The sequence below is a fragment of the Hyperoodon ampullatus genome (assembly GCF_949752795.1).
Source record: "Hyperoodon ampullatus genome assembly, chromosome: 4".
NCBI lineage: Eukaryota > Metazoa > Chordata > Mammalia > Artiodactyla > Ziphiidae > Hyperoodon > Hyperoodon ampullatus.
Window position 1 is genome coordinate 4,765,269 of NC_136917.1, and position 117,496 is coordinate 4,882,764.

Here is a 117,496-nt window from a genome sequence, read left to right on the forward strand (position 1 = left end):
GTCAGTAGGACCTGGGTTCAAGTCTTGGCTCTGGGTGACCTTGGGCAATTTACCTGCCTCTTCTCATCTGTTTCTCCATCTATCAAATGGACATGATCTTCACAGCCTAGCAGGAAGCACAAAGGATTCGATGAGATCACTGTGGTATAAATACTGAACTGTGAATCACTGGGCAAATGCAAGTTATAATTTGGACTTCAGATATCTGAAGCCACAGTCACCAAAGGTATTTCCTGAGCTGCTCAGTTACAATGACCTCACACTTTACTGGTTCTTGGAGGCCACCCAGGCAGCACAAAGAAGCAGTGGCAGCCTCCTACCTCTTTCCAGAAGGAAGGTTGGCCAAGCAGTGGCTCACATCCCTGGAGAGTGCTAGGTTCCATACGTGCCCCCAGCCAGGGCCTGCATTATGCTGACCTCTCCAGGCTGCCTCACTGTGGTCTATCTACCCCAAGGAAGGCCACGAGTTCATCAGGAGTTCACCTTGGGGTGAACAGGTCCTCTCTGCTCTGACCTCACAATTGGCCACAAAGCAGCCTACTTTATCATCTCTAACTACCCAAATACTGCTGGGTCGTTTGTCACCCCTGAGGCACGCACAGGGATACATCTTTACACCAGCCGAAGTAAAGAAGGAAGTGGCTTGGCAAGGGTAGTAGTTAATCCTGCAGCTCTGGGCTCAAATCCCACTCCTGCCATGGGTTCTAAACCTCAGTTTCCTTAAATGTAAAATAGGGATAATAATAGTACTTACTTCATAGGGGCATTAGGAGGATCAAATGAGATCATGAGGGTAAAAATGACACCATGCCAGTCACCTGGAGAACATCCAATAAGAGGTAGCTATTTGCAGAGGTATTGGTTATTTAATTCATTACTTTGATATATGAAGTTTAGAAAATCTGAGTAAAAAGACAAAGAAAACAAATTTGGTGCTATTCATGAGATATCAGGGTTTTAGGACTCAGGGTCCACCTTGAAGAAGAAAGACACAAGTTTATAACAGAGTAAAAGAATTTTATGTCTTACAGCATGAAAAAACATTACTCAAGGTGATGATCAGCCCAAACTAAAAGGAAAAGTGAAATTTAATAAAATAATGTTATAGAACATTCTAGAGTGACAAAGCCAGAATAGGTGTGTGAGAGAAGTCTGGATGTCTTAGGGATAGTGCATCCCGTGATGAAGTAGTGGGAGGAGGGGACACAGGGCTGCTCTGAGCATGCACCTGGGTTCAAGGCCCAGCTCCACTGTCTGAACCAGCTACTTAGGCCTGAGGCTGATTGCCCTGTGTGGAAATAGGGGATGTGGTTAGCACTGACCTCACAAGGTTGGGATGAGACAAAATATGAAAGAGCTTGGCCCAAACTGGGCATTGTTTTTATTACCTGTGGGCCACCTTACATATCCTCCTTTCTCACAGTTCTCAACTTTCTTAAACCAGAAGCTCCTTTAAGAATCTGCTGAGGGCTTCCCTGGTGGCGCAGTGGTTAGGAGTCCGCCTGCCAATGCAGGGGACACGGGTTCGAGCCCTGGTCCAGGAGGATCCCACATGCCACGGAGCAACTGAGCCAGTGCGCCACAACTGCTGAGCCTGCGCTCTAGAGCCTGCGAGCCACAACGACTGAAGCCTGCACTCTAGAGCCCTTGCTCCGCGACGAGAGAAGCCACCGCAATGAAGAGTGGCCCCCAGTAACCGCAACTGGAGAAAGCCCGTGCGCAGCAACGAAGACCCAACACAGCCAAAAAAAAAAAAAAAGAACCTGGTGAAAACCAAAGAAAAGTAAGCATAACAGCCCAAATGTCACCTACAATTCATGCCCCCCAAATCTCCCAACAAACATATGGAACCCATAAACTTTTCAACAGATTTTACTCCCTTGATATACAGAAGTAGCCAAATCCAGAGAGAAATATACACACGAGACATGCTAGCCCTCAGGGAGCCCAGCCTGGATGAGAGGTGGGCAGGTCACCAGGGAATTTGAGTGTGTGACAGGAGTTGGGCGTCTACCACCACCCTCACTTGGTGAGACCCCAAGTGTCAGGCTCCATCTTCCATTTGGGGCATGGAGGTAATGGATCAGTGCCCTGGGCTCTTGGGAGCGGGCTGCATGGGACCTAGGCAAAGTACTGAGCATCACTGCTCCGGATGAAGAACAGGCCTCCTTCTGCGTGCTGTCACCAAGAGGTCCTCACCAGATGCCGAAAGGTAGAACAGCAACCACTGCTCAGCTCAAATTAGGGGTTGACTTCCACCCAGCCCTGGAAACAGACATGGCAGCCTCTAGCTACCTCACCTCCTCTCAGCAGATTCCTTCAGTACGGTCTTCACCTTACCCGCCCCCCCCATCCATGGAATCTTTATTTAGTCTGGCTAAGGGTGAGAGTCAGGATACAAAGGCATGGCTGGGTCAACTTAGAAGAAATTGCATCCTTCTACAGTCTTCCCACATTACACCTGGACCTGCCTTCTGAAACTTAAGAACCAAGAATTGGCCATGTTTTTCTTTGGCTTCCCCTGGAAAACCTTTCCCTTAGTCAATGAGTGGCTTGCTCCTGGCTGGCTTGGCTACAGTCAGAGCCTCAGTGTATGAGTTAGTTCGCTGAAGTGTGGGTGTTGGGAAGTGGGGAGGAGACAGATGTTCAATCTGCTCCCATTCCTGCTCTAACCTCTCAGCCCTCTCCTTCCCCACTCTGCTCCAGCCACACTGGCCTCTGCTGTTCCTCAAACTGGGGAGCCTGGCTCCCTCCTCGGGGCCTTTGCACTTGCTGGCCCCTCGACCTAGATCCCCTCCTCTCCACACGGCTTCCTCCCTCACCTCCTTCGCATCTTTGCTCAAGGGTCACCTCTCAGGGGTCATCTGATTCCTCTGACTGTCCTATTTAAAACTGACCTCCTCACTGCCCACATCATCTAGCCCCTCCTATAGCCCTTTCCTACTTTTATTTTCTCCATAGCACTTATTGCTGCCTAGCATGTTTTATATTTTATCTGTTTCTATGTTTTTTGTTTGTCTCCCCATGCACACTGGAAATACAAGTTCCATGAGGGTGGGGATTTTTTTTCAGTTTTGTTCACCGATGTATCCTCAGCATCTAAAGTAGTGCTTGCCACATGGTTAAGTGTTCGAATATTTTTGAATGAACGAGTGTATGTTACCTCACCGTGAGTGTGGGAGTGCTATCATAGTAGGAGAACAGAGTGCTAGGGGAGCTCATGGCAGGGGCTCCTACCTCTAACTTGATGATGGGAGCTGCGGCAAGGGGCAGTTGTGGTCAGGGAAGGCTTCCTGTAGGAAGTGGCATCTGAAGAATGTCAGCTGGGCCCTGCCTACCCAACACCCACTGTGGTTCGATTGTTAGTGCTTTCCATACACCGGCTTGGTGGAGATGGGAGTCTGAAGGCCAGGTATCTGGTCATAGCCCAGCTCCTAAGTCTCCACCCTCTTTAGGCTTCTGTCTACCGTCTGACAATCAGAAGCATGGAGCCAAAGACAACCCCTAAGCTCTGCCGATCTATGATGCCACTTTTGTTCTCTCCTCAATGCACAATCCTCATAGACAAGCTATTTTTGGAGACAACGTCATCGTGATTAGTAAGATAAACAGCATTGGCCCTTGCTGATGGCCTCATTCAGAAAAGCAGCATCTATATAAGAAGCTTCCAGAACTGCTCGGGAGCAGAGGAAAGTGCTAAAGGGCTGGTGACTGCCCTCACATATAGTGCCAGCTGCTTCTGCTGAAAGCATGTTTGTGTCTCTGCCAAACACCACCTGAAATCTGGCAACCACTTACACCTGTATGTCACGCCCCCATTTGTTCTTTCATTTTGTCTACAAATGATTGTTGATCTGGGAGGCAAAGAAACAAAGGCAAATAAAACGCAGCCTTTGCACTCATGAAAATTTCAGTCTGGAAGAGGAGATTGGACATTCCCTCCAAACAAGAATTCTGAAGGGACACAGACATCATCAGTGCCATTGGAAGCATGTAAGTAAAGGGCTTTGGGAATTCAAGGGAAAAAGGATGCAGGTGGAAGCCCTAACCTTCGATGTGATGGTGTTAGGAGGTGGGGCCTTTGGGAGGTAATTAGTTTAGCTGAGGTCATGAGGGTAGGGCCTCCATGATGGGATCGGTGCCCTTATAAGAAGAGGGAGAGATGCCAGCGCTTCGTCTCTCCACCATGGGAGGACACGGTGAGAAGACAGCCACTTGCAAGTCAGGATCAGGGTCCTCACCAAGGACAGGGTCTGCTGGCATCTTGATCTTGGACTTCTAGCTCCAAGAACTGTGAGAAAGAAATGTCTGCCACCCAGTCTGTGGAGTTTGTTTGGCAGCCAGAGCTGACGAATACAGGAGGCTCTAAGAGGTCAGAGATGAGAACCTGGATGAGGAGAGGGCTAAAAGAGGTGAGAGATGTGAGAGGTGACAGGGTGGGTGTGTAAAGGTCTGGCCCAAGCAGTTGCATGTCCAAAGTGATGCCAGAGCACAGTTTTCCTACGACAGGCTGAGCAGGTGTGTGAATCCCCACCTGACAGACCAGGAAGCTGAACCACTAAAAGTTCCTTTCCCAGGTCACATGGCTGATGAAGGGAAGAGTCAGCACAAGACTCCACACTGCCTGGCCCCAACCTAGAATTTGTTCTCTCCTACTGGATCTGTCTGTGTGATAGATGTGTTTCAAGCCTAGATTCCAATCAAAACATAGCTTGGAAAGTGGCGGTACACCCTGGTCCTTTAGGGCTGAGTTCAAACCCTGGCTCTGCTATTCATCAGCTGCGTGGTCCCAGTGGAGTGATTTAACCTCCCTGAGCCTCAGTTCCCACACTAGTAAGACTGCCATGATAGAAGCTTCTTCACACAGTTGCTATGAGGAATAAATGAGCCAATGCTTGGAACTGAGAAGTGTTGGGCCTATAGGAAATGCTCAACTAGTAATAGTGGTTAGGTCAGTATCCTCGCTGTGAGGAAACAGGGAAAACCTAGGGCCAACAGGAAAGTTAAAAGCTTTTGTCTGAACCAGGGTTCACAGGTGTTAGAGGGTTCTCTTCTAAAGCTGCATTATGTCCACACTCCAACTCTTCTGAGAGAAGTCCTATCTGGGGAAGAGCTGACAATAAAAGAAAACCAGGAGAAAACGAATAGTGCATTCAGATCATCTGTGTAGGGGCAGATGCTACCAGGGCCTGGTGAGCAAATCTCGGTGGCAGAACTAGATTCAGAAGCTGGACTCACAAGGAGTCTTCTAGTCTAGGGGCGCTCACACTCTTTGACTGCAACCCACAGGATGGAACACTGCACATTGCAACTCAGTACATGTAGATATAGAGATACAGATATCAAGGTTTCTCCATCTCCTCACTGTTGAAATTTTGAGTTGGATAATTCATCACTAGGGAGTGGGGAGGGGGCTGTCTTGAGAATTGTAGGATATTTAGCAGCATTCCTGGCCTCTACCCACTTGATGTCTGTAGCATTTCCTGCCCCCTTCAGTTGTGACAATTAAAATTGTCTCCAGACATCTCCAAATGTCTCCTGGGAGACAAAATTGCCCACAGTTGAAAACCACTAATGCACACAGATATAAGGAACAAAAGTTTCATAAACTTTATCCTTACTTACAAAATGTACTCTGACATTTCTCATTTTGTATTATTAGATGTCACTTTTTTAAAAGTGCCAATTGTGGCTCACTAACTTAATTTCACAGTGCAAGAACCGTAGTTTGAGGAACACTGTTCCAGGCGAGGCTTTCTGCTTATCCCTGGCCTTCAGAAACTCAGTTGTAACTGTTATCCAATGTCACCTGTCCTTCCCAGAGGGGAACCCTTATTGAGAATTGGGAAGATCTTTGGATTGGGAAAGTTACATATCATCTTAGGATCTCTGTCCCACCCTCTGTAAAATGGAGATCAAATGCCTACCTCAAAGGCTTGGGTGGACAGTAATGAGATAATCCCTAGAATAAGCACTATACTATCTCTGAGCAATTGCTATGTGCCGGGCACTGTGCTAGGGGGTTTACACACACATTTCCTCATTTAATTCTCATAGCATTTCTCTGAACAAGGGACTGTGTTTACCATTACTTTATAGATGAGGAAACTGAAGCTTGGAGAAGCTAAGGATGTAGACTTTGGAAGATGTGGTGGTTTTAAAATAGTTCTGCAGGTTCTTCTTATTAAGAGGTGAAGTCTAATTATTCACTCCTTGAATAGAATGCAGCAGAAGTGACCCCGTGGGACTTCCAAAGTCATGTAACATAATTCAATCCCCATGTCTTTCTCTCTTGGGATGCTTGCCCTTGGAACCCACCTGTCATTTTATGAGGAAGCCCAGGCCACATGAAGAGGCCACAGTAGATGTACCTGCCAGCTGAGGTCCCAGCCAACAGCCAGCCTCAACCACCAGACATGTAAGTGACCCTTGAGTGAGAACCACCCAGCTGAGCTCAATTAACACCCAGCATCATGATAGATAATAATGAAGGACTATTGCTGTTTTGCACCACCAATTTTGCTTTACAGCAACAGATAACTCGTAAATAAGGGAAGACCTAAGATTTCTACTTAGACAGTACGACTCTGGAACCCACACTTATAACCATTACTCCTAGGGCCAGGAAGGGTTTGTCATTTGTGGTTTGATTTTTTTCCCCCAGCTGTATAGAGGTATAATCGACAAGTTAAAATTGTATATATTTAAGGTGTACAACATGATGTTTTGATATAAGCATGCTTACCACAATCAAGCTAATTAACATCTATCACCTCACATGTTACCTTTTTGTGTGTGTGGCAAGAACACTCTCTTAGCAAATTTCAAGTGTACAATACAGTATTATTAACTATAGTCACCATGGTGTACATCAGACCTCCAGAACTTATTCATCCTGCATAACTGAAACTTTGTATCCTTTGACCAACATCTCCCCATTTCCCACACCTCCCAGCCCCTGACAACTACCATTCTGCTCTTTGTTTTTGTAAGTTCAATGTTTTTTGATTCCATATGTAAGTGAGATCATACAGTATTTGTCTTCTATGTCTGGCTTATGTCACTTAGCATAATGACCTCCAGGTTCATCCATATGGTTGCAAACAGATTTCCTTCTCTTTCAAGGCTGAATAATAGTCCTGGGTGTGTGTATAAATTTTTTTCCTCATTGTTCTGGAAGCCAGAAGTCAGATCAAGATGTCAGCAGGGTTGATTTCTTCTGCGGCCTCTCCCCTTGGCTTGTAGATGGCTGTCTTCTCCCTGTGTCCTCACACAGTCTTTCCTCTGTGCCTGTGTCCAAATGTCCTCTTCTTCCGAGGACACCAGTCATATTGGATTAGGGTCCACTCTAATGACCTCATTTTATATTGCTGACCTCTTTAAGGACCCTATCTCCATATACAGTCACATTCTGAAGTAGTGGGGGTTAGGACTTCAATATATGAACTTGGCGGAGGGGGGCGGGCAGCAGCGGGGAGTACACACTTCAGTCCTTAACAGGTACCCCAAGAACCCTGGGACTAAAGCCAAAATGTTAGAAAACATCAATGGGGTAGACATTATTATTGTCTCATTTTTAGGCTTAGAGTAGTTTAAGCAACTAGTCCAAGATTAGGTGGTTTCCAGGTAGCAAAGCCAGAATTCGAACTGAGCAGCCCCTCTGACTTTGCTCTACACACCCCTTACCTGGAACAACCTTCTTTGTATGTTGAAGGAAGCACCTCTCACCTTCCGCTTCTCCAAGCTCCCTCCTCCTTCCCTCTGACTCTGCCCTGTCTCTGGTCCTGAGCTTTTAGAAAACAAAAGCCGGGAAACCTTGCAAGCTTCTCCTGCTTCCGCCATCCATGCCTCGCTGGAAGGAATGAAGCACAAAGCCTACTGTCTGCTTGAATGAAGGGAAAGGGCAGAAAGGCGTGGGGCAGAAACGTGAATGAAAATCACAAATATCACCCAGTCACTCACGACCCAAATGTCCAGTCAATCCCCATCCAAAGGGTGAATCCAGCCACTTAGATGCTCCGCATGTGTGATACACGTCAGGATGAAGCTCGCTGGCTCCACACCTGGCTGAGGAATCCAGTCCACACAGCTAATCTAGCTCAAGACCATCCCTTATGAGCGTCCGCAAAGGAGGGATTGATGAGGAAGCACCTGCTGCAGCATCAGGGTTGAAGCAGCCTCCTTCCATCCCTCCCTAGCTGACCCCAGGACAAGCCAGCGGGTTTCACAGGAAGGGGCTCCCAGGGCAGAGACTGGTGGCTGTCCTGACACAGCAGAGTCAGCAGAGCTTCCCCTTCCCAACCGGAACACTCTGCTGCCCAAGAGAGCCCGAGAGGCTGGCCAGCCCCTGGCTGTGATGCACCCAAGGAAACACCTGGGCAGGATTCTCCCCCTTACCCGCCCCCCACTTGAAATCACCTAGACGGAGATGTCAGAAGGCACTGGATCTTCCCCACTGCAAGGTTCAAGCCCCAGCTATTCCAGCACGGTTGTCCTTGAGCATTGTCCCTAAGGTCTCTGAGGGACCGGTGTTCTTTCAACCATTTGCCACATATTGCTGAGGCCTCCTCCAAGCCAGGCATGCTTAGGATACAGTGGTGAGCAGACAGAGCCAGCCAGCCTCTCTGCCTCGGCGATGGGGATGTGGCAGCAGTGCCAGATGAATGGAAACTGGAATCCACAGTCTGACTGTGCCTCCTGCGCCGGTGGCCCAGGAGCCCTCCCCAGCATCTGCTGGGCATGAATTGACATGCAGGAAATCAAAGGAGTCTACAAGGGCAATTTTGTAGGTGGGCATCAGGGGACAGAGAGAGACAATACTGTCTTTTTCCCAGCATCACTGGTCTCTACCACTCTCCCTCTGCCGACCTGCAGTGCCTTCCCTCCCGCTGCCAACCTACTTCTTTATTCCCCTTGACAGAACCCCCCTTCATGTTTACACTCCATGTCTTCACTTGCTCTCCCCCGTTTCCTCTCCCATCCTTTGTAAACAGGCTTTCATCCCCACCACTTCCTGGGAACCATGCTTGTCACGAAGGGCCTCGATGCTGCCAAAGCCAAGCCTTTTCTCAGTCCTCACCTTCCCACACCTCTCAGCAGCATTTAGCACAACTGATCAGGCTGCTCTGTACCTTTAAGCACTTCTTTTGCACAGTTGCCAAGCTCGCTGACGACTCCTTCTCAGCAGAGAGCCTTCTCATCTTCCCATCCTCTCGGTGTTGAAGGTCCCCACTGCTCCGTCCTTGGACCTTCCTCTTCCCTCCCTGGTGACTTTATCCACTCCCGTGGTGTTAAAGTCTATCCACACCGTAATGACTCCCAAGTCATGTCACCAGCCCAGGCCTTTCATAGGCAGCTCAAACTTCACATGCTCCCAGCTGACCTCTTGGTTCCTCCCGAATCCCAGTAACTGTATCACCATTCACCTGATTACACAAACCAAAGATCCCAGAGTCTCTTTGACTTCCCTGTGGATCTCAAACCCCACATCAACCATCAAAAGGTTTGATGGCCTCTTTTGCAAAATGTATCTGGACTCCATCCACTTCTCACCACCGCCACCATCACCTTCTCCAGCAGTTGCCCCCCAACTCAACTCCCTGCTTCCCCCTTAGAAAACTGTCCATCTCTACCACCCTCCCCAGCTGCAAGAATGGTCCGTTTGAAAAGTAAATGAGACCACGCCCTGCTCAAACACTCCAATGAGTTCCCACTACAAGAAATCCACACTGCGTGCAATGCTCCGCTCCCCCATGTCTTCTCCCACCTCCTCTGCTGTACTCTTCCCTCCCTCTGCTCTAGAAACACGCTGGCCCCCTTGATGAACACACCAGGGATGTGCCTTTCTTAGGGTCTCTGCCCTTGCTGTTCCCTCTGCCTGTGCTACTCCAGATATTTACAGTTTTCACCCCTTTGGGACTCAATTCAGATGTCACCACCTCAGAGAGGCCTTTGCTGATCACTCGTTCTAAAATAGATCACCCATCACTGTAGCTCCTTACCTGGCTTTCCTTATTTTATAGCACTTATCAAGAGCTGACCTGTTTGTTTACTTATTTATTTATGGGCTGTCTCCTCCATTAGAAGGTGAACTCTACCTGGGCAAAAGCTTGATCCCTTGTATTTACTTCTGGATCCCCAGATCAGAGAATAGCAACTGGCCTATAGCAGGCACTCAGTAAATAGTTGCTGAATGAATGAATGATGTTTTGGTATCTGGTCCCTGGCCAGCCCTCAGGGAGTGTTGTGCCAGTGCTGCCTTTTCCCAGCTGTGAGACTGATGATGAGCATCTCTTTCCAACTTTGCTTAAAATCTGCAGTGATGGGAATATTTATACCACAGAAATCGGTAAACATGACAAATCAGGGCTTTGATTTTTCTTTTTTGGAAAGCAGTTTACCAGTATACCACTTTTAATCACTGAAGAAGCTCTTTCCTCAAAGAACTTTGGGACACTGGGAGCCCAAGCAGCCCTACCTCTGGGCCCTGATGACAAAATCTGATCCTGAGTTAGAAACAGAAGCATTCTGTTTGGAACAAAGCTTGGTTTGGGTGCTGTGAGACCTAAAGGGAAGACACCTCCATCTGGCCTTGAGGGTTTGCAGCTTTGGGCGGGTGGGGACTTAACCCCACAGGAGAGGGTGAGCTCTGGAAGCACCAGGTGAAGGAGCTGCACTGGTCACACTTGTGGCTACTCTTTCATGCAACTTGCAGGAAGCAGTTATTACGGAGGTGGGGGGAGAAAAGGAACTCACAGGGGCTCCAGAAATATTGGGGGAGACTCACAGGGCCTGAGGCTTGATAGATGGAGGTTTACTAGGCAGAAATATTGATTATGCTTATTCGTATGGCCAAATTTGCACCCTCTGACGGGTGGGACTAGAGCTAGCCCAGTTTGGAAGGACATGGGCACTCAGAGGCTGGTTCTTGTATCTGAGCTGCCAGCTTTTATTTATTTATTTTTTTATTTTATTTATTTTATTTTTTTTGCGGTACGCGGGCCTCTCACTGTTGTGGCCTCTCCCGCTGCGGAGCACAGGCTCCGGACGCGCAGGCTCAGCGGCCATGGCTCACGGGTCCAGCCACTCCACGGCATGTAGGATCCTCCCGGACCGGGGCACGAACCCGTGTCCCCTGCATCGGCAGGCGGACTCTCAACCACTGCGCCACCAGGGAAGCCCAGAGCTGCCAGCTTTTAGTACACAGAGCTGGGGCTGTGGTTCTCGGACTCAGAGGGTAGAAGAGCTACTCAGGGGCTTATTAGAAACACAGACTCACCGCGACCACCTCTGGCCTCCATCTGATTTAGTAAAGCTCCGTAAACTGCATTTCTAGCAAATGATCTAGGTGGTCTGTAGACAACATGTTAAGAAGCACTGTACTTTAACATGCACCCCGTCAGGAAAAGGATCAGATTTTACTCCCCTCCAGATCGCCTAGAGGGTCTACTGTCTTCGGGGACCCACTTGGGTAAACACTGAGTTGGAAGAGCCATTCCTCTCTCCCCAAGTCACTGACTTTTGTCTGCCACCTGCCTTAAGCCCAGGTGTCTTCAGAGAAAGGAAACCTCTCGTCTGACCCTTCTGCCCCAGATTGTTGGCCTCCCCACCCCTGCCTCCAGCGAGGAAGAAGCTAGGCCAGGGGGTAAAAGGGCGATGCTGTAACGAGCTCGGGGAGACGGTTTCCAGAAAGCAAACAGCAGCTGTTTTCATGCCTTTTCAGTCACACCAGGAAGTTTGAATTTCCGCCTCTTGCAGGCTCATAACATTTGGCGTTCGGTTTCTGTGTTTTCTGCAACTCCCGCAAGCTACCTTCGCCATTCCGGGCGGGGGCGCAGTGCACGCCCAGGTGCGCGGGGCTCTCCCGCGGGCGCCCGGGGCCGGCGCCGCCGCCGCTGCCGCGTCTCCATCTGCGCGCAGCAGAAATGAAGCCCCCCGGCGCCTCTCCTTGCCGCCCAGAGCCGGGCTTCCTTCCTCTGTACGTGCAGAGGCGGGGAAACAGTTCTTTAGACCCCGCAGTGACCGAGACCGCTCCACGGCCCCTTCCCCCGAGCTGGTGCTGGGAGTGGGGCAAGCTCGGCGGTGAGGCGGGCCCGGGCGCCACCTGCCGTCCAACGCGCCTAAGCGACGGGAGTGTGAACGCCCCAAGTTGCTTTGCAATTCCCTGGCCTCCCCGGGATTCAAGTCAAAGAGACGGAAGTGCACCAAACACCAAGGGAGTGTATTTACTGAACTTCTTCCCGGTACCCGACAGGTAGGTGTACCTCTGAGTCCCTTTCTGGAGAGCTTTGGGACTAGTGAGGAAGATCAGATTCAGACTGCATTTTTCTCCCTGGGCTATACAGAGACGTGCCAGGGACTTCACGAAACTATGGGATAAATGTGGGGCATCTCCTGGAGCGCCAGTTTTATGGGGTAAAACAAGAATTAAAACACTTTTAATATAAAACTAGAATTTTAAGATAAACAAGGGACTTGAAAGAAATTTTCCTCTCCCTATAGCCACTTGCAGTTGACCTCCCCAGATATTCTGGGTTCTGCATTCACTCTCTCCTGCTGTTAGGGACCTTTTAGTGGGAAAATCTGAGAAGCTCTAGATAAAGAAACAGGAGCTGTTGAAGAAGCAGTGGAAAGTGCAGTTAGGTAAGCCTTGACTACATGGAGGCCTCCGGGGAGAAGGTGAGGCAGGGGCGTCTAGGAGGAGTGCTGTGGAGGGGGAGCTGCAGCCCACCTGGAAGGATTTGGAAAGGCAAAGTGGGGGGGAAGTGAGGGGAGAGGAAGGGAGGGTATTCCTAGAGGGAGACACAACAGACACACAACCTAGCTGGTCCCCACTGTGTCCGTGGAAAAAGTGGGCGGCGTGGCTGTGGTGTTCTGGAGGCCTCTGAAAGCACAGCAGGAACTATTTTTTAAATTGATAATCTGTTGATAACCTGTGTGAAGACAAAGGCAACCTCATACAGTGCTAAGGGGTGATCTTAGTGCAGACATTTTGGAGGACAGGTTGGCAATATTTGAAACATTTCAAGTAAACATTCCTTCAGCAGAGTACTTGTAGGCCTCTGACCCACAGGGAGACTCTTACAAGCCCACAGGGATGTACAAGGCTGTTTACTGCAGCTTTGTCTGTAGAAGGGAAAAATGGAAATGATGTAACTGTCCATCCAGAGAAAAACGCTTAGACAGATGACGCACATCCCCGCTGTGAAATGCAACGCGGTGGTTAGCAAGACTGAGGTCCCCGGCTGTATACTGACATAGAAAATCTCTAAAATGAGGTGGACACTATGGAAAAGGCAGATTACATGACCATACATATAGTTTCATTCTATTTACGTACATTTTGAAGCTGCATGTTTGAATGTATGATTCTCAGCCGGAAATGGGAATGAGAGTATGTACTAGGGAAAAAGGAGGAACAGAGAAGGTCTTCTCTTTTTATTTCATATACTCCCTATCTTGGCTTTTTTGTATACAGAAAATATATACATATATTCCTAAAGTACTCTAAGGTTTTTTTTTTTTAATTGTGGTCAAATACACATAACATAAAATTTACCATCTTACCTGTTTTTAAGGGTACTGTTCAGTGGTGTTAAATATATTTACATTTCACACTGTTGTGCACCAATCTCCAGAACTTTTTCATCTTGCAAAACTGCAACTCGTTCAACAACAGTTCCTCCACCCTCCACCTCCCCGCCCCTGCCCCTGGCAACCACCATTCTACTTTCTGTTTCCATGAGTTTGACTAGTCTAGATACCTCATGTACAGTATTTGTCTTTTTGTGATTGGCTCATTTCACCTACCATAATGTTCATTTTGTAGCATATGTCAGAATTTCCTTTTTTTAAGGCTGAATAATACTCCTTTGTATGTATATACCACAATTTGTTTATCCATTCATTCATTGATGAACATGTGGGTTGCTTCCATCTTTTGGCTTTTGTGAATAATGCTGCCATGGACATGGGTGTATAAATACCTCTTCAAGACCCAGCTTTCAATTCTTTTACATATATATATATCCATAAATGGAATTGCTGAATCATCTGGTAACTCTAATTTTTTGAAGAACTGCCATACTGTTTTCCATAGCGACTGCACCATTTTACATTCCCACTAACAGTGCACAAGGGTTCCAATTTCTCCACATCTTAACCAACAGTTGTTATATTCTGTTTTTTTTTTTAAATAGTAACATCTGAATGGGTATGAGGTGATACCTCATTGTGGTTTTGATTTGCATTTTCCTAATGGTTAGTGATGCTGAGGATCTTTTCACATGCTTGTTATCCATTTGTATATCTTCTTTGGAGAAATGTCTATTCAAGTCCTTTGCCCATTTTTAAATTAAATTATTTTTTATTGTTGAGTTTCAAGTAAGTTTTTTTTATATAAATTTTTTTTTAATTTACTTATTTTTGGCTGCGTTGGATCTTAGTTGCTGCGCGCGGGCTTTCTCTCTAGTTGTGGTAAGTGAGGGCTACTCTTTGTTGCGGTGCACAGGCTTCTCATGGCGGTGGCTTCTCTTGTTGCAGAGCATGGGCTCTAGGAGCGCGGACTTCATTAGTTGCGGCATGTGGGCTCAGTAGTTGTGTCTCACAGGCTCTAGAGCACAGGCTCGGTAGTTGTGGCGCACAGGATTAGTTGCTCCGCGGCATGTGGGATCTTCCCAGACCAGGGCTCGAACCCGTGTCCCCTGCATTGGCAGGCGGATTCTTAACCACTGCGCCACCAGGGAAGCCCCTCAAGTAAGTTTTTAAGTCAGTTTTATTGGGGTATAGTTTATATAAAATAAAACTCACTCTTGGGGGAGGTAAACTAGGAGTTTGGGATTAACATATACACACTACCTATGTATAAAATAGATAACAAGGACCTACTGTATAGCACAGGGAACTATATTCAATGCCTTGTAATAACCTATAATGGAACAGAGTCTGGAAAGGAATATATATATACATATATATATGTGTATATATATGTGTGTGTGTATATATATATATATATATCTGAGTCACTTTGTTGTACACCTGAAGCTAACACAACATTGTAAATTAACTATACTTCAATTTTTTTTAAATGGTTTAAAAAATTTTTTTAACTCTTTTTTTAAGAGTATTTTCTGATAAATTTTGACAAATGTATGCATTCGTGTAACCAATACCAAAATCAAGATGTAGAAGATTTTCAACACTCCCCAAATTTCTCTCATGTGCCTATGCAGTCAATCTCTTCCCACTTTCAGTCCTAGAAACCACTGATCTTCCCTACAGTTTTCCCCAGTGTCATATAGATGAAATCCTCCCTGGAGGAACTAAATATGGGAAACCTGAGTCTTATTCCCCTCATCAGACCCCGTGTCTCTCTCTTTTTTTTTTTTTTTGAATTTTATTTATTTATTTTTTATACAGCAGGTTCTTATTAGTTATCTATTTTATACATATTAGTGAATATATGTCAATCCCCATCTCCCAATTCATCACACCACCACACCCCGCTTCCCCCCCTTTGGTGTCCAGACCCCCTGTCTCTCACAGTGGGATCTTGTGAGCTGCTTGGAGGTCTTTCTAGCATCTGAAACACAAAACTTTTTCATATGTATATAACCCCCTGTATCTGGCTTTGTCCACTTAGCATTGTGCTTTTCATTTATGTTTTGCATGTATCAGTAATTCATTTCTTTTTTATTGATGATTGGCATTCCATTGTATGGATATACCACAATTTGTTTATTAATTCCCCAGTTTATGGACATTGGGTTGTTTCCAGTTTGGGAGTATTATTAATAAAACTACCGTAAACACTTGCCTACAGGTCTTTGTGTGTGAATGTATGTCTGTTTTCCTTTCTTTTGGGTAGATACCTAGCAGTGAGATTACTGAGTTGTATGGTAACTTTATCAAAACTGCCAAACTGTTTTCCAAAATTGCTGTACCATTTGCACTCCTGCCAAGAATATGTGAGATTTCTAGAAGCTCCACATCCTCACCAACATCTAGTATTGTTAGTCCTTTCAAATTTAGTCATTCTAGTAGGTGTATAGTTTCCCTTGTGGCTTTAATTTGCATTTCCCTAATGACTAATGATATTGAACATCTTTTTTGTGTTATTTGCCCTTCGTACATCTTCTTCGGTCATGTGTCCAAACCTTTTGCTCATTCTTATTGTTTTTTTAAATCTTCTTATTCATTTTTTTTTTTTTTTTTTTTTTTTTTTTTTGCGGTATGTGGGCCTCTCACTGTTGTGGCCTCTCCCGTTGCGGAGCACAGGCTCCGGACACGCAGGCTCAATGGCCATGGCTCACGGGCCAAGCCGCTCCGCGGCATGTGGGATCCCCCCAGACCGGGGCACGAACCCGTGTCCCCTGCATCGGCAGGCGGACTCTCAACCACTGCGCCACCAGGGAAGCCCCTTCTTATTCATTTTTAAGAGTTCTTTATATATCTTAGGCCCAATTCTTTTAATATATATGTGCTTTGCAAATATTTTCCTCCAGTTTGTCTTGTCTTTTCATTTCCTTAACAATGTTCATGCTTTTTATTGTCCTATAAGTAAATTTTGAATTTAAGAATCAAGCAAACCCGGCAGACAACCCTGCATGCTTGATGAGGCTTTTGGGGAGGAAAAGTTGGTCTTTGAGCAAAAGAATGCAGAGAAAGGAAAAATTTGTCCTTCTTCATTGGGAGGACTGAATGGAAAAGAGAAAAGACAATTGCTCCAGGTTCAAGCAACGTCCAAAGCTTCGTTGGCTGACTCTGCTCTGCAAGCAGAGTGAAGGTGGAGCTCCCTGACGGGATCAAATAATGACATGAATAAATGTATAACTGCAGACAGGGGTAAGTGTTAAAAAGGCAAGATGCACAGTGCTCTGACAGCTGAGGACCAGCCCCCTGGCCTGGTGGGGGGTGGCTTTCCTGAGGAAATGAAGCCTGAGCTAAGCTTTGAAAGGGTGGGAAGGGAGCATTACAGGCAGAGGGAACAGTCCATGCTCTGGCAAGAGGATGCTTTCTGAAAGGCCAGGGTGGATGGTGCTGATTGAAAGGCAGACAGGGACCAGACCATGCAGGGTCTGGAGGACTTCAGGTGGTTTTTTTTGTCTTCATCCTAAGAGATTGGGATCAAAAAAGTGGGTGATGTGATCAGATGTGCATTTTGGAAAGATTAATTTGGCTGCTGAGTGGAGAATTAATTAGAGAAGAAACGGAGAGTTAATGCTCCATCAAAGTTAGTTAGTTAGTCCATCTCTCTAAAATGGCCATAATTAAAACAACAACAACAACAACAACAAAAAGCCCAGAAAGTAACATGTGATGACAATGATATGGAGAAACTGGAACCTTTGTACATTGCTGGTGGGAATGTAAAATGGTACAGCCCCTAAGGAAAACAGATTGGCAGTTACTCAGTAACTTAAACATAGAATGACCATTTGACCTGACAATTCCATTCCTAGGTATATACCCAAAAGAATTGAAAACAGGGACTCAAACAAAAACTTGAACGTGAATGTTCCTAGCAGCACTATTCACAATAGCCAAAAGGTGGAAGTAACCCAAATGTGTATCAGCTGATGAATGGATAAACAAAATGTGGTATATCCATACAATGGAATATTATTCAGCCATAAAAAGGAATGAAAAGTACTAATACATGCTGCAACATGGATGAACCTTAAAAACATCATGCTAAGTGAAAGAAGCCAGATACAAAAGGCCAGATGTATGATTCCATTTATATAAAATATCTAGAGTCAGCAAATCCATAGAGACAGAAATCAGATTAGTGGTTGCCAGGGCTAGCAGAGGGGGAAATGGGGAATGACTGATCATGGGTAGGCCTTTGGGGTGATGAAAGTGTTCTGGAACTAGATAGCGGTGATGGTTGCACAAAACTGTGACTATACTAAACGTCACTAATAGTAAATTTCATGTTATGTGTATTTTACTATAATAAAAAATTTTAGTTTGTCCTCATATCCCCTCATCTATGCAAGAAGGAAGTTGATTTCATTACATGCTTCTGGTCCTAACTTTTTAAGATGCCATAACTGCTCAGCTAGTGTACTTTGCACTCTGACCACCCACAGGATGACTTAAGTAAAACACTGACTAGGCAATAATATTAGACCATAAAATGAGGAAGTACTCTTTTCAGTGTCTTTTAGTCCTTGCCATTACGTCAAATTGAAAGTCTGACTTTGATACTAGTAAAGCCCTAACACCCCTCTAACACTTTCTCTCAACCTCTCTCTCTCTTTCTCCCTCCCCCTCTTGTTTAAGTGCAGAGAAAGCACACCTCAGGTGCAGCCCTTTAGGCAGGCAGCCTCAGAGCTCAATTTTAATCATATTGTTTTGTTTTCATTGTATTTACTTTTGCTGAAAACTTCTCTTTAGAGCAAGTGGCACTAGTATTTCAACTATGCAGATGACATAAAATTTTTCTTTTAAAATAGATTTTATTAAGTGGGGAAATTATTTTTAAATATATATTTTAAAATAATAGAGGACCACAGAAATAGCAAAAATCATGGTGTGGCTATGCTAATGACTGAAGTCTGGGAAACAGTACGCTGTTCAATTACTGCTGCTACTTCTCAGGATCTAGAGGCCATCAAACCTGTGGAAATTATGGGCTGTGGACAAAATTCTGGCTAAGACTCAGCTAGTACCAGCCCTCTCCCCCACCCTGTCACTGCGTCAGTATGATGGAGCAGGGGGAGTGAGCCAGGGAGGCCTGCGGCTTGGAAATTAAAGCTGAGGAGACAGGAACTGGCTTCTCATCCAAGGCCCTTGAAGCTGACCTTGAGGGTAACTGGGGACTCAGCTGTGACTCCCTCACAGAAATCCTCAGCAGGGGAAGGGATGGATGAATGGTGAAAAGAATCAATCAACCTGATCAGACTCACTGCTTCTCAAACCCCACCTCATCCTCCCGAAGTGAGAGGATCTGTTAGAAACTTCATGAGTTGTGCTCACCCTGCTGGCCCCAGTTACCCTCCCAAGAGGATGCTACTGGCAGAGTCCGTTCCTGGGAGAAGAGGTCATAATAGCTCTCCAAGCAGCCTCCACAAGCACTCAGACTTCTTCTCATCATTCATCCTATTCAAGGAGCCCCTCAGAGCAGGGATTACTGAGAAGCCCCCAAAGAAGTACTGTTTCTAAATCTAAGATCTAAAGGGCTGTTCATTTTAAGATATAATAAAAGCAGCTCTCTGTGCTTTAGTTCTTAGAAAAATCTTCCTAGATAAAACATTTTGAGGAGTTTCCAATGTCCTTCAAACTGATGCCTTGAGAGCCCCAGGACTTGAGCGTAGACAGCTGGGTTAAATAGCAAACCAGCTCTGTAGCTTCCTGAGGGGAGGGAGGATCTTTAAGAAATGCTAAAACATCACTGGGATAAATGAGTGGACAAGTTAATTGGTCTCATTCCTGCTCTAAAAGGCAGTTCTCGATGGGGAGTTTTTTTTAGAATCCACTCTTTCCTAACATAGACCTAACTCTGTACAGTGCACGTGTTTGGTCAGAGTCAACAAACCATTGGTAATCACGGCAAAGAGTATGTTTCTGAAAGCTCTAGTGCTGCCTGTGCCTGGGAACATTCTCATACAAATGTTTCTCCTCCCTTTAAAAACAGAGCTAAAAAAAAAGGTATTCAAATGGTGATTATGTTTTGGCTCAAAAGGTATCACAAATCAAGATATAACTTTGTACAACTCCCCAGCAGAACCCAGACAAAAGAAGAGCCTCCTTAACTGAACTCAGCTCCTAGAGTAGACTAGTCCTGTTTACAAACTTGGAAGAGATGGGTGGTAGGAAGCCAAGGGACAAGACTGGAAGGTCAGGCATGGGAGGGGTCCTTGTCGAACCCCAGGACTGTTTGTATGTCACCATCAGCACATGGCCTCACAAGCAGCCCTGTCGTGGGATTCTCCCAGACACAGGAGGGGGAGACCCGAGTTCTACGCACTGATCCAGAAAGAGTGTTAAACTTTCAGTAAGAGACTTCCATGTAGAAAAGAAGTCTCAATCTGTGGGTGTCTTCTGCCCGGAAGTCAGGCGAAAGAGGAGTGGAAGGTAGACAGTTGATGTTGCTTCTTGCTGTTCCTTTTTGCCCACACCAGAAAATAATTAATTTGTTTTCTTCCTAAGTGCCTGGTGGTAAAGAGTGATTAATTCATGTGAACCCTGCAGGTGCTGAAAATAATTGAAGTTAGCCTCACAAAATCAGGGGGCACCTCACCAGAGGTGAAATGTTGAAACTAAATAATGGACCTGTTTATGAGGACTGGATCATTTGTTAAATAATCTTAATTTTGTACCCTTTAACCTACCTCCCCAAAAGTTGTCTGATTCAGAAAAATCACAAAAGAGAGTTAACAAGAGAATAAGTCCATGGAACAATAAGAGATGCTCCCCTGGATTTTTTTCTTAGAACATTAATAGGCCCTACTGGGTGGTTAATCTATTTCTATGTGTTTTGTTTTGGGTTTTTTTTTTTGGCCGTGCCGCGTGGCTTGCGGGATCTTAGTTCCCTGACCAGGGATTGAACTCATGCCCCCTGCAGCGGTAGTGCAGAGTCCTAACCATTGGACTGCCAGGGAATTCCCTATGCATTTGTATTTGTAGAAAATCTGTTCATCCTCATCCTCACTAAACAAAATCTGAAGGGCAAAGTTTGACGATATACTTTTGGAGAGAATGTTGGCAAACATGTATAGTACTCCTGGGAATGGAAGTGAAGAAAACCTCTTAAGGAGGAAGACACTTCAGCCACCCCTGAGCTAAGGAATTGCAGATGCCGACTGCCTCCTTAGTAAGAGGGGGAAGGAAGAAATAGAGAGTTTAAGCACAATGAAATATTTTGATAAATTGTCCTGCCCATATACTTACATAATGAAGTCAGAGTATTAGTCACCCCAGGCGGCCATAACAACATACCACAGTCTGGGTGGCTTAAATAACAGAAACTTATTTTCTCACAGTTCCAGAGGCTGGAAGTCTAAGCTCAAGGTGTTGGCAATGCAGGTTTCTCCAACGCCTCTCTCCTTGGCTTACAGATGACTGCCTTCTCACCGTGTCCTGACATGGCCTTTTCTCTGGCCTACGCATCCCTGGTGTCTCTCCCTCTGCTTATAAGGTCATCAGTCTTATTGGAGCGGGACCCTACCCTTATGATCTCATTTAACCTTTATTACCTCCTTATAGGCTCTATCTCCAAATATAGTCACATTGGGAGTTAGGGTTTTAACATATGAATTAGGGGGGAAACACAATTCAGTCCATTACAGTGTATGAACATTTTCTGGAAAGATATGCAGCAAACTTGTTCATACCACTTCTGGGGAGTGGTGCTGGGATTCCAGTTTAGTCTTATTTCTTCTACTGGCATTTTTTTCCTCCTACCTGAATTTTTTTAGTGATATTATTTTAACAGATGATGATAAGAGGATATTAATTGGAAGGGGTGCCAAATTTTAGCCTGCCCAGTACACTTACCGAGGCCCAGGCAGCCCCGAGTGTAGAGAGCCATGTGCCTCGCTTCTAAGCCCCATGGTTCAGGAAGCCTACTTTGGAAGGCATTAGCATCCCAAGTTGTCCCCAATCCATCAGTGCTGGGGAAAGGGATGTCCAAGGAAGGAAAGGACCAGGTGGGGAAATAACACCGTCCTGTTGACAAGACCATAGGCCAAGAGTACCACCCGTAGGGCCCCAGCTGTGATGGTAAAGGTCCAGCAGAGTGACCACAGGAGCGGGGTTGAAGGAGTGTTTGGAGCGGGGTGGAAGGGGTATTCACAGCCCCCTACAACCACTCACTTCTCATCCCACATTCTTCCTGTGACGTCAGCATTGCTGGCAGAAATAACATCTCAAGGGCTTATGCAAGATTTCTGAGGAATAAATGAGAAGTTGCTTTCATCCCCTGAATTTATATAAACCTCCTAACTGCTTCCATGTCTGTGGTTGTTAGCCACTAATTATTAGGTGTTCTGCCTGTCAGCATTTTCATAAACTGTTCCTTTCTGTGAGACATGATAAGCATTTAATCAAGGCTGAATTAGAGGCATGTGTACCAGAGGGAGGGGAGAGGGGTGCTGGGGGTAGGTGGGGGGTAGATAGGAATTGTGAGTGTGGTTTTGAAGCTGTGAGCCAATACGGAAGAAAGAGCACTGAACTGCGAGGCACTGAAACAGTAATAGTAACAACAGTTGCCTTTAACTGTGCACTTGGAATTGGGCCAGGCACTGTGTTAAGTTCTCTGCATCCTCTGATCCTCACCAGAAAACTGAGAAGCTCAGAGACAGTCAGCCACCCAGCCAGCAAGAGCTGTGTGTCAGTGAGGGAGTTGGCTGCACATAACCGAACACAAGTAGCAGTGGCTTGAGCAAGTCAGAAGATTTTTTTTTCTGTCGTGTGAGAAGTCTGGGGGTAGGTGACCCAGGGTTAATGCGGCCGCTCCATACCATGAGGAGAGCCCCGTGTCCCTTCTAGCGTTTGCCTGTACTGTCCTTCTAATGTGGTCACAATGTCTCCCTTCCAGGCAGGAAAAGGAAAGGGACACGGGCAAAAGGCACATACAGCTGACTCTGTTCCCCTTTTATTTAAGGAGATTTCCAGAAAGTCCCATCTCTGTGTGCTTCCACTGCATCAGGTGGCCATGTTTTTTTGCAAGATGGCTATTGTGTGCCTGATATTGTGCCAGCATTTACATATATTATTGTATTTACTCTTCATAATAGCCCTGTAAGGAAGGCCTTTTCAACCCCTGGGTTCTAGTTTTATCCCTGCTATTACATAGCTAAGCAATCCTAAATAATCACTTTCTCTCTCTGGCCCCCAGTTTTCTCATCTGCTTTATGAAGGACCAGACTAGAGAAGGCGTTCTTAACTTAAGGTCTGCAGACCCTTGTCGGGACCATGGATAAAATTCAGGGAGAAGGGGTGTGAATTTGGATGGGGAAAACTATTTCATTCCTGTGTTCCCTAACCTCTAGTTGAAATTTAGCATTTCCTTCTATTATGACTGTAGGCAACGGACCACAGTAATGTTAGCAGAATCTGTGACTTTTTCACCAAAAGAAATCACAGATATTTTAGAGCATATTATAGTTGTTTCAGATATGTTATCATTTATGTTCATCACTACCTCAAAATTATGGTACTTATTAGACCTGCCATATTTAATGTGTTAATAAAGAGACATATATTTATATAGATCTACCTTACACATTTTTTCTCATATTTTAGTAACTATATTTCAAAATAATTTATTTTCTTCATAATCCTGTGTATTTTGCTTTATGCCTTTAAAAACATTTTCTAAGAAGGGGTCCATAGCCTTCAGAAGACTACCAAGGAGTCCATGGAACAAATGAGACAAAGCTTCTGAAATATGAGATCTCTTTGCCCCTCTGGCTGTAAATGAAACTATGCCACTAGCTATCATGGTCATCCTGAACAAGACCCTTCAGCTCTCCATTTCCTTAGTTTTCTCTTCTGTAAAATGAGAATAATACTTGCCTTATCTAATTCAGAACTGCTAGGAGAACCAGAGAAATCTGCACGTGAGCACACACAGATGCAGAGCTTATGCCTTTTCAATTATGCAGAGTCAGCTTCTGAAGTACTAAGTAAATGATAAGGGTTATTAAATTATCCAACCTTAAACCTATTTCCCAGAGATGCTGATGTTTTTCTATCACTTCTAGATAAGTGTCCTGAGACAGCCATATATTTTCCTAGTGCCAGAGTGGGATTGAACTAGTATAAAATTCAATAATAAAGGGGAAGTTGTACCTTAAATGCACTTGGATGGAACTACTTATGAACACAAGGAGATAAAATGAGATTTCTCCAATGGGTCATATAACTCCAGTTATCTTAAGGCTCTGAAAAACTTAAGCCAATGTACCAAGGTTAAAAGAAAAAATCATAGATCAGCCAGTCATTTCCTCTGTAATCTCTAAATACAGGGATAATTGGACAAATGACAGGAAAATTGAGAAAGTTGGTTTGTTTCATAATCTGTGCCTTTAAAATATCTGTGAATATTTATCAAATATTTATTCATCCAAGAAATCTGCTGAGATGACCATAAGTAATGTTTTAAATAGCAAAGTAAATATCTACAAATATCTTAACTTGCTAAATCATATTTTAGAAATGACCTCAAATTATGTTTGGGGTGTTACTTAGTGCTTTCACAGTCTTAAACTCAAAGACACAGGATACTGGGAGGTAGTCAGCTTGGCCAAGGAAGATGGTTCCTAAACAAGCTGGTATTTTGATTGGTTTCCCCAAGGATTTATGGAAATACTTTGGGATGTTTTTGTTGCGGAGGGTGTCTGGTTTGCACAATGGAAGCTGCCCTTTTTTTCTGGCTTCAAGAAAATGTCAGTCTGATTCTGGTGTCTGAGCCTCATAGAGAAGAACCCAGCTAAAAGTTAGGATTAGGGGAAATTTTTATGCTACTAAAAACGAAAAAGAAAAGCTTACTTTTATATATATATAAATAAAAACAGAAAATAAACCCTGGTTTTCTTATGATCCTAGTGAGAGATCATTCATTCATTCATTCATTTACTCATTCATTTGTTTACAAGTGTTCCTTGACTGCTTACATTTTGCAAGGCACTGTGCCAAGCACAACTGATGTGGCCTTTGCCCTCCTGACACTTAAGACTAATGTCGATAACATTAAAAATTTTAAGAGACAGGCTCTGTTCTAGTATTTTACTTATGTTAATTCATTTATGCTTCCCAATCACCCTAGAAGGAAAATACTGTTACCCCATGTTACATTATAGATAAGGAATGGGGAGTTTATTAAAGTTAAGGAGCTTGTCCATGTTTACAGGACTAGTCGGGGGCTGAGCTGGGATTCAGTCTCAGCCAGTCTGATGCCACAATCCGTGCTCTAAAACAGGGGTTGGCAAACTACAGTCACTGGTCAAGTCCAGCCCAATGTCTGCTTTTGTAAATAAAGTTTTATTGGAACACACATGTTCTCATTCATTTACATGGTGCCTTTGGCAGCTTTCAGGTGATAATAGCAGTCTAGCAGTTGCAGCAGAGACCACATGGCCCACAGGCCCTAAAATATTTACTACCTGTCCCTTTACAGGAAAAGTTTGCCAACTCTTGCTCTAAAACTGCTGTGCTTTCTCTGTAGCAGAAAAGACAAGAAGTAAGTAAAATAATTGAAAATAATTTTTTAACGTGCCATGATTCATGAAATGGAGCCCTGTGAAAGAGAATCACTGGAGTGGTGGGGTGTGGTTAGAGGCATTCTCTTTAAAATGTGAGCCTCCAGAGAGGGGACCTCCAAGCTGAGATCTGAAACCTGGGACAGAACTTCTTGCTGTGGAATTTGTAGGTTATTTAGCTCCCCCAATATCCACTGCCTCTGCTTTGACCTGAACGAAGGATGACAAAGAAACCAGTCTCCTTTCTGGAGTGAAAAGATTTCCTCCCCCTTTAAATGGGAGGATTCAGTGAGGGGAGTGACAGATGAAAATGTTGAGCACAGTGCTTGACAACCAGTTGGCACTCAGCAAACAATCCCTTCTTCCCTCTGACTCCCATCCTGGACACCTGCTGGACCCAAATTGGCCTGCTGCCTGAACTTGCAAAGGTTTATACATCTTGAACACAATGCTTTATGCTTTAAAATGGGCATTGACATTTAATATAGTAAAGTGAGGGTTGGAATTATGTGTCCTAACTCAGAATAAATTGTTTGGTCCAGCGGATGAGTCCCAGGGGAAAAAAATGTCCTAGCTCAGTCATTCCATTTGTGGTTGGGGCACGAATTCCCTTTCTTGATCCAAATGACCAAGGTTGAGGGCAGAGGGGGGTTGGGCAGTAGGCAAGTGGGTGCAGGGTGCTTGCCTTGGCAGTCTTCTGCATGACTCCCTCCAAGACTGTCAGACTCCATTTTATATGGTACCTTCATCCATCCATTACTAGCATTAAAGGCCTCATCTTTAACCAGGCTCTGAGCCATTAGCTTGACAATGAAAAACTGCTGAGTTTTCCTGCCAAGTATACATCCATATTATTTTTATAGATATAAATCACCTTCAAAGCCACTTCTCCTTTAACAGTTAAGGTGACTATATCTACCCACCCCTTTTGTTCTTTAGAAAAACACAGACTTTGTGGTTAGACCCAGCTTTATGTCCTTGTTCTGTTCGACTAGCTGTGTGACCTTGGGGAAAACTTTTAACCTCTCTGAGCCTCAGTCTTATCATTTGTAATAATAATACCTATCAATGTCATCCATTTATACAATATTTGAGTGTCTACTGTGCGCCAGGCATTGTGCTGGGCTGTGTGGATTTCACAGCAAAGAAGACAGACAAGAACTCAATCCTTGTGGCTCTTACAGTCTAGTAGAAGGAGTTACGATAATCAAGTAAATAAATACTCAAGATTGTTACAGATGTGATAAATGGTATGAAGGAGACGGGGTGATGTAATAGAGTGAGCTACTTAAGTGATATTTAGGCAAGACCTGCAGAATGAGAATGAGCAAGCCATGGGAAGAGCTGTTAATGGCATCGGGCAGAGGGAGTGTGGAACAGAAAGGTCTTGAGATGGGGAAAATATTGTGTTTTAGGAAGGAAGAGAGTAGTCAGCATCCAAGAGGGACAGTGGTACAAGATGAGGTCAGAGAGGCAGGTAGAGGCCAGCTTACATGGGCCTTATGGGTCATGACAAAGAATTTTAGATTTTATTCTAATCAGACTGAGAAGCCAGTGAAAATGGTTAAGACTTGACCAGGACTCGTGTGTTTAAAAGATCAGTCTGGTTACTACTGCATGGTGATGGGATCATAGGAAGAAAGGGTGAAAGTAGGGAGGCCAGGGTTGTTGTAAGGATTACCTACAATTACAAATGTAAAATAATGCGCACACCCCCGACACACCTAAGTTCTCTATGAATGTTAGTTAGCTGTTTTTCTGGAAGATCTAAGCCTCTCTTATCTGTTACTGTAGACATTAGCTTCATGTGGCTGTTGAGCATTTGAAATGTGACTAGTGCAACCATATTAATGGTTTTATTTCATATTAATTAAACTTAAATTAAAAAACTAGTATTTGACTCAGTCATTTGGGAAGTATTTTTGAAAATTTTGGATATATGAATCTATTTTTTAACTGTAAATTTTATGAAATCTGAGTACAGATTCAAGTTTTTCTTTTTAATTAATTAATTTATTTGTTTTGGCTGCGTTGGGTCTCCGTTGCTGTGCGCGGGCTTTTCTCTAGTTGCGGTGAGCGGGGGCTACTCTTCATTGCAGTGCGCGGGCTTCTCATTGCCGTGGCTTCTCCAGTTGTGGAGCACGGGCTGTAGGCGCGTGGGCTTCAGTAGTTGTGGCACGTGGGCTCAGTAGTTGTGGCTCGCAGGCTTACTTGCTATGCAGCACTTGGGATCTTCCTGGACCAGGGCTTGAAGCCGTGTCCCCTGCATTGGCAGGCAGATTTCTAACCACTGCGCCACCAAGGAAGCACCCTGCCAGAACTTTAAAAATTGCATACATTACCGAGTCCAAGCTTGTACTGCTCACCACACGACAGGCCAATAAATCGAGAGATGAGGTGTTGGGGCAAGGAATAGTGACTTTATTCAGAAAGCCAGCAGACCAAGAAGATGGTGGACTAGTGTATCCAAAAAAACATCTTACCTGAGTTAGAATTCAGGCTTCTTTCCTACTAAAAGGGGAGGGGGTGTGGCTAGTTGTTGCAAACTTCTTGATGCCAGAAATCCTTTATTCTTGCAGCTGTCCACATAGATGTGGCCACAATGTTCCTATAAACCTCCAACAAGCCAAATGGTATTCTCTGTTCTGCAACTTTTTAATGGGAAAGTGTTATACCTTTAAAGGTCAGAGCCTTGAGAACGAGCTGTCTGGTCTATTGCAGGCTATAGGCAACATTCTTTTACAAAGGTACAGGGCCAGCATGACTAAGCACAGGTGACAGAGCACGAGGGTTAGAGCTAAAGGAATAGATCTAACATGGGGTCAGGTTTGTTCTTCTCTGTTACACATACATGTCTCACATCTATCACTATTGGACATGCTGATCACAGGGAAACAGAAATCTAGAAATTTAAATGCACAGGCTGTTAACTCTTGATTATGTGTCCTATCAAGAAATCTCAATTTGAAAATTAGAACTGGGAAAAAATAAAAAGCCTTAGCATCCCTTGGAAACACTATAAGAATACAGGATCTACCTGTTAATTATATATTTTTATATACATCCCTGACTATTCCTGGATATTGGACCCTGCTTTAGCAAATTCAAGCACCCCAACTCTGGGAGAAGGAGCCCAGGACTTAGAGGATACCAGAGGGTAAAGCCTTGTCCCCAAAGCTGGGCTCAGTAGCCTTGTGGTATTAATATATTCCCATTGAGCACAAAAAGGACTGAATCAGTGTAGCATAGACTTAAATCTCTAGCTCCAGGGAGCATAGATGCACAGAGCCTCCTAAAGTTTTAGGACAGTGTGTACCTAATAAGTCACTGGGAGAGGCAGGAGTGATTTCCATCTCTGCCTGCAGATTCTCCACAAAGCCATTAAAATAAATTGCTTTAATTTAAAATACAGTTAAAGTTTGAGCCGGGGTCTGTACAAAGTGTTTTAGGTTCGTTATCCCATTTAAGCTTCATGAAACTTTCCGAGGTAGGTTTAGTGACTTGTCCAAGATCATGTCACACAGCTGCTAAGAGTCAGAGCAGGGATGCAAACCCAGGCAGTCTGACACTAGAACTTACACTCTTAACCACCATACTGGGCAACAATCCCATTGCCATGCCAGTGACCCAGGGGAGCCCCCTTGAGTATAAGACTCCTTCTCTAATATCTTCCATCACTTCTCCCCATTGCTGAGACTTGCTTACCCCCTTCCTAGTCCCTGCTCTGTTCCCAGCCCAGAGCTAGCTGGCCCAGACCAAGTGGGCAACTCCTTATGATTGAGAGACGGGCATGTGCCACTAAGAAACCACCCAGCTGCTCCCCCCAGGGAGAAAAGCAAAGAGTAAATGATGATTTTGCTACTCTCCAGATCTATGGCTGCACCCACCACAGGGTCTAGTATGCTGCCTAGCATTCATTCATATCATTCATTCATTATTCATTCATTCATGTTCAGCTTCCATTCTTTCAACAAACTTAGGTGTTCAGTCCCTTGTCTGGGGGGGGGCGGTGAATGAAAACTTCACACATATTATCACTATTAGTAATATTGTTGGTTATCATTAGTAACACAAGTAATAATTAAATTACTATTACTATTAGTCATGGGTCATACTAGTGGTAATACTATAACACCTTCGTTAATAATGATTCCAATAACAGAAAATATTTATTGGGCACTTGCCACGCTACGTGCTATTAATTTTAAAGTATTTTTTTCTATCTTAAGCCCTTTACTTTCTGTGTTTAATTCTTACAACAGTGGTATAAGGAAGTTCCAGAAGTCTCAAAATCTTCTTACGCAACCCATCAGAGCACTGAGTTACTCAGTGTTTTGGCCATAAATTCCTGAAAGAGGATCATTCACCCATGTGATAACAGGATGTTCACTGACCCCTTACAACTGTAAACAAGACAGACATGCTCTTTGCACTGGGAAAATAACAGAACTGCCCTCTAGATGAAAAACATTTCTTTTCCTTTTACAGAGGGTTTGTAAGCACAGAGACAAAATCTCCATGGTTTCCAGAATTGATTGGTGGGCTTGCATCTCTAAAAATGTTTCTTCCTTTGTGCTGTCTACCTCAGCAACATCCGACTGCTTATCATTCCCCAGAATGCTCCTAATATTTTCAAGATGTCCTTCAGCCTCTCCAGTTTTTGTCCTCTTAATGAATTATTCCTCTTTCAACAAACTAACTCAAATATCTTATTAGTGAAGATCTACCAAGCTGGTCCAACTGGATGTTTGTTCTTCTTGATGTTAAAAGAAAAGAATGGATTGCTTCTTCCTTTAGGCTCAGTAGTGCCTTTATCCCCCCTTCCCCTCCCCCACTAGCCTGTGAGTTCCTTGGGATGGGGGAGGGCAGGGACTGTTTCTTATTAGGTTTCCGGTACACAGCTATTGTCACAAGCCCTGTCACATATTATTATGGTCTCTCACATTAATTAAATATTATGTGCCGAGTCCTGTGGGTCCTTGTCTTCTAGATTATATCATTTCTTTCTGCCAAAAAACTAAAGAGGGAGGAACCATTGTTACCCATCCCAATTTTTACGTATGAGGTAAATGTATATATTAAGCTTAGAAGCAGTAAGTAATTTGTCCCAATGTCACACAGCTAGTCAAGTGGCAGAGCCAGAATTAGAATTCAAATAATCAAATAATCCATCTAAAGCATTTTTCACAGCATGTAGCACCTAATAAGCACATAATCAATGAAGGTTAGCTACTAGAATTATTGTCCAAAGTTGGACAGCTAGTAAAGAAGCTGACGTTGTAATGCATTTATTTAACTTATTTATTTACTTATTTAGTTTGCTCTAAAATTTGTAGCCTTTCTATCACACCAGAAGTTATTAACAGGACTTCTTAAAGATCATAAGACCTAACCACTTACCTTTTTATAGTTCTTGCTGTATTTAGAAAATTAAGAAATATTAAAAGGTTTCCAAAATTCGGATATATTTTTAATGTTTACATTCAGTATATTAAAGCTTTTGATTTACACAAAAATATAACTATGCATAACCTCATTTAGACATAAATTGAAGAAATAAATTTGATATCCTTCTGTAAAAAGTCCCTCCCAGCTATCTCTGCAATAGATTCTGTGAATTATAGAAAACTAATACCCTGCTGTTCTTGCTGGTAACATGTCTGGCTACCTTAAGGGATATCTCAATTCTGTATTCCTAGTGGGCAATGCTTGGGGTCTAATAAACATTCAGTAAACATTTCTTGAATGAATGTATAGGCCAACAGTTCACTTCTGGTTCCAGGACCACTTAACACTCTCGAATATTACTGAGGACCACGAGAAGCTTTTGTTTGTGTGAGTTATACCTGTCAATACTTACTAGTAGAAATGAAAACATTCTAATGTTAATTTGTCAATTAAGGTAACTATACACCCATTATATGCAACAAAAATAATCTTTTTATAGATACTATGTTTTCCAAAACAAAAAATATATATATAGTGAGAAGAGTGGCATTGTTTTACATTTTTGCAAACCTCTGCCTTAATAGAAGACATCTGGAGTCTTATCACTCCTTCTGCGTTCAGTTCATTGCACTATCACAGGACACATAACCTTTGGAAAAATCCATTGTACGTTCATGAAAGAAGGAGTATGGAAAAGGCAGATAACAACTTAGTATTATTGTCAACACTGTTTTGATCTAGCGGTAGACCCCTTGAAAGACACATTTTGAGAAACATAAGAGGGAAAACTTTATTTCTGGACAAGGTTTATGCTTCAGGTTCATGCTACTATACACAGCATAGCTGACATGAAAGAGGTCATATCGGAGATGTAAAAGGAACACCATAGAGACAGCCTTTTTCTTTTCCTTTTTTTCCTGCAGTGCGTAGTAGCGCGGACTGTTGCCGTTACCCAAGACGGTAACCGTCGCTCATATTTAAGCCCGTACAATGACGTCACACAGCGACAGCAACGCCCTGTCACCCTGAGGTTTTACTACATTTCCCAGGATGCTTCGGCAACAGTGACGCTATAGATCAGCGCCGACGGAAGAGCATCTGACTGAGCGGAAGTAGAGGATCTCAGAGGAGAAGAAGGTGAGGACGAGAGGAGCTGTGAAGCTGTGAGTAGCCCCACGGGTCTCTTTTCTTGGCGGTGAGGGATACAGCTACGGGACGAACCTTTGGGAAGGGTGGGGTGGCCCTCCTTAACTCTGAGGCCTCAAACCCCTGTGTTCTTCCACTAGACCTGGGAGCGGGGAGAAACAAAACGTTGCTGTGGAGGCAAAGTCTCCGTAATAAAATCGTGCTGTTTTAAGTTTTCTTGGGACGAGCTGGAGCGAATTCGGGTTCTTGTCGCAACACAAGGGTCGTTGGCGTGATTTTACTGCGACCAGAGGGGCGGCGGTGCTGACGATCTGACTCAGCTTCTACAGCACTGGTTCTCAATTGGCTGCACGTGAGAATCACCTGGGATGCCTTTTTAAAGATACAGGTGCCCTGGCTCCACGCCAGAGCAACAAATCAGAATCTGTGGAGTATAAGATCTGGGCAGCAGAACTTAATAAAGCGTCCCAGGTGTTAACGTTGTGCAGCCAGGGTTGAGAACCACGCTTTTCGTGGCTGATTCTGACCCCCTCGTGAATGCTGATTAGGGCCACCTGAGCCAGGGCCTCCCACTATAACCTGCGTTGGCTCTACCACACGCATGTGGGGGAAGTTGATGATTATTCTTTTGGCACGGATTGTATTTTTAGCTCCACCAGAAACTTATTTTTGAGCTTCGTGTGGTGGTGCTGGAAAGACAGGCCATAGTTCCTTATTTACGATCTGGCTGTTCGCTCTGAATAAAATTAGAGACGCTTCATTTTTCTTGGCATTGTTTTCGCTTCTGCCTATTTTTTGCTACCCCGACAAACTGGGAGCAGTGGAAAGTGGAAGACTCACATTAAAATCGGTGTCTCGTTTCTTATAAGAAGTCTGAAAAGGGTATCAGTTAAAATTACATTTGGCATTATTTATGAGCGTATGATAACCTTCATATATGAATATATAAATGAATTAATTCCAGTGAAAGGAAGTTAGGGTGTGGTTTGGGCTTTGATGCAGAAGTTTGTTTAGGTGTGATAGGTAGGATTTGATAGATAGATACCATTACCTGACATGTTTTCTCTTTCCCAGGGTTTCAGCTTCACCTCCCTCACTGATTCAGCATGGGGGAGAAGTCAGAAAACTGTGGGGTTCCAGAGGATCTGTTCAGTGGTTTGAAAGTAACAGAGCTCCAGGAAGCAGAGCGTGTTGACCCTCCAGTGTCTAATGCCAAAGATCACCATTCCCAGAGCAAGCTGCTCAGCGATGTTGAGGCCCATCCCCAGGAGGACCAAGAAGAGGAGTGCTTTCACGATGCAAGTGCCTCATTTGAGAAGGAGGAGCCAGGAGTGGACGAGGTTGAGAACAAACCTGATCGTGATGTGAATTCCTCTGAACTAGATGAAGAATACCTAATGGAACTGGAAAAAAACATGCCAGATGAAGAGAAAAAGGTAACTATTTTGTTTATTGTGCATGATCTGCCATGTAAACTGCTTTTTAAAGTGAATAAATGTGACTGATGCTCTATCATAGACTGCTTCATTTGTGGTAAAGAGTGACTTGCCCATCTATATGATTATTGTTTTAGTAGTGATGGATCTGAGATAAATCAGTGGCACGGTGGGGGAGCATTGAGTGTGTCTGCTTAGCAAAGAAATTTCCTTTTTTTCCTGTGAACTTTGAGTTCTTATGTTCATCTTGTGTATGAGTTCTTATGTTCATCTTGTGTAATTGTTTCTAACATATGTATACCTTTTAGCTTTTTTTAATGATCTATGGTTGGCTGCTGAAATTCCCGTAATGGCTATTTTTTTGGTCAGACTTTATAGAATTATAGTATGCTGCTTGTTTATGCTAATCCATTGTTAGCAAAAAGACTGCCTGAATTTCCTGGTGGTGGTGATTTGGCTACAGAGAGCAGTGACTGGGACCTGTGTCATTTACATTTCGTTCTTGAGGAACAGAATTGTGCGTGATGGTAGCTGTCATTTGTTAAGCACCAGTAATGTGCCAACCACTGAGCTTAAAATGTTACTTGTGTTTTCATTTAATCTTCTCAACATGCCTATGACATATACTGTTAACATCCCCGTAAGAGAACAGCTTAGAGTAGTATAGTAACTTGCCTGAAATCACATATCTAATAAATAGCAGAACTGATTCTCAAACCCAGATCTCCTTGATTCCAAAGCCAAAATATGTAGAATTTAATAACAAAAACAGCTGTCTTCCTACAAAGCAGATGTCCTAATAAAAGGCACACTTTCCTGCTACTTTGCCCTGGGCTAGTAACTGAGCGAGCCTTCACTTTGGGAAAGAGAGGCTTAGTGTCCTCCATATATCCTTCCTTCTGATCCCATAAGCAAGGTCTCCTGAAGAGTTACTGTAATATCTGAGTTTGCAAAGAACGTGAATGAGACCTGTGGCTTATGCCTCTGAAGAGCTCACTCACTGAACAGGTTACCATGGATTGGTGCTGGACTGAGATGGTAAATGTGCAGTGTAAGAATGGGAGTGGGGAGGTAGTGGGAGGTGAGGAAAAGCATCTTGTCTGTGTCCTTCCTTAGGCACTTTTCATGATCAAATCTGTTGGTTTTAACATGCATATGTTAGCTTTTGTGTTAGTGTGTGCTGCCAGAAGAGAAGGATAAAGGGCAAAAATGAGCCAAGTTCATGAACAACCTCACCAGAAATGGCTCAGAAAATTAAATCAAGTACCGTACAGTAACATCAGGGCAATGATTTTCCAGAAAGTGAGTGTTTGGTTCAGCTTTCACATCACTGGCGCAGGCTTTTTAGAAACATTGATTAAATGTCTATGTTAAAATGTTAGCAATGCTTTTCTAATACTTTAATACGTTTTGCCCTGATACAGTGGATTGCCATCGGTTTGACAATTGAGTGGTTTGCCTCAAAATGTTACATACTCTGCTCTCCATTCCCATGATAAAAATTAAGGTATAATTTACATGTTGTGAAATTGTTTAAGCTCTGATGTGTATAGCTCAGTGAGTTGTTGTTTTTTTTTGCGGGGGGCGGGCGCTGCGTTGGGTCTTTCGTTACTGCATGCAGGCTTTCTCTAGTTTTGGTGAGTGGGAGCTACTCTTCGTTGTGGCGCGCAGGCTTCTCATTGTGGTGGCTTCTCTTGTTGCGGAGCACGGGTTCTAGGCGTGCAGGCTCAGTAGTTGTGGCACACGGACTTAGTTGCTCCGTGGTATGTAGGATCTTCCCGGACCAGGGCTCGAACCCATGTCCTCTGCATTGGCAGGTAGATTCTTAACCACTATGCCACAAGGGAAGTCCCGCTCAGTGAGTTTTGACAACTGTGTACACTTGGGTAACTCACCCTAATTGTAGTATTAGCTATTTGTATGGTGCTTTAATAAATATCTTTATGAAATTAATAATAGGAAACCAGCAAAACAGATGAAGAAATGTCTCTTTGCTGCACATAAGGTTTGGTTTTATGGGTCATTGGGAAACAGATATGTTTAAGCTTGATTCTTTTAAAGTAGACAAAGTTCAGATAATTCAACAACAAAAATAAACACAAATGGCCACAAAATGTGCAGACTTTCAGCCTCACTAATAATTTTTAAATGCAAATTAAAACATTATGTCTCATCTCTCAGATCAGAACATTGATCTGATGTTGACAAGAAGAGGAGGTAGGAATTCGTGTACTAACATTGGGAGTTTGGATTGCTACATCATTTCTATGGGGTACAGATATCAAACTTTTATATGAACATTTCTCTAGATCAGGGCTACCAGTGGAACCTTTTGCAATGATGGGAATGTTCTGTATCTACACTGTCCAATATGCTAGCCACTGGCCATTGGCTGCCACATTTTAACAGTCATCTGGCTGTTGAGCAGTTGAAATGTGGCTAGTACAGCTGATAAAATGAATTTTTAAATTTTTTATTTTAGTTAATTTAAGTGGTCACACGTGGCTAGTGAGTACCATATTAGACAGTACAGCTTTAAACCTGATTCTCTTCTAATCACTTATTTTAAGGAAGTTATTAAAAATATGTATAGGTGTATATATAAAGATACATTGCAGGATCATTCATAATTTTAGAAATTTTAGAAAACTAGAACTAATGTTGAACAGAGTGTATTACTTTAAACATTTTTGGCATATTTATGTGGTAGTGTACAATGTAGTCATTAAAGAGATAAATATTAGTATTGGCATGGAGTAATGCCTGAATGTTAAATGTATTAATAAGCAGGTATGATAATATGATTTATAATAAATATGTATTTGGTGTTTGTCCAGTTCCTGGCACAGAGTTCCTAAAACCTTTGGGATTTCCTAGGTGGAAAGAGATAAAGGTTCGTTTTGTTACTCATAACAAGCCTCTTTCAACCACACCTGAGTTAATGTTAATGCGATGACTTTTGGAAAGCCCCTAAGGAGGAGGTCTAGTTGTCAGAGTTTGGAGCTCTCAGCCTCACCCCACTCCACCCCCATCTCTGGGGAAGGGAGAGGGGCTGAAGGTTGAGTTAATCACTAATGACCAGTGATCACTAATGACCAGTGATTAATCAGTCATGCTTACTTAATGAAGCCTCCATAAAAACCCAAAAGGATCGGGTGCAGAGAGCTTCGTAGTTGGTGAACACGTATAGGTGGCGGGAGGGTGCATGTCCATAGGGCATGGAGGCTCAGTGCCCCTTCCCACATACCTTGCCTTATGCATCTCTTCCATCTGGCTGTACCTGAGTTATGTCCTTTATAGTAAAGTGGTAATCTAATAAGTAAACTGCTTTCCTGACTTCTGTGAGCCCCTCTAGCAAATTAATTGAACCTGAGGAGGTGATCGTGGAAGCCGCCAACGTATAGCCCGTGGGTCAAAAGCAGAGGTGACCGCAACAACATGGATGGACTTGGAGGGCATTATGCTAAGTGAAAGAAGTCAGACAGAGACAAATACTGTATGATATCGCTTATATGTGGCATCTAAAAAGTAAAACAAACTAGTGAATATAACAAAAAAGAAACAGACTCACAGATACAGGAAACAAATTAGTGGTTACCACCGGGGAGGGTAAGGAGGGAGGAGCAAGATAGGAGTAGTGGATTAAGAGGTACAAACTATTACATGCAAAATAAATAAGCTACGGGGATATCTTGTGCAACACAGGGAATATAGCCAAAATTTTATAATTGTAAATGGGGTATAATCTTTAAAAATTGTGGATCACTATGTTGTACACCTTTTATATAATTTATATAATATTGTACATCTACTACAGGAAAAAAAGAAAAAATATATAAACAGACCAGAAAAAGCAGAAATGACAACCTGGACTTGCAATTGGTATCTGAAGTGAGGATGGAGCCAGTCTTGTGGAACTCAGCGCTTAACCTCTGGGGTCTGACCCTATCTCTAGGTAGATAGTGTCAGAATTGAGTTAAAGTGTGGGACATTGGCTGGAGTCCACTGCAGAGCTGGAGTTGCTTGGTGTGGGAGAAACTCCTACACGTTTGGTCACAGAAGTGTTCAGAGTGAGTGTTGAGAGGAGAGGAGACACCCAGGTGTTTTCTCTTTATAGCAGGTTATGGAACAGTCAGTGATGATTCCTTTTACGTCAAAAACCTGTGTGAAAATATGTTTATACATGAAAGTTTGGCAGGATATACACCAAATTATAAAAAGTGAGTAGCTCTAAAGGGTGTGATTATTGGGAAGTTTTCATTTATATTTAATATAATTTTGTAATGTTTGCCTTTTTTATGGTAAGCATGTATTACATTTATGATCAACAATAAAAGTTATTCCAATTTGAGAATATAAATAAATAAAAATTTGATTCTTTACAACCAGGGTGGACTTTCTACTAAAGAAAAAAGCACAAAAGCTGACCTTTGAGGATTTGGGAAAGATATGCTATCATAGGATATATGTATTACTAAATGTATCAAGTATTAATAGCTAAAGTCTGTTATTCAAGCTGACTTGACTTGCCCTGTGGCTGAGAAGATGATCCAGGCTCAAGAGGGTGCCAGTTCTCAGCAGTTCAAGAGTAACAGAGGAGGAAGGCAGTTAAGATTCAGTTAAAACTGGCAAAATCTCTTAAGGAAAGCACTATGTGTGTGTTTGTTTCAGCAGCAATCTTAACTATTTGTGAAACCTTAAATGTAGCTATGACTACCCAGAAGAATAGGATTTTAGCTTACATTTGAGATGTACTAGATCTGCAAAGCAAATAAGTGATTCTTTTTTTTTTTTTTTTTAATTTATTTTTGGCTGTGTTGGGTCTTCGTTTCTGTGCGAGGGCTTTCTCTAGTTGCGGCAAGCAGGGGCCACTCTTCATCGCGGTGTGCAGGCCTCTCACTGTCGCAGCCTCTCTTGTTGAGGAGCACAGGCTCCAGACGCGCAGGCTCAGTAGTTGTGGCTCACGGGCCAAGTTGCTCCGTGGCATGTCGGATCTTCCCAAACCAGGGCTCGAACCCATGTCCCCTGCTTTGGCAGGCAGATTCTCAACCACTGCGCCACCAGGGAAGCCCCAAATAAGTGATTCTTAAAGGCTTGGCTGAGGAAGACATATCTGGTAGCAGATGAGAATTATTGCTATAATAATATTCTGATACAAAGATGCTTATAGTTTGGGGACCTACAGAATATACTGCATTGTGGTGATATTGATGTAAGAGAATCATCTTTTGTGGGCTGCTTGTCAAAATGGGGTTCTTACGCCTCACGTATAAATTCTCTGGTTGTTCTTGTGCACACACTAAAGTTTGAGGACCACTGTCATGGGGCCTTGCACATAGTCTTCCTTAATTAAATAGCTGAATAATGTTTTCTCTCTCCCATGAGGGCCAGTAATTGGTCTTACAAATTACAGAGATTTTATCATTCATTTATTCAAGAAATGTTTGCATTTCTTCCACATGCCAGGCCTTGTTTGAGGCACTTAGGAATACAGTGGTGAATAAGACACACATCTCTCATATGTATATTCTAGTTGGTATGGGTGGGGTGGGGGGAATGATAAGATGAAGTGAAGAAGGCATGGGAGTTGGAAGCATGGGCAGGACTACTTAAAATTGGTTGGTCAGGAAAGGCCTCTCTGGGGAGGTGCCATTTCAGGAAAGACTTGGAGGGGAAAAGGAGTCAGATGTGTATCTGAGAGGAAACTATTCCATAGAAGGGGAGCAGTTAGTAAAAAGGCCCTACAGGTTTGGCTGTATTCTTGGCATGCGAGGAGTGGAAGGGCCATTAGTGGGAGCATAGTGATTAAGGAAGAGAATCGGGGGATGAAGTAAGAGAGGGTCTGATGATAGAACACTTTGTGAGCCATGGTAAGGGATATGAAGTTTTTTCCAAGTGCAGTAAAAAACAGATGGGTAGTTAAGCCAGCGGAAAGATGAAAGTTATTTCCGTCTTATTAGGAGTATTCTGGTGGTTGTGCAGAGAACGCAGCAGGTGGGGGCACAGTGGAGCACGGGGACCAGCTAGGGCCTAACATGGCGGTCTGGGCGAAGATGATGGTAGCTTGAGCTGTGGATCGAGTGAAGCTAAGTGAATGATTTCAAGCTACATTTTGGAAGTGGAGTTGACGAGACATACTGGATTCAGTTGGGAGGGCTGGAGTGAGAAATAAGCTTGATTCCTTGGCTTTGGCTACTGGGTAGGTGGTGATGCCCTTTACAAATAGGGAGATGACGGAGGGACTTGGAGTTCGTCAGGGCTCTGGTGACTTAATTCTTGCTTGCAAATGAAAAAGTTTTTTTATTTGTAAGCCCAAATGCAAATTTCATCCTTTTAATGGATTTGCTCCCTGGTGCGGGCACATAGTGTTCATTTACAAATATATAGATCCAGTTAAGTAATGGATACAAAAGTCTGTTGCTTCGTGAACATGGGCTCACAACATATGGTTTCTGGGATTTTAAAACGTTTTCCTTAGGTTCTGAAACTGTAAAGGATTGTTTTTTCCTTTAAGGCTGTTTAGTCTTTAAACAGGAGCCATTATTGAAGTATTGGTTTAGTGCCAAAGTTCTATATCAGTCTTTCCCCCGTCGCTCTCATTTTTCTTAAATCCCACATTACTTAATCCTTTTGATTTCCATGTTTCTCCTGCCTCATTGCAATATTTTCATAATCTTATCAGTGTTATTGTAACAATGGACATGTTTGCAGGGAACAATTCTCTTGGTTGCTTCCAGAAAGTTTTCAGTAACTTTTCTATAGTGGCCTGCATATTCTGTTAACCTCATGAGAAAACCCTTTCTCATTTGTTGTTTCCCTTTTATTTCATTTCTAATGGGCATCCTTTTGAACTAAGGTTGCCATATTTACCAATTTCTTAGAGTTTACCAGTATTGAGTTTAATGAATGCTATTGGCAAGTGATTAAATAAAATCCTAGAATTTAAGAACTGGAAGGGACCTTAGATTTTTTTTTTATACAGCAGGTTCTTATTAGTTATCTGCTTTATACATACTAGTGTATATATGTTAATCCCAATCTCCCAATTCATCCCACCACCCCCACCCCCACCCCACAGCTTTCCCCCCTTGGTGTCCCACAGCTTTCCCCCCTTGGTGTCCATATGTTTGTTCTCTACATCTGTGTCTCTATTTCTACCTTGCAAACAGGTTCGTCTGTACCATTTTTCTAGATTCCACATATATGCGTTAATATACAATATTTGTTTTTCTCTTTCTGACTTCACTCTGTGTGACAGTCTCTAAGGAAGGGACCCTAGATTTCTGATTCTGAGTTTAAACCAGGGGAAATAAGGGTTGTTTTACCCTAAAACATTTGGAAGTTATCTGCTGATGGAAAAGTTAAAGTGGTATTCAGTGTTTCCGGTGTTTATTAAGGAAGATCTCTTTGTGTAGATCAGTGGTTCTCAAACTTAATTGTGTCTAAGAATCACAGGAAACTTACTAAACATGCAAAGCCCTCAGAAGTGTTTGATACCACTTGTGAGGTGGTATCTTGTGAGACTTGTGAGGTGGCAGCCAGGAATCTACTTTAATAAGCATCCTCAGGTTTTTTGTTTTTTTTAAATTGAAGTATAGTTGAGTTACATATTGTGTTAGTTTCAGGTATACAGCAAAATGTTTCAGTTATATTTTTTCTTGATTATATTCCATTATAGGTTATTACAAGATATTGAATATAATTTCCTGTGCTATACAGTAAATCCTTGTTGCTTATCTCCCGGATCATTTTGGTTCAGATAGAACTGTGGCCACACTTCGGGAGACAGAGGGCGAGATGAACACAGATGACTAAGCTTCCAAAACAAGAAGTATTGATTAGCCTGTATAGTGACTCCATCTAGCATCAGAAGAGCTCAATAATAGGATATTTTCTTTTACCCTGATCTGTGCCCAAGGTCTAAAAAACTTAAAGAAAGAGTTTGGGGGCAGAATTTAAGCAGTACCAAAATAAGAAAATTTATTTCTGTTAAATTGAGTTTTGGGAGATGGGATTTTCTGAGTTAAGAAACGACGAAGTATTTCCAAGATCAGTCATCTTTCCTCAGAAGGGTAATACTTAATGAGAGTCAGGTTCTAACTACAACTGAAATCTAGAGATTCTCCCTCCAAACTCCTAGTGGACTAGTAAAAATGACTTGTGGAAAGAGCAAGTGTGTCTATATCTGTAAAGCAAGTGATGTCTGATTTCAAAGAAAACAAAACTGAAGCTTTTGTTCCCTTTTTAATGATAAAGAATTCCCTTCAGAATAATTTGTAGGACTGGTGTCCCTAGCCCTTTCAGTTTGAGGTTTCCTTATCCCACCTAAATAGGACTGAAACAGAAAGTTTTGTTACATATGCTTCCACTTTCCAGCCTTTTAGCAAGTGTGTAGCTTTTTTTAATCATCCTTTTTACCCAGATGTGATTGATCTCTGCTTACTGTGCTTTAAGTTTGTGCCATTTTATTTTGTAGCAGTTACTTTACAAAGCTGCAGGGGGAAGCAGATAGCTGCTGATAGAGTTACAGTATGGAAATTAACTTGCTGATGTGAACCTCTTGTTTTTCTCCCTGTTGTCTATTAAACACATGCTCACTGTAGAATTATTTAATTAACACATTATTGACCAGGGACATATTAATACCTTTCTGTTACCTGAATGTTATTGACCGGAGACGTATCAATATGTTTTTAGAGAATGATACAGTTAATTAATATCACCATGCTAAGTTGTTAGAGCTTAAGTTGATCAAGGGTTCATTACACAACTTTTGATTGCCGTTATCATTCACATTTTGCTCCGTTAGGTTTTTGTTCCAACCTTGTGTATATTATAAATGCAAGTTTATTACCATAAGATTTTCAGAAATGACACATCGTGAAGTTTTGAATGAAGAAGAATTTTTCAGTTAATTTTATGCAGATATTTTCTCTGATTGTCCGAGCGACATATATACTAGTGTCTCAGAAGATGATAGTTCTTCAGAGTATAGTTCTGATTCAGATGATGTGAGTATTAGACCAGTAAAAAGAGAAAAAAACCTTAGTGATTGATTCTAACACGGAAAGTGAAAATGAAACTTAACGGTGCTGGAGAATGCTCCTTTGCTTCTACAGAAGAGTGGATTGAAGACAACATTTCACAAAAATTAGAAGACTTTACAGGTGTGTCAGGTGTAACTGTTGAATATAATCACCCACAAAGTGTTAGTGAAATAACAATTTTTGGTAATGACTTTTTCGAGTTGGTCGCTTCTCAAACTTGAATCACCGACAGAATGAAAAATCATATAAAAAGTATGATGAGGCTTTAAAATGGACTGATGTGACCAATAGTGACATGAAGAAGTTTATTTATTTATTTTTTATTTTTTATTTTTTGCGGTACGCAGGCCTCTCACCGCCCTGGCCTCTCCCGCTGCGGAGCACAGGCTCCGGACGCACAGGCTCAGCGGCCATGGCTCACGGGCCCAGCCGCTCCGCGGCATGTGGGATCTTCCCGGACCGGGGCACGAACCCATGTCCCCTGCATCGGCAGACGGACTCTCAAACACTGCGCCACCAGGGAAGCCCGTGAAGAAGTTTCTTGAATTAATAATTTTGATGGGACAAATAAGAAAGTCACACTGGAAAGAATATTGGTCGACTGATCCCTTACATGAAACACCTATCTTTCCAAAGGTTATGACGAGAAGAAGGTTCGAACAAATAATGATGTTTCTTCACTTTAACGATAACTCGGAAACTCCACTTCCTGCAGACAGAATTTCAAAAGTTAAACCTCTTTTGGATTATTTTCTACCAAAGTTCCAGTCAATCTGTGTACCCAAACAAGAGCTATCACTTGATGAGGCAATGAAAGTGGAGAGGATGATGCAGATTCAAAACCTATAATCCCAGAAAACTTACAATATGGAATTCTGGTCAGCATGGTTAGGGAAAGTGAAACTGGATATATATGCAACCTTTTACAACAGTGTGATTTACAACAGGGATTTACAACAGTGTGTCCACATCTGAAATATTGTTGAAAAATAAAACCAGAGTTTGTGGGGCTATAAGAGAGAATTGTGGTCTACCAAACCAATTAAAGGAGAAATCTAAAAACCTACAGAGGGGAGAAATGGCATTCTTACGGAAGGGAGAAGTGATTCTTCTATGGAAAGACAAGAGGCTAGTCTACATGGTAACAGCTATTCATGACGCCTCCCTGGCATCTACAGGAAAGGAAGACAGGAGGACTGGCCATCAGATAACTAAGCCCACTTGTATATCAGAGTATAATAGATATATGAAAGGAGTTGATCAGTCTGATCAATATCTGGCAAACTAGAGTATCTTCCAGAAAACTCGAAAATGGTATAAGAAAGTGGGTTTCTATTTGAGTAATTGCGGTTTATTCAGTGCGTTTAAGATTTATTATAGCTTTAATGCACAGAATAAAATGACTTACAAGCAATTTTTGTTAGCAGTAGCTAGGGAATGGGTAACTGACCATGCTGGTGAATGTAGTGGTAGTCCCACGCCTAGTCCTTCTTGTGGCATTTCTAAAAGAGCCCCCCGCAAAGATCCACCTTGCCGACTATCAGGTAAAATAAAAGAACATATTCTAGAGGAAATAATACCCACAGGACTAAAAAAACAAAAAAAATGCTGCCAGAAAGTGTAGAGTCTGCTCTTCCAGGGGAAAGTGCAGTGAAACCCAGTATATTTGTAATAGATGTTCTGTTCCCCTGCACAGAGGTGCCTGCTGTACTGCCTATCACACTCTAACGAAATATTAGAATGCTTTAGTGAGACATGTACAAAGTTTCAAATAAAGTGCAAAAAAAGTTTGTTGATACTTACTCAAATGTGGCTGTTCAATGTTCACTTACATAACAAATTGCTGGCCACAGGCGTTAGTTTCTGCAAAAATCCCCTGGTCAGTAACGTGTTAAGAGAAGATTTTTTTAATGTAAAAAATTTTTTGCAAGTGCAAATTTTGATCATTTAATAATGAAATAATGATAGAAGGGATGTACACTTTTAAGTTCCAAGTCAAGTGTGTTTATGTTGTGTTCACTGACCTAATGTATAGGGAATATCCCTAGCCAGCCACTTCATTGAGTGGGTCTCTGGTGGAGAGTGGTTGTTTTATGATTGATAAGGGAATGGTTGAACACCTTCTGACATTTTTGCCAGGTTACGCCAGTATTTAAAGTTGTATCAGTTGGAGTTCTCTAGGATTTTGAGTCACAGAAAGCCATTCCAACAACTGAGCTTAAAAAGGAATTCACCTGTTTTTTGCTAGTACTTATATGGGTTCACTTTTTACATTTAGGTCTGCAATCCACTTGGAGTTTATTCTTGTGTATGGTGTGACATAGCAATCTAATTTTATCTTTTTACAAATGACTACCAACTTCTCCCAGCACTGTTTTTAAAAGTCCATCTTTGCCTCAGTGATCTAGTTAAATTTTAGTATCAACTAAGACCAAGTTTGTATCCTTTCCGAAACGCTTACCTTCTTCCTGTTTGTCAGATAATCATTTAAAACCTAACTTAGTTTATAGTGGCATTATTTGTCAAAACAGAGAACCTCATTTAGACTCAGACTGGGACACCAGAGATTTGTGTGGTAATAAAATTTCAAAATAACTGGAGAATTGATTAGTATAGAAGTAAGAAGCATGCTGTTGAGATGGTTTTCTGCGATATATTTCAACTCTTTCATCTTTAAGAAAGTACTGTTCCCCATGTCATATGAATTTCTTTTTTTTTTTTCTTTAAAAATAAATTATTAGTTTTGGCTCACAAAACATAGGGAAGACTAACACAAGGGCTATGCCTGTGACCCCTTGGGCTGTACTTCCCTTCCATAAACACCTTTTAGAACCCCAGACTCATGCTGCCAAAGCATTCTCACATCCTAACAGCTGCAGAGTATAGTATCCGACCACGTGGGAAGCTTAAACAGACTCCCTGTAAGCGATGCGGGGGTCCCTTCCAATTGGGTCTTCCAGCTCACTTTTGCCGCTATTAGGACAGCACTGGTTGTACCAGCTGCCCATGTCCTAAAAGTCTCATGAATGAACAGGTCACAGGCAAATTACGCCTGCACAGCCCTTATAACTTTTTAAAAGTTTTTTAAAAGGCCTTTCTTAAACAGCAGTGGCTAAGGCCCCTTCGCTATATCCAGTCTTCTAAGCCCCAGGCTGCCTGTGGCACCTGGATGGCAGCCCCTGGGGGTCCCCCACATCCTAGGGTGGCGATGGAGGAAGGACAGGCCAGGCCAAGCATGAAGAGTAAACAGTCAATTTTATTGGGCTCAGACTAGGAATCCATGGGTCTTGAGCACCTCTGTGAATTTGTCAGTTTTCTTCTGTCTGTTCTTTTCGGCCTGCTTCCGTAGCCTCGTGAGCTGTTTCTTTTTCTGGTAATGGATCGTGGCCTTCTCCTTTCTCTTCTCCCCCAGGGCGGCTGTTACTGCCTGGTACTTCCAGCCAACCTCATGAGCCAGGCGCCCTAGGTAGGCAAACTTTTGCGTGGGCTTCAGGCGCACAACCTTGAGGCCAGCGGGAACCACCAGCCGCTTTTTCATGTCATAGGGTGGCGGGATCCCTTCAAACATCTTGAGGCGGTCCAGAGCGGCCTGGCCTCGCTTGGTCTTGTGGGGCAGCATGCCTCGCACCGTCCACCCGAAGATGCGGCTGGGGGCTCAGAAGTGGTAGGGGCCGCGGGAGGGGTTGGTGTTCATGCACTTGCGGAGGAAGGCCAGGTACTTCCACTTGTTTCTGTAGAGATTGCCAGAAATGTTGATGCCCTCACAGCGCACAACCACCACCTTTTGACCCAGAAGCACCTGCTCGGCCACGATGGTCGCCAGGCGGCCCAGGAGATGGCCTCGGCCATCGAGCAGCAGGACCTGCCGCTCCGCCGTCTTCAGCAGCCGCCTGGGAAAACATGTGAATTTCTTTTACCCGATGAAGCAAGAAAATAATTTCCTGGAAAACAGAATAAAATAAAAGATCCCGAGCATCCCTGTATTTGTAAAGGCAAAGAATAAGTTTTAAACACTTGCAGATTGAATTCATCCCTCTGCAAGGAATCCATTTTGCTAACTCAGTGGAAAATGGCCTTGGATTAACTATAGAAGAAAAACCCAAGACCCGTGGTGCAAGTCCCTGATTCAGTGAGGTAGAGGTTTATTTTTAACATAAACCTCTACCTCAGAATGACTAAACATCAGATCTCTAGGACTTGATGACATGTTCTAGAGCAGTGTCATCTTCTTTTCAAGTGCCCTAATTCTTGGTAGCAAGGGAATTTAAAGTCACTTTTTCTTTAGGACAGTGAAACATATAAGCTCTGTGCTTATTACCTTTTTGCAGCAGTTCCTGTGTCTTGCTCAGTTACTTCCTCCTGCGAACAATTCTTTATTTCCATACCTATGGAAGACAATATAGTCTTGTGGTTAAAAGCATAAAAGGTTAAACAGATCTGTCCTAGCTCCATCATTTAACTTGATGTAAAGTGGGATAATAATAGTACCTGTCTCACAAAGTTGTTGTAAGGATTAAATGACTAGCACATAAAAGCACTCAGAAAGTGTTAGTTGTAGCTAAGTCAGAATTCAATGGTGAGTGTAGACTGCAAAATGCTTAGGGGTCTGGAACCTCTAAGATCTCTTAAGAGTCATTTTTGGACACATTTCCCCCAAGGTGGCAAGCATAAATGAATATTACAAATTTTTAGAATTATGCTAACCTCAGTCAATAATCCATAAATTATCCTTCAAGTTAATTTATGAAGAACAAATTGAGTGTTTGCCTGGGGATATGAGCTTGGGGTGAGAGAGAGGGTATTACAGATTTGGAAGGGGCACATGGGAAGTTTCTGAGGTTCTGGCAATTTGTCCTCTTTGTGTATTTTGTAACTGCCATTAAGTGCATATACATTTATATCTGTTATATTTTCTTGAGTTATTGACTCGTTTATCATCATGAAATGTTCCTTTTTTGTCTCTAGCAATACCTCTCTTTTTAAAAACTGTTTTGTCTCATACTTCTATAGGCATTGCTATAGAGTAAATGTTTTAATCCTCCCAAAGTTTACATCTTAAAAACTAACTCCCAATGTGATGGTATTAAGAGATGGAGCCTTTGGGAAATTATTAGGTCATGAGGGTAGAGCACGCATAAATGGGATTAGTGCCCTAATAAGAGATCACAGAGAGCTCCCTTGACCATTCTGCCATGTGAGGCTATGGTGAGAATACCCCTATGATCCAGGAAGCAGGCCTTCACCAGACAGTGAATCTGCCAGTCCCTTGATCTTAGACTTCCAGCCTCCAGAATGTTTGTTGGTTATAAGCCACCAATCTTTGGTACTTTTGTTGATAGCAGCCCAAACTGACTAAGACAGCCACTCTTTCTTTTATGGTTAACTGTTTGCATGATATATTTTTTACATCCTTTTATTTTCACCCTATTTGTGTCTTTGAATCTAAAGTGTGTCTTATAGATAGGATATGGTTGGATCTTCTTGATTCCAGTCTGACAGTCTCTGCTGTTTGGTGAGAGTGTTTAGTCCATTCACATTGTGCTATTGACATGGTTATATTTATATCAGCCATTTTGTCTTCTGCATGTATCTTGTCTTTTTTATTCCTGTTTCTTTCACTGCCTTCTTTTGTGTTAATTTTTTTAGTGTATCATTTTAATACTTCTGATTTTTTAACCATCTGTTTCTTAGCCAAAGTTTCCTAGTGGTTGCTCTATGGTTTACATTACGCATCTTATTACAGTCTACTTTAATGCTACGTAATTCCAATAAAAAATAGAAACTTTGCTTCACTATAGCTCCATTTCCTCCCCCCTCCTTTGTGCTACCATCATCATATATCAATATATTTTGTAAACCCAACCATATAGTGTTATAATTACTATCTTATAAATCTTTCTGCCTTTTAAAGAAATTAAAAGAAGAAAGAAAATAACATATTTATAGAGCCTTTGATGTATTTACCATTTCTAATGATCTTCATTTCATGAAAATTTATCATCTCCTTTCAGTCCAAGGGACTTCTTTAGTATGTCTTGTAAGGCAGGTATGGTAGCAGCAAATTCTCTCTGTCTTTATCTGTGAATGTCTTTATTTTGCTTTTGTTTTGAGGTATGGTCTTGCTAAATATCTAATTGTTGATTGACAGTCTTTTTTCTTTTACCATTTTGAATGTGTCGTTACACTGCCTCTGGCCTTCATTGTTTTTGGTAAGAAATCAGGTATTAATAGTTTTGCCGTTTGCCTATACCTGATAAGTTGTTTTTAATTTCATTGTGTTCAGATTTTCTCTGTCTTTGAATAATTTGACTCTGGTGTCTCTAGATACGGATCTACATGCTTGGGGTTTGCTGAGCTTCTTGGATCTTTAGATAACATTTTTCATCACGTTTTTGAGATTTTCAGTCATTGTTTTTCAAATATCTGTTCTGTCTCTCTTCTTCTGGGACTCTTATCACATATATTATGAAGGGTCTCTTTGTTTTTTCCCATCTTTTTTTCTGCCTTTAGTTCTTCACATTGGATGTCTGTTGCTCTAACTTCAAGTTTACTTATTTCTCATGCCAATTCAAATCTGTTGAGCCCATCTGTGAATTTTTTATTTCAGTTATTGAACTTTTCGTCTTTGTTTTCTTGTTCTGTTTTTTAAAAATAATTTCTGTCCCTTTTTCAAGATTCTCTTTTTTAATCATTGTCATCATGCTCATTTAAGTCTTTATACACATTCCTTTTAGTTTTTCAACAAATTGTTTATAGCTGCTTTTTTTTAACATCAGCATCTTAATTTTTAAAAATTTTTATGGAGTTTAGTTGATTTACAATGTTGTGTTGGCTTCAGGTGTACAGCAAAGTGAATCGGTTATTTATATATATATATATATATTATATATATATATTATATATATATATATTATATATATATATATCTCCATTCTTTTTCAGATTCTTTTCCCATATAGGTCACCACAGAATATTGAGTAGAGTACCCTGTGCTATACAGTCAGTCCTTATTAGTTACCTATTTTATATATAGTAGTGTGTATATGTTAATCCCAAACTCCTAATTTATCCCGTCCTACCCCCTTTTTCCCTTTGGTAACCATAAGCTTGTTTTCTATGTCTATGAGTCTGTTTCTGTTTTGTAAATAAGTTCATTTGTATCATTTTTTATTAGATTTCACATATAAGTGATATCATATGATACTTGTCTTTCTCTGACTTACTTCACTTAGTATGGCTATCTGTATGTCTTCTTTGGAGAAATGTCTATTTATATATTCCACCCATTTTTTTTTTTTTTTTTTTTGCGGTACGCGGGCCTCTCACTGCTGTGGCCTCTCCCGTTGCGGAGCACAGGCTCTGGACGCACAGGCTCAGCGGCCATGGCTCACAGGCCCAGCCGCTCTGCGGCATGTGGGATCTTCCTGGAACGGGGCATGAACCCGTGTTCCCTGCATCGGCAGGCGGACTCTCAACCACTGTGCCACCAGGGAAGCCCCTCCACCCATTTTTTGATTGGGTTGTTTGGGGTTTTTTTGACAGTGAGCTGCATAAGTTGTTTGTATATTTTGGAGATAAATCCAAAATTGGTCACATTGATTGCAAATATTTTCTCCCATTCTGTGGGTTGTCTTTTCATTTTGTTTATGGTTTCCTTCTGTGCAAAAGCTTTTGAGTTTCATTAGGTCCCATTTCTTTATTTTTGTTTTTATTTTCATTCCTCTAGGAGGTGGATCAAAAAAGATCTTGCTGTGATTTGTGTCAAAGAGTGTTCTGCCTGTGTTTTCCTCTAAGAGTTTTATAGTGTCTGGCCTTATATTTAGGTCTTTAATCCATTTTGAGTTTACTTTTGTGTATGGTGTTAGGAAGTGTCCTAATTTCATTCTTTTACATGTAGCTGTCCAGCTTTCCCAGCACCACTTACTGAAGAGACTATCTTTTCTCCATTGTGTATCCTTACCTCCTTTGTCATAGATTAGGTGACCATAGGTGCATGGGTTTATCTCTGGGCTTTCTTTCGTGTTCTATTGATATATATTTCTGTTTTTGTGCCAGTACCATACTGTTTTGATGACTGTAGCTTTGTAGTATAGTCGGTGGTATCAGTTGTAACTTCTCCTTTTTCATTTCTAACTTTTTTATATATATTTAAGGTAATTATTGATATGTACATTCGTATTGCCGTTTTCTTAATTGTTTTTGATTTTTGCAGATCTTTTTGTTTTTGTAGGTCTCTTGTGATTTGATGACTATCTTTAGTGTTGTGTTTGGGTTGCTTTTTCTTTTTTGTGTGTGTATCGTAGTTTTTTGGTTTGCAGTTCCCATGAGGTTTTGATATAGCAGTCTATATACATAAAAGATTGTTTTAAGTTGTTGGGCTCTTATTTTCAAATGCAGTTCCCATTTTCTGCATTTGTACTCTCATCTTCTCATGGTTGCTGGTTTTGATATCCTATTTGTGTGTGGATGATTTCCTGCTGTTACTATATGTTTACCTTTACCAGTGAGCTTTCCCATTTGTGATTTTCTTGTTTCTAGTTATGGCCATTTTTTGTTGTTTTTTTCCCCCTACGTAGAGAAGTTTCTTTAGCATTTGCTGTAAAGCCGGATTGGTGGTGCTAAATTCTCTTAGCTTCTGCTTGTCTCTAAAGATTTTGATATCTCTGTCAAATCCGAATGAGAACCTTGCTGGGTATTCTTTTTATTATTACTTTTAAATTTATATTTATTTACTTTTGGCTGCATCAGGTCTTAGCTGTGGCACACGGGATCTTTCGTTGTGGCACACGGGCTTCTCTCTAGTTGTTCGTGGGCTCCAGAGCACGTGGGCTCTGTAGTTGTGGCACATGGGCTCTCTAGTTGTGGCATGCTGGCATGTGGGCTCTTAGTTCCCCAACCAGGGATTGAACCAGCGTCCCCTGCATTGCAAGACAGGTTCTTAACCACTGCACCACCAGGGAAGTCCCTGGGTAGAGTATTCTTTTTATACACATCAGTGTATACATGTCAGTCCCAATTGCCCAATCATCACACCACCATCCCCACCCACCTGTGGCTTTCCCCCCTTGGTGTCCTTACATTTGTTCTCTACATCTGCATCTCAACTTCTGCCCTGCAAACTGGTTCATCTGTACCATTTTTCTAGGTTCCACATACATGCATTAATATACGATATTTGTTTTTCTCTTTCTGACTTACTTCACTCTGTATGACACTCTCTAGATCCATCTATGTCTCTACAAATGACCCAATTTCTCTCCTTTTTATGGCTGAGTAATATTCCAGTGTATACAATGAGGTGATACCTCATTGTAGTATTGATTTGCATTTCTCTAATAATCAGTGATGTTGAGCAGCTTTTCATGTGCTTCTTGCCATCTGTATGTCTTCTTTGGAGAAATGTCTATTTAGGTCTTCTGCCAACTTTTGGATTGGGTTGTTTGTTTTTTTAATATTGAGCTACATGAGCTGTTTATATATTTTGGAGATTAATCTTTTGTCCGTTGATTCGTTTGTAAATATTTTCTCCCATTCTGAGGTTTGTCTTTTGGTCTTGTTTATGGTTTCCTTTGCTGTGCAAAAGCTTTTAAGTTTCATTAGGCCTCCTTTGTTTATTTTTGTTTCCATTACTCTAGGAAGTGGATCAAAAAAGATCTTGCTGTGATTTATGTCAAAGAGTGTTCTTCCTATGTTTTCCTCTAAGAGTTTTATACTCTCCGGTCTTACATTTAGGTCTCTAATCCATTTTGAGTTGATTTTTGTGTATGGTGTTAGGGAGTATTCTAATTTCATTCTTTTACATGTAGCTGTCCAGTTTTCCCAGCACCACTTTTTGAAGAGACTGTCTTTTCTCCATTGTATATCCTTGCTTCCTTTGTCATAGATTAGTTGACCATAGGTGCGTGGGTTTATCTCTGGGCTTTCTATCTTGTTCCATTGATCTATGTTTCTTTTTCTGTGCCAGTACTATACTGTCTTGATTACTGTAGCTTTGTAGTATAGTCTGAAGTCAGGGAGTCTGATTCCTCCAGTTGCGTTTTTTTCCCTCAAGACTGCTTTGGCTATTCGGGGTCTTTTGTGTCTCCATACAAATTTTAAGATTTTTTGTTCTAGTTCTGTAAAAAAATGCCATTGGTAATTTGATGGGGATTGCATTTAATCTGTAGATTGCTTTGGGTAATACAGTCATTTTCAAAATATTGATTCTTCCAATCCAAGAACATGGTATATCTCTCCATCTGTTGGTATCATCTTTAATTTCTTTCATCAGTGTCTTAAAGTTTTCTGCATACAGGTCTTTTGTCTCCCTAGGTAGGTTTATTCCTAGGTATTTTATTCTTTTTGTTGCAATGGTAAATGGGAGTGTTTCCTTCATTTCTTTTTCAGATTTTTCATCATTAGTGTATAGGAAGCAAGAGATTTCTGTGCATTAATTTTGTATCCTGCAACTTTACCAAATTCACTGATTAGCTCTAGTACTTTTCTGGTGGCATCCTTAGGATTCTCTACGTATAGTATCATGTCATCTGCAAACAGTGACAGTTTTACTTCTTCTTTTCCAATTTGTATTCCTTTTATTTCTTTTTCTTCTCTGCTTGCCGTGGCTAGGACTTCCAAAAGTATGTTGAATAATAGTGGTGAGAGTGGACATCCTTGTCTTGTTCCTGATGTTAGATGAAATGCTTTCAGTTTTTCACCATTGAGAATGATGTTTGCTGTGGGTTTGTCAAATATGGCCTTTATTATGTTGAGGTAGGTTCCCTCTATGCCCACTTTCTGGAGAGTTTTTATCATAAATGGGTGCTGAATTTTGTCAAAAGCCTTTTCTGCATCTGTTGAGATGGTCATACGGTTTTTATTCTTCAGTTGGTTAATATGGTGTATCACATTGATTGATTTGTGTATATTGAAGAATTCTTGGATCCCTGGGGTAAATCCCACGTGATCATAGCGTATGATCCTTTTAATGTGTTGTTGGATTCGGTTTGCTAGTATTTTGTTGAGGATTTTTGCATCTATATTCATCAGTGATATTGGTCTGTAATTTTCTTTTTTTGTAGTATCTTTGTCTGGTTTTGGTATCAGGGCGATGGTGGCCTCATAGAATGAGTTTTGGAGTGTTCCTTCCTCTGCAATTTTTTGGAAGAGTTTGAGAAGGATGGATGTTAGCTCTTCTCTAAATGTTTGATAGAATTCACCTGTGAAGCCATCTGGTCCTGGACTTTTGTTTGTTGCAAGATTTTTAATCACAGTTTCCATTTCATTATTTGTGATTGGTCTGTTCATATTTTCTATTTCTTCCTGGCTCAGTCTTGGAAGGTGATACCTTTCTACGAATTTGTCCATTTCATCCAGGTTGTCCATTTTATTGGCATAGAGTGCTTGTAGTAATCTCTTAGGATGCTTTGTATTTCTGCGGTGTCTGTTGTAACTTCTCCTTTTTCATCTGGTTTTATTGATTGGAGTCCTCTCCCTCTTTTTCTTGATGAGTCTGGCTAATGGTTTATCAATTTTGTTTATCTTCTCAAAGAACCAGCTTTTAGTTTTATTGATCTTTGCTATTGTTTTCTTTGTTTCTATTTCACTTATTTCTGCTCTGATGTTTATGATTTCTTTCCTTCTGCTAACTTTGGGTTTTGTTTATTCTTCTTTCTCTAGGTGTAAGGTTAGGTTGTTTATTTGAGATTTTTCTTGTTTCTTGAGGTAAGCTTTTATTGCTATAAACTTCCCTCTTCAAACTGCTTTTGCTGCATCCCATAGGTTTGGATCGTCGTGTTTTCATTGCCATTTGTCTCTAGGTATTTTTTGATTTCCTCTTTGATTTCTTCAGTGATCTCTTGGTTATTTAGTAACGTATTGTTTAGTCTCCATGTGTTTGTGTTTTTTACGTTTTTTTCCCTGTAATTCATTTCTAATCTCATAGCGTTGTGGTCAGAAAAGAAGCTTGATATGATTTCAATTTTCTTAAATTTACTGAGGCATGATTTGTGACCCAAGATATGGTCTATCCTGGAGAATGTTCCATGCACACTTGAGAAGGAAGTGTAATCTGCTGTTTTTGGATGGAATGTCCTATAAATATCAATTAACTCTATCTGGTCTATTGTGTCATTTAAAGCTTGTGTTTCCTTATTTATTTTCATTTTGGATGATCTGTCCATTGGTGTAAGTGAGGTGTTAAAGTGTTGATTGCCTCTTTTACAGCTGTTAGCAGTTGCCTTATGTAATGAGGTGCTCCTATGTTGGATGCATATATAATTGTTATATCTTCTTCTTGGATTGATCCCTTGATCACTGTATAGTGTCCTACCTTGTCTCTTGTAACATTCTTTATTTTAAAGTCTATTTTTTCTGATATGAGTATTGCTACTCCAGCTTTCTTTTGATTTCCATTTGCATGGAATATCTTTTTCCATCTCCTCACTTTCAGTCTGTATGTGTCCCTAAGTCTGAAGTGGGTCTCTTGTAGACAGCATATATATGGGTCTTGTTTTTGTATCCATTCAGCAAGCCTTTGTCTTTTGGTTGGAGCATTTAATCCATTCACGTTTAAGGTAATTATCGATATGTATGTTCCTATTACCATTTCCTTAATTTGGGGGGGTTGTTTTTGTAGGTCCTTTTCTTCTCTTGTGTTTCTCACTTAGAGAAGTTCCTTTAGCATTTGTTGTAGAGCTGGTTTGGTGCTGCTGAATTCCCTTAGCTTTTGCTTGTCTGTAAAGCTTCTGATTTCTCCATCGATTCTGAATGAGATCCTTGCTGGGTAGAGTAATCTTGGTTGTAGGTTTTTCCCTTTCATCACTTTAAGTATATCATGCCACTCCCTTCTGGCTTGTGGAGTTTCCGCTGAGAAATCAGCTGTTAACCTTATGGGAGTTCCATTGTATGTTATTTGTCGTTTTTCCCTTGCTGCTTTCAATAATTTTTCTTTGTCTTTATTTTTTGCCAATTTGACAGCTGTGTTTTCTGGTGTGTTTCTCCTTGGGTTTATCCTGTATGGGACTCTTTGTGCTTCCTGGACTTGGGTGGCTATTTCCTTTCTCATGTTCGGGAAGTTTTCTACTATAACCTCTTCAAATATTTTCTCTGGTCCTTTCTCTCTGTCTTCTCCTTCTGGTCCTTCTCCCCTATAATGTGAATGTTGTTTTATTTACTGTTGTCCCAGAGGTCTCTTAGGCTGTCTTCATTTCTTTTCATTCTTTTTTCTTTATTCTGTTCCGCAGCATTGAATTCTACCATTCTGTCTTCCAGGTCACTTATCTGTTCTTCTGCCTTAGTTTTCTGCTATTGATTCCTTCTAGTGTAGTTTTCATTTCAGTTATTGTATTGTTCATCTCTGTTTGTTTGCTCTTCGGTTCTTCTAGTTCCTTGTTCAACATTTCTTGTAGATTCTTGGTCTGTGCCTCCGTTTTTTTTCCGAGATTTCGGATCATCTTTTTTTTTTTTTTTTTTTTTTTTTTTTGTGGTATGCGGGCCTCTCACTGTTGTGGCCTCTCCCGTTGCGGAGCACAGGCTCCGGATGCGCAGGCTCAGCAGCCATGGCTCACGGGCCCAGCCGCTCCGCGGCATATGGGATCCTCCCAGACCGGGGCACGAACCCGTATCCCCTGCATCGGCAGGCGGACTCTCAACCACTGCGCCACCAGGGAGGCCCTCGGATCATCTTTACTATCATTACTCTGATTTCCTTTTCAGGTAGATTGCCTGTCTCCTCTTCATTTAGTTGTTCTTGTGGGTTTTTATCTTGTTCCTTTGCCTGAAACATATTCGTCTGTCATGTCATTTTGTCTGACCTTCTGTGTTTGTGGTCTTGTTTCCACAGGGTGCAGGATAGTAGTTCCTCTTGCTTCTGGTGACTGCGCCCTGGTGGGTGAAGCTGGATCTTGTCCCTCTGTTGGTCAGGGCCGTGTGAAGGGGTGTGTTTTGAGGTGGCTTCGAGCAGCCTGTCTGCTGATGGGTGGGACTGTGTTCCTATCCTGCTGGTTGTTTGGTCTGAGGCATCCCAGCACTGGAACCTGCAGGCTATTGGGTAGGGCTGCCAATCAATATTCCTTGCTTTGTGCTGGGTCCCAGCACATGTGAGACCTTGTGTGCACCCTCCAAGAGCTCCTGGCCCTGTGGAGCTCCTGCGCTCAAGCCCCACTGGCGTTCAATGCCAAATGCCCTGGGGTTCTTCCTCCTGGTGCCAGACCCTCAGACTGTCTTAGAGGGCTATTTTTATGTAGGAGCATCCCTGTGTAGCCTGTGTGGGTTTAATATTTTTAGGTGCAAGGGCTTTTTTTTGTATGAATGTCTGCCACCTCTTTCCTCAGTGTATGCTGGCTGTTATCCCCTTGATAGGAGGTGTGACTGATGTTGTGGTGACCAGAGCCTGCACTGGATATTGAGCAGGGCCTCCCCTTGGCTCTGTGGTTGTCACTGCCCTGTCAGGGGCAGGGTCTGCTAGCCAGTTGTTGGAGTAGAAGCCCCCAGATCCATTTCTGAGGTGTGTTTCTGATCTGTGGTGCAAGATAGGCAGGATTGGAGCACTCCCACTGGGAGAGAAGCCACTGAGTATTCCTCCTCTGGAGCTGTTCACCCGTGAGTGTGCTCTGCTGCGTCACCCTTCACCAGTTGTGCGCACTCACAAAATTACACTGTTGTTGGCACTGCTCTTGGCCCCGCCTTAACTGTGGGTATGCTGGCAATTGGCTCTGGTGTCTGTGAGGCATTGTTTTCACCAGGACACCCGCAGAGATCCCCTGAAGTCAGGTCATAGGACTGCAGTAATCGTGCACCTGGACCCACTGTGGGAGCTATGGACGCAGCTCAGACTCTGGCCTGGCCCGACCCCTTGTGTGTATGTGCCCACAAAGCCCACGGCTGCTAAAGCTAGACCTGGCTCAGCTGCAGGAGCCCTCGTCTGTTTGGATGTTCTGCAGGCACTGAATTTACAAAGCTGGCGGCGGGGGTGTAAATCCGTGGTTCACACAGCCGTGAGGAGAGATTTCAGCTCTTCTTTCTTAGTTGCAAGGCCTCTGGGGCTCAGCTGTGGTTTCAGCCCCACCTCTGCGTTTGGGCTACCCACCCACCTGCGTCTGCTCCTGAGGCTGCCCCGGGGCACATGAGCCTGCCCAGGAGGGACGGGGCCAAGGTGGCAACCAGGGCAGCAAGTCCACCCAAGTGGGAGCCCCTCCTAGTGCCTGTGGAGGCAGGGGCCAGTGCATGGGGAAAGGCTGCAGTGGCAGCCCCACCCTTCATGCACCACTCAGCCATGGAGCTGCATATCTGTGGCGGCCCAGGTTTCTTCCACGAACATTCTGGGTTGCGGAGCTCCTCACTCCCATCCCTCAGGCTGTCTCTTCGCAGCCAACAGCAGTCTTCTCCCTGGGTCTGCTCTGCAGACCCCAGGTTCCAGCCCCCAGCTCCCATCTGCATCAGCAGACACACGTCTCAGGCTGGGGAGCTCAGGGTTGTGGCAGGCGCCGTCTGTGTGGGTCTCACTCTGTCCTGCCTGCCACAGACGGGGTGCTGGGCTCTACCTCTGAGCCCCCAAAGCTCCCCTTCTGTCCCAGCTGACCTCCCGACTGGGGAGGGGGCTTCCCCGCATGATCTGTATATACTCGTGTTCCTGTTGACTGCTTTTTTCCCCCTGATTGTGGGTCAAACTTTCTGGTCTCTTTGCATGTCTTACAATTTTTTTGTTGTTGTTGAATCTGGGCATTTTAAGTAATATTGTAGCAACTCTAAAGTCTGATCTTCCCCCACCCCCCAATTATTTTTGTTGTTGCTATTTTGCCTGTCTGCTTATTTGTTTAGTAATTTACCTGGGCCTAGCTGTGTGATTCATTTCCTCTGGGATGTGTGGCCACTGATGATGGCTCTGCTCAGTTGGTTTTTGGTTTTGTTCCTGTTTTTATTTTTAAGTCTGGCTTTCTTGAGGTTGCTTCTGTTTCCACACAGTTTAGTGGCCATGCAGTACTGGTCAGAGATGATGTTCAAACACATCAAATCGATACGGCTTCCACCTGCAGTCATTGGATCTATGTGTGGATTTAGAAGTGTGTTCCAAGTTCAGATAGTTTTCAGGTCTGCCCCATTGGACCCTCTTGCATTTCCTCAAAACATGTGCACAGGCTTCTAATAGAACAAGGATGTGTGAATAGTTTCAGCCCTCTCAAGTGTGCACACCAACTCCAGTCAGCCAGGATATTTGAAGAGCTTGTCAAGTGCCTCTATGACTGTCTCTTTGTATCCTCCTGTTACATTTGTCTGACCCATGGGTCCCTTGTTTGCCCAACCAGGACCGCTACCACAGATTAGTAGAACCCCTGGGCTTCCCTGTTTGCTTGCCACTCAGATTGCAACACCACTGGGCATGGATTATTTCACCTTCTTTGAATCAAGTCAGTCCTCCAGCAGTGAAACTGCTGGTTATTCACAACCTACCTTGCGGTGTTAGAATTACCACATTGAATGATGGGAGAAAAAGGGGAGCAGTCTCTAGCAAGTATGCCACAGGTTTTCATGGTTATTTCCTAAATGAGTTTTTCCTGAAATAAGTGTTATTCACTTTGTTGTTAATCCTGTAATCAATTTCCAGGACACTGAAGTGTTTTTTTTATCTTTCTGTCCAGTTTTGTAGTTGCTTTTGGGTTAGAGGGTTTGGAAACCTCCTCATTTAGACACATCAGAAGTCCCACCTAGGGACTTCCCTGGTGGCACAGTGATTAAGAATCTGCCTGCCAATGCAGGGGACACGGGTTCGATCCCTGGTCCGGGAAGATCCAGAGCAACTAAGCCCATGCACCACAACTACTGAAGCCTGTGTGCCTAGAGCCCGTGCTCCGCAACAGGAGAAGCCACTGCAGTGAGGAGCCTGTGCACCGCAACAAAGAGTAGCCCCGGCTCGCCACAACTAGAGAAAAGCCACACACAGCTACGAAGACCCAACACAAGCAAAAAATTTTTTTAATTAAAAAAAAAAAAGCTTGTCTTTAAAAAAATAAAAGTCCCACCTAGTATTGAGTTTTAAACTGTTTAAACATTTTACACATTCAAATGTTAAAATTAAATCAGAAAGTATAAGGAAAATTAAGCATAAATGTATTACAAGCAGGAACAAATTAATGTAACTATATCAAATTGATTACATGTTAACATAACTATATCGAATTGATTACATAGAGAAGATAATTCCAATAACTTTGGACATAATATTCTGGCTATATACCCTTAGTAGAATGTATCCTAAAGTCGGAAAGAACTGCAATGAAATCTTGAACTTTACATAGTAGGTTATAGGTAGTGATAGTCATATAGTAATTTTGAACCTTTTTGTTTATTGTAGGATAGAGCAAATGAGTAAATATATTGCTGTTACTGGGAACTAGAGTTTTCACTGTGGGAGTTGGTGTGGTATTCACTTACTTGAATACATACATAGAAGATTTCACTTGTATGTATTCTCTGACTCCTGGGATTTTTATTTTATTTAAGATGTATTTTCATGGGTATCTTCATTGAGAGGGCCTAAAAGCAGTGACTCCCTAGTAACATCTAGATCTTGGTTTCTAAATGCCATTCCCCACTAAAAGAATCCAGGACTCCTTGGAGAAATGGCTGATTCCAGGTATGGGGAAGGCAGGGTACAAAATATTGCACCTGGGATATAATGTACACCTGCAGCAAAGTTCACCCTTGGGGGATAGATCCAAGCAAAGGTTTACGCAGATCCTAGAAGTGGGCTAAGAAGACTTAGGTAAGAAGTCTGGAGCATGGTCTAAAGGGGCCCCACAGGAGGAAAGGTGCCCTCTTGCCCAGGCCTAAGGAATGTACAGTGTTCTTCAACCCATGAAACCATCTGAGCATTTTATAACATTCCAGACGTTTGCAGTGCTTTTTTAAATTCTCTTATTTATTTACTTATTTATTTATTTGGCTGCATTGGGTCCTTGTTGCTGCATGCCAGCTTTCTCTAGTTGCGGCGAGCGGGGGCTACTCTTTGTTGTGGTGCACGGGCTTCTCATTGCAGTGGCTTCTCTTGTTGAGCACGGGTTCTAGGTGCACAGGCTTCCATAGTTGTGGCTCGTGGACTCTAGCACAGGCTCAGTAGTTGTGGCACACAAGATTACTTGCTCCGCGGCATGTGGGATCTTCCCGGACCAGGCTCCAACCCATGTCCCCTGCATTGGCAGGCGGATTCTTAACCACTGTGCCACCAGGGAAGTCCTGTTACAATTTTAAAAAATAACCTGTGAGGTAGAATTGAGTTGCCCAATTAGAGGCATTATGTACAGTCTACATTCAAAGGAAGACCATGTGGGGAAGGAAGTGAAAGGTAGTCCTGGGGAGGAGATATGGTTGTGCTAGACTTTGAAAACAGGAAAATATGGTTTGGGCAGCTGGAAGGGAAATCTAGAAGAAAAACAGTGGCATTCCAAGGTGGGTAGGTAAGCAGAAGAATGGAGTGAAGAATAAGAGAGCCAGCTGTCTAGAAGAGAGGACTTGTGTAGTAATGGGAGATTAGGTTGAGTAGGTTGGAGTAGAAGTTTGTTGCAAAGAATAAAAGATTTCTGAATCTTCATTTTTTTAACCTGTAAAGTAGGTAGATACCTCCATGCCCATCTCTCAGAATTGTCTTGGGAGGCAGGTGAGCTGAGCCAATGTACATGACAGCAGGTGTTAAGCAATGAAGTGCTGTACTGGTATAAGCTCTAGTGCCAGGCTGAAAAGTTTGCAGTTGTGGTAGTAACTGTTGAAATAAACTCCATTCGTCAAGGGCGTTGTCTTTTTTAGGTTTTCCTTGGCAGTTCCTGTGATGATTTCCAGTGCAAGGTAAAGTCACTGTTTCTCCCTGAGTTTTTAGTGATGGGGAGGACTACTGAGTTAAGAGCCCTGTAAGAATTGTCCCCATTCTTATGGAAATACAATTCTAGAACAGATGTTGTTACCCTGTGGGGTCTCTGCAATGTGTTAAAAGGCACTGTGGAGGCATGTGAGAGGGCTCCTGACCACGTTAGACGAGAACCTGGAAGATTTGCACCCAGTAATGCAGCAGGATACCAGTACTACCAGTTCACTGATGTGTGAATACTGCTGGCACTTAGCATGCTAAGTAAGACTTATACACGATGAAATCTGTCCTTGGATTCCATAACATTACACAGTGTGCGTGCCATCCTTTGGAAAAAAGAGTATGTTCCGACAGCAGAATAAATCCTAGTCTTTGTACTGGGATCAAGTTAGTCTCCTGGCACAGCTGGGAGATAGTGCAGCTTTCTCTTCAAAGTGCTATTTTTAGCTGTTGCCAAGGAGATATTCAGCATGATATTGATACTTGAATTACTCCTCAGTTTACACAATCTGTGGAAGCAGCAGCTCTTTTTCCAGGGTTTACTGGATCACTGAGTTGTGATTTATCAGACCACAAAATAAAATTCCTTCCTTAGAATAATTGGCCTCTGAAGTACGTTCTGGAGCTCACCTCTTGGCCAGTTCAACTTTCAGGCCTAGTTATAAAGACACCATGAGCTTTTCTCAGGCTGCCTGCTCAGGCTGGCCCTTATCAGTAATTCCTTCTGGGTGTACCTTGGATCTAGGCTTTTCTCATTGAAATGTTAATGTTCTAAATTTACCAAATAATGATTAAACTCTTAAAACACACACTCACACACACACACACAAATGCACGCATGCAGGCACACTCGCACGCAGGCACGCACGCATGCACACTCGCACGCAGGCACGCACGCATGCACGCACGCGCTCACGTGAGCTTCACAAGAGCCTGATCTGGCAGTCTGAAAGACTCATCTGTGTTCATAGAACATTCCTGATAAGTTGACACTGGAGAACAGATTATAGACCAGAAAGTAGCTCGAAATTAGAGTTAAAATAGATTGAAATTGTTAATGTATGGACATTAAACTCTAATAACTTGATGAGTTGCCCTTCTCTAAAGAATTTTTTTGATATAACTTTTAAAAAAATATATTCCAGACCTTTAAGACCTGTGATGCATTTATCCATGTGATCTTATAATTTCTTCTTTTAACTTATTAACATGTCACCTTGCATTAATATATTTTCTAATGTGAAAACAACTTTTCATTTCATTGTTACAACTTTATTAGCCAGTGATACATGGGTGTGTGTGTGGTTTTGAGTGAATTTAAAATTGATCGAATGAATTCCCTAATATTTGTAGGGTTTTGATTTTACCCTAATTGAAGTTGTTTTAGAATTAAAAAAATTTTTTTCGTTTTTCTTAAACCCCTTCACCCATTCTCCCACACCCACCCCACCCCCCCGGCCCCAACCTATGAGCCTGGTGTTTTTTGTTTTGTTTTGTTTAGATTCCACATATAAGAGAGATCATATGGTGCTTGTTTTTCTCTGACTGATTTATTTCATTTAGCATAATGCCCTCTAGGTTCATCCATGTTGTCGCAAATGGGAAGAGTTCATTCTCTTTTATGGCTAAATAATATTCCGTTGTATGTATGTGTGTGTGTGTGTAACACCACAGTTTCTTTATCCATTCATCCATTGACGGCCACTTAGGTTGTTTCCATATTTTGGTTATTGTAAACAACACTGCAGTGAACATGGGGGTGCAGATATCTTTTTGAGTTAGTATTTTCATTTTCTTCAAATAAATACCCAGAAGTGGAATTGCTGGATCATATGGTAGTTCTATTTTTAAGTTTTTAAGGAACGTCCATACTGTTTTCCATAGTGGCTGTACCAATTTACATTCCCACCAGCAGTGCACAAGGGATTTCTTTTCTCCACAGTCTTGCCAACGCTTGTTATTTCTTGTCTTTTTGATAATAGCCATTCTTTTTTTTTTTTTTTTTTTTTGCGGTACGCGGGCCTCTTACTGTTGTGGCCTCTCCCGTTGCGGAGCACAGGCTCCGGACGCACAGGCTCAGCGGCCATGGCTCACGGGCCCAGCCGCTCCGTGGCATGTGGGATCTTCCTGGACCGGGGCACGAACCCGTGTCCCCTGCATTGGCAGGCAGACTCTCAACCACTGCGCCACCAGAGAAGCCGGATAATAGCCATTCTAACAGGTGTGAAGTGATATCTCATTGTAGTTTTGATTTGCATTTCCTTGCTGATTAATGATGTTGAACGTCTTTTCATGTACCTGTTTGCCATGTATGTCTTCTTTGGAAAAATGTCCGTTCAGGTCTTCACCCACTTTTTAATAAGATTGTTTGAGGTTTTTTTGCTGTTAAGTTGTATGAGTTCTTTATGTATTTTAGATATTAATGCCTTATCAGGTATATGATTTGTAAATATTTTCTTCCATTCATTTTGTTGATGGTTTCCTTTGCTGTCCAGAAGCTGTTTAGTTTGATGCAGTCCCACTTGTTTCTTTTTGCTTTTGTTGCCTTTGCTTTTGGTGTCAGATTCAGAAAATCATTACCAAGACCTATGTCAAGGAGCTTACTGCCTTAGTTTTCTTCTAAGAGTATTATGGTTTCAGGTCTTACGTTCAAGTCTTTAATCCATTTTGAATTAATTTTTGTGTCTAGTATAACATAATGGTTCATTTTCATTCTTTTGCATGTGGTTGTCCAGTTTTCCCAGCACCACTTATCGAAGAGACTGTCCTTTCCTCATTGTATATTCTTGGCTCCTTTATCGTAAATTAATTGACCATGTGTGTGGGTTTATTTCTGGGCTCTCTGTTCTGTTTCATTGATCAATGTGTCTGTTTTTATGCCAATACCATACCATTCTAATTACTATAGTTTTGTAATATAGGTTGAAATCAGGGAGCATGATGCCTGCAGCTTTGTTTTTCTTTCTCAAGATTGCTTTATCTATTTGGGGTTGAAATAACTTTTAACTGGATTTGTTATGGGGTTTTCTTGGCCTCCAGCATCAAACCCCCTTTCTCATGTGAAGGAAATTCCCCTGTGCTGTAACCATGTTGAGTGCCAGTCAATCCCCCGATTCCCTCACTCTGTTTTCTGGCAGCCAAGGCATGTGACCTACGCTTGGCTCATTGGATGCTTCTGACCAAAACTTTAAATCTGGATCAGGACAAGGAAAGGGGAATGGTTAGGATTTATTGGCTGCTATTACAGTCCTATCTTGGCCAGATTCTTCCACTAAAAGACACTTAATGTTTTCTTGCTTTTTGACTTAACAGAGCTGCCTTGAGTCCTGCCTGTTTTCTAAGCCTATATTTTAGGCCTCCCTTTGATTGTGTGAGCCCCACAGTAGCTTTCCAGTAAATATTCCCTTAAATTTTTTTTTTTTTTTTGCCTAAGATAGTCCTTTTACTAGCATCCAAAAATCCTAACCAGTACAATAGAGGATATTATAATTCAAGCACCTCCTTCCTGGGTAGTACTAGGTAAATGTGGCCCCATTTTTGTGTTTTGATTGCCATCACCACTACCCATTTTATTTTTTCCTGTATTCCCTTAGAGTAGTCCTTCTTCAGATGTGCTATATCTTAAAATGAATTATTATTGTGTCTGCTGAACATTAATAGATGTCATAAAAATTAAATTCAGTTTATACCTACCTTTTAGTTTCTTTATTGAGATTCATCAAATGTTCTGTTTCATCCAGAGTATAGTAATAAGGTATTTGGAAAGCACCCTGGTCTCAACAGCTCATTTACAAATCTTCTCCAGAGACGTAACATTTTTAGCTTAGTTCCTAATCTTAAGAGCACCAATTGTTTAGGCTCCCAGTTTGTATTGTGGGTGAAAAACCCTGCTAACTTTATTTCCTCCCTGTGAAGTTTTTATTTAGTCAGAAGCTTCAAGAATGAAGGAAGAGATTTTTGGAGATTCCCTCTTTTTTTAAAATGCTGTCAAAAGGTGGCCGGCAGACACTGCTGCCAGTTCTGCTTCTGCCGACCATATTGCTAAGATGTTCAGGGCTGAAAGCACACAGGGACTCGGCACCTGTCGTCTTTGCTCTACAGAATAACATTCCCTCTGCCTTTGAGTTCAAAGAGTGCTTGGCCATCTGTGTTAATTTCTGAGTTGTTAGAAGAAGCTAAGAAAAGAGAGGTTCCTCTAGGTTTCTTCAGATTTCCCTGGGTTAGCCTGCTAACTGCATACTGCCTGACCCTGCAAATAAGACTTGTCCTCCATAATGCGCTCTGCTGGCTACTGTACGTCTCCTTTATGATACAAACTGCAATTGTAGCTAAGTAAGTATTACATTATTTATTTTACAGAAAAATAATAGCTCATATTTATTGAGCCCTTATTTGCCAGTCGGTGTATTGGGAGTTTTACATAAATTATCACATTAATCAATAAATCTATTAAAGCCTTAATTTTTAGATGAAGAAACTAGGCTCAGAACGATCTGGAACTTGTCCAGGATCTTCTATAATTAATAAGTAGCAGATCTAGAATTTGAGTTTATAATGGTAAGCCTACCAGTGGGTATACTTAGTTTCACTTTTAGTAAATAGAAATTACTGTTCCATGCAAAAGGTAGAAACATAGAAAACCTGGGTTTTATCTTTTAAACATCAAGAATTCACTTGATGATTAGCCAGATGGTCATGTGTTTTTTCCTGTATGTTTGAGATTTAGATAAAACTGACCCAGTTCTCAAAAGTCAAGCTGCTGCCTATTGAATAGCATAATGTGTAATGAAAGCTGACCTTTTTGTTCATTTATCATAATATGGTGAGAATTTATGTCATTCTCTGATCTCTTTCAGAAAAGGAGAGAAGAGAGCTCTAGACTAAAGGAGGAGGGAAATGAGCAGTTTAAAAAAGGAGGTAAGGTACCTATTTCAGCACTGATGCTGGACGTCTTGACTCCTCATTCTTTTGTAGATTCTGTGAAGAAACACCAAAGAACATTAGGAAACAACTAGCAGACCTAAACTGCTAATAATACCCTGTTGCCTCCCAACACCTTGGAATTTTATTTTTTTACCAGGTCCAAATTATTCTCAAGTGACAGTGACCAGTTACCATGTGTCTCTAGGCACAGGCATAGTTTTTCTTTTCTGTAATCTACTGTCTATAAACCCAGAGATTAGAAGGAAAAACTCTTGAGTTTTTGCTTTGGGAAACTCTAAACTGGAATGTTAAAAGGCTATTTTGCTACATTGCTGTAAAAACAGGGTCCCCGTTACTCACTTGTGACAGTGCTGTGAATACTGGCCCAGTGCATCCGGTGTGGCCGAGGGAAGGATTTTGCTTGTATTTTGGTTGCTCTTTCATGTGCCTTTTTCTGTGGATGCCTTAAGTAGAGAGATGTTCCTTTTGCATTTCCTATATTTGCTTAGGAATAAGTGGGGTTCGTTCTTATAATTTGGGGGAACTATTTGATCTTATGATCAAATTCTGTCACATCTCAGAGTGTGCATGCTTTAGAAATCTAGGAGTAGTAACATCTTCCCCTAGTTATTTTTAGGTTAAAAAAATTTTTTTTCTTATATCCTGGTTTAGCAATCATCACTTCTTTTTTTCTAAGAAAACTAAAGGTTCTCTGAAAGCGTATCTCCTTGTATTTTAGTATTAAATATTTCAAACCTGAGAAAGGAGTGAGTACGCAATTTTTCTTTTAGTACCCTGACCATAATTCTTTGTGTGGCAATGAATATATAAATTTATCACCATTTTCTCTTTTAAGGTGTTTAGTCAACTGCTGATTTTTACATTGTTGCTTCTGGCTCTATAAAATGTCTCTCCAAACATTTCATGGAAGCAGTTTTAGCCGGGTTGACTCCATGAAAGCACAATGTCTTTTTTTTTTTTTTTTGCGGTAGGCGGGCCTCTCACTGTTGTGGCCTCTCCCCTTGCGGAGCACAGGCTCCAGATGCGCAGGCTCAGCGCCATGGCTCACGGGCCTAGCCGCTCTGCAGCATGTGGGATCTTCCCAGACCGGGGCACGAACCCTTGTCCCCTGCATCGGCAGGCGGACTCTTAACCACTGCGCCACCAGGGAAGCCCCACAATGTCTTTAATGAAAATATATACATAGAATTTTTTTCTTCATCCAGGGCCATTAATCCCAGATTTCAGTCTCTTTCATCTGTCCAGTTCCCTAATCCCCTTTCAAAACTCTTTACTAAATTGATAAGCCAAATGAAAGGTGAACATACAGAGAGCATTCTGTTGGAGACCTTTGTCCCGTGAATGGAAAGCTATGCTTTCTGAGATCTTTTGGAATACAGTGATATCAGGTGTAAAATCATAACTACCTCTCATACTTTACCTTATCCTCAGATTATATAGAAGCTGAAAGTACTTACAGTCGAGCCCTTCAGATGTGTCCATCCTCCTTCCAGAAAGACAGGTCTATTCTGTTTTCAAATAGAGCTGCCGCAAGGATGAAACAGGTATGTATCTTTGACCTTTTCTTTTTAAGAAGCACATGAACTTAGAGTGTTTTTGTAGGATAGCTTCTCTCCAGAAACAAGCATAGGGGCTCTAAAGTTGCTGCCTCTCTTTTCCTACCCATATATCTCCCTGATTTAAAGGGCACGGGGAAGATAGAAAAAATATTTTGAAAAACTTCAGTCAGATTACTGTTCACATTCCTCATTAAAGAGGCTGAGTGAACACGTCCATGGAAGGAAACCTGGCAAAGTTTCCGCCAAACTAGGGCAGGTTAATGAAGCAAAGAGCCTAGTGCATCTCCTAGAATAGCTACAGCTGCTTATTTTAGGCCTCTGGAACTCTAGATAAAGACCCAAAGGGATAGGAAACAGTGCTTAAAACTGGACTTCAAGATGCTTATCCCTGAGATTCTGATTTTCTGTTAAAAGTGTGGACATAGGGAGAAACGTCCAAGAGTTGGGGTGAGAGGTACGCTTAAATGCAAAGTAGGTGTCAGGGAAAGTTCAAAGGTATTTTGTATTTCCAAAGGATTGAGAACCTGGTGTAACAGGGTGAATTTAGAATAGATGAGAGTGTAAATATATTTGTTTGGTATCATGCTGGATACCAAAAGTTAGATGTGTGATTTGTCTGATATTCCTATTTAGTCAACATAGTAAATCTTGCCAGATTGAAATGACGAGAGCTTGAAAAAAACAATACCACTTGTTTAACTGTGACTACTTGTATTCCAAGCACAAAGGGTAGGTTTTTTTAACACACCTCTAAGCAGCTACGAAGCAGGCCCAAGACTGGGTGGAGTGGTTTTCTGTTCGTTTAGATCAGGTATCTACATCACTCTCTTTTTTGATGTTGACTGGAATTCTCTAGTGCTTCTACCAAAGTCACTTTGGATGGCCAGGGTTTTTAAAGGGGGGTGGGGGTGTGCTTGAATATTTGGACATGCAAAAAGTTTTATTTCAACCCAGACGCGTATGTTTTATTATTGGATTCAGTGTCCAAGGTGAAGTTTTTTAGAGTGATTCATGTGGCACGAGAGAAGGAATAATTCTAGAATATACAAACAGACATTTTGTATTAGGGGAAATAAAACAACTGTTTTAAGTTTATTTAAAACAATAGTCATTAATATATTCTACCATCGACCAGAATTCACACCTAATAGTTTTTACACTTAGCTGGAAAATTCTGGTCTTTCACTTTTGCCTCTTGGAGACATCTAGCCACATTCTTAGACTGGAAATTGTCATTGTGAAGTGAGATCAAGGATACCTTCAGTGTCGGAGAAAACTCTGTACCATACCCATTTGGCTCCTGGGTTTGGGGATTCTTTGTTCCCACAATTGCCAAGTTACTGGCATTGCTAGTGTTGGGCTGGTATGATCAACTGGTTCTTGAATTAGGAAAATGTATGGCCTTGCTAGTCTTCTGTCTGTCACAGTTGAGGAGGACTCAAAAGAGACTTGCTCTGTGACTCTTGCCTGCACGAAGAATAGGTTTGTTAGTGGGGTTTTTGTTTGTTTTGTTCTTTTAACTTGCATTCCTAATATTTTTAAAAGATCCTAAAATTATAGACTTGGAGACTTTCAGGATTAATGTACTGAAGTGATTTAAGGAGCATGTTCTGAGTTTAAGGAAGTGATGGGTTAACTGCTTTAAGAAGAATTTCTGAAAGGCAAGTTTGCAGGCTCAGCATCCCTGACTGGGTGTGCCTGGGCAAGCTTTATGTTTCATGTCTGGAGAGGGAAAAGGCATACTAGAGTTAGGACAGAGTTTCAGCTCTAGGCCTGACTACACAAGAGCAGACAAAGCCCTAAAAAAATAGGCTCTAAAAGTAGTTACTTGGGGGCACAAAGAATACCACCACAGCAGTTGTAAACATAAGTTATAAAGATTTGGGACTTCCCCGGTGGTGCAATGGTTAAGAATCTGCCTGCCAATGCAGGGGACATGGGTTCAAGCCCTGGTAAGGGAAGATCGCACAGGCCGCAGAGCAACTAAGCCCGTGTGCCACAACTACTGAGCCTGCTCTCTAGAGCCCATGAGCCACAACTACTGAGCCTGCGCTCTAGAGCCCGTGAGTCACAACTACTGAGCCTGCACTCTAGAGCCTGTGAGCCACAACTACTGAGCCTGCATTCCACAACTACTGAAGTCCATGTGCATAGAGCCTGCGCACCACAACAAAGAGTAGCCCCCACTCACTGCAACTAGAGAAAGCCCGTGCATAGCAACGAAGACCCAATGCAGCCATAAATAAATAAATAAATAAATAAATTTAAAAAGTTATAAAGATTTACTCCTATTTCAGTTTAAAATATGAAGTTGTATCTTAGATTTATAGAAATCTAATAAGTTGGGGAAATACTGACTTACAGATTTCTTTACTACAGGACTTCTTGTTAGAGTTTTTAATATGTGAATTGCTATGATGAACATTGGAAGAGATAATATAGTTAGTGTTTCCCAAATGACTCTGGAACCTTTTTTGCTTATTGTGGGTAAAATACACATGCTACAAAATTGACCATTTTAACCATTTTAAAGTATACAATTCAGTGCCATTCACAGTGGCACTGGATACATTCACAGTGTTAGGCAGCCGTCACCACTGTCTGGTTCCAAAATTTTTTTTATGGCCCGAAAAGGAAACCCATTAAGCAGTCACTCCCCATCCTGGAACTGTTTCTTATTGAATCCTGAAACTCCATTTGGTAGACATTGCTCTAAAATGTTCTGCAAAATATTTGGCATTTGCTACAGTAAACATTATGGAAGTATTGAACGTTTATTTGAACTAACATTTCTCTAACATTGTAGAAAATTTCTAATTTGGGGAAAATAGACATTTAGAGCTTAGAAAAGTTAAATAGCAGATTAGTGTCAGAGCTGAAACTAGAATCTAGTTCTTTTGATATCCTGTGTTCTTTCCACTGTGCCATGCTTCTCAATTCAGCAAGTTATATTAGTTAGGTATCTTATTTAGTGAATTGTTTTGTTTTTTGTTTGTTTGTTTGTTTTTTGCGGTACACGGGCCTCTCACTGCCGTGGCCTCTCCCATTGCAGAGCACAGGCTCTGGACGCGCAGGCTCAGCGGCTATGGCTCACGGGCCCAGCCGCTCCGCGGCATGTGGGATCTTCCCAGACTGGGGCACGAACCCGCGTCCCCTGCATCGGCAGGCGGACTCAACCACCGCGCCACCAGGGAAGCCCATGTTTTGTATTTTTGTTTCATCAGTGGATAAATTAAGGTTCATAACTGAGACTACGCGAGAAGCCATACAGTGTCTGTAGATGGACCATCTGTATACATTTTCAAGATACCACTTTGGGTGCGATGTATAACAGCTGTAGCCAAAGAGGAGGCTTATTAATTCAGGTATTCATCTATCAGTCATGTGCCCTGTTCATTGATCACAGAGTTTTCTCACTGTCAACATTCTAATGTAAAGCGTCTTGCAAATATAACAAGTCAATTGCAACAGTCTTTAAAGATACTTTAGGAAGAAGCTACTTGAATAATTTGTCACCAGGAGGCTTTCAAGTTAGAGCTGTGAGCATAGTTTGAATTTTAGCTTGGAAGTAACACGTGTGTTTTGGTGTTATTTCCTTGAAAAGCATTCTGCATCTCCATAAGCAATTATTAATGATCAGCATATGTCATTGAGCCTTTGGGCTATTGAGACAGAATTAGGGTGACATATTAATGATCTATTTCCTTTTAGGACAAGAAAGAGGTGGCCATCAGTGACTGCAGCAAAGGTACAGCTTTTTGGTCTTGTTGCATGTTAACATACAAAAGCATTACCTCAGCTAGACAAGCAAATAAGGAGGCTCTCAGTCAGGTGTGTACTTGTACACATGTACTCTTCTTCTGAGGCAGTTAAAGAAGAAGCTCTCGGCCTTTCTTAGAGGTACTGCCCAGTAGTTGTCTTAGTGTAAGCATGCTTTTGAATGGATAGTTGTCCGTTTATCCTGTATTGGTAAATATATGGAGAATAATTCCAAGCTACCTTGGCCACAGAAACAGAGTTTATTCCCTGTATGTCCAAATTACTCTCCTTTGAAACTGAAGTTGAAGATCTTAGTTAGCTGCTCTTGGGGCAGCTGACTCTGTGTGTTTGGAAGGGCCGTTGCTGTTAGGGAATGGGTACTCTCTTCAGGTGTACTGCTTAATCCAGACCTCCTTGCCGTCATTTTCATTATCCTTTCAGGTTCCACACAGTGAATCAAGCCTCTGCTATCTGAGTTCCATCATGGTCTTTTCATTCTACCAACTGATAGAGACAGCCCCAGACATAGGATCACCATTGTTTTTTCCACAAATTTCCTGATAGGCCAGACGGTTGTCTTGTCTTGGTGTGGAGACTAGTCTTTCTAGTCTTTCTTTACTACTCTTGTAATTTGTGGGTTGTTGTTGTTTTTTCCATTTTCGTCCTTTGGTTAATATTTTCTCTGAGAGAATCATAAAGTTAGAAAGAACCTTATATATTATCTAATCCCACTCTCAGACCAAGCATGAATTCCCTCTTCTGTTTTGTTTTTTAGGTTTTTTTTTAACGTGAATTAGTCACCCTCTCTACTGGATTTCTTTTCTTTATCCTTGATATTTCTATAGAGTATCTGAATGAACCTGTTACTACATTAGAATCTAGCAAACTTCTTCTGATCTGTTTATCTTGGGCTGCAACTAATTCTGAATGTACTGTTTTGTTTGGAAGAAGGTGTTCAGCCTTAATCTGTGAGATGTGTGGGTTTGAAGAGTTTAAATTAGGAACAAGATTCTGATTTTCAGTTCTTTTCTCTGTAACCAAATGGTGAGAAAATGCCTTGTAAGCCTGATTAGCAGGGTATACACTAGGAAAGAGAATTCATTTCCAGCAGTAACCCTCAGTGTAGGAGCCAAGAAAATGAGAGGAAGGGGGAGGAAAGTGTTTCCAACCAAAAGTGTTTCAGATTTGTTTTGGGATTTGGTTAAATCAGTATTCATGTGCTTATACTTAGTTGTTATGGGCTGCATATGAGTTGTTGAACCCATAGGCCAAATACGTTGACACTAGTATGGTTTATTTGTATTAAGGACCCTTCTCCTCCCACTAACCCCCCAAACACATTCCCACTCAGTGCATAAACCCTGGCAAAGGACTTAACTTATTTCTGAGGTCATATTTGGAGCTCATTACTACCAGTTATATGGAACAGTATTTAATGCTAGTCACCTTTGATCTTTTAGCCTTGGCATAAATAAAGTTTAAGTTAATTCTGTTTATATGGATTGAGAAAGAAAATCACAAGTTAGAGTGAAAAGTTGACATTTGAGGTTTTTATAAAGTAATCATGGGGAATTCCCTGGCTGTCCAGTGGTTAGAACTCGGTGCTTTCACTGCCGGGCCCGGGTTCAATCTCTGGTCAAGGAACTGAGATCCTGTAAGCTTTGAGGCGTGGCCAAAAAAAGTAATCATGGGAAGAATTCTTTCTCTTCAATACATATTTGCATTGTTAGAAGCTATCCACTAGTTGAGAAGGGGGCAGTATCTGAGTTAAAATGTAAATTAGGGGGTTCAATTTTTTAAAAGATGTAGTAGAGGTCATTGGAGTATTTTTTTTTTTTTTTTCCTGTGAGTATTATGTAGTTGGGAATATTTTAAGAGACTATGATGTGCTGGACTAAGGGGAGGTTGACAGCATGTAAAGTTGAAATGTTGAGGTTTGGGTTCTTTCAGAAAACCTTCTCCTGAACCAATATCCCCCTCCAACCCCTCTCCCATTTCTCTGGTCTGCTTCATTGAAAGATTGTCTATACCTCCTGTGTCTCTTTTGTCTTCTCCCATTCTCTCCTCACACATCCACTGGACTTCTGTTTCATTCACGCCCCTGAAACCCATCTTGTAAAGGTCACCAGCACCTTCCTCTTGTTCAGTAGTTGCTTCCCTACCCTCATCTTACTTGACTTCCCAAAAGCTTTTAACAGAGTGTGTCATTCCTCATTTTCTTCTGTTTCATTGGCTATTCCTTTTTAGTCTCTTGCTGGTTTCTCTGTCAGCCTCATCATTTTGGAAGTCCCTATTTCTTCATCTATAGGGCCCTCTTCTTTTTTTTCCCCTCTGTATTTTCTCCCTATGGGATCTCATCTAGTTCTGCAACTTTAAATAACCCATCTCTATGCTATAGTTTATATTTCTGGCTCTGCCCTGTAGTCTGGAGCCCTGTATCACATTGCAAAGTTGACATCTCCTCTGGGATGTCTAGTAGGCATTGCAGGTTTAACGTGCCCAGAGCAGACTCTGGTGCCTCCGCAGTCCCCATGCATGCATGCGTGAATACAACTTGAGGTTAGTTTTTTTCATTCTAATGAATGGCATTATTATCCATTGTTTACTTGCTGAAACTAAAACCTTTGGAGTCATCCCTGATTACTCTTTCTTTCATTCCCCATGGCTTAATTAATTAGCAAATCCTTTGGGCTCTGATTCAAAGACATTTCCTTAATCTGGCCTCTCCTTTCCATCTCCACTGTTAGCAGCTTAGTCAGCATCCTCTCTCATCTGGACCATTGCAGTGACGTCCCAGCTGTCTCTGCTTCCCCTCGTCCCCTCCACACTGTAGCCAAAGTGATCCTTTAAAACTGTAAATCAGATTATGTCTTAATCTGCTTGAAAACATTCCAGTGGCTTCGTATCACACTTAAGTCCAAGCTCCTTTCCCTGGCCACCAAGGCCTCCATGACCTGCTTGTTGCATATCTTCAACCTCATCTCCTCCGCAGCCCTTACCTAGTCACCAACAAACACGTCAAAGTTATTCTTGCTTTAGAGCCTTTACTCTCGTTAGTCCTTTTTCCTGTATGCTCTTCCTCAGCTTTTCAAACGGCTGGCCTCCCTCAAATAATCCTTTTTCGTATTTGACCACTCTCTAAAGTTACTTATTCCCCTCTTCACCTGAATTTACATCACCTCGTTTTATTTTCCTCTACAGCACAAAACTATCTGAAATTATTTATATGCCATCTTCTCTTGCCTCCTAGAATAGCTTAAAGCTTCATGAGAACGTGGACGTAGTCTGTTCTGTTTGCCACTACTATACTCCAGAGATACACTGCACTAGGTGCCTATGTTAGGCACTAAATAAATAATTACTGAAAGCATGAGTGAATTTAAAAATGGGTATATCACTTGAAAAGAAAAAAAGTTCTAGAGCCGTGATATTGCTTTCTAACAGAGAAAGAAACAACTCAAAAAAGAATACAAGAATGTAGTATACTTGAACCAAAACGCGGGCACTGGATTATTGGAAGGGTTGTTGTTGGAAAAAGGAGAGGATGTTATGTGCCAGTGATCTAAGGGTGTTCGATCGGGAGTTTGAAGGAACAGTGAGGATTTAGCTAAAAATGTAACCTCAGGAGTCAAGGCACGACCGCAGTAGCTGAGGCCTAGAAAAGAGAGAAGGATAGCAGAGTCTGCCACCAACGTTCTCCCTCAATTTTTTAATACGTGCCTTCAGATTACCTCTTATTTTCTCACTGTGCCTTGAGCTCTGTGTTTTGGCCTGTCCTGGAGTGGGTGAAGGACAAGTTAGGTGGAACGCACGGCTTGGGCGTGGACCAGGGCTTGGTAAGCTACAGTCACAGGCCACATCCAGCCTGCATGCTGCCTGCTTTTGTACAGCCTACAAGCTAAGAATGGTTTTTACATTAAATGGTTGGAAATAAAAGAGCAGTAATATTTCAAGACACATAAAAATTATGTGAACTTCAAATTTCAGTATTCATAAATAAAGGCTTATTGTGATACAGCTAACTTTACTTGCTTATGCATCGTCTGTGCTTGCTTTCGTGCTACAATAGCAGAGTTCAGTAGTTGTAACAGACAGTCTATCCCACAAAGTCTAAAATCTTTACTATCTGCCCTTTACAGAAGAAGTTTGCCAACTGTAGGTATGTCCTTTGACAAATAACTTTTCCTTAGGGACCCATGGAGAATAATAAAGAAACTTGATATAACTGAGGATGTACAGGCCCTTTTTCCTCATGGTGACAATGATTTCTTCTCTTTTTATAGCAATTCAGTTAAACCCCAACTATATCAGGGCAATATTGAGGAGAGCGGAGTTGTATGAGAAGACTGACAAGCTGGATGAAGCCCTGGAAGACTATAAATCCATACTAGAAAAAGATCCGTCAGTACATCAAGCAAGAGAAGCTTGTATGGTAAACCTAATTTTTTTACAGAAATATTTTCTATTCCTTGTGTTGCTACTCAGTGAATGTTAAATGATCCTTAGAGACACAACTGTATGCCATTTCTAAGCTTTTGAGCAGCTTATCAGAATATATGGGAGATAGAACTTTGAAGTGGTGGCCACACGCCCACTGTACCATGTACTGTTTAATCTTCATTCTAAAAGTGTTATCTGTGTAAACCTCTAACCTCTAGGGTTGACAAGAACTTTATTTCACTGTTGGACTAGGGAAATCTTGTCTACTTGTAGGTGCCTGGTTTAGTTGAAAGTGAGTCTTAATATTATAGGTAACAAATTTCTGGTTTTCTTGTCATCCTTTTCCTTACTCAGTCACCAAGTTTCTATTCATTGTTATTTGGCCAGCACATTTCCAATTGAATATATCCTAAACTAACTTTCTTATCTCTCTTAAAATGACTCTAGTTCTTGTCCTTGGCACTAAAAATCCTTTTGCTTCTAAATGACATAATATTTTTTATGCCAGTTGTAAGTTAACTAAATGTTACTGGTTTTCCTCCCTTTAAAAATAACTCCAGATTTGTGCTCTTACCTTTAGCACCGCTCTTTGATTATCTCTAACGCACAGAGCAACATACACTCTGAAGGATATACTGCAGTATTGGATGTGTATATCTTATTGCCCCAAAATAATGCATGTTCAAGTAAGTTCGACAAACACTGGCTTTAACCAAACAGGTTTCTTCGCTGCCAGACTTTTCAGAGGGTCATTAGGATGGAGAGGTCCGTTCTGAACCCAGTATGCCGCGGAGGTGGCAGGAGCTGGGGAGCTACAGGAGTCTTTTATTTAAGCCAGACTTCTCGGTTTTGTTTTTGGAATTGAGGGCACTTGCCAACATTTACAAATGGACAGATTTTACTAGATGAAAATCTAAGTCGGGCTCCTCTTGAAGTTGGAAGATGCAGACGTGCTGGCTGCTCCTTGAGCTCCCACACGCTGGCGCTCAGCTGGCGCTCTCGATTCCACGCTGAGCATGCCCGTACTCTTGCCTTACACCCGGTCCATTACTTACTACCTTTCCCCTCTGGCCCCTGAGGGCATCTGAGCCCCTGCTATACAGGTTCCCGTCTAGTTCACAGGACTGTTATTCCACCAAGCGGACCTGAGAAATGTTGACTCATCTCCCTGCACTAATATTCTAGGTGGTTTGGGTTTTGTTTTGCTTTGTTTTTATACCCACTTGAGGTGAATTCCTTCAGTAACAACAGATCTTTTGAATAATGGGAGAAGGGCTCATTTGGGTAATTAAAATACATAAGCAATTTGAAAGCAGTTTTAATCCTTTATCTGACTTTTAACATATCTCTGAATGGTGTTAGGATTAACTTAAATTTGACATGAGGAAAGGGAATAGAGTTCTTAAAATCTTGGCTAAATTCTTGGTAGCCTTTATCCTTGTCAAATTAGTTTTAAGAGTTCCGTGAGGGCTTCCCTGGTGGCGCAGTGGTTGAGAGTCCGTCTGCCGATGCAGGGGACACGGGTTCGTGCCCCAGGCCGGGAAGATCCCACATGCCGTGGAGCGGCTGGGCCTGTGAGCCATGGCCGCTGGGCCTGCGCGTCCGGAGCCTGTGCTCCGCAACGGGAGAGGCCACAGCAGTGAGAGGCCCGCGTACCACAAAAAAAAAAAAAAAAAAGAGAGTTCCGTGAAAGGGAGCCTTGTCTTAAAGCTAGCTGTTATATGCATAAAGAATTTATTTTATCTTGAATTATTACAGCTGAGTTAATACTGGACTCCCAGAGTACTTGGGGGCAATTACAGAGCTAAAAGAGACCATCAAAGACTCTAATCTATATCAGCCGGAGGTGATTTGGTTCCAGGGGGCATTTGGCAGTGTGGGGAGGCACTCTGTCATGACTGGGAGGGTACTGATGGCATCTGGTGGGTAGAGGCCAGGGATGCTCTAAACATTCTACGATGCGCAGGACAGCCCTACAGCAGTTACCCAGTCCAAAATATCAGTAGTGCCAAGGTTGAAACGATCTGATGCTTTCTCAACAAATTAGATTATATAAAGAAAGGACTTCAAGTTAAAAAATGCAAATGAGCAAAAAAATTAATACTATAAATATCACCTGTAATCCCACCACCTAAACATACCCCTGTAAACATCTGGTTTGTATCCTTTCAGACATTGTGTGTGTGTGTGTGTGTGTGTGTGTGTGTGTGTGTGTGTGTGTTTAATAGGCTCATGTATATGTACTTAACCTGGTCTCACTTTCACATGAGGTTTTTAATGTTTCTCAAATTCAAAATAAAGCCAAAAGATTTTCACAACCCACGTTTTGGTGCTTTTTCCCTCAGAGGTTACCTAAGCAAATTGAGGAACGTAATGAAAGACTAAAGGAAGATATGTTAGGTAAGTCTTCTTCCCTTACCTTCTCTTGACCATAAATAGCTAGGAAGCCGGGGATGGGGCCATCAGTACTTTTATTCATTAGAGGAGAATACAGCCATTAGAAATAGCTGTGGGACCCTTTGTTTGTTGTGGGCACCAGTACCGTGGGGCTAGTGAGTTCTTAGCCATTTTTAACTCTAGAAGGAGCAGTGTGGTTTAGAGTGGATAGCAGCTTTTCAAAAACTAAACTTCCGGGCTTCCCTGGTGGCGCAGTGGTTGAGAATCTGCCTGCCAATGCAGGGGACACGGGTTCGAGCCCTGGTCTGGGAAGATCCTACATGCCATGGAGCAACTGGGCCCGTGAGCCACAATTACTGAGCCTGCGCGTCTGGAGCCTGTGCTCCGCAGAAAGAGAGGCCGCGATAGTGAGAGGCCCGCGCACCGTGATGAAGAGTGGCCCCCGCTTGCCACAACTAGAGAAAGCCCTCGCACAGAAACAAAGACCCAACACAGCCATAAATAAATAAATAAAAAATACAAATAAGTGTTTCCCAATTGATTAATTAAAAAAAAAAAAAAACCTACCATTTTGTGGGGCTTTTTTTTTTTTTGGAAAATTTTCCTCCCTTCAAGAATGCAAACATAATTAACTCCCAACCTGGGCTGCCACCAACCTCTATTTCAAATCATGAATTTCATAAAAACGGTTGAATTTCTTCATTTGAGTAAACAACTTCAGGTTTTTGGGGTTTTGTGTTTTTTATCTATCTATTTATTTATATTTGGCTGCATTGGGTCTTCGTTGCTGTGTGTGCACTTTCCCTAGTTGTGGCGACCTGGGGCTACTCCTCATTGTGGTGTGTGGGCTTCTCATTGCGGTGACCTCTCTTGTGGAGCATGGGCTCTAGGCGCCCGGGCTTCAGTAGTTGTGGAACATGGGCTCAGTAGTTGTGGCGCATGGGCTTAGTTGCTCCGTGGCATGTGGGATCTTCCTGGACCAGGGATAGAACCCGTGTCCCCTGCATTGGCAGGCAGATTCTTAACCACTGTCCCACCAGGGAAGTCCCACCTTCAGGTTTTAAGTTCATTAGGATGCAATCAGTACAAGCCAATACCATGTCAAAACCAAGGGGACTTTTGTTTTGAAAATGGCGTTCAGAGTCCCTTTAGTGTTTGAGAACACGTGCGCGGGCAAGAATTAGTAGTAACTAGGAAGGGGGAAAAGACTGTGGGCTGGGGGGTCGGGGAAATGGTTTCATTTGACCCGTGTTTTAGTCACTTCTTGTATTTGCCAAAGCATGTTTATAGTTGGAATTACAGAGTTCCTCTCATGAACAGCCTGCTTGACGAAGGGGGGTAAAGGTCCCTGGACAGGAACCTGCCCAGCATAGTCTGCTTATATAACCTGTCTGATAGCTCTCTGTTAAGGTCTCCTATATATTTTTCCTTATGAATATTTTCTAAATCTCTATTGTGAATTGCAATCACATGGGACTAAAGGAAAATCATTTAAAATAAATTGGGCCTGGCTATTTATGGCCTTTAGGCATCAGTATCCAGAGAATGAGACAAATTTCCCCAAAGATCACTCTGATAGCAAAGTTGATTGAGAAGAAGCCACTAACCTAGTTGATCCAAAGCCCTCCGGCCCCTGCTGGATAGACTCAGACTCCAAGGGGAGATGCTTCAGAAGACTTGGGGAGATTTCTGGAGCCTTCCTCAGTTTTTCCAAAATTGGCTCTTTCCCTAATTTACATATTTAATTAAATTTGACACCATGTTTGAGCAGAAAAGTTATTTTGGAGGTACTTTTTCTTCAAAGAAGAGGGAAGAGAGCATTTTCTTACCTATTCACAATGATGCTTTATTTTAGCAAAAAAAGGAAGGAAAGAATTTGCATTTAGCTGAGCTGGATTTCATGCTGAAAGAGATGACTTGGTGAATGAGCACAGTGGATTTGGAAAAGACACTTAGGCACTGGTCTCTGGGTCCATTTGTTTTGAACCAATATGGAAAAATAAAGGGATCGGTATAAATGGAATCCTACTGCCATTGTCAGTTCCAGATGGAATCAAAACTTCCACCTGTCCTTGTCACTCAATTCTAATGAGCTGATGTTTCCTGTCTTGTGGCTTTGGCTTTTACTTATGTTGTTCCCTTCATAAACAACTTAAGTTGCTTGGTAAGTAATATGTCAGTTTGTTGTTACACATCAGTAGTCTGAATGGCTGGACTCTTTTATATTCTTTTTTTCTTTTTTTTTTTTTATTATTTTGTCTGCGTTGGGTCTTCCTTGCTGCACGCAGGTTTTCTCTAGTTGCAGTGAGCAGGGGCTGCTCTTCATTGCAGTGCGTGGGCTTCTCATTGCAGTGGCTTCTCTTGTTGTGGAACATGGGCTCAGCGCATGGCCTCCAGTAGTTGTGGCACATGGGCTCAGTAGTTGTGGCTCACGGGCTCTGGAGCGCAGGCTCAGTAGTTCTGGCGCACGGGCTTAGTTGCTCCACAGTATGTGGGATCTTCCCGGACCAGGACTTGAACCCATGTCCCCTGCATTGGCAGGCAGATTCTTAACCACTGCACCACCAAGGAAGCCCCTTCCTTTATATTCTTAATGAATATAAGGATCATGAATAAAATATTGGTTCTGGGTGTCACCTCCCGTAGGAGAGCCTTAAAGGGAAAAATCACTCTCAGCCCCACAAGAGCTTTCTGGTGTTCTTCCTTCCTTGTTACAGATGAACCAGCTTTGATTTGTGTGCTTTGAGATTTTTGGAGGCTGGTCCCTCTAGAAGCGCAGAGTAACGTCACTTGCTTAGAAGTTCTGAGCAAGCTTTTTGCAGTGGACTGCACGATTTTGAGTGCTGAGTTTCTCTGGGAATGACGGCTCCTGCTGGAAGGTTGGCAGTTAAAGATTTTTAAAACTGCTTAACACCATTTGTCACTGGCATTTACTACGTTATGTGATTATTTAACAAAATGAGATTGTCTTTAAGTTTGTTCGATAATCGTGACTTGCTTTTCCTTTTCTCTCTGTAACTTGACTTCCTTTTTGTTAGAAAGAAGAGCTACATACCCCCCCTTCTTGGGAAAAAAAAATTCTAATTGGAATTATGAATGGGTGGAACATACTTGCTCCTCTATTCTTAGTCTGTCATTTATAAATGTCATCCTTAGAGCAGGAGTAGAGACCCAGGGTGGCAGTCACTGATAGTGCCACAGTCCTTGCCAGAGAGGGACGATCATGCTGACTTTAGATTTGAGGAAAGGGGTCAGTAACTGGAGTGTTTCCTTTTGTCCTTTTCTCTGGGAAGATAGCCTGGTGGCTGTTATAGCCAGGGGATGACTTAAGGGTATAGTCAGTGGTGTGATGAGGCGGGAAGGATGTCCTGGACGGAGCACCCCAGGAGGCTCAGAGCATTTAGCTTCTGTTCCAACCATTCCGGGGGATCTGCCCTTCCTACCTCAGTCGAGAGGCTGTCCTGACCTGGAAAACCTAGAGCTGTGACATGAAACTCTTTGATTCCCCCAAAGGATCAAGAGACGTGGGTGAGGCACTGCCCCAGAAACCCTACCTTCCTTTCCCTGGCACCCAGCTGCTCGGCACACACAGGGGCCTTGTTCCGCCTCCGGCCCAGGTTTTCCACTTGTACCGTGCCCTCCTTCCACCTTCTTGGAACATGTTGCTGGTCTCCTGATTCCTGCAGTTACTCAGGTGTTCACTCCTGGCCATTAGCATCCTAATGAGTGTGTAGTTGGGAACTGAATTAAGAACACCACCTTGTATGTTCCATGTTCAAAAGCTAGATTTGGAGCCGGAAGCCACTTGTTCATTGTCATTGTGAGGACGCAGCAGATCTTTTTTGGCTCTTCCTGCGCATTGTGTGCCTCTCTGCAAGTGACAGAGGGGCCTAGAATCAGCTGCCTTGCCAAATATCACAGGAGAGCCTTGAGATTGTTACTGTCCCTTAAAACTGCTGAAGCCAGACATGTGGGTATGGAAATCCAGGCTCTTTTTTCACACTTCTCTTCCTGCTGCCCTGCCTGATACTCATTACGGACTGTACACTTGCCATGCCGTGTGCTCTGGCCCCTGGAGAATCAGCCAGTTCCTTGTCGCTGTCGCCCCCTCAGTAGGGAATGTTGGTTCTGGGTGTTCGATGCCCTGCTTCTTGCTTCGTTACCTAGTTGCTGCTCCTGTAGCTTCTCCTCTTTGATAGTTCTCGGTAAGGCTTCTTTCCACTTCCTTTCACCCGAGAGCTGACTAATATGTAAGCATCTGAACTGAGTGTGAATTTTATTTTCTCTATCCTGTGCTCTCTTAATTTGCGTTTTGCTCAGAGGAGAGCAAGAGTCACAGCTTCATGGCTTAGTTTTCTGCCTCATAAGAGGAAATGCAGTGTCAGGATTCACTTGGATGCAGTTTGGTTCTCCTAATAGGAGAAAGTCCTAAAGGATCTATTCCACTGGGCCCAACCTCAGTGATCTCAAGGAGGTGAAAACAAATGGCCTTCCGGGCTCTCCTGATGGTAAACTGACTACTGCACAGTCAGTATCTCCGAAGAGAAATTATGTGTAATGAGTCAGTTGGGTTTTTATAATACAGTGTTGCTTGGAGACACAGAAATTAGTATTTATCAGAACCAGATCCAGTGCCAAGCCTTGATCTCTAGTCATAAATGTTCTTGTCTGAGCACAAGCAGTGTTGGACTCTTCTCTTTGCCATGGGATCTCTTATAGATGAGATGCTAACAGTTAGGGACGTGTGGACACATTCACGCTGAGTCATGGTGTCAGATTTGCTACAAGTGGAAATAAAGGAACCCAATACTGCCCAGATCAGGGGAGGGGTGGGATTTGGCAGCCCATGGAAAGTGTGGCAGATAGGCTGGTTTGGCAGATGATCCTGTCTTGGGTTCAGCGAAGCTGCCCTTGTCTCTGAGCGCCCAACCTGACTGTGAACAGCAGCAGGAAGATGGTGGGTGTACAGAGCTAGGAAGGAGCATGATCTCTGCTGGAGGTGCTTCTCTGCCACCGTCATCAACAGTAAAAGGTGAATCTTGCAGACACCGAAACTTGTTGGCTGTACCTCAGTGTTGTGCTGTCTTTCCTCATGTTCCCATTGGCCCTACGCTAATTTCAGAGCTTTTTTTAATTGAAGTGTAGTTGATTTGATTTACAATATTGTGTTAGTTTCAGGTGCACAGCGTAGCGATTCAGTACTTTTGCAGTTTATACACCATTTGAGGTTATTACACGATAATGGGTATAATTCCCGGTATATCCTTGTTGCTTATCTATTTTATATATATAGTTTGTGTCTGTTACTTCCATACCCCTACTTTCAGAGCTTCTTCACCCGACAGTGTAAACATCAGATGTTTGTTCAGTGAATAAACGGCCTCTGTCCCGTTATGTCTCACCAGCTTTCTGTCAGAACCACCTCCAGGCTCTCCTCTTGTGGTTTATTCTTCACTTTGCCCCGTAGCATTATTAACCCTGAAAGCTGTTCTCAAACCATCAGTGGCCTTTGCCGCGTCCTCCCACCTCCCTTTCAGCCCTTTGGACACACTGCCCACCCTTGCCTGCCTGTCTCCATACATTTGATCCTACCATTTTTGCCTGCACTGCCCACTCCCTCTATCTCAAATGGTTGCAGTCCTGCCTGTCCTTTGGTGGTGATTGAAATGCAGGCTCTCACACACAAAGCTCTGCCAGATCTCCCTCCTCCCTGCCCAAGCTGGAGGGCATCTTCTTCGTATTGACTCATAGCATTTTATATCTCAGCTACATATGAACTGGCTTCTGTGTGTGTCTTCCATCATATCTAAGCTTATTTTGGTGTAAAGACACTGTCCTGTATCTTTGCTTCACCGCCACACATATGTACTTGGTCCATGTTGGTTGAATTAGTTGAAGTCAGGTTAACCTCAGGTCTTCTCTGATGGGGAGACTATTTAATCATGTGTCTTTTTTACGTGTCTGCTACCTTCCAGGGACTTCATGTACGTTGTCTATTTAGCAAGCAGACTTCCCATCTCCTGTTCTACTGTTCTGGCGATAATAGTCAAGCTGTTGTGGAATGTTATAAAGGCAGAGATACGAGAATAAAATGATGCCATATGTGTTAGGTTGGGTCCTTGGAGAAACAGAAGGCAAGATTTGATTAGAAGCACAAGAGAGGACTTCCGTGGTGGCACAGTGGTTAAGAATCCGCCTGCCAATGCAGGGGACACGGGTTCGAGCCCAGGTCCCGGAAGATCCCACAAGCCGCAGAGCAACGAAGCCTGTGCGCCACAACTACCGAGCCTGTGCTCTAGAGCCCGTGAGCCACAACTGCTGAGCCCAGTGAGCCACAACTACTGAAGCCCACGCAGCTAGAGCCTGTGCTCCGTAACAGAGACAAGCCACCGCAATGAGAAGCACGTGCGCTGCAACAAAGAGTAGCCCCCACTTGCCTCAACTAAAGAAAGCCCACGCGCAGCAACGAAGACCAAGCACAGCCAAAAATAAATAAAAGAAATTTAAAAAAAAAAAGAAAAGAAAAGAAACACAAGAGATTTATTGCAGGAAACACCTGCAAGGGAAAGTGAGGCAGAGGGGCAGGAGCTGGACGTGAGTGGGAGCCGCGTCAGGCCCCTGGGAGGAGGGAGGACTTGGTTCGGAGAAGTCCTGCCCTGCAGGCTGGTGCCGGGGACGCGTCAGCAAAGCCACTGTCACAGGGGCCCCTGCTCTGTCCCTGCCCCGCGCCGTCACTGACTGTTGACAGCCGTGGGGCCCTCGACCTCTGCGTGGAGGGAACTGCGCTCCCTGCATCTGGAGAAGCATGTGTTCCCGGCTGCCACTGCACGGAATCAGCCAAGCTAAGGTCCAGGGCTCCTCGTGGCGGGCAGGTCCTCCAGCCGATTAGGCGAGGTCCGGGCCTGCGCAAGGCCCCCGCCCCCTCCATCTGCGGTTTGAATACTTGTGCCCGTGCTCCGCCGCCGTCTCTAACTGCTCCCCGTCCTTCAGAGCCTTGTCTCTCCCGAAACGACTTCCTCACACCCCTGAAGAGGCCTGCGAGCTCTGCTCTCACCTCAGTCTTGTGTCTGGCTGCCCACTAGGCTGTGAGCATCTCAGAAGCCAAGAATAACTTGTATTCTTTAGATCCCAGTGCCTCCTATAGTAGATACCAAGTCACATGTACATTTGCGCTTCAAATGGTTGTTCTGGCCGTCGAGGTGGACTTGCAGTGACCCCTCCAGCCCAGGTGGTGGCCCCTGGCTTGGTCGACAGTCCACAGTGGCCCTGGGACAGGCTGTTCCTGGGGACTGTGACGTGAGTGGCCCTTGAGGCTCCTTACTTTTTACTCACTCCGTGTCAGAAGAGCCAAGAATGGTGCCAGCAGTGACATTTTATTGGGCTTCTTTAAATGTTTGTTTCCTCCCTGTCCTCTCTCCTCTCTCTTCAGCCCCAAGACAGACTGCCGAAGTTCTGGCTAACTCACGCTCTCCTGGGGGGGGGCCCTCCGTTTCCTTGCCTTGTTGCGATCCCCTGTTCATGCATCCATCTACCTGCAGCAGCGCTCTGGGCACCTCTGTGCTGCCACCTGTGCGCAGGGACAAGGCCTGTGCCGGTGATTCTCCTTAATCAGCAGCACTGAGCATATGTGTTCCAGGTTTAAGTTTGGGGAATCCTGCCTGGAGAGTGGTCAGTCTGGGTTTTGGGAATTTACTGTAAATATGGTGAGCTGCCAGGGGGCTAAATCTTAGACCGAGTCCAAAAGTTTCCAAGAGTTACTAGAAAAGGCCTTGACATTTAAAGGCCATGCACCTTTAAGTTCTTTACCTGGGGTTTATTTCAAGGTGGGAGACCTCAGAGGGACAAAGCTGCTGACAAGGGCAATGTGGGAAGGAGCCTGTACCTCTGATGATCTGGGGTTTCTTTCCCTTTTACCCTCGTCCTCATCTCCATTGGAAGCAGACCTGCAAGAAAAATTAGAACAGTGTAGAAATGGTCGAAATACGTATTCACCCATCCTCGCCAAGATTTTCCAAAACACTCCTAGCTTCAGATATTCCATCCTGTTGCCCACATATCCCTGTAAATCTCTCAGATGTCCTGGAAACTCCAACTTCTGTATAAACTCCATGGCCCTCTTGTATGGAGGATCAGCATAAAAATCCATAGTTATACTGTGTGTCTTCATTTTGTCTTTATGACATGAACTCACCTGGTGATTAATAAGGGAAGCTGAAACTTGGGGAGGGAGACTGGGCTGTTGAGGTGATGGTGCTGTGCAAGAGAACAAGATCTCCCGTTTCCTGAGAAATGATGAGTTCGGTGTGGAAGCTAAGACTTGGAAAAGGAGGAGGCTCTTGAGTTTGAACCCAGGTTCAGTAGAAACCCGCAGAGTGGAATTAGATTCAGCAAGTCGCTCTGCTGTTTCTTGGAGAACAGACTTGGGGTGGGGGGTGCTTGGCCCTCTCCGCCAGGCTTGGCCTTCAGGCCCCAGGAAGAGCAGCCCATCGCTCATCCCAGAGCCTGTTCCCTGGGGGCTCTGGCCAGTCTGGACAGGAGCTTTGCTGTCACAGCAGGGCTCCCTCGTGCTCCTCTACGCAAGCCATGGCTCAGGGTGGACGGCGCTGAAGTGATTGCTCTGCTGTACATTGGGGGCTGAGGGTTTCATGATTTTAAAAGCAGGAGTTTCTTTTTAACTGCAGAGAATCTCTTTTTATTTTGTAATCAGATAGTGAGGCACCTGGGGTCTTCCTGCTTCTGCTGACTCCCTGTATTTACTGGACTTTTTGCTTTTACGTTGCAGGTAAACTAAAAGATCTTGGGAACTTGGTTCTTCGGCCTTTTGGACTCTCCACAGAGAATTTCCAGATCAAACAGGATTCCTCTACTGGCTCCTACTCCATCAATTTTGTTCAAAATCCAAATAATAACAGATAACAAAGATAACAATGGCTTTTAAAGCTGGCTTGGAAATTGTATGCTGCCTGTGTTAGCAAGGGGAAAGGCCCTGCCGGTGTTGAACGTTTAACAGCTTCTTATCTCAAAGACAGGCTATCTAGTAGAGGCCAGCGCTCCCTTCTCTCCCTTGTTTTATGATCAGGGTGAAACGCAGTTCCTGATGTAATGAGCCTAATTTAATTTGATTTCCATTTTAAGGTGGTGTCTGTGCAGCTGTTGCCTTGGTTCTGGCTGTTCTTTGTTTTGTCCGGGAGAAAGCCTGCTTGTCGAGGCTCACCTCCCCGAGCTCCACAAAAACAAGCCCAGCTGGTGTCTCCTGGGCCGAGCAAACCTGCTGGTTGGAGACTGCCCAACCACGACCGATGGGGTCCCCACCTGCTGTTCCCTCGCCCCGATCACACGCACTGCCCAGGCTGCCTTGCGTGGGCTCCAACATCTCCTAATTTCCTCTGTGGTAATAAACGCTTTCTGTGACAGTCTGAGCTGGGTTGTGAATTTTGTCCCCATAACAACAGCTAAAGCAGTGCTGGTTTCGAGCAGTGTTACTGGATTCCACAAATCTGCCCAGAGTCTTAGTTGCCACCTTGAAGATGATCTTGAAGAGCTGACCATCCTACCACGTATTAGGATTCAGAAACTCCACCTTACAAGCTGTCCCGGGCCTCTCCAGGTTTGTGCAGATAATTATGAAATCAGTGTTTTTGATCAAGTATCAATCTTAGTAATTTCAACTTAAAGTAGCTTCATTCAGGAATGGTGGTATGTGAATCCCAGAACAAAACCATATTCTTTTAGACTCCATGAACCCAGAAGTTTCAAAGGTAGGTTTTTTTTTTTTTCTAGTCATCAGTGCTGGTGAAAAGCTTTTAACTGTTATGGTTTGAGTGTCAAGGGCAGTGACATGCAGGTTTCATCTTAGAAATGAAGTACACGTATAATTCTGTAAGTGACATGCAGTAGGTATGCTCCCAGTGTTAAGAATTGTGCTGCTGTTTTGCTTTGTTCCTCAAAGCCCCTCAGCGTGTGTTGGTAGGCAGTGGAATCATATGCTATATCCACACTTCGTGATTTGCGAAGCCTTTCTCCCAGATTGAAATGGAATTCCTCATACACTTTATAAGGGGAAAGGGAGAAGGAGAATGTGGTTTTTAATTTTGCTTTGCTATCTTTATGATAAATCTGGCATCTGATTTTTCCCGAAAGGTGTGTGTGAGAAATCGTACAAGTTGTACAGAAAGCTTTGCTGAAAGCCGTGTGGCCCACCCAACGGTGATGAATGCATCCTGTGCAGCCGGTGCTGTGCACTGCTGCTCCAGCAGGAGCAGCCCTTCTCAGACCTCTTGATCTCAGGACCCCTCCACACTCAAAACAATTTAAAGAGCGCTTTGGTTTATGTGGATTACATCTCTTCATACTTACCGTATTCGAAATTAAAACAGAAATTTCTTAAATATTAATTCCTTTAAAAACAACAAAATACATTTCACGTTAATACAAGCATTTTAGAAAAAATCTAAAACAAAATCACATTTTAGTAAGAAGAGAGACATCGTTTTACATTTTTGCAAATCTCCCAGGGTTAAGAAACGTGTGGCTTGATAGAATATAGAAGGATTCTCACATCTGCTTATGGACTCATTTTGTCACAATATCACATGTAGCCTGGAAAATTCTGCATACCTGTGTACTTGTGACAGAATGATGCAAATAACCTCTTCTGAAAGCATCTCAGGAACCCCTGGGGAGCCTTGGACCACCTTGAAAAAACCACTTTGTCAGATTATGACTTTCGAGCTCAGTTGCTGAGACTAAGCAATGGTCGGGGCTGAGATTCCTGAAGGCTATCTGAGTCTCCAAGGAATAGGAAATAAACTTGTTTGCCTAGAAACAGCCTTTCTTAACCCAATCCCATTGCTGCAGGGGGTAGAGGCTTTGCTGCTTAGGCATCCTTCCTCCTCCTCCCCCCTTCCTCGCTGAAATCTTAAAGGAGGCTAAACAAGGCCAGTATTAAGTGCTTCTAGTGATTGGGCCAAGCAAGTACTATACCTGGAGAGGAAAGGAAGGAAACCTAAGTAGGTGTGAGTTTGCTTAAGCCAAGGAGTTTATCTATCACTGTTACTTTTCTGCTTCCAAAATCTGGAAGAAAAGATAGATTCAAACCTTTTGAAAATGTTTGTTCAAACCTACAGAAAAATCCTGAAAGGGTTGAAAAGTAGGAAGAGTGTACGTACAAGGGAGGAAGGTGGCCTGTTGCTAAGATGTATGATTTAAAATTCTGAGATGCCTTCCTCCCCTCACAAAAAAAAAAAGGTATACGAGAATTTACTTTTAAGGTAATCACACTGTGACATCGTATATATACTTATGCCAGTGACATTGCAATGGATCAAAATAATTTTGGATCTCCTTCTAGAATTTCCCTGAAGGCTCAAACACATGTTTAAAAATACTATGATCTATTCCCTATCTGCCTCCATGAATAGACCAAGAGCTTCCGGAAGGTAAGGGCCATATTTATATTCTTAATAGCACCAGCAGCTACTGCTTTACTAGAAATTTAGTAAATTGGTATTAAAGGATGTTCCACGAGAAGTGGTCTCAAAGTGAACCATTCTATCCGAACGTCTCTAGATTCTGTGGCCTTTATTTAGTACCTGTTTTTTTGACGCTTAAAAAGACATTCGTAAAGAGTCCCTTTAAGCTGGTCGACCGCATCTTGTGCAGCCACCTAGAATGTCCTCAGATGGTGATCATTCAACCTGGCCTGTAAACATATGCCTCCTGTGTTTTTGTTTGTTTTTGTTTATTTTTGGCTGCGTTGGGTCTTCGTTGCTGCACGGGCTTTCTCTAGTTGTGGGGAGCAGGTGCTACTCTTCGCTGTGGTGGCTTGTTGCGGAGCACGGGCTCTAGAGCGCAGGCTCAGTAGTTGTGGCGCACGGGCTTAGTTGCTCCACGGCATGTGGGATCTTCCCAGACCAGGGCTCGAACCTGTGTCCCCTGCATTGGTAGGCGGATTCTTAACCACTGCGCCACCAGGGAAGCCCCGCCTCCTGGTTTTTAAATGTTCATTTTTGCATCTTGTACATTTACAAGGATTTGTGTTGAGACTTTCAGAAATCCCCAACTTTTCCTCTAGTTTCAGGCTCTCCTCCTCCAAGGTCATCTCGTGTTCTCCGTATATGTTTCCACACCGTCTCCCAGTTCTCACATGAGCAGCTTTTCCGTTCATGGGAGCCTCTGCAGAAGGCTTGCCCAGGAAATGGCACTGTCACTACAACAAATTCACACTTGAATGGTAGTTTTTCTGTGCAGACTGTACTGTGGATTAGTTCATTTTCCACACATCATGGAAGTATGGTTGAATCCTAGTCTTAAAATCCAACCTCTTTTTCTAAGAACTCTGACTTCCCACACGCGTCTTCCTTCCATCACAGGCACTGCAGCTGGTTTCTCGTTCCCCTGCCCTTTAGCTCTTTGTGCTCCCCCACACCCCCACCCCACCCAAACGCCGTCTCTTATTGAGTTGTTGTGCTTATAGGCCTAGAGAATGTTACCACCATGCCGAGATGTGGAGGCTGGGAGTGGCCAAGCCTGCTAGCTAATGACCTGAACATAGCAGCCAGGGGCCGCATGTGAGCTTCAGTAAACTGACAAGACTTCACACACTGGACCTCCAGACTTACTCAGGTACAGTCAAAGGTGTGAATGTTTGTTGAATCCTACAACACTTGTAGTGGAAGGTAGGGAACTGCTTTAGGTGCTCCTTTAGGTGCTCCTTTAGGTGCTTTATTTCTGGTGCTCCTCAGGTCTCTGTGGTGGTTTCCAAGCCTATCGCTGAGTTACATCTCACACAGCTCTCAAGCTAGAATCCAGACCGCTTCAGGAAGACCAGGCACAGGGACTTTACAGAGGCGTGTTCTGGTCTGACTGGACTGCTGTGGAATGGGGAGCCAGCAGCGGCTGTTAAATGTGAACCTGATTGGAGTGTATTTGGAAGGTTGTCTGTTCCCAAGAGCTAAGCAGACCTGCAAATTCTGTCTTTTACAACTGGTTTAGCAAAACTTGGAATGTCAAAAGAGAAGGCTGTGATAGGAGACTAAGGAGGATGGGAACAGCCATGCAAGTTAATGGCTGCTTTAATCTTCTTGAGAAAGATCTTTAAAGGGAAGGGCCCAATAACCCTCCAAACCGACGGCACAGGACAGGAGAAATCAGCAGCTTAAAATTAAGCGCCTGCCCTTTCCCTCTCGGCTCTGTGTGTTCCCGCTGTGTGAAGGGAAAGCCTGCGGCTGCCCGAGCTCAGTCTCCTTGGTGCGACTGAGCCTGCAGCCCAGCGGTCGCCACCAGCCCACTGTTCTCTCGGTGTTGCTCTGATCACTTCCGCTTTTGACCCTGCCTTTCGCCTCCCTGCCTCCATTATTCCTTAAGACGCTGTACTCTTCCTCTTCTGCTCTTGTGGGTGTATACTGTGTACTCGATACACACCCCACACCCTAGTAAGATCTCCTGGAAGCAATTTCAGTGAGATGTTCATGATCCTTTTCAGCCTGCCCCCTCTGCACTTCAGTAGTAACAAGCTTAGTCCTTCCATCACCTGGATTTCCTTTAAAAAAGGAAGTATGTGGACATCCCACCACATACTTCCAGAAGTGGCTGGAAACTCTGTTCCTTCAGGGAGGTGCACAGCTACGCAGAGAAGGGAGGTTTCCAGTCACTTTCTGTTGTCTGAATAGCGGCCTTGAGCCCACACTAGACCAAGTCCATTAATACTGCTGAAAGTGAGAAATGGACTACTTGCTACCAGCCAGTCCAAGAGGTGGGGCTAAAATAAACCACAGAGCATCAGAGTGACTGCTTAAGACCCTTCAAAGGGCAATCAAAGAAACTAATGATAAAATCAGTTTATGAAAACTAGTGAGGATGTCCTCATGTTTCAAAGTATCAAAAATTTCAATCTTCCTGGCTAAGAGTTGGTAATTGTTGAAGGGAGGGATGGGTATATGGGGTTTGTTATACTCTAACTTTATAAATGTTTGAAATAGTCTATGATAAAAATATTCCATTTTCTTCTAATTCTCGACCCTCTGAGGGCTATAAGCTAGGAATAAGCTCCATCACACAGAAGTTAATTCAGCCAGACTAGAAATACGACTCCCTACACCGCTTCCTTTCACTCAAGGGGAAACTTTGTAAGCTCACATTTTCCCCTTAGCTAAAGCATGGCAGAGCCTGCTGCCCCACTGCCAAGGAAGCCCACAGCTAATAATCTGGCCATGATTCAGTCCCAGCTGCTAGTTCCGGCTTGCTGAAGAATACAGCCTACCCAGATGGCAACTCCTATCAGGCACTGGGACTCCTCAGCCATCAGGCATCATGAGAGATGTGAAGGGAGTCAACCCAGAGGCTCCTTAGGAAGCCCTTCGTTCCAAACGTGAGGAGCTAGATCTGCAGATAGTGGAACCTCATTGTTCTTGGTGTGGTGCTTTGCCAGGCTGATGTCTGTATCAGACACCCCACCGACTCACACCGGGCAGGTGCCCTGTGCCGCCAGGCACACAGGTGCCCTCCAGCTCCCCAAACTCAGCAAGTCGGAAATCCACAAACGTGAAAGTCGTCAAGCAAACTGAAGACAGAAGGAGGCCAGGGATGGGGAAGCAAGGGAACGGAGTGAGGTGGGAAGTGTTTATTGATAAATTTCAAAGGATATAGGCTTTGGTGGATGCTATGGTACTTGTTCTCAAGTGCACTAGACTGTTGTGTAGGGATGGTTTGACTGCCCCAAAAGAGAATACGCTGTCTGCAACTTTGCCTCAGGAAGTTAACTGGAAGAAAAGGTCTGATAATTTCCTAGAGCTCTGTGACACTGACTGGATTCTGCCACTGGCTGGTTGGCATCAGACCAGGAGTTACAGCTTCAGCTTGTGCTTTTCCAGCCGCTCCCTTTCTACAGGCATTAAAGCAAGGTGCGTTTAAACATGTGAATCACCCCCATCACCATCTTCTGTAAAGTTGCTTTGTCTCACTGAAGCCCCTGGCTGTGCCTTCCTGGGGCTGTGACACATCAGGCTCCCCTTTACCTCGGGGCACTTCCCATTTCGGAATTCATTCACCTCCTTTAGATCACAGGTTTGAGCGGTCTGCTCAGTGTCCAAAGGAGTCAGGCACTGAGCGCAGACAGAGTTCAGAAACATAAGATTATAGAATATTTCACTCAGGGAAGAAGGTTCCCTGATGTTGCCCATGTTTTTGGCCTTGGCTGAGTAGGAACTAAAGAGCTAGTTGAGTGAGACACTTACTTTCCATACCTCATTTTGGCCAGTGTGGCCACTAAGTGATTCTTCTGTTGGTAAGGTAACTGATAGAACTAAGATTAGAGTCTATGTCTCTACCTTAGACTAAATAAAGCAGGTTATGCAAATAAAAGCGTCATCTTAATATCACCCACTCTCTTTCCCTCCTTTGTTAGAAAGTTGCTTCTACAAATGGGCTTCAGGAGGGAATGAAGAAAGGGCTAACCCTAGAAGTATTAACTCTCCAGGTCAGTGACCTAGCATTCAGTTTGGCCAGCTCTTTCTTTCTTTCTCAGGCACAGGATGCCTTAGTTGTATTCTCTTTCATCCCAGGGTCATCCATCGCCTTCTTGATATCAAAGCAAAGGAGTTAGGCCGTGAAATTTCTTTGTGAGTAAGCAAAGATTTGGCAGGATGCTCATCACTAGAAGAAAGTATGCTTAAAAGACACATAGTATGCTCTATTCAAAGCTCTGAGGGAAGACTCATTACTTGAAAGAGTGGAGACGAGCTGTCAGGTATAAAAGCAAGAAAAACGGCTAACTTTTACGTGCAGTGACACACCCAGCGTGTGCAGGGAGACACTGATACAGCCTTAACGTGATTTGAGGGCATGGATCTAAATTATGCTGTTATCTGAAGACAGCACCCGAAGTTGCCATCTGCGGCTTTTGTTACTCATTCCCTCTATCTTGTAGGAGTTGTATCTACAAATATACTGACATGTATACAAGATGATTAGGAATGGTATTGCAGGGGGTCTCTTCTAAGGCCTTCCCAGATGATATGCACATGACTTGTTTACCTTCCCTGGTTCTCTCGTTCCATTTTCATTTGTGGGAAACATGAGGGGGAAAAAAAGATATTAACGGAGCCAGATTCCAGTGACCTCCTTCTTACACTCATTTAGATAAACTGAAATGGGAGAATGTTTGTGATTAAAGACTCCATGATACTCTGGAATAACAGGAAGCCTTCTACAGGACTGCTTTACTCAAATGGGGAAGAAAAAAAAAACCAAAAACGTACACTGACTGAAGTTTCTGGGTCAGCCCTAAAAAAAAATCTCAACTGTCTGGTAGGTATCAAGAGGCTAATTTTTCCTGACAACTGAGTGTTTCTGGTCACACACTTGACCTAACGTTGGATGTACTGGGCTTTTAAAGAAGCAACCATTTATCCATAAGGGCAAGGCTAATTAAAATTAGGACAAGCCCAGCAGTAGATGCGTTTAAACGTGTGAATCACCCCCATCACCATCTTCTGTAAAGTTGCTTTGTGTTTAATTACATCCAACTCTGAATGATGGGTTATTCGTTTCCATCAGAAAAGAAAACAGTAATGTTGGTGCACAGGTTCCTAATTAAACTATTCTCCTTACCTCTATTCTCTGTCTTCATAAAGACATCCCATTGAATCTCCCAGTGATTAAAAACTACAGGTTGTTCTCCTAAGGAAGCAGTGCTAGTTAAAACAGGTCCCTCGAGGACATGTGGTTGAATTTTAACAATTTAAAAAATAACCTTTAAAACCTAACTAACTCCTAAAAAGTAAATAATAGTTTTAAATAACTAAATTTTTTTAAAAAATCAAGACTTTATTGGATAAATGTTACACAACATTCTTTAACATTTAGGTCTCAGCATAGTTTAGATGAGAAACAATTTTTGTCATTCAAGTCTACAAAATGAAATAGGCTTGTGAAGATTTGAAATACAGACAAAGGAAGCATGAAGCAAAGCTTAAATATTAAGCAACTAAAGCAGTGAAAGTGAAATAGCAACATGGTATGTCTAGATTTTAAATACCACCAAGTTTCATTTTTTAAAAAAATGAAAATCTGGTTTATAACAAACAAACACCACTGAGAATTGTCTTAAAAAATATTTAGATACTTACAACCTGATCTCTCCCAGTTCTTTTGCCTTTATATTACTTCTTGGTCATTTCCATCACTCTGCAATTAGAATTTTTGATTACACAAAATCTGCTATGACCTGGGAGTTATCTGGTTCTTGAAGTGAGCCTGAAAGGTACTGCTGGGTTACATATCTGAAAGAACAAGGGGGACCCGAGCCTAAGCTCTGGGGCCAGAGAGCAGGGCGCCACTGAAGTGTGCATCATCTTCAGAATGCCCTGCTGCTACAGTTCCTGAGCTGACTTTTTCAGACTTGATCAAATGTATAATGACTTCATGATCAATGATTTTCCGTAAAGACAATTTTAGAATGCAATCTAGACTTTCAGTTACTTACAGTGTAATTAGGATTTGCATTAACTTGCTAGAAGCAAGACTGCCTACCTTTTCTTGAGTTGTAAAACAAATCCTAGTCAGGTATAGTAAATATTCTAAAACTCTCCCAGAACTTTTTGTTAATCTTGAGTGTGGGGTTAATAAGTAATTTCAAACCTATACTGTAAGATTATGCAAAGCTTGAACACTTGAGCCAAATGCTTAAGTTATGTTGCTTCAAATGAATTTTCTATTTTTTTCCTTTTTTTGTATTAAGTAATCAATATGGATTATCTTTCTGGTTTAAAAAATAAATCAGTATTGCCACTAAAAAACTTCAGGTTTATTAAAAGTACGGCACCATCAAATATAAAATGCCTTAAAAATGTAGTACTAACAGGTCCATCTGGTTTTCTCGTTAATGTTTTTTTTCTCCATTCATTAAAAAAGAAAAATTAAGGTTTTTCATAATATGTATTTTTCATAGACAAGAACATTACAGTCTCCATTAATAAGAATTCATACTTTATGCATGAAAAGTTCACCATCTTTATGCGTCTGTTCCTGCTGCTTGTTCCCCAGGGTCAAGTCCCATCTGACACCTGTGAGGATTTCTTGCACTTAGAAAGAGAGGCTCTCTGTGGAGAGAGGTCAACATCAAAATTCAGATATTATCACCTTTTCTGAACTAGTTCAGAAATCAGTAAGGATAGGGAGAATAGTACAAGCCTTTCCAGCTCAGCAGAATGACGAACTGGCTCTTAGAGTACATTTTCAGTCCAAGATCAACACTAGCCTGATCCACTTTGAGTCAGAATTTGAAAGATAAGAATGTAGTTATGAAAATGTGCACAAAATATTAAATACTGGTGGCAAATAAATACATCTTAATATGTTCTAACAAGCAAATGTATACTTAAGATAATATAGCCCTGCTTTAACTAAAGATCCAAATTTTCTTAGTGGGTTGGGGACACTTTTTGCCATCCTTTTAGTAGGATGTGTTTGTTAGATAATCTTTTGTTTCCATTGGCATCCTGAAGGAAACATTGGCCTCGGCATTTGTGACTATTGCTGTTTCATTAGAAGAGCCATTTTAGAGATACCTTTGTTCATATCTGAGCTGATTAACATAAACCTTGGAGAAAGCACAAAGTTTTAATATGAAAAATAATTCAGCATTTCTGTCATCATCACATGCCTTTCAGGCGTGTCCAAACTGTACTGAGAAGAACGTCATGTTCAAAAGAAGGTACTGTCAGTGATTCTTCACACATAAAATTCAAGAGAGTTCTTTGCGTATTTCACATCACTTTTCTCCTCATCTCATGCATAATTTATTGCAATAGTTTTTTTAATAAAATATTCCCCTAATAATACCTTTTCTTCGGTTTAATATAGCACAATTTGCAAGTGCCCCTTTATAGACTGTTGGTTTTAACCACTGCCTGCATATGTACTTCTTAGTGCAGCTTTAAAAATCTGAGTCTCCAATTTCATTCAGTCCCGATGCTCTGGTGTTCTCTGTCATTGTGGTACAGGTCCATGAAACCAGCAGCCTGCTAATGTCTTTGTGCTGAAATATAGTAAAGAAAAGGAAGAAAATGTAGTTAAGCACAAGTAATTATATGAGAAAAATGATGTCCCTGTTTAAATTAAGCCCTATACAGACTGTGGGATCACACCTGATTTTTTACTTTAAATCAGTTAAACCTGACCAGTGTAGGTTTTTTGAGAAAACAACTTACTGCCACTGTAAACCAGCAGAAGCATTCATGTTCTTTCTGAAGTATATCTGGCCAAATTCCAACACAAATAAAATGGTTTTCACCTTCACGTAGTCAATCTGCACTTGAGTGTATTTTTTTAAATACTTATTTATGAATATTTGCCTAATAAAGGGAATTTTAGCTTTGTTCTTTATGCTCCCATTTCACAAGTAAGTAACAATATAAAAGTTTGCAAGTCAGCTTCGCCGCTGTGGACTATGAAACACCAGGAGCCTTCCTCTAGCACAGGCTTAAGAAGCAAATTTATATACAAAACCAGACTATGGAAAAAACAGCTGCAGATGACACTGTCTACATATGTGCAAGAGCACAACAGAGGGGGGTGGAGGGTGCCTCCCTAGAGGTAGACACACACAGCACATCAGAAGGCATCAAGAGCACCATTTTGCTACTGGAAGAGAACTTAGGTACACTGGTTCCATTGACCAGTGTCCCTTGTTACAACAGCAAACCAAGTTATCAGCAGGGGCACTCTGCACCATACCTCCAACAAAAAGCCGGGCTCTGAGCAGAACATTTATAAAGGGCAAGGCTTATAGAAATTACTGCTAAGTAGCATGACCAGAATGCCCAACATTACCGACCTCCCTCTGCTATCAAGAAGTAGTAGAATCCCATTGAAATGCTCTACAATCCCTGGTTATGCCTCTCAAACCTGGGAGCCTAAGTACCAGTAAGAGTTTGAATTCCATACGAGGTGAGCCGTGGAAATAATAATGATTACTTTTGGTCAAATGTATTTTTAAACCAAAGATATGGTATCTTCAGTGGAATAATAACAGACAAAACAAAAATGCAAAAAGGAAAAAAGAAAAACCACCCCATTCTTCCCAATATTTGACTATGAAACACTTCAAAGTAGATGTATTTCTCATTCTTTGATAGAACTCTTGATCTTATGTTAACTTCCCAGTGCTGCCATACTTCATTCACTTATTGGATCAAGGCCTATAAAATAAATTTCACAGGGCATTCTATCACATTTCTTCTCAAGCAATGAAAAATTGCTTCTAGCCATAAATACTGCACACATCAAAACAACAGCAGTCCCTGCTTACTAAAGCAAAAGAATCATTAACATGGTTTTAAAATTTGACATTGAGCTAAGAAAAGTTTTTATTTTCTAAAAATAAGATATAATACTAATAAATTTAGACTCATGGAAATTTGCAAGTAAATATCCCCATTTTATAAACTGAAAGAGAAGAAAAGGTAAACAGCCAGTTCCATGTACAAGTCCATTTCCTTCTGCTTATGACTCTCAATATTTGGCTTCAACCTTAGTGAGGCCTATTCCAGTTGGCAGGAAAGCCAAAGACTGAAGCAGATCTTACGACTACTCCCGTGGGGGGTGCAGAAAATTGAAAATGCTGTTCCCTCAAGGGGTCACCAGGTAGCTACAACTCCTATACGGCTAAGAGCCCAAAATACCCCAGCCTTAACCTCTGATCCAAAATGTGCCACTCTGACCCTGTTTCCAAATTATAGCTCATACACAATGATACAGTCCAATTACAGCTCTTCACTGGCTTCAAACACCAGAGTTAAATAGCCTTAATTCAAGAAAGCAAAGCCAAGATCCTAAGTTCAAAAAGCAGCACAACAAAAACCCCTGAACCCTTCCTGCCATATAAGAGCCCCAAATAAGGATTCCGAGCATTATCTAAGGAGGTTTTAATAAAGGTACTTAGATTACAACTACACCTCAGCATTATCTCTCGCCACCCTCTAAGTTTTGACTTGCCTTATGTAAATGACAATGGTTTTGAGGTTGGTTTAATTAAGAATATATATATATGTTCCTATACGGATATATATATATATTCTTATATATTAAGTAATGACTGAGAAGTTAAAGTAATGAATATAAAAGTGACAAAGGAAGACTGAGATAGTGAAAAGATAAATCCACTAGCTGACTTTCCATGGAGACTCAGTTGCTACTTGACATAATTCTGCAGTCTGACACCCAACTTCTACCACCCTACGAGAAATTCCTCTGGATTTATGGAAGCTCTCAGGAGGCCGGCTCTACCTTTTTAAAAAAAAAAAACACAGCAGGTAATAGTGACTGAAAGCTATTTTCACTCATGAAAACTATCACCAACATGAGGTACACCCAGCTACCAAGGTCAGTGAAAACAAAGGAAAAAGAACTAGTGCATTCTTTTACGTCTAGCCTAATCTACTTTGGGAATGGTAAGTGATGACATGATGCCCTCTTCGCTTTGTGGCAGGGCTTAACACAGACAGACCTGCCCGTTTCACTGTTAACTTCAATGCTCCCAGTCTGAATCCACAGTGGTCTGTCAGACACTGTAAGGGAGCAGCAGCACTCGTCACTGTCTGATGTAATAGCTGCCATTTGTTGAGACCTATGGTAGAAAAAACCAAGTTAACAAAAATAGAGCATTTGAGTTCTTTTTCACCCATTTTACCAAAAAAAAATTTAAAAATAAGACCAAAATTCAGGTGAATTTTTATAATGAATTTATTCTAGATAACTTGCTGGCTTCACACAATGTGAAGCTCTGGTACTAAAGGGAAAGACTTGAGGTGTGTACACACCAGTCTTGTCCAGGAGAGGGCACTCTCCAGCCCAAGTCAGTTGAGCTGCAAAATGCCTTAAGGCTCATGAAGATGTTGCCCTCCAATGCTAACTCACAATTTAATGCTCCTGACAAAAAATTTTTACTAGCCTAACACTAGCCTAGTGATGGAGTAGTCCTGACCTTCTCAGTATTCAATAAGGGCCAAAGTTGTCATCCCTATCTGTATCATATCATTAATGAGCTCAGAGACACCGTTTTGAAGAATCACCAAAACTGCCTGAATGCCTTCCCTTTCTCCTTAATGCCAATGGCACCTGTGCATACTATTCAGCACCTGAACTTAGTGAGGTAACACCTACTTGAAATAAGTTTGACAAGGTACGCTTTCTCTTAGGCTTTCAGAACAGAGACTTCAAATACTAAGCAAATGAAGGATTACTATTTTAAGGCTTATTTCTTATTAACCTATTTGCTTGTTTCCTTACTTTCCCTACTTTAAGTACAGTATAAATAAGAAAAAACTCATCTATCATATCAGTGTAGCAACTCTGGTATCACTGATTTAGATAATGTCCAGTCCCTGTAATATTTTTTTAATGCTGAATCAGAAGCAGTAGCATATAATCAAAACCTTAAAAAAGGCTTTTCTGACACTGAAAAGGAGAAACTTTATACAGCTGATCTATAAAGAAACATGATTACTTCTGAATTTTAACTCAGAGGGGAACAATTTTCTTAAATGTGGTTTAATAATGAGGTTATTTACCCTTTTGTTCATGGGAAAACGTAAATATACTATTAGCTACAACCCAACAGCAGTCACACAAGAAAAACAGAAATATGAACGCACAAAGAATTTATCTTTTGAACCTCTCCCTCCATGGGTAAAACTTAGGCTTCAACAATCATTCTAAAGAATCTCCTTTTCAATTCTAGGCAAGAGGAAAGTCAAATCAAAGAATGATCTTATTCCTGTGCATTTACCCCTCCAGTGCCCAGAAATGCCGTGTAAAATAGTAACATGCAAGACCCCAGTCCACAGAGCCTGGCCCGTGAGTCTCTTGTGCTAACGTTTAAGATGAGTATCCCGTCAATGCTTTTTAGGGTCTCAAGGTTTTTCTTTAGAAACTGACCACACTTGCAGGATCCATGAGGAAGTGCCAGGAAGCCCCAGCAGTGAGGCAGTAAATGGAAGGAGACCCTCATGAAAGGCAGAGATTTCATTGGAAATTATTTGTTTTGTCCTTTAAGAGAAAGCTTACATTCAACAATGGCAACTACTCCTGGGAGGCAGCAGAGATATAAAGGGGCAAATCAGAACGCGGTAAGAACTTTCAGTCTTCTTTGTAGAGTGCATGAAAGAAGGAAGTAGAGGTCACACTCTTAGAGCAAAGCCCAGAGTTTAAAAACTAAAGAATTAAGATTACTATCTTCCTGAACACTCAATATAAACTTTCTCTTAATACAGTGTAGCGTGATGCAACATGAAAAACCAGGAAAAGAATACATAGTGCCTCATTTTACAATAGACATTCTGGTTTTCCAGCCCTAATGCTATTTTTCTAACCAGTTATTTCGTTAGGGTTTTAGACAAACTGCACATAGCTCTTCCCAGCATACCAGGATAAACACCAAGATGTGCCACTCCCAGCCGGATTCCCTGCTAAAAACGAAACGGTGAGGGGAAATCATACGTTTGTAATCAACAGCATCTCAAACATGAGCCATGGGTAGAAATGACTACCCTCTGGAAAATATGGCCACGACGCACACAGATCAAGGCCTTGGAATGTGAGGTATTTCCCTCCTAGAAATGGGAAACAATCTACTTAATCATACCAGTGGCAATAAAAGGGGATGTTCAAATTAATGTCCACTTTTTCACCATTTGGCGAGATATTAAAATAATAAAACACCAGGGTTCCAGGAAAACACAGTATCTGTACAAAAAAGCTAATTTACACTACTGAAAAGCTGACAAGTCCAGCCCTGTGGTCCTAATACCTTTGGAAAGTCCTGAGAGGACCTCTACTGCACTGAGCCCCACCAGCTCAGATACTTCTCATGCCTTTGAAAGGATCTGGGGTGTGCTGGGCTTTTCAGATGGTTACTGATCATTAGTACGAAAGTGTCTGAATCACAATTCCTTTTCCTCATTCAAGAGTTGAAATGTCAGTGGACTTCTCCCCTCACCATATTCCCCATGACCTCCAACCCAGTTGCCCTCCACAAATGCCCGTTGGGACTAGTCAGACCATGCCTACTTCTAGATATCTGTGGATGATCATCATACTATGATTATTGGAATTTTCAGGTAAGAATAACGTCGCTGTAACATTTTTAAAATTTATACTGCCTGTATGTTGAAGAAAGATACTATCGAAAGCTACCCGAATGAAATTTCTATGCCACATACAGAAAGCACTAGTTGTGGTAATGACAGCAAGTATTTACGTAAGTCTTGTGCCAGGCACTTTATTGCTTTAAACATTTAAATTCTCACAATTACCTTTTGAAGAGGTACTATTTCTCTCCCCCATCTCACAGATCATGACACTGAGGTAACCTGCCTAGGATCACAGAGCTTGTAAGTGGCAGATCCAAGTCAGGCTTTGCCTAGGAAATCTGGCTCAAGAGCCTGTACTTTCAACCATGTGCCTGAAAAGTGAAAAAAAAAATGATCCTTTGCTCAATAAAAAGACTGATACTGAGCACTATTAGTGCAAAAATGTTAACGGACACTCCAACTCACCTGCATCACTGGCAAGTTACATTCTCATAAGTATTTCTATCATTTACACTGAACAGGATGATCCTCTCACAGTTCTATTGAAAAAAAAAAGTCTCCCCAGGCAAGCCAAAAAAAACCCTATTATACTTTACCTGGGGGGAAAAAACGTATTCCTTCCAGGACTTTTCAGTAGTTTTTAAGTGAATCTTTGTGCTGCAGAGAACTAAGTGAGGGATACTGAGGGTTACAAAATTATCTTAAATATTTAAAAAATAAAAAACAAGCTCTTGCTAAAACTTGATATGTGTTATAATTACAAGTTTTTTAGTTTACATGAAAAGGAAAAAGTGATTATAACACAGCCTTAACACTTTGGCTATGGGGTATCTGGTATTCCTTCTAGATAACCACACTGGATAGAAAAAATTATAAGGAGGTTTCTGGCACTAAGACTTCCAAGGCAACAAAAGGTTAACTGTCACATTCTTATGATACAAGGAAAATTCCATATTTAAATAATGGCTGTGTTTTCAACTTATTTTTAACGAGATCTTACAAATATCAGGAATTTAAAGAAGAAATATTTCATGCACTTTTAAACCAACTTTTAAGACAAGTAATTTTGGAACTGGCCAGTTTTCAACATCAAAGTTTTATGAAATTGTTTTACAAACCAAAGTGTCTAACGGAAGAAGGCCCACAGCTTAGACCATATACTACAGCCATGTAATTTATTCAGTTGAAAATGAGAATTTGACTCAGAAATTCACTATTATGATAAATCCTGGTAACATTTGAGTCTATTTTCTTCATTTCCTTTACATATCCCCACAATCAATCTTTAATTTATGCTAACATAGGAATCTATAAGAAAAAATTCAAGTTTGGCAATTAGTTTTTTCAGAGATTAATTAGATACATTAAAATTTGATTCTATCCATGATGGATTTTAAGGCATGATACAAAAATTCAGTATCTCCTACCAAAGTGTAGTATACAAGATGATCTTAGAATTTTAATAAAATTATCTACATGTCAAGGCATATTTGTTTTCCACTGGTAGTACTGACATAAAAAGTGGAAAAACGGTACACATATGAAAATATGGTAAAGAGTGTGATGGTATGTAAATAATTAAAGTTTTGGAAACTAATTTAATTAACTCCATTACTAAAATCATTTAAATGGTTTCCATATTCACAAAATTGTTTTTGTCATTAGGAGGTTATGGTTTTAACCTAAAACCTACTGTTAAAGAGTATTTAATAGGTAAATGCAGTCATACTAATTGACCTAAAAATTTTACCAAGAGGTAGGGATAGTTGTTAAAAATAGGGGCACCGTTAGCCCTATGCAGGACTGCAGGTTGATTAGGAAGGAACGCTGGAAGCCAGGCTGCCAGAACAATACCATCCAAACTTAAAAGATTTCTATCAAAAAACAAATTACAGATGGATGGTAGTGATGACTACACAACAACATGGATGTACTTAGTGCGACAGAACTGTACTTTAAAAAATGGTAAAAATGGTAAACTGTATGTTAGGTATATTTAATAATTTTTTAAATACCAAAAAAAAAAAAAACCAGCAAATTACAATGCTCTATTAATATGAAGGAAAAAATGATTTCCACCTAAAGTCCCAAAGAAAGTAAACCGGAAAAAAACCCTGTTTGAGTCTATAAAGGTTAAATCTCTTACTTGAGTAAAGAATAAACAAAAGAGTTGAGCTGTTTCTCCTCTGATCTCAGTATCAACTATCCATGGTAAAAACACCAAGATACCCTGGAAAACTAAAAATATATAGATCACCTATATGACTTAAATTACTGAAGCTTTCATTTTTTTATTTCTATTCACTCTTTGTTGGATGGAGTACAGTAAATGTACACAAACTGTAAATACAGAATATTAAGAGCCTAGTAACTAAGTCAGAACCAGGTAAAGGTAATTAAGGCAGCTTAGCTGTTTTATTTCTCCAGGCTATTGGCACGGCACCAGCCTCCTGTTCTATTTCTGAATTCCCTCTATCAGGCATTTTAATTGTTTTAATAGCAACCATATTAATACAATTCCAAAGCAAACACTAAATTTGTCCCAACTTAGAAACAGGGTCTTCAGAATTCTCTCTGGCAACTTCCCTATTGGAGGCCATCACCGGATACAGATCAAAACATTGTCCTGAATTTAAACATTATCAACTTTTCTAGACATTTGCCAATCTCTTCTCTGAGTACTACCAAATGTGAACCAGTGCAGCACAAGCTATAGAAAAATTCACAACTTAAAAGGAAAAATCTAATTTTAGATCCAAATTATAGGTTTCTTAAGGTATTTCCAATTCTCAATTCAGTTATTTTATATTAAAGAATGTGTATGTATATAAAAGAATATAAATGTGTATCTTCAACATAACCAATAGTAAGTACAACCTGCTCAAATAGGGGTGCAACTCTAATTTTAAATTAGAAATTCAGACCCGCTAAAGAAGATATTCATTTAGCTGATTTTAGTAAGTTCCATATCCTTTGCCTACAGTCCATCTTCATATCTATATTCCTGTCTGTTGTCCTTTCTACTTAGTACCAATCTAAAATTACTATTTATAGGTTTTCCCCATGAAAACCAAGTAGGGTCACACCATCTAGTTCTGTAAATAGGCTTCAGACTAGTGAACTCTACTTTCTTGGTCTCACTGATATCTCAGGTCTCTGGTTCCACATCTATAAAGAGTCCCTTCCAAACTTACAGAAGAGACCTTTTCTGGTCTATAAATTCTAGAAAACCGAAAGATAAAAACACTCTGATGCTTTACATTTCCAAAGATTTCTAGAAATAAAGACATCTTTTGCTTTCACAGCTCTTACTTCCCTTAGTTTCTCCCCCTTGCTAATCCTATTCTAACCACTTTTCTTAGACCACTAGAGATCTGGCCTAAGCCTAGTTTTCTCTCTGCAAGGGGAAAACAAATACCCATTTTGGTTGTCTCCATATAAAGAGTTCAGTGTCTCCTTTTTTGTTGTTGTTAAAGAGAAATGTAAGAGAAAAATGGCTACAATTACCCAATTCAACTCTATCTCCATCTTCAGTGGATACTGGACTAATATATCTTAGCTGCTTAAGAAACTCCTGTTTGAAAACACTGTTTAGTATGCAGCTATTGGTTTAGTGTTTAGAACACAGAGTACATCTTAAAGATTACAGAAATTCTTGCAAACTTGTTTCCCTATTGAAACTTCAGATGAAATATGCCAGACTGCTGGTTTAAAACAGAGGGATTATTTGGCATAATAAGAGATCGTGCACATTTGTGATTATGCTTCAACCTTTTCTTTAAAGGTATGGACTATATCAAATTAGGTGTTACTTTTATACTCATCATGATTTTATCTTTTTCTTTCTTCCTTTTCTCCATGGCTTCTGAAACAAATCAAATTTAGTTTATCCCACAAGAGCACATTTGCCCAAGCACTTAACTACATCAGCAGTACCCACTGTCAAAACCATTTCTATGTTAGGATAAAACTCACCTGGATCATTACCCAAAGCCTTAGAATTACATAACTTAGGTGACTCTTTGCTTTGCCTGGTTTAAATCTTCCTGAACCTTAGATTTCAAACTTTCGAAAGTGTCTGAATGAACAAATTCACTAATCTGAAACAAATACTCTGAAAATCTTTTAAGATACTTCCTTAAAACCCCTCAATCACACTATGAACTTCTTTCAACCTGTTATAATCAAAGAATTTTTAAAATACTATAATTATTTCTGTTTGCAGGAAAGAATATGTTCTATTCAAGTGAAACATTTTTTTAAATTGTGTGTTTATTATAATCAAAAAGCATTGACTGAGTTCCCCAGAAGAAATTCCACTTGCTTTTGCAGAAATCGGTACATTACCTTAAGGAAGCTGACCGAAGACTACTGATTTTCAATCTCCATTAATCTTTTCATAATTAATTCCATAGTAACTAAGATATTTCAAACTGCATTACTTAGAAATCCACAAGAAGTTGCTCTCTTTAAAAGTTCCAAGTTTCCAAAAGTGTCAAACTGACATTGTATCACATTTAAAAGCTAAGTTGGATGCCTAAAATATGAAAGCAACTTAAAAAATCTTGGGACAAACTTGCCTCCACAGGCAATCAATCAGATTTTTCACTAACAATACAAAGCTAAAAATGGAAAATAAGAAATCAAATCTTAGGGACAGATGGACCATGTAGAAAAATAGTGAGCTAAGTTACAAGCCCCAAAAGCAATGATACCTGAGGCAGAAGATCAAGCAGAAAAGAGATTGATTTTAATTACACAAATGTAAAAAAAGAAAAAAAAGAAAAAGCATGTGATGAAATATTAAAGCTAAAAACGAAATAATTAAAATCCATACACTTATGAGAAATTGGCTGAAGGAGGGTCTCAAGTCTAGAAGCATATCAGACCTCTATACTACAAAACCTCATTTTAAGAATATATTGATTAGTCACTTATTTGAATTTTATCATGCTCAGATTATATATTCCCTGATAGGGCAAATAGGAAAATAAGTGATTTTTTCATCTCCTCTATACACTATTACAAAGAATAATTTTCTACCATCTTGAAATTTTTCAAAGCTTTTTGAGAAACACACACAAATAATTTGGATTTAGTCGATTTTATTTACAGCTTGTTTTTTTTACATTTCAGAGCATTACACAATTACATTTTCTCATTTTCTGACCTGCAAACAGATACCTTAAATGGAAATATTTTTTAAAAATTATCAAACTAGGTACATCCAAAATGCAACAATTACATATATGACAATTAATTCACAAAGTGTAATTTACCAGGACGTATCCTAAGAATTTAGGAAGAGCCAGTCAGGAGAAATCTGACCAAATTTAGCAATCACCTATTTACATATCCAAAGACAAACCTACCTAACCTCCCAAACCAGAAGTCTGAAAGTTTTTGTTAAGTCCCCACTGGACAAGAGAGAGAGAGATTGATTCAGACCTAGCCAGCCTTGACAGTCTTAATCCCAAATACTGGGCTATTTCCCCAGTGTGCAATTCAACAGCAAGCATCTCAGTTTGTCAAACATCTAACTATCAAACTCCCGTGCCATATGCACATAGAAAGGTTAAGTGTTCATTAATTAAAAAACAAGTAGTCATTAAATATCCTCACTATTCCCCCTAGCTCACCAGCCCTTACTATGATTCCAGATATGCAACCTGTGTCACATAGTGACAGGCTATATTTGATACATGTATGTATCTATGCATACACACACACATATATTTTACATGTATGTATATACGTATACACATACACACAGTACTAGGTACAAATGGCAATTAACAGTCCCTGCAAAAATTCATTTTCAGTTGAGGCTATGGCTCCTATGCCTTGGGGTGGTTTTAGACTGCAAAACTGAAAAATACTAAAATCTCACTTCCTTAAGACAAAATTTGATTGCTTGTTCAGTTTAAGCTTCTCAGTCTAAAAATGGCTGTAAGGTTAAGTATAAAAAAGCAGCCAACTGAGTGCAAGTTCTCTCTCCAATTTGGCCAACCGATCTCATAGAAGTTACCCCTAACTAGACTAGAAAATCTGTGGCGCCTTCCAAAGGTTCTTGCCTACCTTACTGTCCATGTTCACGTTTCAAACTGTGTCAACAGAGCCCGCACTTCAGGGGTCAGCTGTTTGGCAGCCTTAGCTGCCTCTGTGATAGCCTTGCGATACAGGCCCTTTCTCTTCTTATTAAAGCGTGACTGGAAGTTTTCTAAAAAGGGGGAGAGCTGTGAAAGAGCCAGGAAAGATGTTGTTGGAGACCCGAACCATGAAATACGGGCCTCCTGCCGGACTAAAAGGCCGTTATCTTTCCGGCTCACAGTTATAGTAAGAATACGGGCTGGCCACCAGGGGAAGCCATATATCTTGGCCCAAACAATGTCCCCTACACATACGGTCCTGCCATCTGGTGTGACGCACTTAGAGACGTTTTTGGAAAAGACTTTCATTTTCAAGGAATTACTGAGCTTTTTCTCTTCCTTTGAAGAGGAGGAAGTAGAGGATGTGGAAGGTGCATGCATACAGCCTGGAGGAAAATCAAAGCTTTCAGAAGAACTACACTCAGAGTTGGAGGATTTCAAATCATCTGTGCTATCAATGCTACACACTGAAGCACTGGAAGAGTCAGATTTCTTTTGATTTAGGGTCATGTAAACAGAGACATTGCTTTTGCTGCCCTTTTTGCCCAGTGTCTGTGGTTCATCCTGCTCACCAGGCACAAGCACTTCAGTTGTGTCCTGAACCTCACTGCTGGCCTCTTCAGGGCCTTTGGAGGGACTCTGATTTTCTGAAGGGGCCTCACCTGCTGAGCGGGTGGAGGTGCAGCGGGACTGGGGCTTTGGTGCCATCTTGCTGCTCCGCATTTTCTCCAGTCCTGTCTTCAGAGAAGAGTCATTTTCTTCATTCCTGTACCTCTGTGGTTTTAAACGAACCCGGGGTGGAAGGGAACCTGAGCTAGGATTCTGGTATCGACGTGTGAAATGGACTTTTGAATGTGCATTTTTGGACGTAGAGGTTTCACTTTGCTTCTTCTGTGCCTTTTCTTTGGCAATTTTCAGCACTTCCCGAGCTTTTGCATGATCCATGTTCTTATTCTGGAGCACTTTTTTAGTACTTAACTGAGCTTTTGATGTATTTGCCTGAGCAGAAACTTTGACTACTCTGCCTCTGCTGTGAGCAATATTTGAAACCTTAACCACAGCATTTCTTTTCTGGCTTTCATTTTGGTTTTTCCCATCCACCTTATGGTCAGTTTTCAGTTTTTTGTTCACAGTAGTTACACTTTCATTTCTCCGTTTTTTATCTTCATATTTAGAAGAGTCACTTGCACTACTACCTTTTCTCATTTCTTTTTTTTCAGCAACGACACTGTTTTTACACTTGTCACACAAGACTTGCCTGGGTCGTAGTTTAATAGCATTCATTATTGAAGTAGGTTCTTCCCTGTACATTTTTCGTTTGGGTCGCTTAATTTTCCGAGGAGGTGGCTGAGGTATTGATTGGTTATATGTGTCCCTGATAAACAAAGGGGGAGGATAAGGTGCTCCTTCATGGAAGAGAGGTGGTGGTTTGGAAGTCCACAGGCTTTCGGCCAAGCTCAGCTCAGGAGGCGGGACAGGAGAAGGGTCTTCAGGAACAGCACCATTCACTTCACGCTTGACATCGGCCCCTTCTTGGAATGTATTATTTTGGAGCTGCATGGCTTCAGGTTTATCCTTATATTCCCTTTTGGGAAATACTGTCACAGGGATCCCATGGGGCCCAAACCTTTGAAAGAAATGAAAGGAGAAAAGAAGCCATTAAGTTAGTGTCTATAATTCAGTTTCTTGAAACACCACCTAATGTTTATTTATATGACCTTTCCTGAAAACTATTTCACTTTAAAAAACAAAACCAAAAACCTAAAGACAACCTCCCCGGGTCCCAAAGTCCTCCATTTTTGGGGGGCTTACATTTTAGGTCTACACTCAAAAAGAAATACTCAATAGTTGCTCTAAGCAATGCCGTAATAGCTGATGTTATTTAAAATAGATCTTTCCAGTCTTGAATCAGTAAGGATGTTCTATCAGATAGCTTAATAGTTAATATCATTTGATATAACGTTCACTCAACCACAGATAACGTGTCTAGTAAATGCAACTATAAATTTGTAACATACGTATCTTCCTCTGGTTATAATGGCTTTCAAAAGCTTCACAAAACAAATTCAGCCCTAACTACCCCAAAATATTGAATCAGTAAAATCCCAACTCAACTTTATTGTTTAAACACTATAAAGATTCAAAGGCATTTGCTTCTCTACTGTTCTACCCTAACTCTTAAGGCCTTCATCCAACCCAGCCACTCCCCCCCAAGAAAAAAACCTCAAAAATACTAGAAATTCAGATACTCAAATAACCTCAAAAGCAGACAGGTATAAAGCTATAGCTTTCTAGCTTTTAAAAATCACATCATACATTAAGAAATATTTTCACATTGCAATCCAATAAAATGTTTATGCATGTATACATGCATGCACATAAATACACACACTTAAGCAAAAGTTTCATTAAATACTTGACCTTATATCATGTGATACATAATTATATTTTTTTCTACTCTGGTCTATTTTCATTTGTTTTGATGCTAGTCAGGTGCATTAAATGGATTTCAAAACTCCCTTACAGGTCCAAACCCAGTTTGCAAAGCACTGGTATAGAACACAAATCTCTACAATTATCAGTTTCTAATAAAACAGGGGTCAAATAACGTTGTTTCTCATGTAGACTTAGAAATAACTGTGGTTTAATCTGCCTGGGCTAAAACATCAAGAACCCTTAAATCTAAACTTGCTATACTCAGATTCCTGCATATAAAAATAAAATCACACTACCAAATGATTTCATCATGTACATGCTAACATGCTAATTTTAGGCACTCACTGGGCCAAACAGTACTGAACACAATACAATTCTAACACCAATCCTCTAAAGCAGAGGTGCTTAGAACCTAAGGACTGGCTTCAAGTAGTCAGGTAGAACCCCTGACATTATTAGATGCAAATGTTTTGTATAGATCTCTTTTTCTGGAGAATGAGTCTTGGTTCTCAGATTCTCAAAAATGTCTTTATGTCCCCAAAAAGGTACAGAATTCTTTGTTGGAAAGAAATCTTGAGATTAAGTTCTTAGGGCTGCAGATACACCTAAACTTGGGCAGGGATATAGGAAGAGCCAACACCAGGATATCTGGTTCCAACACCTAAATGGTTTTTTTCCTGAAGTCTTGTTAGCTTGGCTACCACAAACCAACAACTTTTAGCAAATACAAACCACAAAGGAAGAGGAAAGCCTTTTTTACCTAGAGTGGGACAAGTTTGGGTCTGGGCTAATCCACAAAGGAAGAACACATTCCTCACTATATCAAACTTTACAAAAAGTAGCTTTCAATTCAACTATACTTCAATTAAAAACAAACAAACAAATAAATAAGCAGCTTTCTATTCTAGCATAGTATTTCATAACCAAGTGTTTGCTTCCTGACTACTTAACTGCAAGGCACTTTGAGCATCTGGCCTTAGCTTATATGGAGGTGCTCAACAACCACTTTTTCAAGGTGACAGGAAGACAGAGGTTATTCTTGTGTTTTAATCTAGAGCTACATAAAACAATATAACTTATGAGGTGAGACCACTATTTGTATTAACAATAAAATTTTCTAACTTGTATAAGAAGCCATCATTTTGCCCCATTACACTTTCACTTGTTTCCATAACTGAGAGAACAAATTTCCTCCTTTTATTAGGAGTAACTAAACCTCTCTAAATTCAGTTTTTGCATATGTAAAAGGGAGTAACACTATTTCCTACCTTAGAGAATTCAGGGGAGGATTAATAGGTCAACAAATATTAGCCATTTTTCTTGGCTAAACTTCATTTAATTTACTTCATTTAAGTAATATGATCTTACTTTCAACTAATAATTTACCAGAGTTTGGGATCCTTTCTATATCTCTAATTCATTATCTCAATGTGAGGATGATCCAGCCAATTACTTTAAAGCTGTTTATATCAAATAAGCTGTGAAATCTGATACGTCTACCTTCATGGAGTTTAATAAGAACATTAATTTCACTTCTGGGTTTTTCTTCTTCCTTGCCTTTCCTTCTTAAGCATATAAAATACAAGCATTAAATGTTTTTAATAACATAGGGAGGGGCTTCCCTGGTGGCGCAGTGGTTAAGAGTCTGCCTGCCGATGCAGAGGACACGGGTTTGTGCCCCGGTCCGGGAGGATCCCACATGCCGCGGAGCGGCTGGGCCCGTGAGCCATGGCCGGCTGAGCCTGCGTGTCCAGAGCCTGTGCTCCACAACGGGAGAGGCCACAACAGTGAGAGGCCCGCGTACCGCAAAAAAAAAACCAAATAACATAGGGAGGCACTTAATTGTGTAATGATGAATGGAAACTGCAGGCACCAAAAGAAAAAGGGGGAAAAAAAAGACTGGTAATTGTGGGTAGTGGATTGGCAAAAGCAGAAAAAAAAATTTTTTTAATTTTTTAACATCTTTATTGGAGTATAATTGCTTTACAATGTTGTTAGTTTCTGCTGTATAACAAAGTGAATCAGCTGTTCGTATACATACATCCCCATATCCCCTCCCTCTTGCGTCTCCCTAACCCACCCCTCTAGGTGGAGGGAGCACCGAGCTGATCTCCCTGTGCTGATCTCCCTGTGCTACGTGGCTGCTTCCCACTAGCTATTTTACATCTGGTGGTGTATATATGTCGATGCTACTATCACTTCGCCCCAGCTTCCCCCTCCCCACCATGTCCTCAAGCCCATTCTCTATGTCTACGTCTTTATGCCTGTCCTGCCCCTAGGTTCATCAGAACCATTTTTTTTTAAGATTCCATATATATGTGTTAGCATACGGTATTTGTTTTTCTGACTTACTTCACTCTGTATGACAGACTCTGGGTAGAAAAATATTTTTAACTAATAATAAAACTTCCTCAAAGACCAGAAGGATAAATTATTGTAAGAGGAAAAGGGGAATCAGTGTCCTCCTCCATCTTAGTAATCATTCTGTTACCCTTCCATGGACAACATTTAATACCATGGCCATGTTTTCAAACTGAGTGTGGAGAGGTTGGTTGCGAAATCAAATTTCATGGGTCACAGCTATGATTTAAATTAAAAAACAGTGTAAGTATATGTAACTGCAATGAATCTGTTTCATGTATATATGTATATACAGGGGTCTACAAATAAAATATATTTGTAACTATGCTCAAAAGTTTGAAAGCCACTGACTTATGAAACTATTACCTTAATAAGAATATAAAGTAGCAACAAAATTATGGTCTCCTAAAACCCCTAAAATCTAATTTCTCAAATATAGTCGGGGAAATCTGCAACACAACAACACTTGGTGGTGTTTGAAAATGGAGATTCTTAAGCCCTGCCCCAAGACTGAATGGTAAGACTCGCCTAGGGTGGAACCCAGGATCTAAATTTTTAGCAGGCATGTCTGCTTTAGCTTTTTCTAAGGTGAAGATATCTGTGTCCCATATGAATGCTCACCAAAGAGTGACCTCAGCAGAGGAAGATTTTAATGATCAGTGGAGATGTGGAAAGCTGACTAGTGTCCCTTGCTTGAGCTTTTCCTAAAAGAACTTTTTACAAATACTCCATGAGTTGAATAATAAGACTCAAACTATCTCTGCTCCTTCCCCCTCCCCTTCTTTGTGCAGCAAGAGGGTATTTATTAATGTATTAGTGACTCATTCTAACCCTTACCCATTTACAATTTTTTGTACCCAAAAATTCTAAAGGAAAATTACTCAGGTATTATGGCTTAATTTAAAATAGCTTTTGGGGAAAACTAGGTAAAATATACAAGAGACCTCTCTGCACTATCTTTGCAAATTCCTGTGAATCTATAAAAAGTTTTAAAACTAGCTATCATCTTAATAATTTAGGAGTAATGAGTGTCAAAATTCTGAGGAGGGAGAATACTGAGGCTCACTAGTTATTTTGTGTCAAAGCAAGAGAAAATCACTGTGAAAAAGAATCTTCAGCTAATGTAAATGGAAAACAAATGCTCAGAAAAAAAATTCAGACGTGTTAGTTGAGACAGGCCCCAGTGTTCTTTCTGGACCAAAGCTCCCTCCAATAAATATATCAAGGAAAGACAAAAAGAAAGCTTTCCCTCTCTTAATTCTTTTCTCTTAAAGAAGCTACAGTAGGAAAAAATTACATGCAACTAACTCATTTTTAAAAATATCTAGATGTATTTCATTTCAAGCAGATGTTTTCAGAAACTCCCTCCCTCCTTAAATTAGCAACAGGTTCAATCATAAAGGAGGGAAAACTGTGAAGCAAGCTTATCCTGGTTCACATTGCATCTGCAAGATTGGTTATTATGGCAGAGTTTAATCTCAGGACAAATGAAATTAGTTCAATAGTCAGCTACACGCAATAGAAAATTTTACAAAATAAAATGTATATCTATGCCTCAAAAAATTAAAAATACAAGCCAGCACATCCACTTCTGGGTATACAGCCAAAATAATTGAGAAAAAAGGATCTCAAAGAGATATATGCACACCCATGTACATAGTAGCACTCACCATAGCTAAAAGGTAGAAACAGCCCAAATGCCTCTTAACAGACAAATTGATAAACAAAATGTGGTACATACATACAATGCAACATTATTCAGCCTTCAAAAAGAAATCCTGTCACATGCTACAACATGTATGAACCTTGAAAACATTATGCTAAGTGAAATAAGTCCATCACAAAAAGACAGTGTATGATTCCATTTATATAAGATATCTGAAGTAGTCAAATTTATAGAAAGAAAAAGTAGAATGGTTGCCAGGGACTTGGGGGAGGGAAAAATCAGGACTTGTTTAAGGGGTATAGAGTTTTAGTTTTGCAAGATAAAAAGTTCTGGATGGGCATCCCTGGTGGCACAGTGGTTGAGAATCTGCCTGCTAATGCAGGGGACACGGGTTCAAGCCCTGGTCTGGGAGGATCCCACATGATGCGGAGCAACTAGGCCCGTAAGCCACAACTACTGAGCCTGCGCTCCGCAACAAGAGAGGCCGCGATAGTGAGAGGCCCGCACACCGCGATGAAGAGTGGCCCCCGCTTGCCACAACTAGAGAAAGCCCTTGCACAGAAAGGAAGACCCAACACAGCAAAAATAATTAATAAACTCCTACCCCCAACATCAAAAAAAAAAAATTTCCATCAGGCAGGACAATCACATACTTTGCTAAATAGCTTTGGCTGGGTCTGTAACTAACCAACAACATCCCTTTAAAAAAAAAAAAAAAGTTCTGGAGATCTGCTTCACAACAATGAGAATGTACTTAACACTGCTGAACTATATACACTTAAAAATGATTAAAATGGGGGCTTCCCTGGTGGCGCAGTGGTTGAGAGTCCACCTGCCAATGCAGGGGACACGGGTTCGTGCCCCGGTCCGGGAAGATCCCACATGCCGCGGAGCGGCTGGGCCCGGCCGCTGAGCCTGCGCGTCCGGAGCCTGTGCTCCGCAATGGGAGAGGCCTGCGTACCGCAAAAAAAAAAAAAAAAGATTAAAATGGTATATTTTATGTGTTTTTTACCACAATTAAAAATGTTTTTAATTGTCTATCTACCTAATGAAGAGGGGTAAGTTTGACGAGAAGCAGTATATTTCCATGGTAGTAAAGGAATTATTAGTCCAGGGGAAATAGTAATTACACTGGAGAGTAACAGGACAACACCCTGACCTGAGGAAGGACTCAAGTGAACATTCACCAGTGAGGGCACATGAAGATCACATGCCCACAGATGTGGTGCCCTGAGCACACAACATTGCATGTATAACCTGAGCCTCTCCTAAGCAAGTATCAGACAACCCTAAATTGAGAAACAGTCCCCATTACATATATTCTATATTATATTGCAACTAAATGCAATACATGATCTTTTACTGGACGAAAAAAGTTTTAAAGGACATTTTTGAGAAAATTGACAGAGTAATGAAATATGGGCTACAAAACAGATAAAAGTTCTCTTATCAATGTTTCCTGAATTTGAAGACTATATTGTGGTTATGTACGAGAATATCTTTGATCCTGGGAAATAAATACTCAAGTATTAAGGGGTGAGGAGAATGATGTATGCAACCTACTCTCAAATAGTTCAAGTGAAAAACATGTTTATATAAAGAATGATAAAGCAAATGTGGCAAAATGTTAAAAATCAGTGCATCTAGATAAAGAGTGAGTTCTCTGCTTTGAAATTATTTCATAATAAAGTTTAAAAATTATTTTAAAAAGTATAATCTTAAATTTAGTTTACACCTCAGTTCCACCAAAACTTTCAAGAAGGGACTTCTCTGGTTGTCCAGTGGTTAAGACTCCGGGTGTCTATTGCAGGGAGCACAGGTTTGATCCCTGGTTGGGGAACTAAGATCCCACATGCTGTGGCATGGCCAAGAAAAAAAAAACTTTCAAGCAAAGAAAGTATATAAAAAAGATTTGTTCTACTTAAGCATAAATGCCAGCAAACTCACCTGAAGTACCACTAAGCACAAAATCTATTCAAATACAAGTCTGCTAATTAGTCATATAGTATAAAACTAGGTCCCAACCCTAGGACCTAACTGTAGTAGCTGAGACCACAGTCACTGCCAAAAGAGGCTACAGACTAGAGGGAAAGAAATCACCGAGGATTAGTGATTAGGCAATGAGCTTTGCAGGAAACTGACTACACCTGGAAGGGTCCAAGCATATTAAGAGCAAAACGGTAGAGGCAGAGAGTGGTTGCCCACTTCTGAATGTTGGTAACCAACTTAAGTTAGTTTAAAAAAGTGAAACACTGAGCAGGTGCAGAAAAGCCAACAGGTGAAAAGATGCAGCATAGGAATTACCAGTCAGCAAACAGCCCCCCTCCATAGGAGACAGGTAAGGATTCAGAGGCTTAAACAAGCAATAAAATACAGATAACCATCTGGTGGAAAAAGAGGGCATGTTGGTGAGTGTATAAGGGAGGGTTAGGTAAGAGTGTGATGGATGAAGAATACTAGTCTCAAAAATAAATAAATAAATAAATAAAAATGGTTCTGCAGAACCTAGGGACAGGACAGGAATAGAGGCAGACTTAGAGAACCGACTTGAGGACACGGGGAGGGGGAAGGGTAAG

General features: G+C 41.8%; 3 protein-coding genes across 3 annotated transcripts in view; 1 reads left to right on the top strand and 2 right to left on the bottom strand.

Moving 5' to 3' along the window:
* The first annotated feature begins 31,754 nt into the window (after positions 1–31,754).
* Positions 31,755–87,635, top strand: TTC1 (tetratricopeptide repeat domain 1). Its single transcript, XM_079703956.1, has 8 exons — positions 31,755–31,819; positions 32,877–33,238; positions 65,977–66,037; positions 67,496–67,608; positions 71,335–71,371; positions 75,666–75,814; positions 78,168–78,222; positions 87,002–87,635. Exons 2-8 carry the CDS (start codon positions 32,909–32,911, stop codon positions 87,133–87,135), a joined length of 879 nt encoding a protein of 292 aa, XP_079560082.1. The 5' UTR covers positions 31,755–31,819; positions 32,877–32,908; the 3' UTR covers positions 87,136–87,635.
* LOC307052186 (large ribosomal subunit protein uL13-like) lies at positions 45,522–57,696 on the bottom strand (the record flags this gene model as incomplete). The annotated part of the gene is given in 4 exon segments (XM_079703042.1): positions 45,522–45,940; positions 45,944–46,175; positions 46,604–46,670; positions 57,357–57,696. Coding segments are annotated over 4 exon segments (1,029 nt in total). The 3' UTR covers positions 45,522–45,550.
* Positions 87,636–108,400: 20,765 nt separating the features above from the next.
* The window catches only part of PWWP2A (PWWP domain containing 2A), a gene marked incomplete at both ends in the record, with an annotated part of 20,104 nt that continues 11,008 nt past the window's right edge, over positions 108,401–117,496 (bottom strand). The window contains one exon of the mRNA XM_079703369.1: positions 108,401–110,084. Within this exon, the coding sequence (XP_079559495.1) occupies positions 108,401–110,084 (1,684 nt within the window). The remainder of the gene's footprint in view (positions 110,085–117,496) is intronic.

Excerpts from the sequence above, each read along its gene's own strand:
- TTC1 (XM_079703956.1), top strand. The coding sequence starts at position 32,909 with ATGGGGGAGAAGTCAGAAAACTGTGGGGTTCCAGAGGATCTGTTCAGT. Across the intron at positions 66,038-67,495 it reads TGAGCAGTTTAAAAAAGGAG|ATTATATAGAAGCTGAAAGT; the intron begins GTAAGGTACCTA and ends CCTTATCCTCAG. Across the intron at positions 78,223-87,001 it reads ACTAAAGGAAGATATGTTAG|GTAAACTAAAAGATCTTGGG; the intron begins GTAAGTCTTCTT and ends TTTACGTTGCAG.